Source organism: Calypte anna, chromosome 3 (assembly GCF_003957555.1).
Source record: "Calypte anna isolate BGI_N300 chromosome 3, bCalAnn1_v1.p, whole genome shotgun sequence".
Taxonomy (NCBI): domain Eukaryota; kingdom Metazoa; phylum Chordata; class Aves; order Apodiformes; family Trochilidae; genus Calypte; species Calypte anna.
In genome coordinates this window covers 49,416,722-49,551,778 of record NC_044246.1, presented here as the reverse complement: position 1 = coordinate 49,551,778, position 135,057 = coordinate 49,416,722, and the positions used below count along the sequence as shown (strand labels likewise).

General features: G+C 47.1%; 4 protein-coding genes and 1 long non-coding RNA gene across 15 annotated transcripts; 3 read left to right on the top strand and 2 right to left on the bottom strand.

The window, feature by feature from the left end:
• Positions 1–13,013: 13,013 nt before the first annotated feature.
• On the top strand, positions 13,014–20,105 carry OVOL2 (ovo like zinc finger 2). The gene is made up of 4 exons (XM_030448044.1): positions 13,014–13,268; positions 13,965–14,155; positions 16,411–16,600; positions 19,750–20,105. Exons 1-4 carry the CDS (start codon positions 13,169–13,171, stop codon positions 20,058–20,060), a joined length of 792 nt encoding a protein of 263 aa, XP_030303904.1. The 5' UTR covers positions 13,014–13,168; the 3' UTR covers positions 20,061–20,105.
• A 4,606-nt stretch (positions 20,106–24,711) lies between these two features.
• On the bottom strand, positions 24,712–34,410 carry MGME1 (mitochondrial genome maintenance exonuclease 1). 5 transcript variants are annotated; one of them, XM_030447318.1, is made up of 5 exons: positions 34,259–34,386; positions 29,603–30,192; positions 28,251–28,473; positions 26,230–26,362; positions 24,712–25,003 (listed from the first exon to the last, which is right to left on the bottom strand). In XM_030447318.1, the coding sequence occupies exons 2-5, from the start codon at positions 30,132–30,134 to the stop codon at positions 24,869–24,871; spliced, it is 1,023 nt and encodes a 340-aa protein (XP_030303178.1). In that variant the 5' UTR covers positions 30,135–30,192; positions 34,259–34,386; the 3' UTR covers positions 24,712–24,868. The 5 variants fall into 5 exon arrangements, with proteins under 5 accessions (XP_030303178.1, XP_030303181.1, XP_030303180.1 ...); XM_030447321.1 differs by having other exon boundaries at positions 24,761–25,003; positions 34,353–34,410; XM_030447320.1 differs by having other exon boundaries at positions 24,761–25,003; positions 34,312–34,390.
• A 384-nt stretch (positions 34,411–34,794) lies between these two features.
• Positions 34,795–52,285, top strand: SNX5 (sorting nexin 5). Of its 4 annotated transcripts, none has more exons than XM_030447167.1 (13): positions 34,795–34,889; positions 44,647–44,751; positions 45,234–45,344; positions 45,932–46,053; positions 46,373–46,496; positions 47,124–47,219; positions 48,064–48,169; positions 48,249–48,324; positions 49,168–49,207; positions 49,331–49,417; positions 50,389–50,548; positions 51,281–51,366; positions 52,135–52,285. In XM_030447167.1, the coding sequence occupies exons 1-13, from the start codon at positions 34,857–34,859 to the stop codon at positions 52,180–52,182; spliced, it is 1,194 nt and encodes a 397-aa protein (XP_030303027.1). In that variant the 5' UTR covers positions 34,795–34,856; the 3' UTR covers positions 52,183–52,285. The 4 variants fall into 4 exon arrangements, with proteins under 4 accessions (XP_030303027.1, XP_030303028.1, XP_030303029.1 ...); XM_030447168.1 differs by lacking the exon at positions 34,795–34,889 and adding an exon at positions 35,014–35,069; XM_030447169.1 differs by lacking the exon at positions 34,795–34,889 and adding an exon at positions 35,019–35,093.
• A 23,183-nt stretch (positions 52,286–75,468) lies between these two features.
• LOC115598110 lies at positions 75,469–106,990 on the bottom strand. The gene is made up of 3 exons (XR_003987390.1): positions 106,413–106,990; positions 75,806–75,879; positions 75,469–75,691 (listed from the first exon to the last, which is right to left on the bottom strand). It is a non-coding gene; the product is annotated as an uncharacterized LOC115598110 (long non-coding RNA).
• Positions 106,991–107,168: 178 nt separating this feature from the next.
• On the top strand, positions 107,169–134,489 carry RRBP1 (ribosome binding protein 1). 4 transcript variants are annotated; one of them, XM_030447685.1, is made up of 24 exons: positions 107,169–107,256; positions 113,872–114,573; positions 118,273–118,421; positions 119,022–119,144; positions 120,095–120,247; positions 120,563–120,681; positions 121,481–121,634; positions 123,428–123,566; positions 124,139–124,326; positions 124,515–124,552; positions 125,689–125,779; positions 126,433–126,525; positions 126,882–126,974; positions 127,078–127,158; positions 127,258–127,347; positions 127,782–127,874; positions 129,330–129,401; positions 129,590–129,685; positions 130,137–130,220; positions 131,427–131,519; positions 132,389–132,472; positions 132,955–133,053; positions 133,541–133,684; positions 133,952–134,489. In XM_030447685.1, the coding sequence occupies exons 2-24, from the start codon at positions 113,892–113,894 to the stop codon at positions 133,988–133,990; spliced, it is 2,997 nt and encodes a 998-aa protein (XP_030303545.1). In that variant the 5' UTR covers positions 107,169–107,256; positions 113,872–113,891; the 3' UTR covers positions 133,991–134,489. The 4 variants fall into 4 exon arrangements, with proteins under 4 accessions (XP_030303545.1, XP_030303549.1, XP_030303546.1 ...); XM_030447686.1 differs by having other exon boundaries at positions 107,175–107,252; XM_030447688.1 differs by lacking the exon at positions 107,169–107,256 and adding an exon at positions 107,688–108,377.
• Positions 134,490–135,057: the final 568 nt, after the last annotated feature.

The following is a 135,057-nucleotide window of genomic DNA, read 5'->3' as shown; positions in this document are numbered from 1 at the left end:
AGCAAAGTGCCCCCTGGCTGCTGTTGGGCAGACAGAGCTCTTGGCAGTCATGCTCCCCAAAACCGGGGTGCTTTTCATTTGTCGCTATCTGCTCTGCTACCACCAAAATAAGCACACCAAATACTCAGAAGAGTGACTCTTGCAAATGTATCAAACAAAAGGGTGTCTAGTGGGGAGGTGGGATATACCTCGAGGTCTATAAAACCCTGAAGGAGGTCAAGGAACCATCATTTACCATCTTCCACAGTCCAGTGGGTATGTGGGTGGTGAGGTTAAACCAAGGAAAAAGAAGCTCACAGCATGTGCAAGTGAGTAGTGGAAGCCATCGGCCTCAGTATTGAGGAAGCTGAGCTTGCAGACCCAGAAAGAAACAGACCAAACTCCTGAAGCACCCTTGGATGCTGCTTTTTGGCTCATAAGCTGCTCAAACCACAAATTAATGGGAAAGTGGGAGGTTTGTTGTGAAAGGTGTAGGCTTAATCTTGACTCTTTCCTGTACTTTTTTCTCCACAGCCCACTGCTGGGCACAGTGGTGGGGCACAAAGAGCCTCAACCTCAGCAAGCACAGCAGTCCCTGTATCAAAACCAGCCTCCAGTATTTTCAGATAGAGCACTGAAGACTGACTGAGGTTTTGCTGCAAGGGGACAGCCAAGTTCCATTCCCCAGCCCTGTCCAGAGTGGAAGAGGAAAACCAAACATGTGAAGCCAATCCCTCCTTATTATAATCTTTTTCATCAGCCTGCCAAATGAATGTGATTAAAATGAAAGGTGAAATTAGTGGGAATGATAATATTTCAATTGAGTCTAATAGTTTTGCTCACATCAGTGTGTTTACTGTTATTAAAACATAGGCATAAGTGCTTGTAATGTGGCCAAGGCCACCGGGGTGCCAAGAACAGGGTCGAGCCAGGTGCATGGTGGATGTGCGCCAGCCCAGCGCCCTTGGCACTGTGGAAAGGTGGAAGCTGGAAGCTGAGCACCTCTACCCGAGCTTGGCATTAATCACTTCAGGGGCTAATAGCCTGGGCAGGGAATGCTCACCCTGTGCTTCCACAGCCTGAGCTTCTCCCATGGCAGTTCAGGTGTTCGCTCTCTCCTCCCTTCCCTCCCAAGGGTTAGGGCTTGCTGAAGTGCTCACCTTCCCTGCTGTGGCCCTGATCTCCTCCTTTGGATGATTTCCCCCTTCCTGTGGTCAGGCCGAGCTCATCCAGGGAGGCAACCTTTTGAAAAGCCCAGCCATAGATTAGATTAGTACCTGCATCTGTCTTAAAATCCTAGAGCAGCAACAGTGTGGAAAAGCCCGTTTTTCTTTTTCTGAGGCACTTTGATTAAGCGATGATTAAAGGAGTGGAACATTTCCCTTATGAGGAAAGGCTGAGGGAGCTGGGTCTCTTTAGCTTGGAGGAGACTGAAGGGTGACCTCATTAATATTTACAAATATGTTAAGGGCAAGTGTCAGGAGGATGGAGCCAGGCTCTTCTCAGTGATGTCCAGTGATGAGACAAGGGGCAATGGGTGCAAGCTCTAGCACAGGTGTTTCTGTTTAAACATAAGGAAAAGCTTTGTCACTGTAAGGGTTTCAGAACACTGGAACAGGCTGCCCTTTGGGGTTCTGGAGTCTCCTCTAGAGACATTCAAACCCCACCTAGACACGTTCCTATGTGATCTACACTAGGTGATCCTGCTCTGCCAGGGGGGTTGGACTCAATGATCTTTCAAGGTCCCTTCCAGCCCCTAACATTCTGTGATTTTCCAGCTGGGCAGGATAAGCCTGGGCAGAGGCATGCTGCAGAAGCAGGAAAGTGGAGTGATGGAGGAGAGAAGCAGGAGCACTCAGCAGTGATTCTGCTAAAGAAAGCATTTTTAGCTGGTAGTTGGCTAAATGACAAGAGAGAAGGAGTTTTCAGAGTTCCCCTCAACAAACACAACTTTGGCCACCCCAGGACCAGTGTTTTGTGGGGCGGACAGGGTGTGCAAGAGTGACAAAGCAATGGGAACTCCTTGCAAGCAGATGAGCCACGTTGCTGATGCTCTTGAACTGAGAGCAAAGCAGAGGGTGACCTTATTCTGAGGAAAATGTGGCTAAGGAGAGTCTCTTTCTTTGCTGGCTCTGCTGGGTGTTCTCCACGTGAGGTTTCCTCAAATGAAGGCCTTGACTGCTGTTCCTGGTGTGTCATGGGCATGCCTTTCTTTGATGTCCTCTTTTCCTCTGCCTGGGTTCCTTCTTTGCTGGTCTGGGTGTAGCAGCATGCATCATCTCATGGAGATGAAGCTGAGCACCAGCCAGGAAAAAAACAACTCACAAGTGAAGGAGACTGAAAAGCTGAAGGCCGTATTTCCCCTGAGTAAACAGCTCAGATCTTTATGACTATCTTGGATAACGTTTCTGAAGTCAGTGCTTAGGGGGCATTTTTATCCTGGTTTCCAAAGAAAATTAAGCTTATGCTACCTCTTTGCTTCATCCACCCCCTCCCTTGCCTCCATGCCCTCATATGAGTGTCTGCCAGCCTCCTTGGTAAGGCTTCATTGCAGTTCCTGTCTCAGTAAGACTTCCATGTTTATTTGCCTGTTCCAACCATCTTGATGGATATAGAGAAATTCTGGCTCAGCTTTGCATGATGGGTGGCTACATACAGCAGGGGAGCATCCCATGAGGGGAAGGAGTGGCAGTGTCAGCTGAAGACCATATTAGCAAACAGAGAATCCACAAAACAGGGTGCTCAGTTGTATCCTGCCTTAGCATGTCACCAGTAGCACCAACACTTAAGGAAAACCCTCCAAAATATGGCAGCGCGTGGAGATGAAGTTTGAACTGAGCCTCTTTCCAGGTTCATGGCCTGAATTGCAGCTCCCCTCCTGCCCCATCTCTCCTGTTTGACCAAAGAATCAATCTCTCTTAACAAAATGCAAAGAAACAAGTAATAATAAAAAAAAAAAACCACAACTAACCAACCAAAAAAAAACAAAACAAAAAAAACCCAAAAAAACCAAAGCCAAACCCCAAACCAGTGGTGTGTTTTCACAAAGCTTTTTGTTATGTTTGGTTTTGGTGTTGTTGTTTTTTTTTTCCAGGGGGTTTGGTGAGCCAGCTGTCCTTCCCTCTCTGCAGAGCCACCTCTTCCTCCCTCCCAGGTGGGAAAGCCATGTGGCTGAGTTTGCACACAGCCAGAGCGCTCTGCTACCTTAATCAGAAAACCAAAAAAAAAAACCCAAACCCAACACCCAACCTAAACCAAGTTCCCACTCTCTCTGTCGAGTTTTGCCATTAGGGATTAACCTGGAGACCCCTGCCCACCCCTCCTGGGCTATGAGGGGAACTGAGCCAGAGTGCTGGGCCACCTGCTCTCACACCTTTGCCCATAGGCCAGGGGTCTGGATGTGAGGCTGGTGAGTGCAGGTGAGTTCAGGTATTTGTGTGGGGTCCTGCATGCTGTTGGGCAGAGATCTTGGGGTGGATACGGAGCTGAGCAAATGGGAGAACCTGCAAGGAGGGGAGCACACCATGCTGGCTCCTACTAGCATTGATTTTCATATGGCAACACTAATAATAGGAAAAAATCATAACTGCTGTGTTGTTGGCAGTTTTTTGTCACTGTGGTGCCTTTTTCACTTTGAGAAATATAATTTCCCCCCCCCCCCCAGTAATTTTAGACCTAGCTAGGGCAGCACAGGCATTGTCCAGGTACAGCTGCCCTTGCCAGGTAATGTTTCTGTCAGATGGCTGGGGGGGTCATGTTGTTGGTATTCAAAACACAGGAAAATGCAGAGGGCAAAATGGAAATGTATTAGGTTTTGTGTCCCTCCTCTGTACTTAAGAAGTAGGGTCGCTCAGGGCTTCTCTGTCCACACAGACTCAAAAAAATAATTTAAGTTAATTAAATGTAGGTATTAAAAATGCCTTATTTCAGCCAGGTTAGCTTCCTCTCCAGAAGCCAGAGGTGTTCCTGAATGGGGCAGTTTTCTTTCCTGATGGGTGTGGATGAGGAGAAAGCCAACCTCCCTCACCCCCTCAGCATTTGTATGGTGGTTTCATGAGCCTCTGACCTGCTCTCACCAGCAATTTGGATTAATTTTGTTGCTCCTGCCGTGCAGGCAGTCCCCAGATCTAACTGGTGGAGAAAGGGAAAACCATGAAGGGGTGAGAATCCTCTTTTACTGCCTTGCAAGCAATGGAGCATGGAAGCTTTCATTCCCTTTGCAGGGCAGCCTGCAAAACAGTTACTTTTGATTTTAATTTCCCTGTACACTTCCTCCTTCCAGCCAGGATGGCAGGAACCTGTGGCAGCCACTGCTCTAGCCCAGCCAGTTTTATAGCCAGGCATGTGTGGTTATACGTTAGCCAGCCAGACCCAGGAGCAGCCACACCAGCGAGTCACCTCCAGGTAAATAAACTAAGGTGTGGGCTCTGCTGCTCACCCTGCCAGAGCCTTGTTTTGCCCGGCTGGAGGGTGTGAAGGGGCCCCCCATGGCCCTGAGCTCCTACCCCTACATCCCTGGGCCAGGGTAAGGTGTGGAAAAGCAGGGTTAGATGTGAGGAGGAGGCAGCATCCTGCTCACCCACCTGGCTTCCCCCACTGCACAGCTTGGCTGTGCCCTTTGTTTTGGGGTGCCTCAACTGACCTGGGGAGCTGAACCCTAGGTCCCTCCTGCATGTGTTTCCCCTGAGCAGGGATGGGCACTTGAAATGCAGGCAGAGGCCAAAGTCTACCTGTGCTACAGCAAAGGGAGGATGTAAACCCAGCACTTTATAATTATATTGGCTGCAATTGCACAGACCCTTGCCCGTGGATGGCGGGAGGCAGGTATTGGGGTAGTACTGTTGGGAGTCAAGGTCGCAGACACTTGCATGTGAGGTTGTGGTTTTTTGTTTTGGTATTTGGGGGTTTTTTTTGGGGGGGTGTTGTTTTTTGGTTTTGTTTGTTTGGGGTTTTTTTTTCTTTCTTTCTTTCTGTCTTTCTGGCAAGCATTGTAAAAGACACCATGAGACGCAAAACCAAACCAAACCAAACAACAAAAAAAAAAAAAAACGAAAAAGAAAAACCAACCAACCAAACAAACAAACAAAACGTTGACGGAATAATTCTGCAAACAATTGCCCCACAGCTTGCATGGCAAAAGTAATCCTGCCCCAGCACCAGGGCAGCTGCAAGGCAGGGAGGTATGCAGGTCCCCAGGCCCCAAGGCAGGATGAGCCCTGCGGGACTGCAGGGTGCTGCACCACCCAGCTCCCACCCTCCCAGGGCTCCCCAGAAGGAGGAGGTCTTCTTGGGCTGTGGCTGTGTAGCTGTGTGGGGAGCAGGAAGAGGAGGGCTAGCATTGGGGTTTGGCCTTAGATGGGTGGGTGAGGAGGGAGCAGAGACACCAGTGGGTGCTGTAGCCAGCACCAAGCTCCCCCTGACCATCAAACCACAGCTGTGCAGAAAGAAGCCTGGCTAGTAGTGGTACTGCTGAGCTCCCTGGGCAATTTCTTAGGCAATGGGTGCATATCCTGATGCTTAACTCATCCCGGACACCTTGGAGCACATGCTCTAGGCAGGGCAGGATGGGCAGGGTCTCTCTGGCAGCAGCACTGGATCCCCACTGAGAGCCAGCCCTCCACATCCACTCATGGCAACAGGACAGGGAGTGGGAAAGGCTCATCTCTAGCCTAGCAGCATTTGAAAAGGGGTTAGGACCTCTCGATCTGTTTCCTAGACCAGCTTGGAGCAGACTTGTGCTCGAGCTGGCATCCACCATGCCAATGGCCAAGGCTGTCCTCCTTGTGGTCCTCGTTTTGAGAGGAGACGAGAGGAGTCCAGATGGAGGTAATTTTCTCTTTCTGCTGTCATGAAAATTCCCAGGGAGCTGCGCTGCAAGACTGCTTGGCCAGAGGTGGCAGTGGTGAGATGGTCCTCCAGCACCCAACCTGAAACAGTTATTCCTTCCTCCACCTCATCACTGTCTGTCTATGCCGTTATCACTGCTCCATCATGGTATTAATCTTCCCCTCCCCCCCCAGAAGGGGAGTGGTGGCAGGGACAGCACCTACTGCCCAGCTGGGCCCCTCTCAGAGTTTTTTTAAATGGTAGAGAAATTCACAAACCTCGTATGCATACAATGGGGTTTATGGCCACGCTCATCTGTCAGGAATGAGGAAGCCTCAGGGGCCCCAAGGTGCCATTTGTCCTTGGGGAGGAGAGGGGGGATTTTCTACCGCCAGGTTTGAGGTTGGAGGGGGATGGCAGAGCTGGCGGGGCTTTCAGAAAGGGGGGGCACAGCCCCCGCAGCCCCCGGGCGGTGCAGCAGCTTATCTGCCTGTGCCAGCTTGCAGGAAGCGGGGATTTAAAGGCATTTCGAAAGTGCTCTCGTTATTTTTAGGAACCTGGGAACGGACTGACTGGGTTAGACCCCAGTTGTGGCTCTTCCCACTTTTATCCACCAGCACCAGCCAACACTGACCTTTTGGGGAGAACTTCTTCTCCAAGCGAGCCAGGAGACTGCCAGCTTCCTAAGCCCTGAAGAAAGATTGTGGTCCCAGGAAGCTAACGGGACAGGCTGACCTTGTCCAGCAGCCAGGCTCCACACTCCTCTCAGCTTCCATGAGCACAGGCAGTGCATCCCGATGGCAGTGCACTCTGATGTGTAGTGCATCCCAAAGTACAGCCCATCCCAACAGCAGTGCATCCCAACATCAGGGAAAGTGTGTCTTTCCCTGGGGCCATGCTCCTATTTGCATAGGCCACCCCACTGAAGCAAGTGCTGGCTGGGCAGTGAAATGGGAACACGGAGAAATGGCAGTGTTGAAAGTCGATCATAGTACTGGGAGGGAAAACATCTCCCTGGAGGATAAAGGCAGGGTGCTGGGGTTTTGGCAGACCACACATTGTAGCCTTCCTTCAGTGGTTGAGCTGTAACTAGAGGCCCCCTCGGGAGATGAAGTCAATCTCAGACACAGAAGTTGCTCATCTTCACTGGTACCAACATCCGCTCTGGATGGATCCACCTGGCTGAAGCTTTCCACATCCTCCTGCCTGAAAGAACCCAAAGTCCAAGCCAACAGTCAAAAAGGAAGAGTGGCTGCACCTCGTTTCTTCACTGTTCATGCGGCTGTTGGGTTTGGAGTTTAGGTAGAGAGAAGTCTTTTGTAAAAACATCAGAGAAACCATAGAGACTGAGTATCGCTGCCGGTGGTGACCAGTTGCTGGAGGAGCTGGATGGGCTCTGGCTTGCATGGATGTCATGGATAGAGGTTATAGCCCATGTGGATTCACTGGTGTGTAATAAAGGTTGTGCACCAGATATATTTTTTAGCACAGTGGAAACATTAAGAGAGAGTAGTTTTCTGTCCTCAATTTAGCTACCAATTTGCAGGAAATTCCTGTATTTCACTACCTTTGCAGTCTCTGCTACAGTATCAGGCTTGGTAGGAATGCACCAAAGGGTCCAGAAAGGAAACAGAGCAGATGGTGGGGACCACAGAAAACCAAGCAACCAAAAAAAGTTAAATTAGTGCAGGCAAAGCAAGTGGAGGGGCTTCAGAGGACCTTCAGAAAGAGCTGCTCACACAGTTGTGTTTCTACTGCTGAGTCCACAATCTCAGGGCTCTGCTGACCACCCTGTGAGAGTGGGCACCTCTCCAAGGAGGTCACCCCATCCTCCCAGAGTGGGGCTGGACAGTAAGTGGGACATGGGTCCTCCACCAGCTTCTTTCCTGAGCCTCAGGATGCTCAGGGGATGCCATTGCGGGCCAACACCCAGCATGGGCTTTGTGGGGGTGGCAAGGTGCTGTTTCCACAGGGAGGGGAGCAGGACTGGGAACCTTGGAAGGCAGCAGCCGGGCAGCCTGGGGTGCTGCTGGGTGCCCCAAGGGAGCAGAGCACAGCGAGTGGGCGGCCAGAGAGACAGCGCCGAGCTGGCGGGGGGAGTGGAAAGGAAGCAGAGGTATCGGTGGGGAAAGACAGGGAGACGCTGGGAGTGGCAGGGGCCGTGGGAGGCAGGGAGACAGAAGCCCTATGAGTCAGCTCGGTGGGGTGCTTTGAAACCCGGCGGGGAAGCACAGGCAGGGCAGGTTCTGCCACAGTCTGAGGAGCCATCTTCCCTTGGCTGGCACCTTCTCCATCCCTCCTTTCCTGCTCAGCCAAAGAAAGCAAGATTGCCCTCTAAACTGGGGCAGCTTGCAGAGCCACTGCTCTCTCATTCTGAGGTAAGGCTGGATCAGAGCCACCCTGGCTCCATCCCCTGCAGTGAAATGGTTCTTCCCTGGTCTAACCAGAGAAGCTGCCAAAACCTTGCTTGGAAGCAGAGCTTTCCAATGGTTGGACTTGGCCCTGTGGCCAGCAACACAGGGGAGTGTTGCTCAGGCGTGACAAGGAACCAGGGCAGTAACTTTGCTCTGGAAGCCCGTGCTGCCAACTGCAAGACTTCCACCACTCTGACCTCCAGGGAACTAAAGGCCTGGTATTTCACCAATACCTTGGCACTAGAGACAACATGCTTTAGGTGGAAACCTGCTCTGGGAGGCAACGCCACCCCTCTGGCAGCACCTGAAGGCAGCTGGGATGTGCGTGCAGGCAGCTGTTGAAATCCAGCTGAATCAGCCCTGGTGCTGCAGCTAGACAATGGGGTATGGGGTGGGATGGAAAGGAGCATCCCTGAAAAGCACCTTCACAAGTGAATTCTAAGCTCTGAGACCAAGGCTAGACATCCAGGTGGAAGGAAAGCTGGGGCTGGAAACAGCATGTGCCCCAGGTTAGGGTTTTTTTTAAAGTGGTGGGACCTATCCTCTGTGCTCAGATCTGTGCTTTCAAGCCATGGTCCTCAGACATCCCTGCAATCCCTTTGGGAAGAATCTATAGCATGCTGGACCTCGACCAGAAAATCCAAGTAGACATCAGATTGTGAAAGGCTGCAGAGGAGATGCACTTCTTTGGTCTCAGCTTCCCTTGGCTGCAATGGGTAGAGCTTCCTTCTGCAAGCCCTCTCCCTGTAGCATGGCCAGCATGCAAGCCTGGGGCTCCTAGTGGCCTCACAGTGCCCATCCCTGAGGTCTGGCATGGGCTCCTAGGTTGCTGCCCTACTTTATGTGGGAAAACGTAGATCTTTTCATGGTGTCACACCAGGATACCTCTGACAGAGGACTGGGCAATATTTTGACACCAGACCTGCTCCCCATCTCTCCCAAAATGCCTCTAGGAGGAGTGTTGGGATTTGCCAGACAAGGAGAAGTGGGTGTCATCTGGTTACTTGTGTGACTTGGAGCAGCCCAGATGTCCTGTTTTTTTCAGGCACACTGCAGACCTCAGAAGATGAAGTTTCATCTTCCCAAGCATGTGAAGCTGTGTGAAGCAAGAGCTATGCTCTTGCATAGTCAGTAAACTTGCATTAATGTCCTCATCTGAGCTCTTCTGAAAGCCAGAAACCAAAGGCTGTGCTGTTGTATTGCTGGGCTCCTATACTAGCAGAGTCCCATCTCTATCCAGCTCAGCTCAAAATCATAAGAAATCAGTGGGAAAGGAGAGCAGCTGGGTGACTGCACTCTCAGCTTTGTGAGCAGAGCATCCCCGTACAGGCCCTGCAGGAATACCACCTGTGTTCCTCCACTGCTGTGCAGGAAGGATGAGGGCTTCCCACTTTGAAGGTCCCTTTTCTGGACTGTGCTCAAGAACCACGTGGAAAACATTGCCATGGCACTGTCAAGGGGCTGTGCCTTTCAGCAGTTCTCTGCCCAGCTATACAATCCATCCTCGTCCCTGCCCAGGTCATGTTCCTCTGCTATGTGGGAATGTGGCTGCTTTTGCAGTTGATCAAGGTGAAAAGTAGTCCAGGCACTAAGAATTAAGGACACAATTCACTGAGGTCACTGGGCAGATGAAATGTTCCCTATTCACAGATAAAACTGAGCCATCAACCCCTGCTCAGTGGACATGTGCCTCTACTTATCTCCTTCACCAAACATCTTTCTGCTCTTCTCAAGCTCAGCTCCCTACCTCTCTCCCTACACCCAGGTCCTTGTTCCTGAGCAAACTTGCCTCACTCCCTTGTAGGTGCTACACCAAGTGGGGCCAGGCTGGTGGTGAGAGGGAGTCCTCCAGGAGGGATGAGTCGAGTCCTCCGTAGCCCTTACAGATGGCCACCAATCTGCCCTTTACCTTGGACAAAGTGGGACTGCAATTGTGACAATGACACATGGCTGAGGGACTGTTTGATCCAATCTCTCCCTCCTCACTCCCAAATGGTTTGAGTCAAATGAGACACACTTTAGTAGTCAGAGCTGTAAGGGTGGGTCCCAGTGTGGTTTGACCCTACAGGGCATTTTGTACATTTAATTTGATTTACACCCAAAATGTTAATTTAATGTACTGAATTTTCTCCCACACCCAAGTAATGCTGAAATTAAACAAGGTTTGTGTGCCATTATCTCGTTAGTGTTGTTATTTACTGAGTAATTACAACTCTCAGGCTATATGTGCAACGTTGCATCAGTGAGTGTATGGAGAAGGAAGCTGGCTGCCCAGTGACGTGTTCCATGGGCTGCCTGGTGTGGCCTCAAGGATGCCACTTCATGATGCCACATGTGGTCCATTGCAATGGTGTTGGTGGGGCCACGCTGTGAGCATGCTCCACTGAGTCAAAAAATACCAAGGTATGGTCATTTTAGGAAAGACACCATGGTTTCCTCTGGCCTGTAGCCAAGAAATATCAAGGCTTGGTCAATGTTCTGTATTTCCACCTGCTAGCTGAAGGGGAAGGCAGCCCACCTGCGATGAAATGCTCTACTTCGTGTTGATGGTGCCTTCCCCATCCAGCTCCCCTTCCTTTGTTGGAGGTTGCAGGACCTTCTCTCCACACTATGCCTCTGACAGTGCTGAGTACAACACAGCTCTTGTATCTGAGCTCCAGAGCTGATAATAATAAGAATCATAACTTAGTTTGTGATTCAGCCATGCTCGTAAGTGCATGACTGATTTGGAGGGCCCAGCTGAAGTGAAGTGCATGCTCCAGAACTTCTCGAAATGGGAACTTCAAAGCAGGATTTGGAAAAGACAAGACATTAGAGTATTCAGAGCAAGCTCTTGTTTCGGGAGTGTTGAGATTAATGTAATTTGCTACTTCTTTTGGCTTTAAAGATGAGGACTCGTTAAAATAAAAGAAACCTCAAGTTGAAAGCATTGCAAAAAAATCAATTAAAACCTAAATAGCTGCATTTTGACCGTGAGCAAAATCTCAGACATAACAGAGAAATTACATAGCCTTAAAGAGAAAGAAAGAAAGAGATGGTTTCACATGTGGTATTGCTGAGGTATTGCCTGAAGGAGCACTGAGGTGGCTTCTCCCACAAGGAGACTCTAAACTCAGTGCAGGAGTGGGCTAGTCTGTAGGTGCCCCCAGCTCTCACTGTCCTTTCCAGAGTCTGTGCTGTGGGCCAGCAGTCAGGCCTTAAAAGCCTTCTTAGAGGAGCAAACGCCGGGTTTTGGGGTAACTCCTCTGCTGCTTCAGCCTGTGGGATCATGGATCTGCATCCATGCTTCTCTACCAAAACAGGGTATGGCAGGTAGGGCTGCTGCAGCTCCCATATGGTATTTCCTGGATGGAAACACCTATTTCTTTGGGATGCGCAGCCTGGGGGTCTCTCTGGTGGTGTGGCATCTGATGCAGGGCTTGAGGCTGGGGATCCTCCATCCTAACACCTCGCTGGGGCTCCAGCCACTCCCACATCCACAGGGCTCTGACCTTGACAAGAGCTCACAACAGTATGTCCCTCATCCCCAGTGATCCCACAGTGGGCCTTGCTCCAGAGAGTTAGCAGGAACATGCTTTAAGATGATCTCATTCGTTTGTCTACCATGTTTGAAGGTGTATCCTTCCAGATCTGCCCCCTGAAGTTAAGTTGAAACGAACAGTGAAACTCTCAAAGATTCCCCTGGCCTGTGTTCTACCTGGGAGGAAAGCAGCAGCCCCAAAGAAGAGGGCTTTGAGAGGCCTGTTCATGTGGGCAAACAGCCCTTGGTGCTCAGCCCCACCAAGTGCTCAGCGGCGCAGCCACTGAAAACCAGTGCCAGCTCTGCTGTGAGGATGTGCTTGGGGGGAAGGCCCCAAGGAATGCATTTCCACTGTGTATAATAAAAAAAAGCAGATTTAACAGTAGGCATGAGTCAGTAGAAGGCACCCCTGAATGCTAGTAAAGACCTGAGCACAAGCCACGTGTGAGCTTTTCTGTCCTCGGAGACTTTTCAGTGCAGTTTTGTGGGTTTTCTTCTGTTTCTTTTGCTTCCTTCCCCCCACCCGGTCCTCTTGTCTTTTGTTTCATTTCCACTTCGGGAAGGCGGGGAGAGAACAAGAGGCAAATAAATTAAAAAAAAAAAAAAAAAAAAAAAGAAAGAAAGAAAGAAAGGGGGAAAGAAAAGGTTGAGGCCGTGACACGTTTTTCATTTTAAATCAATGACTGAAACAGAAGTTTTTTGAAATTTTTTTTCTTTTTAACAGAAGAAAAGCTTGTCATTAAGAAAAATAATAACTTTCTTTGCTTCCTACTGCCCCGAGGACAGCTCAGCCTCTTCCTAGGCTCCCTGGAGACCCCTCCCCTCAACTAGCTGCCCCGGGGGAGCCCTCAGTGCAGGCCCCCCTAAGCAGCGGGTCCCGCACCCGCGGGCGGGGAGCAGCTCCGGCCACCCCGGGCATCCCGCTGCGGCGGCGGTCGGACAGCGGGTCTAGCCCCGCCGGGGTAACAGCCGGTGGGGCGGTCGGTAGGTAGCAAAACCAGGGCTCCCCTCCTTCCCTTCCTCTATATATATATATATATTTTTTTTTTTTTTTTTTAATTTTCAGACGTTAAATTCTTTTGCAAACATTCATGCCTTAGGAAGGGCTGGAACAAAGCTCAGCTGCTCCAACCGGTCGGACAGGTAAGCAGACTTGTTGACACCGTTATGTTTGCAGCACGCATGCTCCTTCCCAAGTTTCCTGGTGCATTTTTCTATTCCACCTTATGAAACTTGCCTCCCCCCCCACCCCCGTTCCCCTCCCCTTCCCCTCCCCGCGACTCGGCGGCTCTGACCGGTGCGTGCGGTCCCGCTCCCCGCGGACCCGCCGGGCTGCGGGCGGGCAGCGGGGTGAAGCCGCTGCTCCGCTCCGCTCCTCGCCGTGCCCAGCCCAGCCAAGCAGAGCTCCGCCGTGCCCCCTGCCCTCGCCATGCCCAGAGCCTTCCTGGTGAAGCGCCGGAGCCCGCAGCCGGCGGTGCGCAGCTGGGATGGGCTGCCCGACGAGGAGAGAGCCGACACCTACATCCCAGGTACGGCGCCGACGGGCTCCCTCCCCCAGCACCTCTCGCCGCTGGGAGGGAGAAGGGTTCCCGATGAAGCCCAGCCGTCGTCCCGGTCCGTGCGGGTTAGGGAGAGGGCTTTGCCGGGCCAGGAGAGCCCCGAGGGGGCGGTCGGCGGGCCAGGGAGGGCTGTGCTGAACGGGTTAGGGTATGGGGGGCGACTCGAAGGAACCCTCCGTGCCCAGCCGCCGGGATGCCGGGTGTCGACTCCTCCGGGCAATGCCGCCTCCACGCCTGGCACCATCTCCCACCCTGGGGCATGGAGGGGTTGTGTGTGTCCGGGAAGGTGGGAAAACTAGTTTGCATGAGAAAAGCGGCGTGTGTGGGAGGAAGGAGAAGAAAGGACCTGGGCGGTGGGGGGACGACGATGTCCTCCTGGCCTCCCCCTCCCCTCCTCCTCCTCCTGCTCCTCCTGCCCTTGCCTGGGGTATAACGGGAAGGTGGCGGAGCTGGCTTGTTTGAACTTTGGGACCGTTCGTGTTTGAGTTTCCGATTGCAGCGTGAGCCGGGGATCCTCCCCCACCGCCCGCGGCCCGCCCGCAGGTTAAACACCGGGGCCTGGCACCCGCCCGCTGCCCCCCGCCCGTCTCCGTCTCCGCCTCCCCTCCCCTGACCGCGGCTCCTCGGTCCCCCTCTTAATCGCATCCTCTTCACCCCCGGCTGCAGGCGGGATCGGCTGCATGCTGCTGGGCTACGAGGACAGCTGCAGCCTGGAAAGCAACGGGAGCAGTGGGACCAGGGACGTGGAGCCCAGTGACCCCCCGACCCCCCAGCCCGCCCCCGGCGACTTGACCACGGCCGGGGGGATGCTGCTCGACCTGGCCGTCAAGCGCCCCGTGATCAGGTCGAAAATCAAGGTAACCCTTTGCACCCTGCCGTCTCTTCCCCCGTGATGGGGTGACGCCTCTTCAAGGGCTGGGCCCGGCTACCGGCTGGGGACGCCAGGTGACAGCAGTCCCTTGGCATCTCTCTGCTAGCGGTGACAGCACCGGCTCCGCACAGTGAGATGGAGGCCAGCGGGAGCAGCTGGCGGCAGGATGGTGGCGGCAGGGCAAGCCTTGTAAGCGATGTACCGTAATCTTCCAATGCCCTTTGCCTTCCCTTATCCCTTCCTGGGACGTGCTGCCCCTGGCCTGCTTGGCTCAGGGCCCGCAGGAGCTCTGAACCTAGCCAGGAAGGACCAGCCCTGGCAGCTAGGAGTCATGCCCCACGGTGCGTGGGTGGATCTCGTTCCTCAACGCGGGGCCGCCTTAAAAAGCCGCCTTGAAGGTTGTTGTCAAACCTTTGCTAAGTCAGACTGTGGTGTATTTTCCCCCTATCCCCCTTGGAGGCTGTGAAAGACCGTTGCCACCTTGAGGTGGACCCGCAGTCATGGGTTAAACGAAGCAATTATCTGTCCATTAACTTTGCTGAAGAGTCTCTCTGTTGCATGAGCAGCAGTTCTTACTGACTGGATGTCCCCTGGGCAGAGCCAGCAGAGCAGAACTGTGATTTCCTTCCCAAGACTGAGAAGGCAAATCACTCACGAGCTCCTCTCGGTTCCCGAGAACCCAAGACCATGCAGATGGGGTGAAAGGACCAAAGTCCATTTCTGAACGTCCAGAGTTCCCCTCAGTAGAGGTGGAGCCAGGCCACCCCAGTGCTAAGAAAGAGATGTGTTTACCGGTGGCTAGTTAGCACCTCATTAAGCCCTGACTGTTGCTTTGCCAGATGGAGCTGTAAGAATTCCCAGTCTCTGCTGGGCTGATGGCCTTTCGGCCACCCTGTTATTCATCTCATGATTAAGGGTAGGTTTTCACCCTGCTTATATGAGGTGGAGTCCTACCTCTTGCCCAACAGATATTTCCCAGCCAATTTCCCTTCTAGTTTCACACCTCGTGGTTTCACGGCTGCCTAGTTTTGTTTTGTTTTTTTAATCTTTCTTTACAATTTCAGGTAGCATTGCTTCAGCAGTAAGTGAAGGCAGGGAAAAATAACTATCTCTTCAAAAGAACCCCCAAACGTATTCCTCTCTTTACAAAGAGCTTGCCATGCTGCTATTTGTATTTAACCTACTTCATAAAATTTAACTCTGGCTATTAAAAACGTTCACAGTGAAACCTCATTTTGGCAGAGTTGGGTTTTCTCAGCGTGCCACAGAAACTACCCCAAAGCACCACCAGAGCCAATGGATGTGTGCATGTGGTTGCCTCCTGCTCCACTGTCTTTCCCTTGTCCCAGGCAGCCAGAGGTGAGCACGTCTGCTCCCCAGCAACTAATTAATAGCAAAGTGTTTGCATCTTCCAAACATTAAACCTTCCCTCTGAGGAACCCTCTTCCCAAGAGCTGAATCATCAGTGTCTCTCTTAGTCAAGTTAGGTCATGGTGTTGGCATAATATTTTTGGTGTTGGGAGCGGGAGTGAGGAGATTAACCCCTAATGACATCCTGCCATTAATTAATGAGCCAGGGAGACCACCGGGAGGAGATTTGTGCCATTGTTTCAGCCTCTGCTGAGTCAGTGCAATGTGCCTTTGGTTTATCTCACCAAACCTGCCTTTCTGTTTTTCACTGCTGACTGTTTTTTGAGGGATCCATAGCAGCTGGAAGTGTGATTAATGAAGGCACTGCGTGCATACAGCTTTCTTATGCCAGGGAGGGCCTCCTGTCTCCACCCAGGATATTGCTTGAGTGTAGGAGCAAACACACATTCGGCCCCAAGGAGAGGTGCTCATAGCTTAAGCACATGTGCTTATGGATGTTGCTGGATGAGGGTCCCTGCCTCTGGAAGGTATCCAGTGCACAGGTTTTGTTTTAACCCCTGAAGCAGAGTTGGCCAGTGTTATACCAGTTCCAAATTGTGCACATAAAGTCACCCACTTGGTGGCAAGGCAAGTATGAGGGTTTCACCCAGCAAGAATCTCCCAAATGCTTTCACTTTTCATTTTTAATATATCTCAAGACTTTCAGTACTTCAGCAGTGCTTCTTGGCAGTGGTAAGCTAACGGCTGGACTTGGTGATCTTAAAGGTGATCTTCTCTTCCAACCAAATCAATTAATTTTTTTTTGTGGTTTGTTTTTTTTTTTCTTTGTCATCTGGATGCCTACTCATCCTGTCCTCTTCCATTCCTTAGTTCACCACTGGCACCTGTAATGATGCTATGGTGCATAGCTGCGAGCTGTGTGGCAAGGGCTTTCGCCTGCAGCGGATGCTCAACCGTCACATCAAGTGTCACAGCCAAGTGAAGAGACACTTGTGCACCTTCTGTGGAAAAGGCTTCAATGACACCTTTGATCTGAAAAGACACGTCCGGACTCATACAGGTGAGAACACATTCCCCTGGGACTTGTGGACAGCTCTGGGTAACGAGAAGTATGAGAAGGAGTGAAATGGGACAAGGAATGGGGGTTGAAGTTAACCCAGCAAGACAGTAATACAAGACCTACGTAAACATTTGCAAAATAGCAAGGAAGCGGTGGAGGAAAGGGAATGATGTGTGGACAGATAACAGCCCAGGGACTAAGGAAATCTGAGGAGAAATAATGAAATCCCTGTGAAACAGTGTGGGTGCATGAGCTGCCCTCCAGATCTGTGGTGCTGTGCCTTGGTCAGTGAGACTGGGATAACCCAACCAGAATAACCCACTGCACATTATTGCCAGTCCAGCCTGCAGTGGTGAGCCGGGGCGGACGATAGCTGAAAGTACTTTGCCCTCTAGAGGCAACGGGCAGCACTTCCCTTGGGTTTTCTGTGAACGATTCCCGCTTGCTGTCCTGCAGGATGGGATTATGGGTATTTGCTTTTGGCACCCCCCGGAGAAATCAGAGCGTGGTTCATATGGCTTCTCTAGGGAAAACAGACAACACATCTGATGTCTGCTAACCCTGCACACCCTGCATGTTGCCCTGCATCAGGCTACCAGCTCCCCCAATAATCCCCTGTGGCAGCTGTTGCCCTCTGTACATCCATCCCTTCAGATCAGTTTGAACACTAGCCTAAACCATCTCCCTGCTCACTTGGTGTGCAGTCACAGCATGGGTTGTAAATCAGGAGCAGTCTCCCAGCAGCAGCTCCTGCTCTGGATTGAGAGGGCATAAAAAAAGTTTCCTTTAAGATGGGCTAGTTCCCTCTTCCCTACTCACACCTACACCAGACATTGAGACATAACTGAGGATGCTGTGATTTATGCACGTGGTGGCACTGGAAGAAGGAAAAATCACCATGAAAACAGTGCCACCCATTTCGATGGAAAAGCATTGGCCAGAGAGGGTGTTTTGGGCTAGTTTGGTTTCTTTGCAAAGCTTTCATGTAGAAAAGGAATGCTGGCTGTGAGAGCAGGGAGCTGCTGCTGGACTATGGCAGAAGTATGGAGTCAGAGCTCCTGAAAAAGTGATTTTTCAACCTGCCCCCTCACTCTTTGAGATTCAGAAACTAAATCCAAGGGTATCTAGTAGAATTTAAATATATATATATATGCCATGGCAGGTAGAACTTGCTATGCAGAAACAGAGACAGTTTTATGAAGCTCTGGTGGGAGAAAGAGTCTTTGTACTGGACAGAAGAGAAAACTGACTGTCCTGAAAATGTGAATCTTATGGTTAGATTGTCCTCAAATTCACTAGAAGAGAACTGGTGTCACTATTCCTCTCCAGTATAAACACATAAACCGTATTTTCTTGGTGCCTTGTTATGAAGGGCAGGGAGGCTGTAGCGGGGGTTCTGGCAGCATTTCACCACCTGTCTTTTCCAGGCTCAAATACAGAATCTCGGTGGTGGCCTTTTCTATTTCAAAGTAGATTGCTGTTCAGGAAAGCTGGACTGTATTTGAATGCTAAAAAGAAGACAAGTGGGCTGAAAGTGGTAGTGGGGGTTTTATTTTGTAGCTAGAGATGCTCACCTACATGGGCTCTTAAAGAATTTTGGTGTCACAGTGGAAATTGCCCTGCAGTGGTTGTAATGAGACTGTGCAAGAGCAGGACAGTGTCAGGCAATGTGAAAGTCAAATGTCCTAGTTTAGCTTCGTGGCATAAGCAGACTTAAAAATCAATCAATATACACAGTAAAATCAAAATTTAAAATTATCCTTAAATAATGAAGGGGTTGCCTCATGGGCTGTGCCATCCTGGTATGAGCCCCCTTTTGTGCCTGTGGAGCACCGCAGGCATCAAGAACCAAGGCTAAACTGCCTTCAGATGAGCATGAAACAGCTCCCAAAATACTGTTTGCAAAAGATAGATTTTTGTGTGTGAATTCTAATGAATATTTGGAGTTTCTCTCTGTCGCAGTTTAATGTAACTGAAGGAGTCTCACAGCAGCAGGTGTTAGGAAACTTCAGTCTTGACAGTTCAAGCCAGTGCACTGGGAAACCCTCCTTTTATAAGACTTGCAAAAATGCAGCCAAGGTGCTGCTTACTGGAACTTCTAGTCAGTTTGTATTTATGATAGAAAGATCAATCATTGAGAGATGAGCTTAACACAACACAGTCACAAACTTAAAACTGTCTGTATGAACATGTGTGCCTTGCCCCTTTTTTCCCTGTTTGTTCCTTATCATAGGTCTCATCTTCCACACAACTGTGTTTCACCTTTCTTTGGGAAAAGACAGGGGTTTTGGTAACTCTTTGCATCAGTTTCAAGGCTGGTCTTGGCTTTTAAACTTACTGAGCTAGTCTCATAAGCAAACAGGTTCATTAAAGACTTTTGTCATTAAAGCACTAGGGGGTCACTGTTGTTAAATCAGTGTTGATTGGTGGTAAAGCGGATACTCTTTACAGCTCAGTATTTTTATAATGTTGATTGTTTGTACTGAACAAAAGTGCTCAGACATTCAAATCACAAGTCTGCCCCTTCTCCCTCACCCAGAGGAAAGCATATCTGTTTATTTCGTCTACACTTCTCTTCTGGAAGGTGAACTTGTACTCTCAATAATCAAATCTATATTCTATGAAAACACTCTCGCTCATTTGCAGTACTGTCATTGCTGTTTGTTCACATCAGGCTGCTGTTCAATGAAGGCTCATTAAGCTTTGCTCACTAAATGAGGAAAATTACCATCTTACTTGAGATACAAGATTTCATTCATTATAAAAGCCAAAATGAAAGGTTAGCTGAAACCCACAGTTTTACCTAATCACAGGACTTCATAGAAGTTGAGGCTCTAACACTCGGTTCTGCAAGGGTTGAGAATGGCTTCTTCTTTAGAACCAAAGTGCCAACAGGTAAGGTATTCACTTCCTGATGCATCTCCAGGTTGTTTTGTTTTGTTTATCCTAAATATATCCCCCCATTCCTGAACGTGTTAGCCTGAAAGCAAGATGTTTTATTTAGACAGATAGTTCCTCAGGCTAGCAGCTCCCTGCTGCTAGTTATTTGCTCAATAGCTGATATGCCAGAGCCCTGCTATGAGCTGTTTCTTGAGTCAGCTGTAAGAAACATAAATCAGGACAGTAATCGCTGTCCTCTTATGTTGCAGGAATTCGTCCTTACAAATGTGAGGTTTGCAACAAAGCCTTCACCCAGCGCTGTTCCCTGGAGTCCCACCTTAAGAAGATTCATGGTGTGCAGCAGCAGTATGCCTACAAACAGAGGCGAGATAAACTTTATGTGTGTGAAGACTGTGGCTACACAGGCCCCACGCAGGAGGACCTGTACCTGCACGTTAGTAATGTTCACCCTGGAAGTGCTTTCCTGAAAAAAACCTCCAAAAAACTTGCAGCAGCTTTGCAAAACAAACTGAGCCCTGTCCTGCAGAGGAACTCCAAAGATGACGACAAAGATGAGTAACATGGTGGATTACAGTAGTCTAAAGGAATGAAGTTTACATTTATGACTGTACATATATATATTATTTTTTTTAATAATTCTGAAAGAAATCCCAGAAATGAAAGGGATGTTTTTGTTAATGGGACTCTCTTAATGTTGGTAGAACCTCAACTTGAAAGAAATATTCCCACATACAATGCAAAGATCAGAATTTTTTATCCAGACAAAAAAAGTTGGAAAGCTTGGAAAAAGCTTTCATGTCTTGGATGGAGTTTTTACTGAACTGACATTCAGTCAACCTATTTTCTGTTTCAGCTGTACCACACATCTGAGTGACCACTGACAAACAATCTCAGTGTGGTTTGTAAAGGTAATAACCATTAACTCCTGTACAAATTCCTTTCGAGAGGTTTGGGTGACAAGGAAGAGCAGCTATTAGGATATTGTTCTATGCAAAATGAATTAAAATGGTCTTTAAAACAGGAATACAGTGCACTGGTAAATAAGGTAAAATGCACAAATACCCTTAACCCTGCATGCTGTGCAGGAGACCAATGAATTATAGAAGAGTGACCCAAGGTGAGCTGAAACTTTTTTTAAAGGATGCAGAATTTTTTCCTCTCAAACTTTCTCTACCAGCAAATTGCATTATTCCAGGGCAGACTTACAGTAATGTTTTAGGTACTTTAAACTGTGAAGTTATTTTATCATGTTTAGATTTAAGTGTAAAATTAACTCTGATGTTCCTGGACTTGTCATGCTCACTTTGGGGATTATTACTACATTCTTTTAATATACATCAATAACCCAAACAAAACACTTCAATGACTTGAAGAAATGTATTTTTCTGTCACAACGAAATGCAACTTTTTGTGAGTTTTGTGGTGTGTATGTGTGTGTGTGTTGATTAATGGATTTTTTTTTCTGTTTAATGATCAAGTGCCTGTTCACTAATACAACAGAGCAGTGCAATGCAGTTAAGAGAGACAGAGCTTGTCCCCGCCTCATGAAATCAGGCATGAATCTGGTCCCTCATCTATAAGCACTATTGAATTAGAAGGCTTAGTAAGACTGATTGCATCAAAAGAAAGAGGTAGTGATGATGATGATGGACAGGTGTGAAGTAGCTGTGCATATAGAACTCCCCCTATAGTCCTGTTGACCCAGGACAAACAAGAGAGTAGCCTATTGGGACTACTGAGTGTGAATTTAGGGACTTAAAAAAAGGGGTTGGGGGATTCCCATGTAACTCCTGTTGCTGAAACCGGCTGACACTTTAAGACTCTTCAGAAGCTGCTGCAGCCCTTACTGGGCTCTTGGGTGTCTATAGTAGGAGCAATGGGGCAGGGTGTTAGCTCCCTCTGCAACCACAAGGTCTAAGAGTATGTTATTAATCTGTCTTTTTATATAATGGACACAGCCACTAAACAGGTTTTACATTGATTTAGATGCATAACAATTAATGGTTTCATTTGTAAAATGAAAAAAAACCCCACATTCAAAATAAAGCTGTACATTTGGGGAGGATACACTGCATCCTATATACATGGAACAACAGCCAAAGAATAACCCACATAAAATACAGGCATAGCCAGGACCTTCAAAATCATAACTGCTAAAAGACAGATTCTGACCATCTGCAAGAATCATAAAAAACTTCATGATTTGCCTTGGCTTTGTATAGGCATCCATTTGCATTTTTGTGGGCAAAAGCTTCCAGGGGTTTTGAAGCATTTTTAATTATATTAATACTTTATGCAGCACAACTGTTGGTGCTTGGGACCTTGAAAATGAGGATAATAAAGTGATGCTACTGTGTAAAGAACAAACTTGTCATCCTATGTAATGGGAAAGTTTGCAGAATAATAAAAATGAGAAGTCCATGGAAAAAAAAAGGAGAGGTAAATTAGAAGATCCTTAGTTTGCAAAAAGAGCTAAAGTTTATGCAGTGATCCCCAATACTTCTGAGATCACGCCACTGTAGCTGAACAGTATAAATAGAAGGTTGTTGGCTCTGAGTGAAGCTTACAAATACATTGACAAAACTGCCTAGGAAAATTGTTAACAGTTGGTTCAGCCAATGGTGCTGATACTCCCCTGTAACCCCCCCAGTGAGGCCTATTATGAGCCTTTGTTGAGTTCACCTTCTAGGTGGAACTGTTCAGTAGAGTTCATCTGAGCTAAGCAACAAGTGTTCACCTACCTGCAAAGGATTTATGTCCTTAGCTCTGCTGAAACCTCAGCCTTTATACTATACCTGTGGAGGTGCAGCTGAAACCCTCCCTGTCTAGGTGGAGACATATTTTGTGTGCGCTTGCCTGAGCGTGTGGGTCTTTTCCCCTCCAGTAGCACACATTTTGATTTTCTGCTAAAGCATATCCCTGCTGAAAGACCTACAGACACATTAAGGTGGTCCACTTATGCCATGAAACAGAGAAAAGAAGCAGGTAATAGTACAGAGAGGGAAAACCACTCTGGATGGAGAACAAAGCTTTGACAAGCCGGATTCTGTAGCTGGAGTATCTGCCCTTGATTGGCTGTTTTTTCTGCAGAGGACACAATTCACCCTGTAGCAAATGCCTCGGGCACGTCAACTGAATGCTCTAGCAAGTTAATTTAAACTGGCCATGATGTGGGTTTGGTAAAACCATCTGCCAGTTCTGTTACAGGAAAAAACTGGCACTAGCTTGTGTCTCCACAGAAATGTTCCAGAGCTCACACAGGGATGTCAGATGCAGCCAGATTTTCAGAAGTGCCAGACATTAGTAACTTCCACCTCTACTGCCTTTGAAGGCTGCTTGGCTCTCTGATGGTGCAGACTCATCCAAGACTAAAGACAGGTTTACAAGCTGACACTGCCAGTGAAGCTGGCAGCCTTCCTCAGACACAAGGCAACAAATGAACACAGGTGAAGCCACCAGGTGCCTGCACTGTCCATGATCCAGACTTGTCCTTATTTACTAGGAGGCAGAATGAGGTTGAAATCTGGTTCAGACACATCTAATGGCTGCATGATGCACCAATAAAGCCAATCCCACCCAAATATTGCCCAACTATTCCACACTCTCTGGATTTACCCAGTCCAAATCAACAGCATGTTTTATCACCCCCTGCTTCTGCCCAGGGCATTCTAGGCCCACCCTCTCTGCATTGACACAGTTATCTTTCACAGAAAATTGACTGTGTTCAGTAGCACTGAACCACCCACTTGCTAAAATTCTGTGATGTGGTAAGATGCTTGTAAAACAGGTAGAACTTCTGAGAGCTCAAGCAGCAGCATCATGGTTTGTCATCTCTGAACCCAGTTTCTCAGTCTCCACGATTTGTCTGCTCAGATAGAAATCTAATTAAGTACAGAGTTATCATACCATCACCAGACTGGGTTTCAATAAGCAAGTACCACTATAACTAACTTTCATTGCATAGGTTTCCACAGTTCAGTACTCTGGAGGAGCAGAAGTTCAAGCACAACAGAGGTTTAAATTTCTACAGCAGTAAGCCTTCCTATTGTGTTTTGTTTACTTTTAGGTATGGTTCTGGCTGATTTTCTTGAAGTCTATGGTTGGTTATATTTTTATTTGTAATCTGCAGTGGTATTATGAGAATTCATACATGCAGTTCACACAGAAAAAAAGAGAACGAGGAAAAAAGCTTTCCAGGTGTTCAACACGCAAAACAATACCCCCTGACATCATCAAGGCTTATTCTGTGTCTATAGACTTGGCTTTATGAAACAAGCTTCTAAAGTAACCTCTGCTTTAGAACACTTAGGCACAAATGTATTTGAACACTCCCTCTCCACTCCTAATAAAGTAAAATAAATACAAACAACAAAGCAACAGTCAGCAGCTCATCATTCCTCAGAAGGCCTGGCTTCAAAGTCACAAGTCTGCTTTTGTAAAGGAAGTTACTTGCACTGGCAAACACTATAACTTGACACCTGGAGATGGTTCCACATGGGTCAGGCTCCTTGACTCTCACATCCACAGTGAAGTTTGAAGAGCTCGTGACACTTGCAGATTTGGACCACCCTGAGCCTCACAACTTTAGAGTACAAAGCCAGTTGTGCTCTTATACTTCTTCCACATCACCCATTAAGAAGCCTGCAGGAGGAGCTGCTAGAAGTAGTGATACTTCCTAGTTTTCAGAACACTTGCTAGAAATATCTAAATGTGTCAGTTAAAATATTGCTCCTCTTGTGCTAATCCACTTCTGTTAAATGATCACTCTGCTTTAGTATTTTTAAATTGCTTATGAGAACTTGGGTTATAATTCCCAGGGCAGTTTTTCCAGTTGCTGCTGTAAGGAAAACCACCACTAGTAAGCCTGTTAATAGATACCTTTGAGATCAGCAAGAACTAAGCTAACTGAAACCCAGTGTACTACATTAATTTGTTTATAATTTGCATTTTGCTCAGCTCTGGAATTGCTGGTGTTGTTTTGCTTCAGTTCACCAAGTTAATTCTCAAAGACTAAGTTCTGCAACAGTTTTTTACCTCAAAAATGACAAAAGAAGGATTATTTGATTCAACAGTTTTACTTGGTAATAGAAACTTCCCTATCAAGCCTCAGAATGTATAAACAGTGTGGGGAAAAACTGATTTAGTTAGCTTTGTCCTGCCAGGCGCACTTAAGTCACCTACAATATAAGCAAATACACACTGCCCATTACAACTTTTCTTTCTTGTTTTATTTTCCTTTCCAGGGGGGAGAAAACTGGATACTAAGAGATTAGCCAAAATGACTGAAAACAAATGGGAGATTTAAACCAACGATTTTTGCTCTGGCTCTGTGCTCAGACCTCTTGCCTCTGCATAGCCTTGTTTGTGTTAGTTTTTATCCTTGTATTCTTCAAGGCGCAAAAGCCACTTGCTCCAGTACTGCGAGCACAGATCGGGATCCATGAAATGTGGATGTGCAGGGGAGCCATTCTTATAGGCAATCACAATGAGCCCACAGCTCACCTACAGTTAAAATAAAAAAGCTGTCAGACATTCAATGTTAATATGCAACTTTAGTCAGCAGTTCTGAACACTAAGCCTCACTGCGAAACATCATTCTTAACATATAAGTAACTTAAAAAGAGATGGAGAACAAAAAGAACAATAATTTACCATCAAATACTTAGGGACTAACATTCAAATGCTGAGAGTTCAAAGTTCTGACTGACTTTATTGAAAAGCAGAGGACCTGAATTTTGAGTATCAGTGACAGGGATCTATTTAAACTGCAGATGGCTCTAAAATTCCCAGTGGCTGAAGAGGTTTTGCCTGGGGTGATATGAACAGGCTGATGCCATTATGCAGCATCAGTAGGAATGGAAATGGTTACTTTGGTATGTTCTGACATCTTTCATACTTCATGAACAGCTCTATTCCAAACTCCACAGAGCTACTGGAATGAAGAGAAAATGGTGAGGGACAGGAGCCTAATAGCAGAATTCTAAGATTACTGCCTATATTTCACTCTGTAAGGACCATGTCTGTTAAGTGTTTGTTTTTACTGATCTCTGTAATATTCTAGAAAGCCCTCTTAAGAACTTCTGGATTACTCTGCTCTCTTCTGCTTTATATTTTCCCCATTCAATGCTTTCTATTGAAATAAGAATCTTTCAGGCCAAGCAAGCCTGGCTAGGATTGCATTAGGAGTCTTTATTAAAAATACTATTCCATTGTCTTCTGATTAAGTGATTGACAACACACTGCTTTTCTGTCTGGAAACACAGTTCAGTTTCCAAACTCTTAAATAAATCAGTCCCTTTGTTTGCTAGAGGTATATAGCAACACCTGATGCAAGCAATGGCCTCCCATGCCTTTTCTCTTTGCAGGCTCCTTTGGTTTATTTCCTCTTTAATCTCTTCCTGTTCTTCACACAAGCAAAACCACACAGAACAAAGATCTGGGGGTTGCCCAGATCCCAAGTCACTCTTCTTTCATCTTAAGAAGCTGAGCATCCCTTGTCCCACTGAGGACATTCCTTAAAGCCAGTGAAAACGTACTGCTGACAGGCAAAGCCAGCAGAATTTAGTAAGAGTGGTGGAATTATTTCACACTATTTCAACTGAACCTGATCTAAGACTGGGCTGCTTTGCTATAAACCAACAGTTCCACGACGGACAGCAGCTGCTAAAGGCAGATAAAAATTAAAGTGAATGCTGCTGCTTGTCTTGGCAGGCAGTAGACCTACTGACCTGGAAGTTGTAATTGGCATCATGATTTATTGCTCCAATATATGCTGCAACCTGCAATGGGTTGTCATAAGTATTCTTCAGAAATGGCTTTGGTTTCTCTGAAGTTTTCCAGTCAATCACACATAACTGGCCTCTGCATAAGAGAACAAGATAGGACAATGTTCTAAACCTAAGCATAGTCATAAGTTAGAAAAATAAAAGATAAGATAGCAGAGAGGTGTATCACTACTCTCAGCTTGTTTCACCCAGATGTCACATTGCTCATTTTCATCTAAACACGTCTCTTTCACACTGGTAGTTTACATCTCAAAAATCAACATTTACTAATACCTGTTTCAGTTCATGGTGAATTCTGAGGATCACAGAAATCACAGAAAGTTAGGGATGTAAGGGCCCTTGAAAGATCATCTAGTTCAACCCCCCCTGCCAGAGCAGGGTCCCCTATAGCAGGTCACACAGGAAGGTGTCCAGGTGGGTTTTGAATGTCTCCAGGGAAGGAGACTCCATAACCTCCCCGGGCAGCCTGCTCCAGTGCTCTGTCACCCTCATAGTGAAAAAATTCTTCCTAATGTTTATACAGAACCATCTATGCTTCAGTTTATAACCACTGCCCGTTGTCCTATTGTTAGTCACCCCTGAAAATAGCTTTACTCTGTCCTCCTGGCACTCACTCCTTACATATTTATAAACATCAGTGAGGTCACCCCTCATTCTCCTCTCCTCCAAGCTGAAGAGCCCCAGCTCCCTCAGCCTTTCCTCACAAGGGAGATGTTCCACTCCCTTAACCATCTTGGTTGCTCTGCGCTGGACTCTCTCAAGCAGTTCCCGGTCCTTCTGGAACTGAGGGGCCCAGAACTGGACACAAGATTCCAGATGTGGCCTCACAAGGACAGAGTAGAGGGGGAGGAGAAACTCTCTTGACCTACTAACGCCCTTCTAATGCACCCCAGGATGCCATTGGCCTTCTTGGCCACAAGGGCACATTGTTGGCTCATGGCCATCCTTCCATCCACCAGCACCCCCAGGTCCCTTTCCTCTGTGCTGCTCTCCAACAGCTCAGTCCCCAACCCATACTGGTACCTGGGGTTGTTCTTTCCCAGATGCAAGGTTTTACACTTGCCCTTGTTATATTAATTTTCTCCCTGCCCAACTCTCCAGTCTGTCCAGGTCCCTCTGAATGGCAGCCCAGCCTTCTGGGGTGTCAGCCACTCCTCCCAGTTTTGTGTCATCAGCAAACTTGCTGATAGGACACTCTATTCCCTCATCCAGATCATCAGTAAATATATTGAATAGTACTGGTCCCAATACTGACCCTTGAGGGGCTCCACTAGAAACAGACTTCCAACTGGACTCCATCCCATTGCCTACAACTCTCTGGCTTCTATCCTTCAACCAGCTCCTGATCCACCTCACGATCATCCAGGCCTCACTTCTTCAGTTAGCTCACCTTTCCAGGGATGGAGGTGAGGCTGACTAGTCTGTAGTTACCCGGGTCCTCTTTCTTGAAGACTGGAGTGACATTTGCTTTCCTCCAGTCCTCAGGCACCTCTCCTGTTCCCAGTGACTTACCAAAGATGATGAAGAGCAGCCTGGCAATGACATCCTCCAGTTCCCTCAGCATCCGTGGGTGCATCCCATCAGGACCCATGGATTTATAGATGTTCAGCCTCATTAACTGATCCTTAACCCAGCTTGCATCAACCAAGGCAAACTCATCCTTTACCCTGACTTCCTCAATGGCCTTTAGGGGTCTGGGGTTCCTGAGGACATCCTCCAGCTGATCACTTAATTCTCACTCCACTCACACCTTGCTCCAGTAAGGAATTCTCAACAAGGAACAACAGTGCTCCGGACATCAGATTCACCTAGGGGAATTTATCCATTTCACCCTTTATACAAGTTATCTGGCCAGCTTCCACCAGCAGCTCACCAACACACCTGCTCCAGCCTGGAGCAGCACAGCATCCCAGGCACCACACAACACTGGCACTATCAGGTTTCTTAGAGAACCAGTACCTCACCGATACTTAGCCACGCAGTCTACCAGGCCCAGATACTGAAGAGTCTCATGCTGAACAGCACTTTCCAGGGCTTTCACTTCGCTGACATCTTCCAAGACATGTTGCACACTTGATAAGTAGCCAGAAATATCAATATCTTCTCTTTGCTCCTTACTTGCTGTCTCTTCAGACAGGAATATAGATTCCAAGGCTGCATGAAAGAGTGCTCCTTGGAGGAAAAGATCTAAGAAAAATGCAAAAAACCCCCGAATTTTAGACAATACTCATAAAACCAAATGAACGTTTATTACTCAACATAGTTCTTAAAGCCCTCCCACTTTCTGTACTGAAGGCTTGAGGATGTGGGGAGAAGAGAATGAGACAGAAGAATAAACTGACCGCAGCGAAATTAGTATCTCTTATATTATTTACTTTTTTTGGTCTTACTAATAACTTGGAAGCAAAATATAATTTTTCATTTATTATTTATTCAAAGGCATTTGTGAATTTAAAATATTATTCTGGGATGCTTCTCTGCATTTGATTCTGCTCTATTGATTTACCTGAATTGGGCAAAACTCCCCCTGAAATTGGTAAGCAAGATTCTAGGAGTACAGCCCTGTTTCATAAATGATACCAAGAAAGATAAATTTTATATAGCTATGTTGGGTTTGTTATGTCACTTTTGTCATGGAAGCACATAGTAACTCAAAAAGCATAAACAAAGAATATTCCATTATAAAAGCCTAATAGTTAACATGAGAACATCTTGGGTATTTATCAACCTTGCTACAAGACCTACTAATCCCCAAGTCCTCCCAAATACCCTTCACCTTGGGGCAAGTCACATTGAAGGTCTTATGAAATGAAAACCTCTAAATTCATGGCAATTTCATAGAAGAGGCTATCTATACTGGTAATCTAAATAGCTGCTGAAGAACTTCAACATAGACAGCAAGACACATAGGCTTTTAAACACTCAAGATTTCACTTATTTCTATTCCATTACAAAGTAGCTTTGTGTCTGCAAACAGGCTCAGTAACATCAACTGGAAAATATGAGTTTGTAAATAAACAGATACCAGCTAATAGGGAAATAAAGGAGAGGCAGAATTTCTATAGTCTAATTCTTGTTTCTCACACATTTCTGAATCTATTTTAGTGGTCCTAGAACAAAAATCAGAGCTTAGATTAATTCATAACAGGTGCACTCAGAATATGCTCTTGCCCTCTGAGACAGAATTTAATTTCAATTTAATGGGTTTACAAACCACTTGGCTTGCAGGGCCAGGTAATGCAGCTCTGCTAGCACACTCCAACCAGCTCTCCAGATTATCAATTCTACTTCACAATCACACTGGGATTAGACTTACTTTTAGTATACTCTGCAAAACCATCTTTTCCAAGTTCCAGTATCATTTTCTGCTTCCATCTTTCTAGATAAAAGGTTTGCTGCGGAGAAAGAGTCTGCTGAAGAATACGGGTAACACTGGGCATTTTTGTTTTTTGTAAAGAAATTTTCATGGGGAGGTCTGAATCACTGTTGAGAAGGGGAATTCTCTTGTTGGGGTTTATTAAAGGAACCCAGTTCTTGGGAGTTTTTGTTTCAGCTTTAACAGGAGGCCTGTGTTTAGCTGGCGACCCATACAACAAATTGTCCTCTTCAAGTATTGTCTCTGGTGTCTGGGCACTGGTTTTGTAGGATGTAACAGAGTAGACCAAGTTCTTGTATTTTTCTTGGTCAACTTGTTCATAACTGTTCACTTTTTTCTTCTTACTATAAAGACAAGTGGAGGTAGCCAGACACAAATATGGTACTTGCTTTTGGCCAAAAGCTAGTTGTAAAAGTATTTTCCCAGGTTTCCTGGCCAGCAGCTGTAGAAGTTTCATTCTGACAAGAAGCATTTGTGAGTAGTTTTCTTTCTTTTGTTACAAACAGTCTTTAGGTTACCATATTTTTTCCCTGTGGAAAAAGAAATCTGTCATTTCCACATTTCCAGAGTAATAAAATTCTAACATCAACCTAATTTTGTCCCTTGCCAATCAAAGAACTGCTGTGGTCATAAAGTGCCTTCATACACCTTATGCCACCAAAATTCCTTTAGATACATAATACAAGAAGAGAAAGAACCAATAAGCAATGAAAAGGCAAAATTATCCTGAAAAGAACTGGTGCTGGTCCACAAAATCAGAAGCATGGCAATGCATAACGATGTTGCAAGTAGCACAGTATTGGAACTGTCAGGTAAGCAGATATAAAAAAATTATCAGCAACAACCACAAAAAAACAACTAAAAGAGAGAAGGGGAAATAAAAAAGAAAAAGTTATGTAGAAGTGAAGGAAGCAACTCCGTTTTTGTGAGGTATTAAAAACACATAAATTCACTCAAGGGGACTGTGGGAACAAAGTACCTTTTGGAGAACAAAAATGTGTTTTTCTTTTGTATACCTAGGAGACATTATTGCATTCCAAATCTGGGAGATCAGAGACTGAGAAATCTGAGGGGAAACCTGACAGACTGAAACTATCTGCAGATTCAAATAAGTCTTTTAAAGATCAGAGTAAAATATAGAAGTTTTCTAAACTCGGTTTCAAATATAATTGTGTTCTAAGACACTTAGAAAGTTTAATAGCAAAAACAGTATACTAGAATTATTTTTCACAGTATAGCTTGCAAAACTACATTGTAACTGATGTGTTAAGTCCTAGGAAAGTCTATGCAGGTGGGTAAAACAAACACTCGAAGAGAGACATGTAAACCAATACTAAACACTTGCAGAATTGAGGCCCTATTCTTCTACTCATAGTTATATGCTTGCCATAAGAAAGTTCCCCTCCAGCCACTGCAAACCAAGAATACAGGCATTGCACATTGCTAACTAGGGTCTGCACTTTATTCCTGACAGTACTTAACATTACCCTACATGTCTTACACAGCACTTTGTGCAATGCTAGGGCCATAGGCTCCACAGACAAAACAAAATTGTAGGAGGAGGAGTTATTTTGTAAGGACAGATCCTGTGCTCCTGCAGAACTGCAGTGACACCAATCTGTGGGTGCAGGCAGGTATCCTGTCACTGGAACAGTTTGTGAACACGGGGCTGGATCAGCTGCAGCCGGCTAGATTGAAGCATCTTGTAACAAGAAGCCAAGACTTGGTTGCCTAAACATTGTTCTTCATCTGCGAAGGACAAAACACTCCAGCTGCAGACATTTAATAAGGAGTAGGTAGATATACTGCTTTTTTCTTGATTGGCTTTACGCTTTAATGCTGTGTACAGTCTGGACAAATAATAACTGTCCTGTAACCTGACGTCATGTAACCCGATATGAAATTAATCCCACAAAAGCAAATCTAAACCAGGAAAACAGAAGCTGCATCAGAACTTCGTATCATGTAGCAGTGGCATTTCTGGACCAGTACCAGATGCCCTACAGCCAGATTTGACATAATGTTTTTAGATGGTCTCTCTCAGTCTTTAGTAAGGGTTTCCTCTAGTTACAATGCATATCAATCAAAATAGTTAATGATTTTAAAACTGCTTCATGGTCCATAAGCAAGTAGTGAAGGAAAATAATTCTACAGTCTTGACTAGATAAAACCAGGCTATCTTACAAGGGAATCCTTACCATTTAATAGATTTTGCACGTGTCGCTTCCCTTTTTTAATCATTACATTTTACCTACATCTAAATCAGCTTTCCCTGCCCAGCAGAAATGGCCTAGGTGGAGTCACACTTGTTTTCTCATGCTCCAGTGTTCACCAGCAAGAATGGACATGACTCTCACTCTATCCTCTGACCTTCAGTTTCCTGTCAAAACTACTTTCCTGCCTGCACACAAGAAAAGTGTAGTCTGGTCAGTTACGAAAGGACAAACCAGACAATTTCATCCATTTTACTGCCAGCAAAATATGTGCATTTTGCAGAAAGATAGAACAACTTGCTTTAGATGGCTACACAGCAGCAAGAATTTGGACTCTGTTCTATAACTTAAGTTCTACCCTGCTTCATTTCTTGGATGTGAAGTTGTACAAATTTAGGTGAAACATAATAAAATGCTAACTTACCTCTCATTTCTTATACAGTATCAAAAAGCAATTTCTGCAGCTTGCTAGAAATTTTAACAGCATAAAGAGGTACTTTGACAAAAGTACACGTTTAAATTTTTCAGTTCTCCTTCAGTTTCCAGTAAGTGAATTTTGTGTCTTCACCATTTTTAGGAAATACTTTTATACCAGACCAGTGCTTTGAATCATGGCAGTATTAAAATATTATGAACAATATTATGAACTCTAGAGCAAATTTATAATAATAATGATGCAGTGTTTCAGTAACATCCAGTATAAATTTTAGATTAACAGCCTATAGTGTTCTGGAGTAATATCTGTGGAAACGTTTGTGCATTCTGCGAGCTGAACCACCAGGAAAGGGAGTTTGTCAGCTGCTGTGCAGCTCTACAAAAGATAAGAGGTTCTAAGATTGCTAAGAAATAAAGAATGCTTGTATCCAGAAGAATAAAAAAAAACATGTGTTTTTCAGTAAATCACAGTAGCACTTATGTGCAAATAACTTACATTTACAAGAAATAAATGGAGTTGGAGCGTCTAGATCTATTCCCATAGATACAGAACAGAATTTAATTAATATTTTTCTCAGGGCTTCCCTTCTCTCTGAAACAGTTTGTGTTTGAAGACTGGTAGAAATGCATCAAGTATTGCATGATGAACCACACTGGAGAACTGAACAGAAATAAAATAACCTGGGGGAAAAGAAATAAAAAACAACAGGACTTAACTTGAAGTTCCTTGAACTAACTGACTTTGCAGCTCCAACAACAACTGCACTAACACAACCCAGGAAGTTTTTCCAGGATAGGAATGAGTGGCCTGAGTGAGAGAAACAAGAAAAGTTCTTTAAGAAAATGCTCACATTCATAAAAACCTTCCTCCGACTATGGTTCAGTATAATCGGTGTATAATCTGTATAATCAGCTATCATCAGTATAGCTTTTTCTCTCCAGTCACCTATCAAGCAAACAAAGCACTAGCTTACTTTAGAGATAAGAAAAAAACACTACTAAACAGTTACAGATCTGTTGTCCTGTGTTGCTAATTTGAGGTCAACTGAGGTCAGCCTTCAATACAGTATTTAAGGTATAATTATAAGTTAATATCACAGGCTCTCAGCCAAGAAGCATTAGTATTTAATGTAGAAAGGCAACAGTAACCTATGTTCTTGGTCAGAAAGCCGACCTTCTCTTTTCTCCGGTTACAGCTTAACAATGCAGAGTTTTTACAACTATATCCACTTTAGGACTTTTCACACTTGACTGTTCCCTGCCCTTAACCTCTCTTCCTTGGTTCTTTGCAGTCTCTAAAATAAATGACTGAGAATATCCAGCTTAAAAATACACCTTCCCCTTTCAGGAAGTTAAAAGCACAGATAGAAAAAGGAGATTAAAAGAACAAAGAAATAAATAAACAACAAAACTTAGCAAGGCAGTTTAAAACACAACCCTACAGAACTACACTGTATCAAAGACAACAAGCTTCAACACTGGGAGGGGAATTAGCAGGCAATAGAGCTGTAAGACCAGGCTGGCGTTTCCAGCAAGGTAATCTGTGGGCGAGCGGGCCTGGTGACCAGCAAATGCATCCAAACTTTCCGCATGGGCACCAGGTGCCCGAAGAGCCCGGATAGCGCAGGACACACAACGCTTGCAGGGCTTCCCTCACTCCCTCAGGGAAAAGTCATTCTGGACAAGAAGCCCTGCTGGATTCCAGCCTGCCCCACGGCCTCAGCGGGCATGCCCACCCAGCCCCGGCCATGAGGCCCACTAGGTCACTGAGCCGAGTGCGGACACACCTTTGCCAGGAGTGATGCTGGGGGACAGGGGCCGGCGGCGGGAGCCCGGAGCGGCTGCCGTGCTTCCTCAGCCAACCCAGGCCTGCCGAAGAGGCTGGAGCTGAGGAAGAATCCCTTCGCCTCACCGCCACACCACCAGCGGCCGGACAGCCCCAGCTCACCTCCCGCTACAAACTGCAGGTGCCCACCGCCGGTCTGATCCCAGCCCCCTCACCACCAATAGTCCCAGCGAGGAAGACCCAGGGCCGCAGTCACCTCAGCCCAGCGCCGCACTTCCCGCCACTGCCACTTGCGCGCAGACGCCTTCGGGACGCTCCCTCACCCCGAAACCATCGCACTGCGCAAGCGCCTGAGCCCCGCGGCCTGCTGGGATTTGTAGTTCTGCCCCGCTGACCTGAGGCTGGAGTTGACGCTCCCGAGAGCGGTGTTGAAGGGAGCGTCCCTTCTCGCTTGCGCTTTTTTGAGTGCTTTTTGAAGCTCTCTGATGAATATAACCCGGATCTTAAAAAAGAAAGGGGGGAAAAAAGGATAAAAAACCCTAACCAAACAAAACTAAAAGAAACGTCCCGCTACCATCATGGATGCGGGCAAGCGACACCCTACCCTCACCGAAGATGGTCGCCGCTCCTTACGGGAGCCGGGCCTGCGCGGGGGCCACCGGGGGCGGGTCGCTGGGGTGTGGGGCGGCCGCGGCTCCGCCCCGGGCTATATGAGACGGCGGCGGAGAGAACAGTGGGAAGCTGGCGGTGTTTAGGCGACATGGCTTTGCTCCGGGAAGACGCACAGAGCAAGGTGAGGGCGGCGGCCCGGTCCTGGCTGAGGCAGTCTCTGGGGGTGTGGCGGTGCCTGTGGGGCTGAGGGCCGCGCTCAGCCTCGGACTGGCCCCAAGGGGTCTGAGGGGACTCCCTCCCCCCCCCCCCCCCCCCCCCCATCCCGCCCGCTCTTCTCCTGGCAGTACCGGGGCTGTGACAGGTTTCTGGTTTTGTTCTTTTCGCGGTTTGTATTTTAGTTATCTTAACCCCTGCCCTGCTTGCTCCCTGCACCCAAGCAAGGTCCTCCGAGGGAGAGGATCAGGGAGAGCTGCCTCGGGTGGGCGTGGGGTGCTGCCCCTGAAGGACGAGGTGCCCAAAGAAAGATGAGGAATGGGGAAAGCAGAGGAAGGTGGAACAGGGTTTTATCTGAAGGAGAACGGATGGGCTCTGCAGCTGCCAGAAGGCAGTGTCGTCTGAGAGCGGAGCAGCGAGTTCAGGGTAGGAACAGGGTGACAAGCGGGGCCTTGGAGCCGCAGGAACTGGGCCTGCGGGAGAGATGCAGGAGCTGGACCCGTTCGTCAGGACCCGTGGCTTAGCGCTGCCGGTGGATGAAGTGCTGTAGGCGCTTCTGCGAGAGGCATTCAAACTTGCTGTTCCTCAGTGGAAGAGCCTTGCGTGTCTGTGACCGGCCTCCCTGCCTGTGTGCCTCTTTCCTTAGGTGGTCGGTAAGGTCACTTGGTTTTCTTTTGTAGTAGTATTGGAGTGTTCAGTACTAAGGAGGCTTGTGTCTTGAGTGAGCATGGGGTATATTTAATGTTAAGACTCAACTTCTCAGAGGAAATGCAAATTAAGCACTAAAACAGGAACTCTGTAAATGAGGTAGTGTGTATGCAGAGGGTGCTTGGAATTATTTATTGTAATGGACAAGCTGATTGGCTTAATATGCCTAGTCTGCTGGGGTTAATAACTACCCCCAGCACACCTTGAGTAGAAGGTAAAACAACACTGCAGCAGTCTGTGAGCTGCCTGTTTGATTTTCATACTGTTGCATCTGAATGTTGTTTTCTGTTGTGACTAAGCTTAACTCATAGGAAGGTGACTTGTGTTTTAAGCTGTTAAGGATGCTTAAATCTTTTCAGTCTGAGTTTTTTCCAGCCTTTTGGAAAATGTGTGTTAGCTGATTTGAGGGCTACAGAAAGACCTGCCTTAAAGAGCTTTTCTCAAGTAACTTCCTTTCATCTGCTTCTCTTGCATATGATTCTTTTAAAACAATCTTGATCCAGTAGAACTGGCATAAGTTTCTTGAACAGGTATTTTCTAGTTGTTTTCTTTTGAGTTGTGACCTAGCTGGTGCTTGAATCTTTTTCTGCTGCCTGTGAAACCATAAGTATTAAAAGTATCTGCTGTCTGAGAAGAATGAGTGTTAAGTCTTCATAGGCTTGCAGGTGGAGGGGGAGATAAAATATCAGCTGTCTTGCAACAATTGGTAACTTTGTGTTCTCTTTTGATCCTAGTAGACAGGGATATTGTGGGGAGGGGAAAATACTCTCAGGAAGAGGGCTTGAGTAGCTTTAAAGTATAATGCTCAGTGGCCAAGGATTAACTAGCTTGTTTCGGGTTGTAGGGCTCTCTTGGGACTTCAACAGCAAGGGGGAGGATAGAAATGCTTCTATCTTGTCTGTTCCTGTTTAGTTTAGAAAACAGCAACATGGAACTGGTGTGTGGCCAGTAGATAAAGGCTATGCCTGTAAAGGAAACTTGATTAGGTATTAACCTTGAATAGAAATAATTGGTAAATATAAACTAAAAGCTGACCCTGAGGTGGCAAAGCAGGAGAAGATCAGTATATATAGGAAGAGGAAGGGAGGGTAGGATAAGGGTGATTGGAAGTGCAGTGGGAAATCTGTCATGGGGCGGAAAAGGCACTTGAAAAAGTGGAGTAGTGGGATTGCCAGGCTAAACTTGTGTAAATACCCTGGTATTTCTTAATGTCAGTGGCTCGGTAGTGTTTCAAAGGTTGCCGTTCAAAATACCAAGAGTATTGTAGCCCTTCTTTCTCAGAGCAGTCAAGGGAAGACAAACCAGTACATCATAGCCTGCAGTTTGCTGTTACCACTCCTGAACGTTCTTTCTCAGCTTGTGTTATATGTTCTAGAAAGAATGAGGGCCTACTAAATCTCTCTCATTCCTCGTGAGAAAACTGCTTCTGCATGCTGCTGGGCCCAAAAGCAGGCTGGGAGGTCAACTTCTAGCAAGGCAAGAATAAGGATAATGTACTGTTAAGGACATTTAGGCTCTGTGATGCTGGCCCAGCAGTTTGGGCAGATGACACAATTTCAAATCCATAGGAGGTGAAGAGAGCATGGTGAGGCTGTGTCATTGAGACTCCCTGCAGGCGGCTCTGACTTTGCTGCAGGTCAGCACAAGGTTCTAGTGGATGTGGGCTGTGGCTCAGGGCTTTGCTTCTGTTACAGTTTCCATTTTAGCTGGGTATGCTTGATGTTGGTGATGGCATGTGGGCTAAAAGTGCTTAGCCATAGGCTGTACTCTGCAGGAAGGCAGATGCAGCAGGATGGATTTGACCTACACTGCCAAAGCTGTTGCTTGACCACCTGAGCTGAGAAAGTAGTGGGTTGTGTGGAGATGTCCTGTACAGTGTTAGGTGGAGCAAGGTGCGCTAGAGAGGCTTTTGCTAGGGATATAGGAGGCTTGGATGTTATCTGTGTCCTTCCCACAGCTCCCTCCCTCTGTAAGGGGGTGGATGACCACTTGGTTTATGCAGAGAGTGATGCAGAGATCCCTCTGAAAGGAGAGCTAAGTGATCAGGCCACCTTATTGCACAGCTGGGGGCAAAAAGGTGCTCTGGCTGTGCAGGCTGCCTTCTGCTTACTTGGAAAACATTGCATTTGGTGAGGAATGCCATTTCAATGTGACTGGAAGGAGCTGCAATTCACATTTTGTTTTAAGTAGAATAATTAAACCATTGCATCACAAGAGTTTTACAGCCCTATTTCACAAATCTGGAAAGCCTTTTCTACAATGTAAAGTAGCAACAGGAAGACTGTGTGTAAGAAGAGTGGTTTGATTTTCCTAGTTATATGTAACTTGGACTACTTCAGGACTCTTTCAGCTGAATGTTGGAGAGCTAACAGCAAGTCTGTCATGAAGCCTGCAAAATCAAGCTTTGCATCTACTGCATTGGCTCTTTACCACTGCATGTGTGCAGTGTACTTTCAGACATATTTTTAGTACCTTGATGAAGGGAAAAATTAAGCTACTTGTTCTTAATATGACTTAAATGTAGTTCCAGCAACTAATGCCACTAATATCCACTGGCCAGATACTCTGAAAGGCTGCTGGTTAACACCTGGGTTTCAAAATGAGGCCTTCTGAAACGGAGGGCTCTGTATAAACTGCCAGAAAACATAATGATCTTTTAGTGTGCTCTGGAGAGCACTTAAACTGCTTTAATTAGAAAGACAACTGTGTCAAAAGTAATGGCTATTGAGTGGTGGCAGATGTAATTATTAAAGAAGTCTTGTTTGTGGCTGTTGCTTGAATGACAGCAGGGAGGTGATTGGTAAGAGGAGAGGTTTTTTTAAGATAGCTGACAGTAAGCAGAAAGATCTGACATGTAAACCCTTGTGGAAGAGCTCCTTGCTCCTCCTGGGGGCCCAGCTATGTGGAAACACCCTGGATTAATCTGACTTTGAAAACAAATACGGGTTCTTAGTTTGCTAGCAATCAGATGTTGTACACAGTTGCTTGCACTGGCAGATTCTTTTGTTAGAATGCAGAAGTAACATTGAGTCATCTAGAATTGATGCTAAAACTGCAAAGGGCTTACTTGTAAAAGCAGCAGTTCAGACCACTCAACAGAACTAAGCTTCAGTGGTTCAGGGCATTTCCTTCCATTGGATCCTTGCAAGCATGAAGCTGTGTTTCCATTGGGTGAGGCCTGATCTGAAACTTAGGTCTGCTAAGCTGAAGTCTGGATTGATCATCACTGCATTGTACTTAAATGATCCAAGCCTTGGTTTTGTTTTTTAACATCTCTAAGCAAGTGCAGTAAAAATCTACATGGATTTGTCATGGTAATGCTCTCTTGCTGTCTCCTCTCCTGGGGTTCCTGATAAGGTGATTATCATAGTCTCCTGGTTAGTACCATAAGATATGTTTTCAGTCTTCTGGTCTGGCAACCTAGAAACATTAATCAATATGAGCACTGTATGTGGAGGTCTCTGCTTGATGTCTTGTTCTAATTTTCATGTCAGACATCTGTAGTGGACAGGATCTTTACTGAACTATGAAAAGTTTTTTTGATTGAATTCTCAGGAAAGCCTGGGTGTCCCAAAAGGAGCCCCTGAGGAGGCATGAGACTATGAGTGGAAAGCATAAGAGCAGCTGCAACAGTTGCTATAGTGATTGCAAACCAGAAGCCTATAGGCTGTTTCTGAGTAGGAAATGAGAGGTAAAAGTGAGGGCACTGTGCTGCATTTGGGCAAGTGTTTCAGTTTGCAGGCCAACCCAGCTGTTTCCTCACTGTGTTGTACCACAAGTCACCATTCTCTTTATCTCTTTGAACATGAGCTGCAAGTAAGGAATAATGTCTCAGCAGCTGGTGAGCTTGGAGGGCTATGTCTTCGCTCCTCCCTGAGGGTGTTGGGGGACAGTCTGGTTTCTGGTAACTGGGATAGAGAAACTTCAGTTCTCTTTCCCACTGCCCGGAGTGCAGGGAGGAAGTAATTACATCTTCACAAAGAAATGCCTTCAGATACAAAGGAGCTGCCAGGTATGGCAGACCAGAAAGCTAAGATGGAGCTGTTTCCTGGGAACACCTTTGGTCAAGTACCTGCTATGATAAAGACCTGGATTTGAAAGTTTAATTCCTCTGTTCTGCACAGCATTCATGTGATCATAAGCAAGTTAGTCTTCATTCCTGCTTGCAGGATGGGTGTAGGGAGGGATGGTGGAATGAAAAGTCCTGAATGATGAGATGCTAATGCTGCAGGAGTAGGTGCTTGTTTTGATCTATGGTTGGTGTGGGACACCTTCTTATAAGGTACTGGATTAATGCCTTATGGCACTGTGACAGCAAGAGGAGGGCTTCTTGCTTTCAGTTCATTGGAGAAATGTTGTTCTTGCCCTTTCTGTGGGGAATCAAAGCACTCCATCCTCCTGCAGTCAGGCAGTGTGAATGCTCTCTTTATAGTATGATCCTTGCTCCTGTGATTGTGTAATTCTAAAGGTCTCTGGCCTGGAGTTAGGAGCCCACAGTGACCTTCACAGGACTAGAGCAGACCAGGGATTTTATGGTCCCCTGTTTCATGTGACTCCAGGTCCTTCACTGAAGACTGGACTCCTGAAAGTTAGAGGTGATAGTCCTGTACTGTCCTTAAACAGCAATAGGCTTGATGCTTGAGCCTACAGTGACCTTTAAGTACAGTCTGTATATATATATTTACAGCAGATATTTAGGGTAGGAGATGTACAAGATTTTTTAGCAAGTGGATTCATGTATTCCTGAGGGACAGAGTCTCACCACTGTATATGAGAATGTTCTTGACCCTTATCCTGTTTCTGGGCTGGTCTTGCACTTTGGGCCCAATGTATAGTACATACTGTGCTGGAGCTCACATCTGAGCACTGCTGATTCCCAGTTGCTTCTGTGTAAATAAGGCCTGACTGAGGAAATAAACTCTCTTGTGGTAGTATTCCTGGGGTATTCTGGCCCCACTGTTTATGGTGCTAGTACAGAGGAGAAAAGTCTCTATCTGAACTGCTTTAATCTGACAAAGCAGTACCATCTTGTGTCCATATCTACTCATCTCTTGTGCAGGCAACTACTAGGCATGAACAGCTTCTAATCATGGGTTACTTTCCCCACAACACTTCAGAAAGTTCATGAAGTCATTATTGGCTGATTTGTGTAATCCTTTCCTTAGTTTAGCTGAGAGGAAGCAGTTTCCTTTGGCTTATACTTTCCAGACTCAGCAGTTCATATTGTTAACACTGCTGATCCTGTTTGGACAGTAAAGATAAGTAAGCAGGATGCAAAACACTGGGGTTTGTATCTCGGTGCTTTGGCTGCTAGTGTTATCTGTCTGGGAAACATTGACCAGCTTGCCTGTCATTCAGTTGGCAACCAACAGTGGGCTGTGGTCCCAGTGAAACTACTGTCTGAATGGTGGCCACCTACCTATCCTTCCTCTAGTGCTTGAATGGGGTAGCTTCTGCCTAAACCTGTGTCAGTGACCTCTGAACCATGCACTTCATTGTCTGGATGAGCATATGATCTGTTGGATCAAGCACTGGCTGGGTGGAAGGGCCCGAAGAGTGGTGATCAATGGAGTTAAATTCAGCTGGTGGCAGGTCACAAGTGATGTTCCTCAGGGCTCAGTGTTAGGACCATTTCTGTTTAACATCTTTATTGATGAACTTGATAAGGACATAGATTGTATCATAGGTAAGTTTGTGGATGACACCAAGTTAGTTGGGAGTGTTGATCTACAAAGAAAATTTGATAGACCAGATCAATGGGCCAATGTCAACAGTATGGCCTTAAACAAGGCAAGTGCCAGGTCTTGCACGGGGGCCACAACAACCCCATGCAATGCGACAGGGAAGTGTGGCTGGAAAGCTGCCAGGCAGAAAAGGACCTGGGGGTTCAAACTGACAAGTGGCTGAATAGGAGCCAGCAGTGTGGCTAAGGAAGCCAATGGCATCCTGGCTTGCATTAGAAACAATGTGGCCAGCAAAAGCAGGGAGGTGATTGTCTCCGTGTACTCAGTGCTGGTGAGGCCACACCTTGAGTATTGCATCCAGTTTTGTGCACCTCAATATACAAGATATTGAGATCCTGCAGCAAGTGCAGAGGAGAACAACAAAGCTGGTGAAGGGCCTGGAGAATAAATCTTAGGATTGAGGGAGCTGGGACTGTTTAGTTTGAGGAAGAGAAGGCTGAGAGGAGACTTCATCATTCTTTATAATTACCTGAAAGGACATTGTAGTGATGGTCTCTTCTCACAGTTAATTAGCAACAGAACAAGAGGGAATGGATTCACGGTGCAACAGGGTAGGTTTAGGCTGGACATTAGGACAAAAATTTTCACAGAAAGAGTGGTCAGACACTGGAATAGGCTGCCCAAGGGAGGTGGTTGAGTCACCATCCCTGGGTGTGTTTAAGGGTTGTTTAGATGTGGTGTTGGGGTATATGGTGTAGGGGAGAACTTTATAGAGTAGGGATGATGGTTGGGGTTGATGATCCCAAGGCTCTTTTCCAACCTGAAAGATTCTATGATTCTCTGTGACTGCAGGGGTATATCTGCCCCACACAGTGGCTGGAGAGAAGCAGCTGTCCTGTTGGAGTTCCTGTAGTATCTGGATTATCATCATGTCCATCTGCATCTGAGCAGTGCTGGGACTGCTAAGATTTGTGTTCCAGGGTATGGCCCATAAACTCAATGTCCTTGCCTACTGCCAAGGCAATACTTGAGATAAAGGCATTCTGCCCCACAGATGTCAGAATGGGTAACTTGGTGTGCTGCATACAAGGTCCTTTTGTAGTCATAAGGCTTCAGAAGGTGTATCACTTAGCTTAAGTACATCCCTGTAACACTAGCTAACAGTAAGTATGCAGCAGATAGTCTTTTTCTAGTGTGGTGAGAAGGATGAGGATACAGTGTCTGGGGTATGCCTCACTTAAGCATGAGAGCCTGGTGATAATGATAGAAGTAAGCACTGCTGGCAGTGGGACTCTATGCAGGGCCAGGCTGCATAGAGGCAAATTCATGCTAACCTGACAGCTGTGTCCTCTGCAGGCAGCCAGAGACTTTTGTACCAGATCTGGACTGCAGTACATACACAGATGGCCAGACAAGGGGGAGGGAGTTTCTAAAGCTTTTGGAAGCAAAGCCTCACCTTAAAAAGGGCAGCCTCAAGTTTTTATGCAGCTTTACAGGAGCTTAGGGCAACCTTCAGGCTTGCTGTGATATGACAGGATTGTTCAGATGCTGTCTGGCACTGTTTGCTTATGAGCTTTGGCACTGAAACTTGTTCTTAGGGCAAGCTCCTGGCTGGTGGGGTCTGTGCACATATGTTGCAAGGTGGTGAAACAACATCAGTTGAAGCCCAGTTCTCTACCTTGCCTTCCTGGGAAGACATTCAGAATTATCTTATAAAGAATAACCTTGGGATTCAGCCTGGCTGCAACAGTCACTCTTTATAACAAACTTCCCATGTTATGACCTTGATCTCTGGAACTTCCTCTGTTATGCAGAAAATAATTTGTTAGGCTGCAGCACTGAGGGAAGTGCCTATGAGAAAATGGGTTTCATAGCACAGGAACCACTGTAATGTGGTAGGCCAAAGTTTCTGCATGCTTCTGAAATACAAATACCTGAAGCTGGTGATCACTACTGTCTAATAGCTTTAAAAAGTCTATTCCTTGGTATCTAAATATATTAATCTACTTAATGCAAGAACTGAATGTACACATTAATCCTAGTAAACTATGTTGCATATGTCTAAACTTTTTTGCTTGCTTCTGAGGTCCTGGAGAGAATTGGAGCAACTTTTCTTCTCTTTTTGGGTACAAGCAGTGAGGTACAACTTGATGAAGGCAGTTCAAATTGTAAACCAGAAGGAAAAATGGGCTGGTGACTATGCTGAATCTTAGTGCTCATGAGTGCAGCCACTTCCCTGGCTTCTCAGAACAGGGTGGCATGCTGAGCATCAAGGCCTTGTCATCTTTGAATCAAAGTGCTGTCCTTGTCAGGAATTTCAGTAGGACTATGAGTTTAGGATGTTAGTGGTATGTAACCTAAAGCATCTTCTACAAGTAGGCTATTTCACTACTGTAGAAAAGTTCAAGTGTAATTGAAATTGTGTTCTGGGTGTGACCTGTTGGAATGAAGAAATGAACCTCCAAAGGAAGGTGGTGACCCTGGTTACGGCCTCTCTGAAGTACTTGGAAGGCAAGTCTGTTTTTTAGTGAACCTGATGTGCTCTGAGGCCTCCTGCAAAAGTTTCTTCACATAAAATGCTCAAATATCTTCTGAGCTATTTTATTTGGAAACAAATAGCATTAAGATGTTGCCAGACACAAAGGTCTACCTAGAAATGGCAAGACCTGGATTTAAGGCAGGGAGAGACTTTGAGGTTATAAGCAATAGATAGCTTTTTGTAAAGGAAAGTTCAGATATCTTGGAGGCAAGTTCTTGTAGCAGCTTACTGGGTCTTTATTTAACAGCAAATGTGTGTTCTGGCAGCAAGGAATACTAGGATGCACTAGGTGTTGTGAAGATAAGATTAAAAAGGTACAGTGTCGGTGCCAAAATGTTCTTGAGCTTTCAGTCCTGTTTCTGGCAGACAGCTAGCTCAGAGTTTATGGGAGTCTGAAGATCTTTTGTGCCTAGTTTTTCCTCGTGGTCAGCTGTTCTGCCACATTGTAGAGGCAAAGGATAATGAAGAGAGAACTACTAGGGTTCTTGCTGTCTTTTAGATGGAATAATAGGCTTTGGCTTAATGTCTTTCAGTTAAAAAGCTGGAGGAGGCCTGGAAGGTAGAGAAAATTTCTCAGCGAATAATTGGTTCTTCAGATTTTGAGTTATATGTCTTTTTCCCTTCTTCTGTTTGGATGGGAAGGTTTGTCACACTGATGTGAAGTTAGTGCCAGGGCTGTTCCTGAAGGGAGTGGTTCAGTGCAATGTGGTTCTTGTTGACAGCTGACGAGCAGTCTAGCTTCATTAAACTTACTTGGTGCTTGACAAAAGCTTCTGCTATGAATTCTGTTGCAGCTGAGGTCTGTATCTGTAGACCTGAATGTTGATCCTTCTCTCCAAATTGATATACCTGACGCCCTAAGTGAAAAGGACAGAGTGAAATTCACTGTACATACTAAGGTAAGATCATAGGGTAGAAAGTGGTTTTCATACATGTTATGCAAATAAGCTGCATTTGCAATACAAATATCTGTAAAAGAGGAAGGAAATCTAATTAGATGGAGCTTTTCCACTTAAAGGTGACCGGAGGGTATATATATATATATATATATATGCAGAAACTTCAACTTTCTTTAGACCAGAACACCATCTAACTGGCTTTTCTGAGGAGTCCTAGTTTGACACCGGAAGACTGGGGGGTAGGGGTGGGGGAACCAGCTCCTGTGAAACTTCACCAAATAAACTGCATAAATGCTGTTCCACAACAGTGCCTTTTCTTTAAATAGTCTCCTTAGTAGTAAAGTTCTTAAATGAGTGCCAGCTCAGATAAAAGAGTAGGCGAAGCTCTTACTAGGCAAAATAGCTTCCTTTGGAAATGGACAGAACTGTTTCTAAAAGCACTAATTTACAAAACAGTAGGGCTTCTATATCTTCTCTTCCAGACTACACTGCCAGCTTTTCAAAGCCCTGAGTTTTCAGTTACAAGGCAGCATGAAGACTTTGTGTGGCTGCATGATACACTCACTGAAACTGAAGAGTATGCAGGACTTATTGTAAGTACTTCCTAAAAAATGTAATTCTAAACAAAAGACTGGTGAGTTTAAGTGTGTATTAAGTAAGAACATGAAGTCTGCTTTCCCAGTGTCAGTAGTGTTTCATGACTTAGGTATTCCCTATGCTTCCTTTTGCTTTGATTCCCAAACAACTTTAGTACAGCTCTGTGTTAGCTTCTCATATAGCTTGGAGTAGCAAAAAAGCCTTGGGTGCTCTGAGAGCTTCTGATCCTATGGTGGCATTAATGTCTGCCTGAATATAATGCAGTGAAATACTCCATTAAATACAGTTTCTTTTCTATTTTGATCCTTCAGGAAGGGGCCTTGTGGGCAACAGAAGATGGCTGGCTAAGGAGTGCACTGTAGAAGCTGTTCCTTGCAGTTGATTTTCCTCCTGGGGCAGGTGTAGCACAAAGCTGGGAGGGGCAAACAGGGTCCTTGTCATCCACATGGCTCTAGAACTCCTAGGTGAAGAACCTTGCTGGCTTGCCATGACCAGGGAAAAGGGCCTCCTTCTAGAGAAGGTTAGAAATTATTTTGGAAAGCTTTATTTGCCAGCATCTATCACTAAACAATTCCTTTCCTAGATACCTCCAGCACCTTCCAAACCTGACTTTGATGGTCCCAGAGAGAAGATGCAGAAACTAGGGGAAGGAGAAGTGTCTATGACAAAGGAAGAATTTGCCAAAATGAAGCAAGAGCTAGAAGCGTAAGTAGAATGAGTTCACTGGCAAAAGCTGCACTTAGAAGCCTCCTGGGAGAGCAATGTATTTGGTGGTAAATTATATTGTGTGACTGTTCTAAAGCATGTTTGCTGCTGCATAAGCTTTAAAATCCTGAAGCTGCCAGCAGTTTCTCTCAAACTGGGAGACTTCCTAGGTAAAGAGATGGAAAATAGCTTCTTCATCACTAGCTAGCAGTTTCAGAAGCATGCTGGTGAATATTTTCACTGGATAAACTTCAAGCAATTCTTTGTATATTGAAGAAGGCAATACAAGATGGGAGCTCACTTTGTTCCTTCCTTTCAGTGAATACCTTGCTGTCTTCAAGAAGACTGTATCATCACATGAAATCTTCCTTCAGCGGATTTCTTCTCATCCTGTGCTTAGCAAAGATCGCAATTTCCATGTTTTCTTGGAGTATGATCAGGATGTAAGGCATTTCTTATTTTCTCCTTTCAGAGTGAGGCAAGATGTTATGAGTACTGTTACTTGGGCACAGTCAGAATGTTGTGTAAATCAGTGTGCAGCATCAGCAAGCAGATACTGCTAGTGCCTCTGTCAGGTGGTTGTAGATGAAAGCCTGACCTCTAGACCTTTTTCTGCTATAAATCTCATTGTGTTTCTTAATCCTAATCAAGCTGGTTAGGAACCCAACTCGTTATGTCTTGACAGCTTAGGAACAAGTATGATTCAGGTGTACCTGTGCTGTGCTGCATAATCCTAAAATGGAAGAATGGAGGTGTATTAAAATTAGTACTGCATCTGCTTTGTTACACCTAATTATGAATGATGGCTGCTGATCCAAGGCATGTAAAAAGAAACTGAGCTGCTTCTGGTAATGAGAAAAATCCTGTGTTGCAGGATAGTTGAACAAGATAAGTGTTATATGAGCCATCTTTGTTCAGCTTATATAGGGTTATTATGGAGAGCTTGGAAATTAGCCTGCTCTGTCACATGCTAGATATGAATGCTGTTACAATAAGGCAAGTGTCAAAATAGTTAATTTTTTTTTTGCCTGTGGAATGACTTTAAAGCTGGCCTGTCCTCTCTGTTGCAGCTGAGTGTTCGGAGGAAAAACACAAAAGAGATGTTTGGTGGATTTTTAAAAAGTGTAGTAAAGAGTGCTGATGAAGTCCTCTTCTCTGGAGTCAAGGTAAGGTTTACCTCCTACTTAGCTTAATTTTGATTTTCTTACTTCCTGTTCCAGAGAAATTAGTTGTGTCTTCTTCAGGCTTGATGTGAGTGAGCCCTATTTACTAATGCTAACCTTCTGGGTTACTACATCCCAAGTTGGATGAAGTAATTAATATTAATTTTCCCTTCTATAGACATGACATCAAAGCTACAGGCTGTTAAACATTTAAGTGTATGTTTGCATTAAGTGTCTGAATGCCCAAAAGTTGCTTTAACACCTTCTAGTAGAGGGGAGGGAGAAATAACTCCTTCAGTTAGTGTGCTTGTGGTTTTTGTCTACTTTGGAGTTCTGAGCAAACATGATTGTGTTGCTGCATGCACTAGTTGAAATCAAACATCAAAAACTCCTGTATCTGGTCCAGCTTCAGCTTTTCAGTCATATTGCCATGTTAGCTCTTTCTAATAGACTTGCTGTTCACATTACAGTACATATAATGGCATGAATGTGAAGAAAGTTTGTGAACTGTTTGCTGTTTAGCTACTGTGTTGCAGCAGGCCTGGGACATCAAATTCCAGCAGTTGGTAGCCCTCTGATATCAATGTACCAGTTACTTGAGACAACATGCAGCATTGAATAGTTGAGTGTCAAGTCCGTCTTCAATTCATTGTAAAGAAGAGACTTGCCAAATGGCAAGGGGTTTGTCAAACCCTTTGGTCAGGTTCTTGTCATGAACTCAGCTCTTCAGTAGAGATTGGGCACAATGCTCATGTTACTGTGGTTATTTCTTGGCCCCTCTCAAAACAGAGATGAGCTTGTACTTTGCAGTAATGTGACTGACTTAACAGGTCATACTCTCTTTCAGGAAGTAGAAGATTTTTTTGAACAAGAGAAGACTTTTCTTGTAAACTACTACAACAGAATCAAGGATGCATGTGCAAAAGCAGATAAGATGACAAGATCTCATAAAAGTGAATCTTTTCAAAGACCTTTCTAAAGACCTTGCAGTCTTGCTGATGTCAGCCTGAAAACCTTGTCTTGTTCTTGCAGATGTTGCAGATGACTATATTTATACTTCAGCTTGCTTGAACAGCCTGGCATTAGAAGAACCTACAGTTATAAAAAAGTAAGCAATTCTAACTGTTAACGACCATATCCTGAGTCTGAGAATATCAAATTCCTTCTGTAAAATTCATTGAACTGAGTCATAGATGGTTTCAGTTGCTCAAATTTCAACCAAGGGGCACTGAAACTTTCTTTTTTCTAATGCTTCTGGTGTGACTGGCCTAAAATTATCAATTGTATCTGACTTTTAACTAGCTATTCTTTTTTTCAGTTGTGCCCTAGAGCTGAACTGTGCTTGTCATTAAAGCTTCTAAACAGAAGTCTCCTTGAATTATTTTCAGGTCACAAACTCCCAGAAAATACCAGGGAAAGGAGTTGTGCATCTGTGTTTCAATCTGCTGCTTAGTACAACCACAGCTTATACAAGTCCTGTATCTTCTGGACCTTGAAGATCCAGATTTATTTATTTTTTTTTTTAAAGCTGTGGAAGCCTAGTCAGCTTCTCCAAGGTGAATTCTTCCACCTATCTAAACATTGCTATCAATTCACGAAGACCTTGGTAAAACAGAATACATAGCTATATAAACAAGATGGTTCATCCCTCTTGTGGAGAATTTCCCTGCTGCTACTCTAGGACCTATCTGATCTAGAAAACAGTATTGTTACTCTAAATCACCTCCAGCAGCTCAACTGTACTCGTCTGTTAGGCTGGAATCAACACCTTCTGTATTTAAGGTTTTGTCCAGGTCTTTGCCTAGACCTGAGTTCTTTTCAAATTGTTGTCTGGGGCTGTATGGAGAAGTAAACTCCAGCCTTCAGCTTTTTAGTTTCCTGTCAGCTGATCCCAGCATTTACCAGACTAAGAAGGATCTAAAATGTATTTATGCATTTTTTTTTCCCCTAGGTACTTGTTGAAAGTTGCTGAGCTCTTTGAGAAACTCAGGGTAAGAGAAGTTTTTTGGTTGTTTTTGTTTTGGTTTGGTTTGTTTTTTTTAGGGGAAAAAAAATCTCTGAATCTGGATGTTGCTGTTTCCTGTTATGTACTAACTATCTGATCTTTTCTGCAGAAGGTAGAGAGTAGAGTTTCATCTGATGAAGACTTGAAGCTCTCTGAACTGCTGAGATACTACATGCTCAATATAGAAGCTGCAAAGGTGAGAACACAATGTACGTCATGACTCACTTATTGGGGTACTTCATGCTTTAAGAAGACAGGAAGGTGGACCCTTGTTTTGCCTAAGGAACGTGGCACCTCTTAACCACAGCAGAATACAGAAATTATATATTGGCTAGCTGCAGTCCATCCCACTTACAGAAGGGCTGTTTAATATCTCCAATGTATGGCATTTATTGAGGACAAACTCATTAGACTTTAAATTAGAGCAAACCGTATCTGAGGCTGCAGTACCATTCAAACTCTTTCCCTGCCTGAGTACTCATGACTTGTCAGTAAAACTGATGATAACTAGTTAAAAATCATAAAGTAAATCTACTAAAGTACTGTATCATGAATAGGCAGTAATGTGTGAAAGCTATTGGAGTCTGGACTGCCAAGAGGGGTTTGGTAAGCTGATGGGACTGCAAGAGCCTTGCCAGCAACTCTTTTCTAAGTAATTCTTGATTTGCCAAGGGGGTTACTACAGGCTCTCTCTGGTGTACTGCTATTTAGATATCAAGACTGTACTACTGTTAAATTAGAAAGGGATTGGCAAAGAGACCTCTACTGCCTCATGTCTAAGTTAGTACAGTGCTTCAGTCAACTGAGATCTCCATTGAATTAAGTGATAGTTTATCCTTCACTGGAGGTATACTGAGGGAATTTAGAAAGCACTGTTACTACTTAGTGGAGAGGCCCATCTTACAGAGTGATAAATCTACTTTAAGGGAAGAAGCAATGCCTGCAGCAGCACTCAGACTTCCTTAACTAAGACACAAGTGGCTGTCCTGAATACTTGATACTGCACTGGTGAAAGACTCCTTTTGCTATGCCAAGAGCATAGCAGGTTATAATAGCCTGCTGGAAGCAGCAGCATCTGGTGCAGAAAGAAGTGAAACCTTGTTCTGCTATTTGGGAATTTGGGAATTAGTTTTCTTAAAGCTTTGCACTATTCCTGTCTACTTTCAGGATCTTCTGTACAGACGTACAAGGGCTCTTGTTGACTATGAGAACTCAAACAAAGCTCTAGATAAAGCCAGACTAAAGAGCAAGGATGTCAGGCTGGCTGAGGCACATCAACAAGATTGTTGTCAGAAGTTTGAAAAGATTTCAGAATCTGCAAAACAAGGTAAAACAGGCTTTGCTGTATTATGCTGAAGTGAGATTTTAATGCAGTCCAGGTTTCCATTTGACTTTCAGCTACTGAAAGCTTCTGAACACTCCTAAGCAAGTAGTCTGGGTGTTCCAAGAGCAGTATAGATGCCTGTATAATTAATGCAGCTAAATAATCTCAAGAATGATTGTCTGAATAGGAGCAATGTCAGTTCTAGACCAAGTTTAATTGCAAGCCACTAGTATTTGCTTTCCAAACTGAACTCATGTTCTTGACCTCCACCTCGGGTAACTACTATCTCAATTAGAATTGTGCAAATAGTTTTACTCTGTCCTAGTACAGCTGAATGTCTCAGATTTTCAAATACGGATTCTTAGTAGATGCCTTTGTACAGTATAAAAGAGGAAACATGCTTTCATGGTATACATGCTACTCTGTTCTTGGTATTTAATTGTTCTGTGTTCTCACAGAGCTTGTGTTGGTTACTTCAGTCTTATTCCAGTTGTCTTCCCACAAAACATTGCTGTTTTAGGCAGGCTGTCTGTTTTCTCATCAAGGTGTTGGTGGCATGTAATGAATGCATCTTCTGGCTAGAAACAGAGACTAATTCCTGAATCTACTTTTTGCAGTTAAATACTAGAGCTGTAACTAGAGCTGTACAACAAAACTCATGAAACATAAGGGCATTACTGAAACTTGAGTCACACTTAGTATATTTGTCTCATCTTTGTTCTTTATTCCCTACAGAACTGATGAGCTTTAAGCAGAAGAGAATAGCAGCATTCCGCAAAAACCTAATTGAAATGGCAGAACTGGAAATAAAACATGCAAAGGTGTGTTCTTTTTGAAATTAAGCAGGCATAGCCTGAGAGAAGTGAGTACTGTGTGACTGGGAGGATTTGTTGGGTTCCCTTTAAAAGTAGGAAGTATAAAATAGAACAACTGGGCTCTTTAGCTGAGATCCAAAGACAGGAAGGAAAGGAAGTAAAAAGCTGTAAGTGTAGTGCACACAAAGAACAAATGCTGACAGTCTTATCTGTCTCATGCAGAAAGTCTATTTTCAACTTGTCTCTCCTAAGACACCAACCTATGGCACTGCAAGTGAGAAGTCCCAATTTTTCAGGTAGTACACAACAGCTCTCCTTCCTTCTATGAGGAGGCAGCCTTCTCTGTAAGACTGCACCCTTTCTGCATCTGGAGGCAGCTGCTGCTTCAAGTGTTCCTGAATGCTGTGAGACACTTGCCATCTAGCTGTAAAGTTTTCTCACTTGATTTCTCAGTGAAGGTGAACACTTTTTGCCAGCCTCTGTCAAACTTGACTGAGCAGTTTGGCCCACTTAAAACTTAGTACTGTCTCTTGTCCCTGTCTTTCCCATAAAATGAGTCATGTTTGCAGGCCTGCACGAAGAGGCAGATGGCAGACTGTGTGATCTGGTTTTGATGCTTTGCTGCTCAAATGCTTATCTTAGCTGTGTAAGCTCTTTAGCATTGTCATGGGCTACAAAATCCTGGGATGGACCTACTATTTTGGAAGCTACTTCATTGTGGAAGGCAGGATGTAAATTGTCATACTTACTGAAACTAATTCTCTTCCTTTCCAGAACAATGTCTCTCTCCTGCAAAGCTGTATTGACTTGTTCAAGAACTAAGGCATCTTATTCTGAAAATGTGAAAAAAGCATCACTTGCACTCAATGGCCAGGGGCAACTTATTGGCTTGACTTCATTAGCTTAAAATAAATATTGTCACTGAGGTTGTTTGCCTAATACTTAAATATGTTGATAGTGATACATTGACTTTGGTGGTATAAATGGGAGCCATATTGTGTATGAATTGTCTGGATGTAGCTAACATCCTGTTGGCTGATAACTCAAAATGAGTCAAATGTAAGAAATCGATTTGCTGTTGACTGATTTCATTGAGCAGAAAATGTTTTCTGAGAAGAACTCCTTTTTTGCAGGTCGTAAAATCTGTCTCTTCATAGCTCTGATATATTTAAAACTTGCAAGTAGGAGTGACTTATTTACTTTATAAAATTACTACATTTATATATCTTAACATTCCACTTCCCAGACAGATTTCTACTACAATATATTTTGAATTTCTATAACTACATTCAGTATTTGTACACTTGGGCAATACAGCAAATAAAGATGTCTGATACAACAAGCTGTTGTTGTATGGCAAGAATTTGTGTGGGATGTAAAAAGGCAAACTGAAGTTTCAGGCACAGACCTATGATAAATTACACACCACCCAGAGCTCTTTATTCAGTGCACTAGAGATTCATGTTTGACTCAGTAGGACCATTCTTGGAATAGGTGTTGACATGAAACATGGGGACTCCAGGTCATGTTGCTGTTTGAGTCATTCTCAAACTTCTGCTGCCTATATGCTGCACAGAAAGGAAACCAAACCTTTCAAAAGCATTGATATGTAGATGGCTTGGATGCCTTCAGACTACTTTACAATGCTTCATATTTTGTTAATCTTTACACCTTCTGCTAGCAACAAGAGGCTGTTCTAAACTTCAGGACTTCTGGAAGCACAGCCCTTCTTTAAGATAAAGCTCTTTAAATTTAGTGTGGGTAGCTGGGTGTATGCTGTCACAGCTGAAACTACTTGGCCTGTTAATCCCAGAGTCATCTTTCTACAGGTTGGTTATCATTTGGCTTATGTGGCTACAGGTCAGTGAGCCATACTTTTTTTTCTTAAGGCCCCTTCCCAAGTAAGAACATTATCTGAGTTGTTTGTTTGTTTTGGGGTTTTTTGTTTGTTTGTTTGTTTTTGAGGCTAAACCTTCTAATCATGCTGAGATATACCATATGTCTATGCTCTGGGCAGACTGCTTGAAGCAGCTTCAACCAGAGAAGATCTGAGTGGTCAATTTAGTGGCAGTATCTAAGGACTGTTCAATAGCTTACTTTTCCATGACCTATTGCTTTTGCTTCCTGGTACCCCATGAAAAATGCAGCTTTTAGCAGTCATACCATTCTGCATCTGTCTGGCTGGAAATTATCTTAATTCTGTCTCCTTTTACCTTTTTTTGACAGGAACAGTTTCAGTTTATGGTTTGTTAAGGTTTCTGAAGTTTATGCTCAGCTTTTGCTTAAGTAGCTGAGTACGAGCAGCAGCCCCTTTATATTGCTTGTAGATATGAAGCCCCTGTACAGAAGAGAGTGAACAGGTAGCATCACTCTTACCTGTGAAATATATAAAACCCTAGCCACTTGTCCTGGAGCCAATCAGTGGCTGCAAGCTGGACAATTCATACTGGCAAAGCTTTGGCTTCTCCTAGAGAATGTACATTGTGCCTCTTGCCCTCACTTCTGACTCCATTGTAGGCTCTGATGGTTTGCCAGCTGTGCCAAATGAGCTGCTTCTAGTGTGCTGTACCTCTCAGAAGCCTACTGCTTCATGCCCTTCTGCACCTATTGTTTATACTCTTTTAGAGTAATATACTGTTAGATACCGGGTCTTTCTGAACCTAGCTTCAGTAATTGGGTGGTCTTTGTGGATTAAAGTCAGTAGACAGGTTCTTAGAGCCTATATCTGACTTCAGGCTGAGTCTGAAGAAGTTGAGCTCTGACTGTTATCCTAAGCTACTTCAACTCTTTTCAGAGGCCTTTTTATTTCTTTTTTATTTTCCACAGAGAAAGGCTGGAAAGGTAGTACTGGTAGGACAAACAACACTTTGTGTCCCTATTTCAGAAACAGCATAGACTGTTGTGGGCTTCATGCAATGCTAGTAGCAGTGTGTCGGAAGCTTTAAGTGAGGCACTTTTTTTTTTCTTCTTCTTTTTTCCCTAAATATTCTTTTAGAGCTTTTCTATGAGATGTTTTGCACTCTAAATTCTTGACAAATCTTGACTCAGATTAAAGTATTCCTCTGATCAGGCTGAAAGCACACCAAAGACTTTGAGTGGATATAATTAATTTTGTACAGTAGTTAATTTACAGTAACTGCAATAAATGGTGACTATAAAGCAGTCTGCCAACAGTGTTGATCTGAAGGAAGTTGTTTTGTGTCTGCTGTGCCAGTAGAGTGCATTGCAGTCAGCTTCAATGTCTGAAACGAGTTGACTTGAAAAATACCTCAAAGCACAGATCACATTCCTGGAGTCCAGTGGGTGGCAGGCTGGGACAGCTGCTGGTATCTAATTGTATAATGTTTACCCTCAGCTTGAGTTGTAGGGAAGTGCTGGAAAGGTGGTTGCGTACCCCACTTTGATACCTGGGAGCTGGACATGTGCTGATGTGTAGGAGAAATTAACTGTATATGTGAGCAGTCTGCTCATAAGGAAAGACAAATCTTTTCTTAATTACTGTGACTGGCTCTGGCTTTCCCAGTAGCAGGGCCTTGAATAAAGCCTTAGCAGATCAAAGATCATGAAAGGCAACTCTGTCAGGTTATCATTAGTGTAAAAATAAGATTTTTAGAAATATTTCTGAAACTTAATTTAAAAGGCAGGTTGTGTGTGTGTGTGGGGAATTAGGGCAGAATTTCATAGATGTCCCAAAAATATCATGCTCAAATCTGCAGAGCAGTTTACCTTTATAAGCTTGTTGCTCTGGTTTATGGATTCCTAACTGGCTTTGGGGCACAGGAACAAAACTCATCACTATGATGCTAACTGGTATATAGCTTTTTACCTCAGAAGCCAGTTTCTTTCTGTCCATTTGAATGAGGTCAGAGAGAAGGCTAATGACTGGTCAAGTTTACTAAGGTTTATTAGATGTCCAGCTCTAGTGTTGATAATGAAGGCAGGTGCTGCTACTGCCTGGAGGTCAGCTTGCAGCACAAGTGTTTAGGTTAGTTCTATGCAATCCCTTCCAGCTGTGTTCCCTCCCAAGAATTTAAATAGTAGGTGTTTGCTAATTCTAGCCTGAAATGGGCTAGGTCTTCTCACAGTAGCAGCTCAGTAAATGTAAATCTCCCACCTGGACTCAAGGACTTATTCACAGCTTTTAGCAGAGGTGTGTCCCCTTGTACCTTGGTGCTGTGCTTGTGGCCTGTGTTACTGGAAATAACATAGAGAAAATGCCCTCCAAGGGAGAATATTTCTGTTGGTATGCAGTTGATGCAGTGCTCCCTTCTCCACATGGCAAGCTTGGAGTCAATTTTTTTGTCTTCTGTCTTTGGTAGGAGCAGATATTTTTCTTCTTCCCAACAGAAGCATGGATCCTGAGGAGTCCAGCTGCAGACTCAGCATTAGAGAGTAAGGAGATGTGCTTGGACAGCAGCAGCACGTATCTGCTTACAGAGAAGCAATGATGACTTAGGGTGGTGCAGACAAAGTGAGCTAGAACCAGGTCCTTGGGTGCTGCAGGTATCTGGCTGGCTGTTTCCAGTGGACCAGAGCTAATAGTTCAGATGAGCACAGAGCAGTGTGTCTATCACAGTGCCAACCCAGGAGTGACTAGCAGCAGGACAGTTGGATGCAGAAGGCTGAAGCCTTGGTATGGCTTTTACAGTAGGTAAGATACACTGAAATGAGAGCATCTTTGGGGTAGGCAAAACAGGAAACGATTACTTATGGATTCACAGTATCTGGATAGTGGAAAAATGTGGATGAGAACCAACCTGGTTGCTAAGAGAGGCTTGTAAATGTGTTCTGTTGCACAAGATTGTGACTCCAGGTGGAGCAACGAAACAGTGTTTTGTAGCTGTGGGAAGTGAATGATTAAAAGTGGAGCATACTTCAAGAAAGAGGTGATTTCCCCTGGTTTATGCAAGTGCTCATGGCCCTGGGGAGAGGCATCACTGATGCTAAGGCTGGTAAACCAAGCAGAGAACTGTTCCTGGATCTCTGGGATACAGAAAGCCCGGAAGAGCTGTGAGCATGGGCCTTTCATGCTAGTTGTTTCTGGGTCTGTGCTTTTCACAGTGGTTCTGCAGTTATGACTGGCTTCACAAGCCTAAGAAATTCTGCTAGCACCCAGGCCTGACTGGGGACAGAAATTCAGCTGCAGTCTGAGTTATCTTGAGATGTTTCCAGATGTTTTAATTAAGATCAGTCATGACTAGTTTTGGGTATTTTTTTTACATGCTCTTAATTGATTCAGCTCCCTTCATTCCATTATATTTATTCTTGCCTGCACACTCTGTAGAGGATTAGTGATCAGAGGCCCAGACCTATAGCGTTTTTGTAGCCTTATGTTACACTCCTGATTGCAGCAAATGTGAGTTTCTCAAAACACAGAGCTGAGAAGGGTTTCTCAGCAGGCATTGGTAGTTGCTGGCACTTGCAGTCTCTCTCAGAAGATTGGGGTGAACCACTTGTTTATGCTGTGAAGCATAAACAGCTCTGCTGAGTTCCCATTCTTGGATGTATCTCTCAGTAGTTTCCTTCTACCCCAGCACTTACTGCTATGTTTGGGAGCACAGTTCTGAGTTGTTTCAACTTGTGCTCTTCAACACCTGCGTCATTGCTTGGTGACAGTGTTGTATCTGAAGTGGATTTAAAAACTGGCTGTTTGCAGCTCAGTGGTCACCAATGAATGAATTACAAGCACTAGTGATCCATTTTAATCCCTTAGATTGTTGTCTGGCTCCAACTTTGGACCTGCAGCTCACTGTTTTCTAAAACTTGTGGTTTGTTTGCTATCAAAATGCTGCCCCATAGACAAGCTCTGTTGTAGGTTCAGCCTTGCTTTTTATTTACTTTTTATCTTACAAAGCCAATGAGAAGGCACAGCTGAGATCAGAGTCCAGCTCAGCTGGGTTTTTGTGCTTGCATGCTAAAAATAATCCCTGCTAGGACTGCTTTGCAACTTGAACAGACAAGCAAGAATGGGGCTATTTTACAGGGAAAGGGATTCAGGGGGAGTGTAAAAATGGTGACTTGCCTGTCATTCCACAGATATTTTTTGTCAGAGCCAGAAACTTAACCTGCATCTGGAATTCCACTCCAGGGCTCCTTCTGTCTCAATCCACTGCTTTTGGAAGTGGTCAAATGAATGCTTGTGATTTTAGTTTGGCTGGTCCTTGGCTGCAGTTTACTGCTCTTCTGTGGAAATGTGGCAACTGCTAGTGTGACTGTTCTGCCTCCACTCCAATGCAGTGAAACATGTTGATTTAAAATGACGTTTAGCACTCTCTTCTGTGGGTCTGTTTTGCTTGGCAGTGGAATTGCAAGGTCACTTTCTGCAGGAGAGGGTGGTGGAGGAGGCCTAGGCAGGTGGAAGTGCACTTTAAGTGCTACTCTGCTGATACTTCAGCTTCTTGTCAGAAGTCAGAGTGCAGTGGCCAGATCATGTGCATTTAACTTCTTTTAGGTAAAGCTGCAGAAGTCTTCCCCATCATTTAAAAGATTTTCATTCCCTGTTTCTTTTGTTTGATACTGTTTTGCTTTTACTTAACAACTTTCCTAAGCCTCTTCTGTTAAGGGAAAATGCACCTGAGAGTCTGACTCACAGGTATAAAGCTATGCTAAAAAGTTTAACATTCCTGCTTAATGCTACCCTACTACCTGCTTTGGAAATAATGTGCTGCTTTGTGTCTGGCTTAATTTGGATCAAGTTTATTCTGTTTCCTCTCTGGAGGAGTCTAAACCAAACCAACCAAACAAAAAAACCAACCTCCCCAAAAAACCAAAACAAAACCCTAAACCTGGCTCCATAAGCCAACACGGGTTTAGACTGCACTTGTGGCTCAGCCCAAAAACATGTCTCCAATTTGGTATAATTTAGTCAGCAGCTTCCAGCTCTGCCTTGAACTGCTTCTTCTTAAAGACCTTGCTAAACAAACATAAGAAGTTAATGAGCAGGTTAGCAGAGATGTTCGAATGAAGTTAACTTATCTAGTTAAATTTGGGATGAGAGATGTAGTTTCATCATGAGCTTGCTGCCACTGAAAGGGGATGGTCTCACTTCCCCTCCTGTTTTGTTCCTAGCATCCCTTGGGCTGGTCCTGATGTTTGTGTGGCCTTGTGCCAAGCTGATGTAACTCGCTAAAATGGCATTAGATGGGCCAAAATGGAGATAGGCCAAAATGAAGACAGGCTTTTTGCCAAGTCATTGAACTGAATCTGTGTTCCTGGAGCAGAGAAGCATGCAGGCATGTGCAAGGATGACTCAGAGGGGATGGAGAGAGGAGACTTAGGTGAGGAGGCTTAGCTTAACTCAGCTGTGTGTGTGAAACTGGTGAACCAGCACTGGTCCAGTATATGCTTGGACTTCAGGCCAAGAGTGGCAGCTGCTGTTTCTAAATCTTCATTGAGAAGATGTGGGCCATTTCAATCCAGGGCAGTCTGCATGATGGGGACCACCTTTGAACTGCAAACAGTTACTTGTTAGGAAAATCTTGCCCTTTAGAAGGTGCACAAACAGCTCTTTCTGGGAGGTGGTAGTGGCTGGTGATTTCTTCAGGAATAATTCCATCAGTAGTGCTTGAGAAACTTCACAATGCCCCTTGCATGGGCCTGACAGCACTGAAGTGTTACCCTCACTCACAGATCTTTTAAGGAGGACAGCAAAATGGTTCTTAGACTGTGGATTTGGAAAACATCAGCAATTTGAAGTCCTGAGTCAACAGGCAGTGCCACTTTAAAATTTTTCATTCTGCTGTGGAGACTGTTGGCACAGCCTCCTTCAGTGAATGCAAGGTTGTTGCCATGGAGGACAGGAAATCCCTAGTCTGCACAGAGAAGGAAAACATTGGAAACTGTCCTACTGTAAAGTACAGCTGCCTCTCTGCTGGGAGAGGGGTGTTTGCTTCTGCAGGGTGTTTACCAAAAGTCTCTGGTTTTGTCTGCAAATCTTTGCACATATTTGCTCTGTTTCTTTGTAGGTTCCTTGTGCATTTGGAGAAGAGCTGGACAAAGGAAGTGGGACCAGCTGGTTAGGACAAGTTTTAAATGCCCTGATTGATGTGAGAAACAGGAGGGATTTTTGCTTGGGAGTCAGATACTTAGCAAGTTTACAGTACCTACTTCTCTTTTTAACTCTGCTCTCTTCTTTTTCCCATTTCCCTTTACTGTTTGCAGAGGAAGGTCTCTGCCTTCTTTCCTTGGTCCTATTAGAGCAGGAGACATCTCTACTGTGGTGGGTCTCTGTTGTCCACCTGGCAATCTGGCATGTATCCTGGCTGTAATTGCTGGAGGTGGGAACAGCAGTCTGGGCTGTGTGTGCAGCTATAGGAGCTGTTCATGTGTTTCTGCATCTAGATGCTTAGAGCTGGCATATCCTTATGAGATGATGAGGAAGAGGTGAGATTTGGGGAAGGTTTTTCAGGATATATTGGCACCATCTTTCAACTGTAGGCTCTGCAAGCTGATGCAGTTCCCTCAGGATTTGGGACCAGACAAGCCTGGGGTGGCTTAATCAGTTTTGTCAAGCCATCACTGTTAACATCCTCAAGTTATAAAGGCTGAGCTGTTTGGTTGGTGCTAGGCATGAGTTTCTAACTCATCACCAGTATGTGGTGGTCTCCCCTGTGGTCTACTTCAGAGGCCAAATGAGCTGATTATCCCTGATGTGTACTGATAGTTATTAATCAACTGTAGATGGACCACTGGATCAGGACTTTCCTTTCCTCCAGAGACAGTTTTGTCAGTTGTCTACTTTAAGTCTGATTCTGTCCCATTGCTGTCCTGTCTGTCCACACTATTGCAGTCCTGAGTTATGTTTGGTGGTGAAGAGAAACAAGTCCAATTTGGGCTTTAACCTCTGTTTGGTGATGTTTTCTGGTCCAAGTTTTTGTGCTGACACTCATGAAGCTGAACTTGCTATTTCAAGACTCCAGAGGATACTATTGTGTGTAGATCATGGTGTTATGAGAGGTGTTGGAGAAGAAAAGGAGCTATGGTCTTCAGCTTCTCATTATACACCAATCATTGTTGCATTTAACATGGTGCATTCTTTATGTTTAACTGAGTTGTGTTGTTCCTAGTACTGTATACTGTTAAATCAGCAGTGAGGATCTAAGGATCCTCTCAGGAGTTGCTCATAGGGATGACGTGGGTGGATTTGAGGCATCTTTGGCACCCTGTGTGATGGGAACAGCATCAGAATCCCAGGGCTCTGGTTGTGGGGGTTAAACCCCTTGATCCTCCCTGAAGTTACTCCAGGATTTCCCTGGCAGCTGCTCCCAGACTTGCCACAGCCCAGCTTTTATGCAGCACAGAATGATGCAACACTAGTTCAAACAACCCCCTTGTGCTGTTTCTTCTCATGAAGGAAGTGTGTCTTCTGATATAACCTGGCATTGTGGTGTTGACTTGCATGAACACAAGGCAAACTTACACCAATAGCACTCTCTGACTGTGTTTGCCTAGTCTTAAATTCAGCAGGTTGTGACGTCTGTCTGGAGTCAATATGCAGTGACCTGATTCACATCTTCATTTTATGACTGACTGCAGAGCACCACCTCTTTTCTATACCAGCCCTCCCTTGGTATATTTGTACAAGTGAAGTTCCACCTCCTGTGATGCTTTATTTTCCCATTGATAGCTGACTGTGTATTTTAGATGTCTTCACTTTGGTATGATGTGTTTCCTCTGCCCCAAAGTGAGACTGGGCTTTTTAGGCTTCGCATCCATCTGTTGCAGAAAGCCTGAGTTAGCTCCGGAGCTGGCATTCTGAGTCTGGACTGGCACCACCTGGCCTATAGGTGTAGGGCCAGGTTGGGAGTCTGTAAGGTTTGTCCTGTCTATTCTCTGTCCCTATGGCTTGTAAAACATGCAAGGTGACATGGAAACTAGTCACTGATGTCAACAAGACCATGTGAAAAAGCCCTGCCTGACCCTTGTGTATATGCAAAGGGAAGAATAAAAGGGAGGAATTAAAGGCAATAAATGAAAAGAAAGAAGGTCTCACTGATATTCAGTTTGGTGGTCAGTGACAACTCTTCTGGCAACTCTGTGCAGCACGGAGTCTGTCTTTTGTTGGACAAGGCCATCCTTATGTTAAGAGGCTAAGGAACATAGCTCAGGGGAGACCAAATGACTCATCTCTCACATTAGACCTCAGGACAGCATCTCCTTCCTCTATGGCAAGAACTGACAGAAAGGACAGCCAGAGTATTGTCTTCTGCAGGAGGAAGGAGGGAGGCAACACCAATGGAGCCAGTACTCCAAAAAAAGGGCTGGTAGGTGTTCATCTGCCCATCTTTTTCACTATGGGTGCATGCACATACAGGCCTTCACTTGTCAGACCCTTCAAGGGGCTCTGGGGAGAATGACAGAGAAAATATGTTAACCCATGTTACACCAAGTAGAAAATGTAAGGTGGCACCTGGATGCAACATGAGGCTCAGCCTTGGGAAGAGGGAAAATGCAAGTTGTTTGATGTCATTGGAACTGTGCATGTAATGCTTGCCTGCCTGAGTGAAATTGCAAGCCGGACAATGTGTGCTGAAGGAAGAAAGATGGTGCTTGGCTGAAAATTTTTCCCCAGACTGGATAATTTGGTTTACAGAAATTGGTTAATCACAGAAGTAGTGTGGTACACAAGTATGCAAGCCTTCAACCCCCAAAGCTTCCATGATGTACACAACCAGAAGGAGGTACAAGGCAAAGAGGGAAGTTGTCCATAGAAGACAAACATCCCTGTCTTAATGGAGTAGTCTCTGTCAATAATCCACCTGGCTCTGTTACAGAGCAGCTAAAAAAAGGAGCAAGGACACCTGAAGGACAAGTGCTCTGACTGGTAAGAGATGTATGGCTTTGGTGAAAGACAGAGGTTGTGACAGCTTTTTCCCCTTTCCTCCCCTGGGTTCACCCATGTCAGGAAGAATGTAGGAATCACGTTATTCTGCATTAGCACTGCGCTCTTGAGTATTCCTGCTTGGTGTTCAGACCCACTGTAAAATGGGCTATGCAGATAAGGGGATTGAAGAGCATGGCAAAGCAGATAACCCATCTGTCCTCTTACGCTCAAAGAGACAAGTTAGAGCAATGGGCCTGAGGTCTTCTGGCAGCTCTCCCATGGGCTGGACAGGTACAGCACTTCTGGGGACATGGCAGGAGGTATGAAACGGGACTGATTTATTTCAAAAGCACCACAAAGAGAAGGAAACAGGAGCCTTGAGGGCACCCTCTGCCCTCTATCTTCCCTGATATGCCCTTGTGTGCATGCCCCGTGCCTACCAAAGCTGCAAGATAAAGGAAGGAGGCATGTTTGCTGACTGAGCTCTGTGCTGAAATTACACAATCCTTGTTTAAGGGGCCATTGTGCAGCTCTGCAGAGGTGCAACAAAGCTGGCAGGGTAGAAGTGGGCAGGTGGCTGCCCACCAGATGGATGCCAAGGAGGGACCAGCATGCCAGTGTTGTGATACTGAGGTGCTGGTTCCTCACAGATTTGGCCAGAGATGTGGCAGTACCCCCCTGTTTCAGCACTCCCCAGCAACAGATTTTGACTTTTCAGTGCTGAGAGGTAGTTTACTTTGATATTCCAAGATGGTGAGAAAGGTTCTGTAATGGACTGACGCATTGATGTGCAGTCAAAGTTTGTATGAGCTACTTTTCCCACAGAGTGCAGTAGGGAATCATCCAACAAGTCAATGCTTTGGGCAGATCAGTGGGTTTGTGAGCAGGCTGAAGTCTGCTGCACTCTGGACTAGGCATTTTCTGTTCCTATAATCTCAGCCTGGATGTATTGCATAGCATGGATTTATCATGACTACACTGGCTTTAGAAAAAGCACTGTTTCTCTCTTGGTAATCTCTGCTGCAAGCTGCTTAAGACAGGCAGTGGCCTTTACTAGTGTTTCTGTAACAACTTGAACAGAGGAGACCTGATCCCAGCTCTAAGCAACTCTGCTGGATGTGGGTGCTTATCAAACCCCATGAACCTTTTGGGCTTTTTGCTCTGCTGGGGTCTGTAGCCAGATAGACAATGGTAGAGAAAGGAGGAAGCTCTGCCAGGGTTCCAGATGGCTGCAGACAAGTCTCTGTGCTAGTTACAGGAGAGACTACAGCACAGCTTGGCCAGAGAAAACAGGTTTATCCCCTTGGCCTGGAACTGCAGAGATGCTTAAAGGAGAAGGTTTGCAGTGCCACAGAGATGAGGACAGATTGAAGGGGAGGAGAAACAGGGGAGGGAGGGGATGTACTACCTCAAATATTGGAATAAATGGAGAATCCTGTGACTGCAGGAATAATGTATATTAAGCTCCCTCCTCAAAGCACATAGAGGTGGATGTCTTAATTTCTGCGATTTTCATGTTTGCTGATGAGGACTGTATGTGTGCCAGACACTTGGTGCCCATATAGAGCACAAACTTGTGTTGCTTGGTGGGAGGAGAGGGTAAAGAAAACCTTTGCTCTGCCCTGAGCGTCCCCATGGGCTCCACTGTAGTCTGTATCCATGCCTGTCTGGCTGCTGGGTTAGGCCTCCTGTGCTGCCTCCTTGTTGGGCTGTTCAGGATGTGTTCTCACCATATGGTTTTTGTTGCCATGAATGACTGAGGCCAGAAATCTGATATGTGAAAGCAATATCATGGCTGATTTCCTGGGGCTGGTAAGGACAGGAATTGGAAAAATAATTTCAGTGAGGTGGTGCTTGTACTGTAGCACTAGGCTGGGGAATGAAAAGCAGAAATTGGAGGGTGATCAGCTGTGACAAGGGCACTGCAGCAGGTAGGAAGGTTTTTTTTCTATACTGTGGTGTCCTGCTGTAAATTTTGGTGGGGAACATGCTCCTTTGCTGAGGCAAGGCTGTGTGAAATTCTCCCTGCAAAGCATGGAAGGCAGGCTCTGCTTTGCTGGCCAATGTTTCCCTTGTCACTGCAAGTAGCTTTCCAGCCTTTTAAAAAGGGGAAACCCCAGGAACCTGGCCTGAGGCTTGGAATGGCTGCAAAGGTCAGATCAAAGAGGAATTGATGAATGAGCCTGCAAAAACTAGAATGAAAGAGAATGCACCCGACCCAAGGTGTTTGTCCGTAGGTCTGCAAATGAAGAGATAAGCATGCAGGGTTCTACAAGTAAGTTAAAGATATTGCAGAGGTGTTTTGTGGCTAGGTTTGGCAAAGTCCATACGTTATCAAATTAGCTCCAGAGCAGGATAGTCACATCTATGCTGCCTGCTGGATGTGCTGTCTGTCCCACACTATCTCAATCTAGAATATCAGCAACATCTAGAATATTTGGTGTGGACCAGAACCACACCAAGGACCATCCTAACAGTCATGGTTCCATTTCCCAACAATATTCCCTGGGGTGTTTAAAAATATTATTCCTAGAATATAGAAACTGTGTCCTTTTAATCTGATCCTGTGGGAGAGTGATTTGTCCTCACTGGCCTGTGTGAGGGCAGGGGGATGTTCCAGCTCCAGGACTTGCTGGATGAGAAAGTGACTCAACCTATCTGAAGGAGGGTGGGTTTTGGCATTTGGTGTTTGAGAAGTGGTGTTGGTGGGGGTTCCTCTGGCTGCTCATGTCTCCTGCAGTGATGCCAGCCTTTCCTGCCTGTGGGGTGTAGTGGTGAGCCAGCTTGTCTGTGGTGAGGCTGGTCTGCTGGAGAACCTTGTGTATCTAACCAAGGCTGTGATTGTGAAGCAGGTTAATGGGATTGCTTCCCCCACCTTCAGCTCTGTCAAGATCAGCATCTTGGTTTTAAACCAAACGCCTTGAAATCAGCCCAAGAAAAAATGCTTTGCTGCTGCATCTGAGATTTGCTGGTCCTGCCTCTGCAGGAGGCACACTTGACAGGCACCCTGGCAGCTCCCTTTGCTGCTCAGTGGCACCCACAAGCACAAAGTCCGGCAGAGCCCCCGCCTTTGCCTTGTCTGTAAATATTTGTGTCCTCGCCTTGTCCATCAGCAGCCTGATATTTGCACAGGGAGAAGGTAACAGATGTTTGAAGAATTAATTTTCTGTGCAGCCCATTCATGGGAGCTGTGTAGGAAGGCTTTTTTGTGAGACTGCAATGTAGCAAAGCAGAGGAAGCGGTGGTGTTTCCTTTTTGCTGTGTGGTGCTACCGAAAGGCATAGCCCCAGCAATGTTCATATGGGGATTTCTAGAGTACTGAGCTTATCTAGCAACTGTCCACAAAAGAAGAGGTGCTTTTGGCTTTGAGCACCTGTGTTTGTAGGCTGCTGTTAAGAACAGGGCTGTTGGTAATCTAACAACGTGTCTAATCTCTCATCTTCTAATGCTTTCCTGAGTCAACTAGTTTGAATGGTTACAGGTTTACTGTTTCTTTTTATTAAGACTCTATGCTAGTTGAACTGCCCAGTGGCAGGACAGGTAGGCAGGCATCCATAACCAGCACTCCTGCAGAGCCACAGCCCCTCTGGGATCTGCAATGTACTGCTTTTGTACAGTGGGGTCTGCAATGGGGAGGTTTCTGCTGCGTTGTGGAGCAAAGGGAGGCAGTGGGGCTCTGATTTGAGGTTCCCTCTGGGGTCTCAGCAACCTTAAACTTTTTGGGGACCTCACTCAGTGGTCCCTGCCTGAACAGTACCTTCCTCTCCATCGTGTGTGGATCCATTAATGCTGCTTTGGTTCTACAGTATGAGGAATGTAATCCATGTGACAGCTGCACAGTGACTTAGACCAGAGATCTGCTCTGGCTTAAGGCCCTCCTCCCTCCTGATGCATCCTTTTGTATCTCCCAAAAGATGAGACAAGTCTCACTCCAACATACCGAAAAACTATCTCATGGATTTCAGACTGTGATCCCACTCTCAGAGGTGTTAAAAGGTAAAAATATGGAGGGTTGAACCAGACACAGAGGAAGTAAATAGGTTAATTGCTTCATCTCTAAAATACTGCCATCACTGTAGAAGTTGTAACATGCACTCTAAGAGCATGGCTAAGTTGAAGTCCTGGGGCAAAGCTAATTTGAAACAGAGTGGTGCAGGGACTTGCAGTTACTGCCCTTGTAGAAGCCCTGACCATCTTATCAGCCACAGAACTCACTGCTGAGTGGGATGACTGCTCTGGTGCTGATGTTACCATGTCCCTCTCAAGCAAAAGGAAGCATCTCTGCTTACAGCTCAGGGTATTAATGCAGCACTAACTTCTGCTAAGGTCTTCCTGACAAGCTTTTGTTCCCAGCCTTTTTGCTGGTGCTCAAACAAAAGACACTTTTGGGGAAACATTTGCCAAATGTTTCTCTTTGCAGTAATACAGGCTTGTACAATGTTCCCTATTCCCACCTCCCTGTTTATACACACCAGTTTGTGGGGTCTGGAGTAAAATGGATCAGGGAACTGACCCAGGCTGAAAGTAGACCAGCAAAACTGGTAGTTTAGGTGTTGCTGCTGCCACCACTTCTGAAAGAATGGCTGTGGTCAGAGAAGTTAGGTAGATTTTCTGAGAACTGCTTGAAGTTATCAGGTACAGCCATGTTTTGTCTGAAAAGCTACAAGACTGGTATCAGAGAAGGGTTTTGAGGAATATGCTGCTGCTTCTGCTGGCATGCCAGCTTTGGAAGGCAATAACAGCGTATTTCAGAGCCCCAAACCATCAGTCATACTCAGAATTGGCCCAAATGAGAGTAAATGATGCACCAGCCCAAGTCTCTTGTCATTCTGTTTTCTGATCAACTTGCTGGGGACATGTATGCCCTTGTTAGAGGGGTGTAACACTGGCATGGACACAGGGGATTAGCCAGTGTTAGCCCCCAGAGAGGCAGGAGGCAGATGGTGTTTTTATTGGTAAGTCCTTGCCTCCTCCACTCATGTATTTTCATGCTGTGTATTCCCAGTACCACAGGAGGTACTTGTTTTTCTGCTGTAGTAGCAGTTTTATTAATGGCTTTGTTGGATTCGAAAGGAGGGGTACTGGTCCTTCAGAAATGGGCTGTCACTTTTGTGGCTCAGTACAGAACAGCTGACAGCTCTATCCTGGCAAGCCTGACCTCACCTTCCATGGCTACACTGCCCACACATCTGCTGCCTGTATCAGGACATTGGAAGGAAGATTTTTGTAATTTTTATTTTATCCTCCCCATTTCTCCCTTTCCTTGTGTGTTCAGCATGGGTAGAGAACTGGCTTTTCTTCCTTGCCCAAATGTGGGAAAGGACATTCTGCTCTGTGTGAAAAAGGTCTGGTCTACACATACTGCTAAATGAAATAAAGCCACTCTGTCTTCAGCCTGGTGGCACATGTGGCTTGGTTCATAGTTCAGTGAAGCTGACCAATGTTCTATCAGCCACAGAGCCATGCTCTATCTAGCTCACCCTGGAGATGGTACAGGGGCATGGTATGTCTGCCACTGCCCCAGGTTTGGCTTCCTCAACCACCCCTGTACCAGGACAATAAAACCTACTTGCAAGAAGGGCTGTAGCTTTCCTGTGATTTAAAGAAATGGTAATTAGGGCCACAAGAGCACTGTATGGGGCTGAGAGGGACCCTGGCCTGCTGAAACACAGCTCAGCTAAGCTACCTCTCTGCCTTGACCAGTGGTTGGCCTTGCTTTATTTAGGAAGAAAGGAAATGTGGAGACCCCTGGGAAGAGCTGGTAGTGCTATTGCTATTCTCTAGCAGGTACTCCTCTTACAAAGTAGAGCCCAAATTGTGCTGGAGGCATTGATCTTTCCTCCTCTTCTCCAATTGGAAAACATGATAGTTTTCACTCATGCTGGGCAGCATCTTTTAGTGTAATTGAGATTAATTAATCCATTGCCCCGCCCTGGGCCATGTATATCTTGCCATCCGGAACAGGCACCTCTATCTCTAAACCAGCCAGACCTACAAAAGGATGTCACAGTTTGATGTGGAGAAAGGCTGTGCCTGTTTGTTTTTATTTCGCTTGTTTCTTTCCCACCTTGGTTGCTCTGAATCCATCCTTGGAAAGTGGTAGGGTCTGGGGAAATACAAATCTCTTGGCTGCTTGCATCTCATCTCAATGCTTCGATGTTCAAAGATGACCTTGTTTTACTCCTGAAAGGGAATGTGCTAGGGAAGCCCCTTCCTCCAGCACACTACACCTTAGTGTATCTGCATATCTTCAGAGGAGAGAGCTGGGATTTCCTGTGAACCAGAAACGAGTTAGATGCCTGAGCCTTGCCAATGGGGATGTAATGTCTGCCTCTCTGGCCAGTTCTAGTAGTGCATCCATTTGGTGTGTGATGTAGTTAGAAAATCAGGCCTCTAGCATGGTTGGAAATAGACATCTGAGCTCTGTTGGCTTTGCGCATGGTCAGGGATATGCTAGAAATATTTTTCTTGCCGTGGTTACAAGTAAATTGCTGTGTGTTTTCTGCCCTAGTGGATGCTTGGTGAATATTTGAATGTGTGCTTCTTGGCAGATGCAAAACATGGCTGGTGTCTAGACTGAGAAGTTCTTGGTTTCCAGGGTTGTTGTGGCATCTTGCTACAAGCTGCCACCACCCATTCCAGCCACGGCTGCCCTCAAGATCCCTGCAGAAGCAGCTGCCATGCTTCTCCCTGGAGGTAGAAGTATTTCAGTGCTGGGCAAAGAAATCTTGTGTAAACAGCTGTGACACTCTGCTCTCCTCCAAAGGCTACTGATTAATTCCTTACAACACAATCCATCTGTTCTCAGCCTGTAAGCTGCTTGAAATAGGGGTTGCTGTTGCTCTACATGCTTGAACAGAAAGGGTTCCTTGCCTTGAGCAGGAAGACAAGGAGAACATTAAACTTCTGGGGAAGTGGCTGAGAGTCCTGGCACAGCCATAGGCTGATGAAGCTGTCAAGGGAAATGAAATTTTCTTGTTCTTTCTACTATATGCAGAAACTATCACAACTGCAAAAATACAGCTGGTCAGTTTAGAAATGTTTTGCTATTTCATGCTTTTTTTTTATTGTCACATTTTAAATTTCTTAGGCTCTTCTGGTTTTCTGGAATCATATTATATCTGGACAGACTGGAAAGCTGGGCAAAGGGGAACCTAGTGAGATTCAGCAAGTCTAAGTGTAGATTCCTGCACCTGGGGAGGGAAAACACCATGCAACTTCACAGATTAGGGGTTCACCTACTGGAAAGAAGCTCCATGAAGAAGGACCTTGGAGTACTGGTGGACAATGTTATCTGTGGGACAGTAATGTGCCCTTGTGGCCAAGAAGGCCAATGTTATCCTGGGGTACATAAGAAGGCTGTGACTAGCAGGTTGAGGGAGGTTCTCTTCCCCCTCTACTCTGTCCTAGTGAGACCACATCTGCAGTACTGTGACCAGTTCTGGGCTCTCCAGTTAAGGAGGGGCAGAGACATACTAAAGAGAGTCCAACAGAGGGCTATGAGGATGATCAGGGGAAAGGCTGAGGGACCTGGGCCTGTTTAGTCTGGAGAAGAGAAGACCAAAAGGGGATCTTATTAATGTTAATAAATATCTGAAGGGTGGATGTCAAGAAGGGGTCAGTCTCTTTTCAGTGGTGCCCTGTAATAGGATGAGGGGCTCCTCATCCTCCAGGGGTTCCTCCTGTGTTCCTAGAACACAGGAAGTTTCACCTCAACATGAGGGAAATTTTTTTTGCTGTAAGGGTGACAGAGCACTGGAACAGGGTGCCCAGAAATTCTGGAGTCTCCTTCTCTAGACACATCTGGACACGTTTCTATGTGACCTGCCCTCGGTGATCCTGCTTTGGCTGGGGGGTTGGACTTGATGATCTCCAGATGTCCCTTCCAACCCCTTCCATTCTGTGACCCAAGGCTTGTCCATTCATCTGTGTGATCCTCACAAGTTTCAAGGCTCTGCTGTCAAGAATGGAGCAGGGGTAATGGTGCTGCTCATCACATGGCAAATCCTGTGCTGCCTTCTTGTCCTTTGTGGTGCTCATGCCCTGGACCGGAAGCTGTGGTTTCAGGGCTCCTGGTTACCACATCAAAAAATAGCCCAGCCCTGTGATGCAAGGCAGTAATGACTGATGCAAGCTCATTTTCCTGGTTCAGATTTGTTAAATATTTTGGCGGGCTGACTGGAGAGCCTTGTGCCACATCAGGAGCTTCCTGTCTCTGTGCCCTGGTAACTACATGCTGGACTGCATGCTGCCTGCTTTCCTGCAACAAGACGGCATGAACTCCAATTCCATGGCTAATTGAGTGGAAATTGGATCTTCTGTTCATGCAAAACTCAGATGAAATGTATGCTGTTGAGTGGTCTGGTGAACAGATGCTATATTACTGGTGGTGGACGTGTAGCCTGACCACTCAGATGCTCTCCCTGTGTCTCAGCTCAACCTGATGGGATGGCAGACAGTCTGATCCTGTCTCAGGGTAGGTGGTACTGCTCCATCACCAGGTCCTCTCCACTGCTGGGAGTGCAGGTGCTGATGCCACTGTGGATCAGACGAGATGTGATAATTCCCTAAGTCCCTACAGTTTGTAGCATCTGAAATAATTTTTTCTTTCACTGTAAAATTGTTCCTATGTAGTTTCACTTTGCAGCCTTCCAAACAGGCACAGCTGTCAGATTTTGTTGTTTGAATTCAGTGTTTTGTTATGTGGGACTTCCTTTTTGCTAGGAGCAGGGCTTTCAGTAAGCAATCATCTCAATCACCATCTCAGTTTAAAAAATGCAGCTAAAGGTTGGCTTACCTGAAGTCATCTTGGAGAATGTTTTGACTTACAACTGGCATATAAAAAATGCAACATCTATGACTGCAAAAATGTGACCAGTTTTCATCACTCTCTGGGTGGTGGCAGAGAGAAGCAGAGAACTGCTTTGCTTTCATCCTTGGCTCTGCCTAGATGCATAATTTAACCTGATTTCAAACACTTGAAAAAAAATTACTTGGGCCACCTTCTGCGTGTGCATAAAACTTAAATCCTACAGCTTGTGGTCTGACCTTCCCTGTGCCTCTCTAGCTCAGTGGCATGCTACGTCATCCCACGGCAACGTGAGGAGGAGGTGGGTGAGGGCAGGGGGATCTCTTAGCAATGTTATGATAATCAGAAAATCAATCCCTGCAGCCAGACTTATACCAGCAAACTTTTTGCCCAGATGTGTGGGCAGGCTTAATGCCTCAGTCATGTGGTGTGGATGCAAATTCAGTGTGCTTGAAAACTGAGCTAAGCTGGAGGGCTGTACAGTAAAGCCCATGGAGACCAGCTGTTGTGGCAGTGGATAAATGAGTGGGAAGCAAAAAACCAAAACACTCTTTCCTTGTTTTGGAGCGATATGAATCTGTCTTTTCTACATAGGGACCTGCTGTGCGAGGAGCTGTGGGGACGTGTGTCAGGCTGTGGTTTGTATCATAGGATCAAGGTGGGAGCGATTTGAAAGGATGGAAAAATTCACACCTTTATTTCCCAGGATACCTAATATATGTCTTGGGCTTTCAGACCAGCTGGCAGTGTGATAGGGACAGGCTCCAATGCCACAGGAGGAGCGTCTGAGGTATTCTTGGATATGGGAAGGGTTAATCTGCCTGGACATGAGGAATGAGCTGTGGTGTTCCTTCTGTGATTCAAAGAGGGAAAAATGTGCCCTCCCTCTCAGACGCTTCCCTCTGTCCAAAAAAGGCTAAATGGGCTTAGTGAAAAAACAGTAGAGGCATTCCTCATATTCTCTGGAGTAACTGGATGTAAAAACCTAGATTTAAGGGGGTAGCTTGCAGCAAATTAAATGCAACTCTGAAAGAAATCCACCTTCTGCAGGAAAGCAGGCTGTGGTTTCAGAAATGAAGGACAAGCTGGGCATGAGCTAGAGAACGATGAAGCTGTGTAAGCAATGGGTGTTTACAAACACAGACAATCCATTAATCATCACAGATTATTAAACATAGAAGGCCAGTTTGTCGTCTTTATTTGATTAGGGATGGCTTACATCATGGTAATAACCACAGAACTCGGCTGGGTTTGCAGCAATTCTCCAAGCACACAAGCTTAATTATATCAACTCTCCAAAAGATGTTCATGTCAACCAGAGACAATCCTCCAACCTTCAGCATGCTTTGGAGCATGACCAAAAAGTGAGTTTAATAAGGTCTTTTCATATATCCTGCAATCTTTCTGCAGCCTTACAGACTGTGTTGTCTTCTCTGGGCCAGGATGGCAGTTACTTACTAAACCATTTGCTGGTGGCAATTTGCCTGTTGTGAAACATGTCTGAGGGCTGGTTTGCAAAAATACCTCCATGCAGAGAAAAGCTACCTCTGCCCATCACCCTCAAACACCCTCTACATCCCAGCAATGAGTCAGAGTTGATCTGAGGCCTGAATGTCTAAGGGGGAAAGAAATTATTTTAAAGAGAAAGGAAAATTAAGAACGGAGGAGGGAGGGAGACTGAGAGTGATTGCCAATGTCAATGTGATTCAGAAAGAAAGGATCTCTGGCTGGCAGGCACTGCGTTGCAGTCCTTCCCACCTCCAGCCAACCGGGCATGAGAACAGCAGGGTTCACATCTTCACAGGGAGTGAATTGCTGCCTCTTCCTCCTGTCTGGACCAGAGCTGGAGAAAGAAGACTACCCAACTCTGGCCCTTCCTCCAAAGTAGGATTTCAAGGGGGCTGGGCTAAAAACAGGGCTACTCTTGTCCTAGGGAAAGAGCAGGACGGCAGGGAGATCTCTGTAGCCAATGGTCCTAGTCAGGCTGCTCTGGAAAAGAATAGGATGAGGTCTATCAGATAGCAGGCTTTTCTATCAAACAGACATTGGAATGTCCTATCAGGTTTCACACCCTTGTGGGAAAAAAAGTGGCTTCTTTTCAGAAGGTCTTGATTAGCCAAAGCATCCCTAATGACTGTGTTTGAGACAAATTGAAAAGTAAAGATTAGGGGAGAAAGGGGGAGAAGGTGAGGAAAATACTCAATATAGGGGTTGGAGGAGGCACTCTGGGGTGTGAAGAATGTTTTTGGTCATAGTAATAGAAGTTTCCTATTACCTTTGGTCAGAATAACTTTCTGGGAGAGTGGGATGCAGTAGACCAGATTTCTTCATCTCTGAGTCTAGGGTTGACTTAGCTAGTATGTTTATACCTAGGAGAGAGGTCACAGCTAGGTATCCTGAACAGAAACAATGAGGTTGTGATATGTCTCTCTCCTTAGCTGACAGCCCCCTTTCTGGATTAAGGAGTACCTTGGTGGCTTCTGCAAATGCCAGGCTTCAGCCCTGGGGATAGTAGGAATTGCTCATACTACCTTGCAGTGCCCGGACAGAAATATTGCAGCTTATCATCACAGAGCCTATGTCTATTTGTGGCTTTTTCCCTGCAAAGCTTGATCTCCTGTGCAGGAAGCCAAACCCAGGGCTGTCAAGCAGGTCCTTCCCCGCTAGCTCCTGGCAAGGTATAGCTTTTTGGGGTGTCTGATGAAGCAGGGTATTCTTGCTCAAGGGTCCTATTGGAACATCTCATGAGGGTCACAGTCCCTTGGTCACTTTGTGTATGGTTTGCAGATGCCTTGGAATCATACTGCATCCACTCAACATGGGGAGAGCTCTCTGTCCTGGTGCCTGCACACTCACTAATCCATCCTGACATCTGGATGAGGACTTCATGTGAGGCTGTCAGGGTTGGTTACTGATGCTTGGCAGCACTCCCATGCTGGTCCTGTGTGAAGACTACAGGTCAGGTCCTCACAGGGGGCTCAGCTGGGTGCAAACTTGCAGAGCATCAATGTCTGGCAGCTCCCTGAGCAATTTCCCATCTGACTTCTGTCTTTATTTTATGCCTGGAATGTAATATATATGCAAGCCTGTTTCTAAGGAGAGATGTTAAAAGTTACTCCCCTGAGCAGCAAGGGTTGGCATGACTTTTTATTACAGGGGAAAAAAAGAATTGACACTGAAATCAACTATTTTTCAATGTAAACTTGACTACCAAGAGCTCACCTGGAGCAAGCTTAAACCAACAGAGAAATCACCCTCCCTCTCTTCCCTGGCAAGTACCTGGCTCCAGGTATCATAGACCACCCTACAAAATCTTCTAGATCGTTCCTATTAGATGAAGCCTTGCCCAGAGGCTTTGCTGTGGAGTGCAGCCAGCCCCAACAGCCTCATGAAATTGAAGAGGAGTGCACTAAAAGGTAGGAAAGGATATGGTGTGCCCGAGCTTTTCCTTGCAAGGAAATGCTGTTCAAGAGGAGCCCTGGGAGAGATGGATACCAGGACTTGGGCAGCAGGATGCAGTCACTTCCAGAACCTGTAGAGAGTGGGATAGGACTGCAGTGAGGTTAATTTGGACCTCAGGACGTAAAGCTGACTGGAAGCATCAAGGGGTGATTCAGCTGGCTGTTCTGCTCTCAAGTGCCCGCAGCACATTGCAGTGCCATTGAAGGAGGATATTCAGTGACAAATCCTCATTTGGTCTGCATGAAACTGTCCACCTTGGGTTTTCCAGATGTGTTTCAGAGGAGGCTGTTCTGGATGGCTGAGATGGAGAAGTGAAAGAAACTTCAAGCAGGTTTGCTGGCTGCAGCTAGAGATCCCCAGGCAGGACTACTATCCCCAGGGCTCAAACAGTGGATCTGGGGGCTGGGGTGGGGTGGCTGAGCCAAGAGCCCCGCCTGGAGTCCCAGCAGCTTTTTAGTGCTTCCTCTCCATTGTGCCTCCCTGCTCAAGCACATTGTGGGTTGCGTGGGCAGAGCATCCTACTGGGAGGAGGGAATTGCTGGCGTTGGAAAGCAAAGAGAAGCTTGGTTTTAAATAGCTCAATTGGCAAGACCCATTGCAGCCTGCAAACTCAGCTAATTCAGCTAAGGAAAAAAAAAAAGGCAGGGAGGGGTAAAGGCCTGGATCCCCAGACCTGAGGGTGGGCAGAAGCACAGGGCTGCACTGTGGCTGCTAGTCAGGCAGTGGAGAGGCAGTGCCATTCCATATGAAGCTGGCTGGGGGCTCAGCCAGATCACTGAGCATCTCTGGGATGCCCCAGTCTTCTCAAGGCACCCATCCCTTTTGCAAAGGGAAACAGACACCTCTAACAGGGTAGAGGAGCCTCTTTTCTGTGGTTGGCAGAAATAGCTGCAGGGATTTTAGTTTTTTAATTTTTTAATATTTTTTTTTAAGGAGTCTGACCCTTTTCCTTTATAGCTTTGGATCTTTTGGATCAATGTGGCTGAAATGTGCAGTGGGCTACCCTCACATGAAAGCCATTTCAAGTGCTGATTAAGTCTGCTTATCCTCACAGAGCCTTCTGCTGCTGGTCAAGACCACAGGATTTCCTTGGAGAGTAAATGCACATTATTATGCTCAGCACATGTTTAAAAGTTGGGGCTGATCTGCTTCTTCTGACTGGGGAGGTCACTGTGATGCTTGTAAGAAAAACATGTCAGATGAAAAACCATTTCTCTGTTGGAGAATGGCCACAATGCCTGTGGAGACAAAAATGGGGTGAATTTGGCTTCAGTGTTGGTGAAAGTGTGGGAAGCCTTTGTTAGCCTGGACAGCACTGATGCTGATTTGCAAATCAGTCCTTGGCCCCTTACCCTGGGTTTACATGCTCAGAAGGACATCAGGGTGAGACTGGTGGGGGTTCTGCTGTCAGTGTGCTTTGAATAACCTGGAAGAGAAAGGCAGAGTCAGGAAAACAAAAAATAAAGGGACAGGATTAATCTCCTGCCTAAACTGAATCTTTTTTTCCTGTGCTGAAGTTGCTTTTCTCTCAACTTGCAAACTTCTAAGCTGTTTGGCTTGTCTTCCCCTTTACCCTCCATTTTTCCTTCTTTGATCTAAGAAAGCAATTACTAATTGAAACCAGTCACCTGGGACATATTTAGGAGTGTGACTCAGCCTTTGCAGTAGTGAGTGGCCAGGGCTCACAGCTGTTGAGCTTACACAGCTGGGTGCAGGTGACGTTCTCAAGGGCTTTTTTTTTTTTTTTTTTTTCCCCTTAAGTCTCCTATTTTCCTCAGTTTTAAATCGCCTGCTGCTCTTTCCTGCTGGTATTAACTGGCCTTTTTTAAAAGCGTGCATGAACCTGGATCATAGGCATGGGCAACGTAAAAGAGTTGGAAATATGGTTCTCCAATGCATCTCATGTGACTGGCTCTGTGAGAACCCTTTCCAAGCTTTACCCTGCCTTTTGTTTAATTTTCATATCCCTATGACTCAAGAGAGTATAGACTGCAACATGATAGGTATCTCTAACTCTCTTCCCTGTCTGCTAATGATATGGATCACTGCGTTTACCTCTAGGGAACTGAGCTGTACTTTTCAAGGGAGCTAAAGAGAGCCAAGAAGTTTGATCCCCTGGGCACCAGTAAAGCTCCTGACCTCTGAGCATCATTTTGCTGCCAGCTCAGTGTCAAAAGAAGAGGGACTCAGTCATAAAAGTGCTTCAGAAAGTTGAAAAAGTGCTGAGACCCACTCAGTTTTTTTTCCTGTGGGTGGAAGACTGTTTGTCTCTTGTGTTTGTGCTTCTTTAGACAACAGCAGAGATATTTTGCTGTCCTGACTCTGGGTGCCAAGTCCTAGAGGGAGAAGCCCCTGCTGCTGAATTATGAGAGTTTCAAGCTGGAAAGTATCTTCCACTTTCACTGCCTTGTTTTGTAAAAGGAAGCAGGTAGAAGTCCTTGCATTTTCTTTATGTCAAAAAGAGATCTGAAAGTGTTCTGTGGCCTGAGGAAAGTTGCGCGTGAGCCCCCTTCCACGTGGTTGCCCCTTTCCCTGGCAGACCCAGGTCTTTTCCACAGTTTCCTAGTTGCATCTCTGGGAAAAAGCAATGCTTTGAGGCACATGCTCTGGCTGTTGCAGTGGTTAGCAGGGCAAGTTTCCCCCTGCTGCATCAGTGCTGGGCTGGCAGCCCTTGGTCAGGGCTATGACTCAGTGCCTGGCAGAGGCAGGGAGGGCAGGCGGCAGCCCCCAACCTGTGGCTGAACAGGGTTGGCTTTGTGCTGGATGGCTTAAAAGAAGCTTTATGACTCCTCTCAGCACAGCTTGAGTCCCAGCTCCTTCACAGGCGCCTCTTTGTGGGGGGGGTGATGTGGTCCCAGGCTGGAGGAGAAGCTGGGCAGGGGGTGGGAAGCAGCCCTGTGCTTCCCCTTTGTGAAGCAAAGTCCTCAGAGTGATTTAACTCTCATTGTATCCAAGGGGAGGTAGGTGCCCCAACAGAGTCACTGGATGCATCATTGGGCTCCAGAAACAGCAGCTCTTGCAAGCTAGGGGTCACAGGTCTCAGATAGGTCCCCTATCATTATAGGGGAATACTTAGTAACATATACCTTGCCAAGAGTCTCTTAATTACATGTAAATATGCAAATCTGGGGCTGTGCAAGGTTTTTGTTCCACTGCTTGGTTTCATGTTTAAAAAAACCACCAAACCTTCTGCAGCTGTTTTCTCTCTCAATTTCAGGGACAACTGTATGAACAATTGTTTTTACAGCTTGCCTCTTAAACAAAAATATCAATTTTTGGCTTGCCTGAACTAAACAGTTTCTGGATGATGTTTTCTGAAGTTGTTTTTCCATTCTTCTCTCATCCATTTATCCAAGTGGGTAATGAGAGTCAGAGATGTTCTCCTGTCTCTCCTCCTGATGCCTCTGTCTGTGTGGCACAGCTCACCCATTTGTGTAAGGTTCCTTGATGGGAAACCCAACAGCCAGAGCCTCCCTGCTACCTCCACTGTTGGCCATGAGCACATTAATTTCTCCCTCACCCTCTCCAGGCAGACATCTGCTGCTGTTTTTCCAGACTGCATTGTGCCAGGATGATAAAGCACAGAGACTGTCTCTACAGCTATGCTAGCCACCTCATAAGACCTAAACCCACCACCTCTAAAGGGTACTTTAGAGGAAACAAATGCTGAGACCCACTGTGCAGCCCCTGTTATCCAGTGCCAGAGGATCTTCAGGAGGGGAGTAACTCCACATTGCTGCTGATGGGTTCCTCTCCTTCCTCAAGTGCTGGATGACATCATGCTAGGGTGATACCTACCTGTTGATGGAGCTTATTGCAATGTATGTGCTGGAGTTGCTCCTTCTGCAGCTTTTATCTAATTCTGCTTGAATTCCACCAAACTCCACAACAACTACCAGGCAAGGAGCTAAAAACCAGAAGTTTTTAAACGCTATCTGCAGCTGACCTGCTCCTGTTGCTGCTAAAACTTGCTGCACAGTTTCAGTGCTCTATCACTTCTTCCTTGTCACCTCAGCAACACTGGCATGGCAGAATGCCTAGAGTACATGCAGGTCATGCATTTGCATTGCAGAAATCCTGGGCTGGCACAAGATGAACCTGGCCTTAAACATGCGTAGAAACAGCTGAGATTGGGTAATTTGCCTTCTAGGGATGCCACCAAGCTCACAGACAGGGCTGCCACATGCTATGGCAATACCTGTGTGGTAACAGCAATGCTTACAGCAGCTGTGCTAAGGTCTGCCAGCACAGGACTTGTGCCCTGGTGAGAGCGGGAAGTGCAGATGACCTGCAGGTTAAATCCTTCTGCTTGCAAATCCTGAGCTTGTGCCAGGTTTCATGTCTTCCCTGCTGCCTGCAGCTGCAGGCAGCAGTGGTGGTAGCATGGACCTGGAGATGGATGTGCACTAGCACCCTGGGCTAGTGGCTGTGTGGCATCCCAGACCTCCAACTTCAAGTGTGAGCTGCTCTGCCATCTGCACTGGCATGGTTGGCTTGAGGCTCATGTCTACACTCATGGCTAGTTTGGATGCTCCCAGCCACACAGATAGTGTCCAGGCCTGTGAGTCCCTTCCTTAAAATCAAGCACATTTGTCAGAGGAAGAATGAGTAATAAAGATAATCCTGATATTACTGAAGAGGGAGAAAGCTGTATGCAGGTCTCATGGAGAAACTGCTGTGTGAACATCTCTCTGACCTTCAGTTGCCACTGCATCCCAGATAAGAGCCATTAGGATGGTTGGTGTGTCCAGCCGCAGTGGAGGATCAGGACAGGCAGACAATGCCAGCAGAGGTGGCTAATCAGGTCTCAGTGCAGCAACTTGATTTCCCTGATCTGTACCAGCAGCTTTTGGGTCATTTTCAGGCCCCAAAATCACATCTGACTTTGGGGGCCTGCATTTGCACCAGAAGAGGTCAGAGAGCATGTCATGCTGGTGGACTCAGCAGTGTAGGAGCTGGTGCCCATCCAGGAGGTGATGTGCAAGCATGCTTGCAGTTGCATGGCTGGACACTGAACCTACACTGTTTCCCAGCAAGCCTGAACAGAGGCAGAGCAGTGGTCAGGTATGCAGGAACTGTACAAGGCCCTTTCCTTCATTAAGGCTTACCTGGGTAACCTTCCCTAGAGCTGCACCAAGAGCACCAAGCTTGTTGAGCTTTGGTTGGGCCACTCAGTATTTACAGGCTGTAATGCAGAGGGAAAAACCTGGGATTTCTTTCTGTCTCCAGTTAGTCCTTATGTTTCTGGGCCAAATGAGATTTGTAACCAAAAGGTTTGCCCCAAGCCCAGCTGGGAGAAATCAGCCCCAGAGCACTCAAGGTTGGCAGATTGGCACCACATCCATTTGCAGGCCAGGAAATCCTGGTGCTTGGCTACTCTGCAGCATTTTTGAGACAACTGTCACACATGGACCTCCACCCAGAAACCCATGCAGCTGTAGCACTTGGAAGAAACCAGAGCACCTGAACATGCTGCAGAAGAGCCTGGTGCTATTTTTAAATGGCTCCTTCAACATGGATTATAAACTAAGACTCAAAGTGGAAAAAGATATGAGATAAAACATCTCTTTAAAGCAGGAAATAGCTCGCTAGCAGACATATGGGGATGCTAAAGCCAAGCCAACAGGTAAGTCAACACAACTACTAGATGTTATTTTAGTTCTTGAAAGTGGCAGGATATATTTTTAGCACCAGGATTTTATGGTTTTTAGGTCTGAAAGACCTAAAAAAGGCTGAGAGTCAAGCCTGCTTTGCCAAGGCCCATGGCTGTAATTGGGCCTTGGCATTAAAAAAATGAAAAAAAAAAAATTAAAAAAGGCATTAAAAAAAAAAAAGCCAAGTAGCTACGGAATTCAAACAAAACCTGTTGCAAACCATGTGGGCTGGGAAGATGAGGTGAGGCTGGGGAGAAAATGGTTAATGGAGCAGTTCACTGCTTTTGCCCTCTATGTTGAAGAGGGTTTGAGGGGATTTAGTGAGAATAAATGCCTGTCTCCTGCAGTAAGAGGGATCACAGCTGATCACAGGGTAAATACTGCCTTGTGGCTCTTGATTTAGGTGGTACACAGAGTCAGGGTGATGAAAGCTGGGCGCTTGAGAAAGGAGGGGAGTTCCAGCTCATCACTGTGAAGCAGCTTGCCTTTGCTAAATTATTTGAGGGAAATAACTGATTTTTGGATAAGAGAGATTTGTGTGCAGGCTGCTCCTATAGGTTCTTCTTCCTGAGGAGCAGCATTGAGGCTCATCACTGTCTATGGCACAGATTTCAGTTAAACTAATCCTGTAAAAATGCTTCAATATCCTCTTAATTCCTTTTAAACCAGACTTTCCTCAGGATAGCTGCAAGCAGATTCTGGAATTCATGGCAGCTGGACGAGCTGAGGTGCTGGGTGGGGAGCTGGAAGAGCTGGTGGGTCTCACCGTCCCCTGCCACACTGTAACAGGACTTGAAATTTGGGTCACTGGAAGGCCTGTGGCATGGCCAGACTTATTTTTCTGTGTGAAAATTTATGTGTGTGGGGGCAACAATCTTAAAAATTCTCTCTCCCAGCTTTCCACAAAACTCCCAGCAGAGCATGCAGTCATTTGGGGCATATGCAGGTAGGTAGCCCACACAGGTTTGCTGAGTCTGGAAACAAGACAAACTCCAACCCACCAAGTCTCAGGTTCCTGTAAAAGGCTTTTTCAAGTCATAAGATCTTTCCACAAGGTGAGAGCACTGTGCCATGCAATTTTCAGGCCTCCCACAACAAATCTAGGGGGGAGGAAAATCATCTCTGTTTCACAGGTCCTGGTGGAGCAAAAGGTCTACGCCCAAAGTTATGATTTTCCTGCATCGGGATCCGAGGCTGCTGTTTTTTCTTGGAGCTAGATGGGAAGAAATGCCACAGAACATAGAAGGAGACAGAGAGGGAGGAGGCAAAGAGAAAATGGAAAGAGACAGAGAACTGTGTATGATGAGAGGCTGTTTGAGATACTTAACAGACTATCGAGCATGTCAAAACAATGTTTTCTGTCATCTTGTACAAACCTCCCATGATTTTACAGGGACAATATCCATGGTTTATCATCAACATCAGTTTAAGCACAAGCCTGAGTCTGCTCTAGTCTCTCATGCTCCTGTGAGCCCTGTCTTCTCCATTCTGAGGACAAAGCCACATAGTCACACAAGCATCAGCAGAGCAGATCCATCAAAGCAGGGCTGTCATTCCATGAGCAACCTCATGTCCCACTGCCATATGCACAAGGGGTTTCACCCAGAGATTGGTTCCTGAGTCTGTCACTCAGCTGGTCCCCTACTCCACTGTGGGAGCACTAGTCAGAAGATGCATTTGACCCTCACTGCCCTTCAGATTCCTTAAAGACTTGGGAAGGAGGGTTGGAAGGAGTATGGCTAGGCTGGTTTCTGGCAGCCATTCCTAGAGCAGGTGAGATGCAGTTCAGATGATTCCAGGAGGAGGTGGGTTAGGGCAGGAAAGTCACGTAGAGAAGCCTAGGAGGACCCTAGCTCCTCTGCTTACACAAAAGAGAGATGATAGCAGTGTTTGAGGTAAACACTCTGTCTCCAGCCACGCTGATTCCGGCTCGCTGAGCCCAGACAGGCCTTTCAGGGAAAGTCTAAACATTAACAAAGCAAGCGGTGTGCACACAGCGGGGCAGCTCAAACACAGCGTGGGTGGTGTGCTGAAGAGCATTTGCACACAGGCATGGCATAGAGGAGTCCTCCTCGATTCTGGAGGTGCAGTGTTCAAGGCTGTCTTGTATCAACTCATCAAATATTTGTTTGCATCTGTGACCTTCAGACTTTCCCATCAATGGGGTGATTTTGGCTGTAGGTATACTGGCAGCCACTTTGAATTTCAGCATGGGAGCAGGACAGGACAGAGGAGCTCCTTGCAGGTAACATTTCTCCAAGCAAATCAGATTCTCCTTACTGATTCAATGTGGTGGCCAAAGTCCTCTTTGTCAGTGGTGTACAACAAAGCACAAACTCTTTCATGATGCTTTTTGGGCAGGCTTGACCCTGTAGGAGAATTTGAGGTAAGTGGGACAGAGCTGATATGGTAAAGGTCCTCTCATTCACAACTAGTAAATAGGCATCCTTTGTCCTGAAATGTATCTTCCCATTGCACAGATTTTTGTGCTTTTTGAAGCTGAACTTCAGACTTTCAAATCCCAGGGATGTGGACTCAGTATGCACAGGTAGCAGGAAGGTACAGGAAAGGCTTTTCTCATCAGTGGCTTCTCTTAGAGGCTGCCTGATTCTCAATGTGCATATGCCTGCTTCCTTTTGTGTTTTCCAAGTGGCACCTGCAGTTCTCACTGATTATGGCAATATTCCCTGCTGCTTATAGATATTTAGGCAGAATCATTGCTGTGCTTTTCATTAGCTAAATGCAGCATTGCCAACTGGACTATTTCCCATTCATATTTTTGTCTGAGGAAGCTTCCCCTTATGCTAGATGTCTCTTCTTCCCAGCTTTTGAATCACTGCCCCAACCCAGCTTGCTTTGGCCCCTGGGCAGGGTGCCCCAGCAGTCTTGCTGGGCGGCCTTGCTGATTTGGTAACCTGCTTGTTTTCAGGCTTATTTGAACTCAGTCACATCCTTCTTGGCCACTCTGGGTTTGCTTGTTCCTTTGTAGCACAGAAAGGGAACAAACTCAGCAGCTGGTGATGGCTGCGGCTACCAGCAGCATCTTATTCTTGTTTCAAGTCCTGTTTCCTCTTTCCAGAAAGGCAAACTGCTATAACTGGGCTGACAGTGACTATGGGCAGAGAGGAGGATTTGAGCTGGCTGTGTGATTAATTGAAGGCTCTTGCTCAGTGTGCCAGTCCCTCATGAGAATGCCAGCGACAGTGCTACAAATCTCTGGTAGTTAAGACTTTCGGCAGTGTTGACCAGAAGTCAGTTGGTTTTGTGCTCTGCTGTTGAGGTGCTGTTTTCATATAGATACCCTTCTGAACCCTGGAGGGTGTATTTTTTCCTCAGGACTTAGGTTTAATATAGCAACGAGTTTTAGAAATGGGCAGTAATGCACTGCAGTGTTTTCTGGCAATGGGAATTTGGGAATTTGGCAGACCCCTGCCCCGGCCATTTTACACGTGGTCACTGTGAGGAGGTCAAATGGCATCAGCTTCTGGAGACACAGCAGTGGCTGCTGAAACATCAGTTCTGCATCTTCTTGCCTCATGGTGGTCCATCATAGGGACAGTGTGAATTAAGCATGTCAAGTAGAAATCTTCCCCTGTTCTTGGTCACTCATCATGGGGAAGCCCAAGGCTGGTTTCCAGGCCAGGAGAAAGAAGCACAAGGGTGAATTCACACTCAAATGCCTGTCGAGACATGAGCCCTATGTTGGAGTGAGGATGCTCGTCAGTGCAACTGTCATGATGGGGAGAGATGAGTCCCTTTATCCTGTGGCATATAATGAAGCAACATAATATTTTCATTCTGCTTCTCTTCCTTCAGCAGTGTGCTTGCCTGGAAAACTTTCCAAATCGGCAGCCTTGGGACTATGGTTCTTCAGACTCACCAAGAGGGCCTGTGGACCTGTGCCTGCAGCCACCAAGCTCACCCAAATTTCTTCCACATGTGACTGTGCCACCAAAGCATCATCATGCATCCCATGGGGAGACAGTGGACTCAGTTCCATCCAGTCAGTGTTTTGCACTGCATGCTGCTGCCGTCCTCAGAGTGCTATGGTGTTACCTGGCCACCAGCCTGACTCCAGTAGGCTCTGCCTCTGAGGGTGCAATGTACTGGCATAGGAGAAATGTCTGGCCCCAATGTGCTCCACAGCTTGGGTTAGCATCATGGTTTTCATACAACTGGCATGGTCAGGAAGCATCCTCCCAAGGAAGCTCAGAGTCTGGTCTGGGCCCAGGAAACCTCTCCATGCCAGTAGATTCCCTCAGAAGCACTTCACCTCCATTTCCCTGAATATTGCTTTCATTGCCTATGTCTGGTTTTACTTTAAGCTTGGTTGCTGTCTCTGCTGTGTGTGTTTGTAATGTCAGCAGAATAGATTATTGGTGCTGATTCTGGTTGCAACATGTTAATTCAAATATGATGCTCTTTTATTCAAGTGGGTAAAAATCCTCAGAAGAGGTGGTGTCTTCTAATCTGTACTTCCATCCCTTTGGAGACAGAGCTATGCAGAAACATCTCTGGTGGCACGTTACACTCTTTTTCGTGTGGCCCTGGATGTGTTTTTTTGTTTGTTTTAAACTCTGAACATCTGCTTGATGGATATTTAACCTTTGCTTTTAAAGATATTCATGTCAATATGCAGATCTCTCAGAGATGCTGGAAAGTGGCATTTGTGAGGAGCAGGGCTGCTCTCCATCTCAGTGATCCAGTGAGACATCTTCCCTGTCTCCATCAATTAGGATATTGCTTTCTGTCTCATGCCCCCCAAAACCTCTGGGCAGTGCTGTTAGTGTAATGCAGGTTGGCCTCAAAGTTAGCAGTCAGATGGATTTGTGTCTACCACATCCAAAAATCTTGTATCTTCATGGCCATGTAGCCATTTTCCTCAAGTCTCCTGGCTGGAGATTTGCAGTATGTGCTGAACTACATGGACAGACTGTGGCAGGAATATGTTCTCCAGCATAGTGGGGTGTGTGCTGAGCCTGAGCCATACACTGTTGGCTTCTGCCACATACACATGTCAGTGCTGGTCTCTTTCAACTCTGAAACCATTTTCATTTAGGACATACAGTGTGGGGATTCACTTCCAGGACTAATATCATAGTCTCTCTGTCAGCTTGTTAGCTGAATGCCAAGCTAAGAATGAACTTGTTGTTTAAGGAGATGTTTGGCTCAGTACTTCTACCTACAAGTCAGGATGATGTACAAGTCTGACCCCACACAGATAGGGGTCCCCACATGCACTGATGCCAGGGACAAGTTGGGCATTCCCCCATCAGGAAAGCTGGGAAAGGCTGTTAAGGTCAGCCTTTCAAAATACGGCTGTGCCAGCGAAAAGTCTCCATGTGATGGAAAAGTAAACAAAAAAAGAGCACCAGGGAGCAGGCAGAGTTTGCCGTAACCACCAGCTCTTCTTGTCTAGTTGGCAGAGACATGCTTTATGTGTCCCTCTTGGTTTTTGTTGGTGTTTTTTTGTTTGGTTGGTTTTTTGGTGGGGTGGCATTTCTTTTTTCAATAGGAAATTGTGAGCTCATGATTTAAGCGGAGCCCCAGGGAACAGGAATCTCCAGAGTGGCTGGCAGGGTGCAAAGCTGATGGCCAGGGTAGGACATGCATGTCCACTCACTGGGCATTGCTCAGCTGCTTTGCCAAATTCCTTCCCCTCCCCTCTCCTCAACCCAGACTCTCTCCCCACAGTTCTCCCTTTGCTGCAGGTGGGATGAGAGTAATACCACCACAGCATCCTAACCTGGGAATGGTCTTGCCTCTGAAAGTGATCCCTGCTTCTACTCTCTCCCAGGTATTGATTATTTTTTTAAGCTGGATCAGGCTGATCCCTGATCAGGCTGTCCCCCAAGTCAGGGGCAGGGTGAGCTAGGGCAGGTGGCCAGGGGCAGGGAAAAAGTGTGCTGCCCACGACTGTAGGAAGTCAGGCAGCACAGGACTGCTCGATAAGTTTGCTAGCAAAAGCACTGCTAACATCACTCAGGGAGAGGCAATAACTCTTCTCCAGCTGGCTGTTGTGGCTGGAAATGTGGATGAGAGTCGGGTCCCATGAGTCACTGCACTCTCCTGCATCCCGAAGCCACCCAATTACAGCTGCCCTGCTCTGTCTGTCATGGCTGAGGTGGCAGGGACCCGTCCAAGCCACCCGTGCAGGAAGGAGGTGGTGTCCTTCTGTCATGAGCCCCTGAGATCTCTTGGGAAAATCAGCACCAAAAATACTGCAGCAGAGGCTCCTGGAGCTGGCATGGCTGCTGTTGTGTACCATGACATCCATGGGAGCCACAAAAGTCTGCAGCATCAGAGAGACAGGCCCTTGCTAATACATCCCAATGACATGCTGTCCTGCACTGAACCCAAGAGCATGTGCTGGCTAATGCACGTTGGCAAGCACATCTCCCAGACTGGCTGGGAAAGCCCCAGGAGATGTCGAGATCGCAAGATCTGTGCTGGAAAAATAAATGAGTGTATCTTCCTGTGACAACTCAGTCTCAAGCACATGAAACTTCTCCCCTGTGGCTTCTGCCCGGAATATTAATGCTGAGACATATTTTGTGTTATTTACTCAACTCTCTCCCATCTCTGTTGGAAGGAGCAGGGGTGTGAACAAAGCCTGGGCTCTGCCTGAAGATTGTAAGCTTCAGCCATTACAATTCAGCTGCCAGAGGAAGCAAACCTCCCTGGCTGGGGCTGGAGGGGACACAGCCACTGCTTCTTCAGAGGTTATTAACAGCAGCTTCCAGCTGCTGTAGGACAGGTCCTTGATTTGTATCAGCTTTCCAAGGATCAGAATGTGAAGGGGCCTTTGTCTGCCCGCAGTGTGACAGTGACCAGTAATGGGCACAATGGGACCTCCTCCTTGTTACAGGTCTGGCTGCAGAGCAGCTAATCCAATATCATTAACAACAACCAGAACAGATGTGACAAAACCTAAACCACTAGTTTTCTCTAAAAGGATTCCTCCTTGGCATTGACCTGCCCAAAGATGAAGGAAAAAAACATTATTTTGTATATAGTGGAAGTCCCCCCACATTTCAGATTGCTCTGGGGAAAGTGGAAATAACTACAAAAAATACAGACCAGACCAGGTCTTCCTCTGGCAATCCAGTGTTGGAGCAGAAGCAGCTTACAGAGTGGCAGAAATGTCACTGGAAGTGGTCTGGCCCAAGGCCTTTCAACAGCTCCCTGAAATGCTCTAAGGAGCTGGAAACCTTAATCTTCAAGCAGAAATGTACTCAAAAGGCAAGACTTGGAAACCACATCATGTTGTTCCTGTCTTTTTCTGTTCAACCTGCCATGCAGCCCTCACTGGAAGGGGAGGTACACAGACTGCAGGAAGTACTTCTCCAGTATACGGACGCTTTAACAGGTAGCCAAACTTTTCCTGGGAGTGTAGCATCCAGTTTGATGAAGGATGGGATTTCTGACTAGTGAGGGTGAGTTCATGCCTGCTACAGAGCTGAGAGCATGGTGATTACAGCTCTTGCTTATAAATGCAAACACTCAAAAGCCTGATCTGATGAAGCCAGGCTTGAGACTCGAATCCTTGCTGCCCTCTTCCCAAGATATAGGTTGCTTTAACCTTCCAGTGTCAGGTTGCTTTGGTGCAATGATTGTTTCTTCCTTTTAAACACTTTTGAGACAGTGGCTGACAGCACTGCCTGTCTCTGCAGGAGACATTTGCATTCACTGGGGTTATGTGCTGCAGAGTACTGAAGCTTTCACTCAGTGGAGGCTGCTCTGCACGAGTCCTCATCTTTGTACAGAAGGAGCCCCACACTCTTCCATGCAGATACAGGGAGAGTCAAAGCTGAAAAGCTGATAATCTAAGCTGCATCTACAGCTGGTTACAATGGTAAATGTGAGTCTGAAAAGCTGGACAAGATCCTATGCTCACCTCTTCTGACAAGCAGCTGTAGTCACCTTCTTCAGTGCACCTTGGCCTTCAGAAGAGTTAAGTTCTGGCATGCACCTGATCTGAGCTGCTGCTGAGATGAGAGGCTCACAGCAGCCTTACTGACACTTTGTGTTGACTGAGAGCTGTCTTTGACTAGGGAATACTGAACCAAGCCTGGGAAGTGGCTGCTCTGAACAGATACCCATCCATTCCTTAATGTAGAGATGGCTCTCTATTTCTTTTGCATAATTTTCTTTAGTTCTAGGTGAGTGTCTTGCTTTTCTCTGTCTAGGTCTGCATCATTGTAGCTGGGGCTTAATTTGCCTCCATTAAACATCAGAAGAAGTTGCTTTGCTTTGGCCAGGGTGTTAGCCTAGCTCTGTGCTTTGACCATTGTGCCTCTAGGCCTTGGACAAAATCCCCAAGGGACAGTTTGGGAAATTAATCCTTCCAGCCCTTCTTCTATCACAAGCTGGCCATCTCTATCTCTGGGCAGGATGGGAGATACCCCTGTAATGCTGATGGCCCTCTGGCACACGTGCCCCAACCCTCCTTGGCAGAGTCACCAACTCCACTTGTAGATGGAGAAGTCAATAGGAAGATCAGCTGTAACACTGATGATCACACTGCTAGAAGATCATACTGTGCAAAGTATATGCATACAGTAAAAGAAGAAGAAAGGAGTCACCCCAGAGTCACTCAGCTCAAATAAGAAGAAAGTCTGAGTACTGTGCCTTTCAGGCTGTCTCTAAGAGGGAGGTGCTAGGGTAAAGGATGGCACAGGGGAGTTTTAATTTATGCATGTAACTACTGTCTTCTGCAAAGCAGACCTGGCCAGACCAAGGAAGATCTGATCTGCTGCCTTTGATTTGGTGGGAAGTAAAGAGCAGTAGGGAAAAAACCTGTGGAAAAAGGCATGTGAGTTTGCATCAGGAGATGTCTCCTTGATACAGCTGTAACCCACATCCTCTCCATGTTAGCATTTGAGAGTGGCTACCCCCAGCCAGGGCAGCACATCTGCTGGGGCTTCCCCTGCTGCCAGCCAAATAATAGTTTCTATGATGGGCAAAGGTGGGCAAGCAGGAATAGACTTGCTCTGTTGTGACGGGGAGGCATGTGCCTCTGACCTGCTGTATGACCTGCTGTGTGGCACCTGGGGTAGACCATAACAAAGGGATGTTCTTCTGGAGTCAGGTGCTAAGTCTGCATCATTACCAGTCTAGACCTTCATGCTGTTGCAAACAGGCTTGGCCTAAGAGGAAACCCTTCCAGGAGAGAGAAAACAGGGTATGCTCCGTCCCTTGTGAGATGTCCACAGAAGTCACTGTCACACTGGCGGGGTGTGTTAAACCACCAGCAGCCATCCTGAACATGGCTGATTTTTGGCATCAGCTCTGGATCTGTGCTGCCACTGGCACAGTAGGTGAGAAACACATGCGGTGCAACCCTCTGCCTGCCTCATTCGCCAAAGACACGACCTTTGTGGAGCAGATGGTAGGCACAGAAAGCCTGAAACATCTCTGCCTTGAAGCAGACTGTGTCATCTGACCTTTTTTCCTTTCCTGCAGGCAGACACTGGCCACAAGCCTTGTGGGTGGCAAAGCTGAGCAGCCCTACAGCACCCAGTACCCTTGCAGCTCGGCTGCCTCACTATTGCTTCCAGAGAATAATCCACTGAACCCTCCAGGCTCACATCCCTTGCAGCAAGGGTCCATCAGTTGTGCCCTGAGTCTATAGATCTGTGCCTTGCTGTGGCTTCTCCGGTGATGGTTCTGATGGTTCAGCTTGTGCTCCAGTCTCTCTGGTGGGGAGAGAGGGCTTTGTAGGAGCTCTTCTCTGGCTTTCTTCTGTCCTCAAAAAACCTCATGGGAGCTTGCTGTCTTTAGAAGCTCTTACCCTCTATAAAATCTCTTTGAAAGGGCTCAGTGGGTTAAAACATTAAAAGAGGAGGGAATGAGAAGCAGATGCAGCTCTTGCTTAGGTTTATGGACTTAAGAAAGAATGCTAAAGCCATGTTAAAAAAAAAGGAGCTTCTTTCCAGGAAAAGTTTTCCAAAGTCTCAACTTGATTTCCTGTCCAGCATCATGAAAGCCACTCTTTGATAAACAGTGTAATTAAAAAATCCAGCAGGCTTATTTTTTTCCCCAGTTAATTTTCATGTTATAGATTCAGTGGGGGAAGGGAGTGCTTAAAAATAAAATGCCTGTATTTTCTCATATAAACATATCATTCTTAGGAAGACACTTCTTTCTTTGACAAGGATCTTTCTGTTGGAGAACTGCTGCTTAGCTTTGCCCTCACAGCCAAGGGTCAATAAAACTTGCCAGCCTGAGGGAGAAATGAGTGGTTAAGCTGGAGTGGGATTATGCTTGTATTAACAAGGCATTCTATTCTCTAATAGATTCTCCCTCTTAATTCCAAGGCAGTGGTGCCAAGTGATCCCTCCCACTTTCTGTGATCCCCCTTCAATCTGAAACACAGCTGCTGACTTGAAGCACATTTCTTTTCTTAGATGTCACCTTGGGATTTTTTCCCCCACCTCTCTGGATTTCTAGGATGCTTGAACTCATTTCTGACTGTGGTATTGCTGATGTGGATGGGCTGGGCTGCATTTCTAGGATCTGATTCAAAGCCTGCTAAAGGCAGGAGCAATTTGCTGTTGCGGTCAGTGTTCTCTGGAGCAGACACTGTGTAACAGTTATTTCTTTCTTACCCAGACACTCACGAGTAAAGGGGGCAATTTAAAAAAAATAATCACATTTTACTTTAAAAGCAAAGTGCTCAGGCCACGTCTACCAGCTGCTGAGCAGCTGAAACAAGGATCTTGCTTGACCAAGTTATTGCATCAGACCCTCCAAACAGTCAGAGATACCAAATTGCTCACCCCTTGTGAAAACAGAGGCTGTCCTATTTAAAAGGGAGATTTTACTTTCTCTCTTTGGATTTTGTGTTTGAAACAAATGAAGGGCTTTGTGAAGAGAAGGGAGAAAAAAGAAAACCCCAATGGCTTTATGATGAGCATCTCAGAGATCTGCCATAGGTTATGAATCTCTGTGAGGTCTGAGCATCCAGCCAGCATTGCCTGAGTCTATGGAAGGAGAGCACAGCACAACTCACACTGTCCTTACCAGTGGGCAGTAGCTGAGATTGTTGTGCAGTAGCAGAGATTGCTGTGGTTATCAACTGGATTCCTGGGAGGATGAAGGTTTGTAAGTCATTCCCACACTTTTGAATAATTCCACTATGCATAGAGCTAATAGCTCCAGCAGAGGTGTTTCTGCACCATGCACAGTGCATGCAGGCTAAGTGTGCCAGCAGTGATCAGGTTCAGCAGAGAAAATTGTGGGCAATATGGGTTGGATCCATGAAACTCTCAAAAGAAGAGTTTCTACTGACAAAATCAAATTCATGCTTTGCAGGTGGATCACAGGGGGTGGTTAAGCCATCAGTAGGACCTCATTTGTCATGTGGAGATGGAAAATCTGACAGTAAGATTTTCCGTAAAGATGGGCAGCTCCTATTTGGAAGAGCTGCTATCTGCCTGCTAGCAACAGGTGAGGACAGATGAGAGATGCAGCATTTTGAGATGTCAGAAGCTGGAGTGGATCCACAGGCAGAGAGGGCCAGATCCAACATGGTGATGGGAACAGCTCTGCAGATGTGGATGGAGTACTGAGCTTCTACCTCATCTCAGGATCTGACTCAACAGCCCCATTTTTGTCTTGGAAGGTGGATGACATGAGATTATTCACCATCATCAACTGTTGGTGTTCAACATGGTTGACTCAGGGTTTAAAAACTGGCAGATTGGTTAAATGGAAGATGGGAGATGTCTTTTCCTTTGCCTTCTGGGTTGTGGACCTCTGGATGGTGGCAGCTTTCATGCAGTGCTCTTCCCAGCAAGTATGAGGCAAAGTTGTTTGACAGAACATGTCACCAGAGTTTGGTTAAGTCTACAAAAAAGCTGACATTTGCTGCCTCTCACAGACACCTCTGGGGTTTAAATACACCAGATGGGTACAGCATGATGAGAGTGCATCTTGTCTGGCAAGTGACTGCTGCTGTCCCATGTCCTCTCCATGCCATGGGATGCTGGTCCCTGATGGGTGACCCATGGATCCCACACTTTGGATTTAAGTGCCCTGAGGTTATGTGGGAATTCACTGCTTCTGGGGCTGCTCAGTTTTAGTTTGCTGCCTCTCAAAATCTTCAGCTATCCCTGTAACCACAGGAGGCTCAAGGAGAAATGCCAAATGCTCAGTCTCGTGACAAGCCACAGACATCAGAGACCTGCCAGGACAACAAGACTCAGCAGCAATTAGTGATTAAAAAAATATATGTATAGGTAACCCTTGGTAGAAACTACCTGTGTGGGGGCCAAGCTGCAAAGAAAGAGCTGCCAGAGGTGGTGTGTGAGATTTGGGTGGCTATTTCATAGGGAAGAATTAGAGTCATTGGGACTGGATTGCTTATTTGACTTCCCTTGGGCTTCATCCAAAGCCTGCTAAAAGCTAACATGATTTTCTTTTCCACTGACTTTGGCGGGCTTTGACTACAGGATCTTTGTGCCTATAGGGTTATCTCAATTTCCTGGAACTCATTCACTGTTTGAATTTGCTATGTATATTTACTGCCACGGTGCTTTTTTCTTTAACTCACCGTTTGATTGCAAAAAGTTCCTGGCAGCTACTGGTTACAGAAGTGGTGTTACTCTCCCAGAATGGGCCATGCACGTCCCTGGGTGTCCCCTTCTCCATCTGGGCCCAGATAACTCTTAGAACATCACAAGATCCACTATAAGCTTTTCTCTTCCTAGCCATCTGGATCAGCTAAAGAAGATTCAGGAGTGTCAGGAGGCATTATTTGTATTTTTTTTCTTATTTTTATTTTTAGCCTTAGCCTTTTTGAGCCTCAGTCTTTCACACAGGCTGTGTGAAGATGTGTTTGCTCTGCCTTTACTACCTGTTTATTCTCTTGGTCACAGTCAGGAACTGAACAAGTTAGAGCACCCCTGGCCCTACCTGTTCCAAATCCCTGCCTGCACCTATCACTGACCCTTGATCTCTGCATGAGCCTTGTGTCTTCCCACGTGAACTGGGTGACAGTTCTCCTGGAAAGATGGGGACGCCAGAGCTCCTAGATCCTGAGCAGTAATGTGGGTAGGGCAGAACATTTAACTGGCTGGATGAATGAATATGACTTACTCAATCCACTCAACTAATGAACAGCACTGATAAATCAAATATTCCTATTGGCTCAGCTAGGATTTATTTGAATTACTGCAAGTGATGCAGATAATTTTTGGGGTGATTGTGTCTTTTTTCTAGGTGACCATGGAGGAAGAGTAGCCTTGCAGTCACAAACCTTCCTTTTGGGCTGAGAGATGGGGGGGCTGAGGTCAGCCACCCTTGTGACCTTGTGTATACAGCTTGAGATTGTGTTTTTTCAGCAGAACAACAGGCATGGAGACCTGGTTGTTGTCTGCTTTGACTGACAGCTTTTTGATCAGATAAGGATGAAAAGTCATTTTAGGAGCAACAAGGATTTGGGTTTGCACAGTCCATACTACAAACCCTTCCCTCTTTTTCCTTGTACTGACATAATACTAACAATTTCTAGTAAAAGCCTTGGCTGTAAGCATTTAGCACCTTCTGAAAACAATGTGGCCTGACATTTAAAAGCAGAGGAACTCAAAGGGAGGGGGTCGTTTGGACGGCAGAGGCTGGGGTGGAGCAGGGCTGAGCTGCTGCATCATCTGTAGGTCCTCCTACTTGTAGCCCCATGAGATGATTGAGAATTGTTGATGGTGATAGTCCACCCCACTGCATCTCCTGAGAGGCAGATGGTTGTGTCACCTCCAACCTCTCATCCAGGAGAGCAGGTGCTGATGGTTGAGCAATGCTTTGATGATCCTGCCCAAATCGATGCCAAAGTGCATTTAATCCCTAAGCCTTTGATCTGCTCTTTGAAACTAAGTGCCCTCAGTAATATCTACAACTTGCAAACAAGTGTGTAACTTGCTTTTTCACTTGAATGAGGGCAGGTTCACAGGTATCTTTTATAATTTTTTAAGATATTTAGTTGGAGGTTGGAACCATATGTTCTTTAAGGTCCCTTCCAACCCAAACCACTCTGTGATTCTATGATTAGTGAAAATCTGATTTTTTTAGGAAAATGCCTGTTTGTTTCTCATTGAGAGGTTAAGAAGGCCCTTATATTTTGTGAAGCAGGTGGAAAAGACCTGATCTTTTAAACCAGTCCCCTGTCCTTGAGTATTTCTGAGCCTTTCTAGTGGACCTGCACTCCCATGTGAGGGACAGCCCTTTTGCACACATTTATATCCTGGAGAAGGTGTTGTGTGGGGGGGGGATGATCTGCATTTCAAAGGTTGACAAGACAGTCTACAATAAGAAGCAGAGGTAGCTATGCAGACAAGCTTTACATTGTCACTCTCAGGGGAAAAGTTCTCCTTGAGTACACAGAGTCAAAGTGCAGCTGGCAATATATATCGTGCCACGGACAAACTGCAGCTCTCCACAGCGAATGTGCTGGCTTTAGTCTGGGTCACTGCACGGCCCATCCTCTTCTGCTGTGCTGTTGGGACCTCCTGCAGTTCTAGCATGGATGGCTGCCTCTGGGAAGTTCTGCTTGAAGTCTGCTCTTCCAGCACCACGAGGACATGAGGAATCACAGCTGCTCTCAGAAAGTGTGTGCTTAGTCATTTCTAACCCAGGTGGCTGGGGAAAAGTCTGAGGGGGTGACTCCTCAATATATGTTAAGTTTTAAGCATGTTCTGCTGAGTCAGAAAGACCCCAAGATGCATTATTTGAAGGGATTTAGTGGTTTGGGTTTTGCTTGTGTTTTTAAATAATCTTAGCATTTATGTCACGTTTTAGCACTCAGGGTTTACAACATGTTTTTCTCTGTGAGTGATTGTCACAGGTAATTGTGTTGTATGAAGACATTAATTAAGTTTACGAGAGTCACCGCCCCTGGCAATAGAAACGGGAACCGCTTCTGCTGGGCGGTACCGATCCGGGCTGTGCCTGCGGGCTGGACAGGAGCAGAGCTCAGCTCCCCAGAGGCCATTGTCCACAGGACAGCTCTGCTGTGTCAGGGCGCTTCAAAATGACCAGTGTCACTGTGACCTTATTCCCCAGCTTTCTCCGATTCAATCTCCTTTGGCTCCGGCTGTATTTTTACGGCCCTTGTCAAATACTGAGAAACTCTGCCCTTTGCCAACATGATCGGTGGCCAAAACTCCTCTTCCAGAGCCAACTTCAGGTGACGGCGCTGATGCGCTTACCGGGAGAGCAGAACCTCAGAGCAGGTGGCTGGGGACGCGCCTCCCCCTCCTGAGGGGTTTTTGTTTCAGCATGCCTGATGGACAAGGCTACAGCTCCAAGGTGTCAGGCCAGGTTGAAGTTACTGGTGTGTTAGGTAGTAACTGGGGAACTCAAAATGTGAGGAGGTGAGCCAGGCAAAAAGCAGGAGATGAGAAACGATGCATCCAGGGAAGATGTTTCACAAGCAGCCTCAGGGCTCCCCTTGGAGACACAGGGTAAAGCCCAGCAGGGTATTTTACGGTTTTGGGGTGTCTTTCCCCTGCCAGAGTTCAGCACCACTAGCACAGGACTGGTACATTAATTCAGTACCAGTCTCTTGTCTTGGAGTGTGGGGACAGTGAGATACTGCTGGTAAACCTGAAATAGGACTTTGAATTTTTCCTACAGCTGCCAGACCTGTACCTCCAGCAGACCTGAAAACTTCCCCAAGCTACAGACTCCTGGTGTTTTGGCATCCCAGCGTCAGACATCACACTGTGTTGCTGCAGCAGTCTGGGTTTGCTGACTTGTGCATTGGTTTAAACCCCTTACCCGGCTGAAATGTCAGCCTAGCACCTGGCTGTAACCATATACTTACTCACAGAGGTCTTTTTTTTTCAATTTGCTAATATAAAAATCCCTGCTCTGCTGAGAGACTTATGAGTACAAAGTGTTTTTTACAGGCAGCAAGCACAGTGTGTTCTCAGACTGCAGTGTGCAGGTACATGGCTCTGCCCTAAGAAAAGTAACTCAGTTAGGATTTACCTTGGCATTATTTAGTCTCACATGACACACACAGATTTAACCTCTCCACAAGCCTGAGGTTTCCTGCTGCATTTTTTGGAAGGAAAGCTGCTCAAAAACTATTTATATATATATATAATTTTATTTTCTCTTTTTTACTTTCTTTTTCTCCCTTTTCTCCTTAGTATCTGGTTCACTGGTCCTGCTACAGAGCCCATATATTCAGAGTACTTGCTTTACACCACTTCAGCTTTCCTGGGTAAATAACCATCCCAAGGTGTGCCTGGTTTTGAGACCTTCTGATAAATTTCAGTGCTGATGTGGCAGGGCCCAGGGTGTCCAAAGCAAGGTTTTTCCAGCAGAGATGGAGAGGATGCTGCCAACCCTTTGCAAAACCACACTTCCAGTAGGGGGTACGGTTTGGATGCTTGTGCCCAGCAAAAGAAGTTCATTCTCAGAAGTATGTAGAGAGGAGGGGGGCTTCAAGTGATGTGGAAATAAAAAGATTTAACAAAATGCAAGTGAAGGGATTGTCTGCTTTTTGCTAGTGCACAGAAGCAGAGGTGTGGAAGCTCAAGGTGGCGTTGAGCTCAGAGGCTGAAGGTTTCTAAATTCTCAAGCAGAACTGAGGGATGGCAAGGGCAGAAAGGGTGGTTGAGTCCCACAGAGTATCTCTCCCAGAGACACCCAGCCTCAGGTATAACCTGACAGTTGCACCCACAGTGCATCTGCACATTTGCCTGTCCTGCTCAGGCTGCCCTGGACCAAGAGGGATCTTTCTTATTGTGGGAGATGATGGAGCACTTGTGTCCTGTAATGAAGGAGAGGGTCTTGAGCACCTGCTTCCCCTGCTCTTTCCTCCATCGCAGACACCCTCTGACTTCCCTTCTTCCCCTCCACTGCTGTCTCACAGATCAGGTCTGCACTCCACTGGCATCCCTTTGATGTCTGTGGGCTGGAGAAACATTGGAACAGGAGAAAATCAAAGGGACAAAAAATGTCAAGTTAAAGCCACTTTAAATTTAGAAGGGAGGAGAGGAGAAGAGAATTTAATATTCAAAACAGGAGTTTTCCTTCTCCAGGAAAAGTATACCACTTGTAGGGTGCATTTTTTTGTATGAGCACAGAATGTGCCTTTTTGGAAGGAACCACTGCTTTTTGACAGACATGAATGGTGGGATGATGGCATGTTCACTGGGGAGCTGGCACATTCTGCTAGTACCTGGGAGATACCTCCACCTAGGAGAAACCTAAGTGAAGCTGCATTCTCCCTCTGACACTTTTTCCTCCTGAAAAGTGAGGTTGATGGTACTGATTTTCTATCCAAAGTGCTTCACAGTGGGACATACTGGAAACTACCATTAGTAGTAACTCCATGAAGATGTGACAAAAAAAAACCAAAAACCCAGGGAGTTTTTTTTTCTCTGTGGTGGTGTGCTCCAGTGCCAACAAGCAGCTCAGGAGGATGACTTTAGAAAGACGTTGTTTGCTTTTCCTGCTTCTCATCACCAGGCAGACCCACAATGGCAGAGACTTATGACTGATAATTGCTGTGTGCCAGGGCAACATAGCAGTTATAAATTAATGCATGAAAACAAATTATCTGTCCAGGGATGAGTGTCCAGGTGGAAGGCATTATCTCTGCCTAGAGTTTTGATTGCAGCATGGAGCAAAAGAAATCCGTTCAGGTCTTTGCTTTCCCTTCCTGGCTCTGGTAGCTCCTAGCAAAACCTGCCCAGAGAGCTGCCATGCTTTGAGCTTCACATTCCCTTTGGTCTTAAAGAATACAAGTGTCTTGTGACCCTCCAGCTTTGCTGTTCAGCTTTTGCTGGGCGAGAAACTGGGACATACCTTCTGCTCTTCCCATGTGGTGTTCAGCCCCCTTAGGATGCTTGTTGTAGCTTTCACCCAGCTAAAACACTTGTGGACTCTGGGTACCTCTGCTGTTGGCATCAGTATCTTTGAGGCTTATGGCCTTACTAGATTGTTTGGAGATTAACTGCTAGTGGGAAGTAGATGTATGGATGAGGTAAGCCTAGTTTCATCTTTACTACAGCATGTCTGTGCCTACAGAGTGTTCATATCTGCATTTTCCTGGTGTTCCCAGCTAGAAAGTCATCCTTCTGACTCTCCCCAACCGATGTTGCCATCCACACTCAATATGAGAGTTGACACACTCTCATTTGCACAGATGAGAAACAGATGGACTGTTTCTTCCTACCCCTGTGCTTTATTCAGGGTGCATCAGGCAAAATGTACCCGCAGAGACCAAATGCCTCTGCTTTCCCCAAAGGGTGCTTCAGTCAGGGGAGTAGAGGTGTTGCACAAGTTTCGTGTCTGAGGTGTGGTGGCACTACCTAGAAGAAGCTTTTGAACACAAGAGAGCTTCAACCATAGAAGCCTGTCCCCAAAAGAAGCATGTTTCTTTTAAGACTGATGTACTTTTTGAATTTTTATTTAATTCTTCTGGTGCACTTGTGTCCCCTTGTGCTCTGTAGCACTGGCATACCCCAAATAACTTGAATTCTCCATCTGGGGCCATTCCCTGGGATTTCTCAAAGCTGGGAGCTCTATTTGTTACTGGAAGTCCATCCTGGGCTGTTTTAAGTTGGATTACAATTTCCAGATGTTGAGTCAGGCAACAATCATGAGCCTTGCTAAGGTTATACATGGGAAGGGGGAGGAGTTCCCTTGATGCTACAGCTTCCCTTGATGTTGCCCCATCACAATCAGTTGGTGGAGAAGCAAGGAAAGCTGCACATCCCTGAAACCTTGCAACCCATCTGGTCAGCTTTTGTAAGTCCTGAAGAAGTTTCTTGTTAAGCTCCAGATCCTGGAGTTTGTGTCCAGACAGCCTTTGAAGAGATGCATAAAATTATCTGGACCTAAAGCCAATGTGGAGATTGGAAGAGGGGAACTGTCCTGCATCCATTGTGGATGAAGAGTCTGGAGGAAAGTCCTCTCTATGTTTTTCTCCTTGCCCAGATGGGAATGCACTTTCTTCCAAGCTGTATAAGGCCCTGTTCCTGCAGAATCAGCATTGGGACACCACAGTAGTATGGTGAAGGATTAAGTAATTTCCTTCCCTTCTTGTATGGAAGGTGTTTTGATTAGCATAACCATTGTGTTCCCGAATTAGCTTGTGTTCCTGGTTTTGCCCTTAGGCTGGCTCTTCCTGTTGCAACCCTGCTCTGGTACAATGATACAGCATTCCACAGCATCTCAGTGTTCAGCTTTAGTCGTTGGATCCAACTATGCTCAGTCTACCAGTGACCTCAAGCTGATGTTGAGACTACAGAGAGCTGGTCCTACAGCCCTGCAGCTCTCCAGTGCCTGGCATGGCTGTGTGGAAGCTCCCAAACAGCACCAGCTTTGGTGTGCAGCAAAGTGCACCATGGCATGTGCAGGACTGAGACCAGAAGCATCTGGGACAATGGTGCATGTCCTTCCCTGACATCGTGGCAGAGGGAACAATAACTTCTGGTGCAGGTGAAGGTGCACAGCTCTGGTATCTTGAGCCATCCTGGATAGATGGGGCTTAACTTGCCTAGTACATCCCTCAGTCATTTACCTGTATCTGCTTTTCTCCAAACGAGGATTATTCTGAACTGAAACCATGGGAAAAAGGGTTCTGGGAGAAAAGCCTGGAGGGGGGCCTACAAGAAAGCTGTAGAGGGAGTTTTCACAAGGACACATAGTGATAGGACAAGGATAACAGTTTCAGTAACTGAAAGAGTGTAGATTTGTATTAGCTACTAGGAAGAAATTATTCACTATGAAGGAGATGAGACACTGGAATAAGTTGCCCAGAGAAGCTGTGGGTGCCTCATCCCTGGAAGTATTCAAGGCCAGGTTGGATGGGTCTTCAAACAACCTCCTTGTCTAGTGGGAGGTCTCCCTGCCCATGGCAGGAGGGTTGGAACTAGATGATCTTAAGGTCCCTTCAAATCCAAACCACTCTGTGATTCTAAGAAAATAAGGAGTACAATGTGAAATATTTTCCAAGTACCAGTAACATAGACATGCACACACACACAGAGTGATTAATCAGGGGCTCCTGAGTGCCTTGAAGAGTGCGAGCTGCTTGCAGGGTGGGGCTGGTCAGGCATGAAACTGAGAAGCTGAAGTTACTGGTTAGCACATCTCTTTGTTGTTAATCCTTATTCCCAGAAGATGTGACCAGGAGTCCAAAATCAACTGGTTAATGCTCACTCACTGTTGGCTGAGCCATGGGAGTTGGTGTAGCTTCACAACCCTTCCTCTGTGGAGGTGTGTTTAAATAAATTCTTTGGCAGAACATGTGTAAGCTCTGCTCAAATCATCTCCAAAGATGAATGAAGGAACTGACGAACCACATGCCCCATTGCAAAGTGCATGTCATCATGACTTGAAATAGCCCAGAGCAATCTTCCACCAGATTTCAGATGGACTTACACAGTGAGAATTCTGTTATGGCCAAGAGGGAAGAAGAAAGGATTCCACAAGAACACGTTATTCTTGATGAGGCCAGGGGACTACGTGGCAAGTAGCTGGAAGGAAAGAAAGAGGTTGCATTCTCAAAACCTTCATCAGCTAATTTAACTCCAAGCTCCTCCTCAATGCCATCTAACTCTGTAATAGTTTGATCATCAGTGGACCCAAAGACAAAGTCATTGAACTTGTGGCTTCTGGTTGCTATTTCTGCAGGCTGGAGTGGCTGGAAAGGAGAGGGAAAGAATTACCTAAAATACAGATGTGCTCCTCATGACTAGGTGGACTACCACTTAGTCAGGGCTGACCAGCAGTGTCTGGATCATGCAGCTGATGACTGCTCCACTGGGGACACTTGCTCTGTGAAATTTTTTTCACTAACGTGCTCACTATTGTGGCTGGTTTAGGGGCTCTGTGCCTACATTCCCCCTGTGCACAAGGGTCTCCATTCCCCAGTGGCCCTTGGACCCTACCCAGCAGCTGCTCCTGGAGGGATTCACTTCCTTCTTTGGACAGAAACAACTAGAACTGCAGCCACCATCCCACACTGACCAATGGCCTCATCAAGAACATCATGTTATTGCTGCATCCATTCTTCTCCCCTTCTGGCCATAACAGGGCTCCCACTGGGTAAGTCCAGGAAAATGCCTTCAGGAATCTGGAGGACTTTCTGGCTCTGCAGGTTTCTCTCTTGTGCCATGAGCACTCCTAGCCAAGCATACTCAGGTCTTTCTGTTCCCCAGTCCCTTCCTGTGCAGGGATTCCCCTGAGCTTTCTCATCTCTCTAGGTACACATCTTGCCCTTAGGACTGCTGAAATCCATCCTGTCCTCAGGGTCTAACTGCTCCACTCCTGACATAGGCACTCCTCTGAATTTGGATGAATATGGATATTTCCAAGTCCTGCATGGCATCCCAGATGGCCAGGAGTGATTATCCCCCTATGTAACTGTCTCAGAGGGAAGGTCCTTGTCCCAAATTTTGTTTGCAAGTCTCAGGACATTACTACTAATTACCATGGCCTCACCTCTGAAGTTCATGTGTGCTGTATCAGCACTTTCCTCCAGCTTGTATTGGGTTTTCATGGCAAGGTTTTTGTAGTGGAGAGTAGGTGGTGGTTTCTGACAGAAGATGCCAGAAACATACCCCATGTCCGATAGAGCCAATCCCAGCTGGCTCCAACATGGACTTGCTGCTAGTCAAGGCTAAGCCCATCAGCAGATGGTGGCAGCACCTCAGTGATAACATTTAATGAGAAAGGAGGGGGGGACGGAACACATGAACAACTGTAGTCAGAGGAAAAAGAGAGAATATGTGAGAGAAATAACTGCAGACAACAAGGTTGGTGAAAAAAATACAGGGAGGAGGTAGGTACTCCAGGTGCTAGAGCAGAGATTTCCCTGCAGCCCATGGTGAGGCAGGCTGTCCCCCTGCAGTCTCCATGGAAGTCTGTGGTGGAGCAAATGGCTGCAGCATGGAGAACCCCATGCCAGAGCAGGTGGATGCCCAAAGGAGGCTGTGACCCCATGGGAAGCCTGTGCTGAAGCTGATTCCTGGCAGGACCTGCGACCCTACAGGGAGAGGAGCCCACCCTGGAGCAAGTTTTCTGGCAGGACTTGTGACCCTGAGGGGGATCCTTGTTGGAGCAGCCTGTTCCTGAAGGATTGCACCCTGTGGAAAGGACCTATGCTGGAATGGTTCCTGGAGAACTGCAGCCTATGGGGAGAACTCATGTTAGGTAAGTGACGGCAACCTCCATTCATCATGTCCCTGCACTGCTTGACAGAGAGAGCAAAGAGAAATCAGAAGTGAAGCTGAGGCTGGGAAGAAGAGAGGGGTGGGGAGAGATGCTTTAAGATTTGGTTTTAATATCTCATTATCCTACTCTGATTTTATTGCAAATAAATTAAACTAAGTTCCCCAAGTCAAGTCTGTTTTATCCATGCTAGTAAGTGCTGAATGATCTCTCCCTGTCTTTATCTCCATTTCTCTTCTCTGTCCAGCTGAGCAGGAGAGTGATGGAGTGAGTGGCTTTGGTGGGCACCTGGCATTCAGCCAGGCCTATGAGAAATCCCCAGGTTTGGAGCCATCTGAGGAACCTGGCTTCTACTGAAATTCATCCTTGACTCAGGGGTGGTTCTGTCCTAGAGGAACATGATGCCCATCTTCAGCAGCACTGAAACTGCATTTTTTCCACCAGGAAAAAGGCAGGCTGAGTGGGTGCATCTCCTTGGCTAAGTGGGTGCTAGGTGCTTGAAGATTGTTAGCATGGTGGTGAGCACCTCACTGGGGAATGACAGAGGATTTTGGGTGCTGTGTGAACATCCCATGGGGCACCCCTGTCTCCAAGCCCATGACTTCCCAGCTGGTGCTCCTTAAGAGCATTCAGGGCATCTTGCAGAGCAGGGCTGTGGGCATGGGGAAGAAATGGAATAGGTATCTGAGGGTGAACACCATCAGCTCCTGGAAAACTGTTATTTTACAAACACTGAGGGCAAGGCCCAGCTGCTGAAACACAGGGGTTTAGTCCCCTCTGGGAATTGGGCTGTTTTGCTAATCCCTGGCTTCCAGCCCATAAATCTGGGGGTCTCCTGAAGGTTTTTGTTCATATTTCATATTCAGGTGGCATTTCTCAAGCCCATGTGGAGTTAGGTCAAAAAAGGGTGAGGCCAAGGCACACCTTCCTCCAGAAGCAGGCACAGCTGTGGCACAGTGCATTTTCTGATCTCAGCCATGCCATTGCAGAAACATGGGCAAGGAGGGAGAGGAACAGCCCAGAAGCTCTTGCTGACTCTCCCCATGGTTGCACTGTGGCCCTGCACCACTGCAACATCCACCTCCAGTTTCCATCTCTGGAGCAGAGCTGCAGCTTATTAAACCCAGACCACTGAGCACTTGGCAAAATGTGTGGGCTGGGAGGGAGCCGAGTACTGATCCCTACTTTTATAAAAAGGGGAGGCTGCTTCCAGAGTCTCCAAAGGGATTGGGTATGGATGAGGGGGCACTTGGAGGATTAAGCCAGCTGGTAGACAGCACAGTATCATGTTCATAGTGCAAGGCAGCACCCTAATCTGGAGCAAAGGACTCCTCTGCTCTCGCTGTCACTCCCACCAGCTTTTGTGGCATGTTTCTGTATCAGTCAGTGTCCCGCAGTGGGAGCAAGGGTGGCAGGCACCTCCCCACCTCCCAGAGGGCTCAGGATTTGAATGCACCACTGAGTCTGGGCAGAGCTGGCTGCTCTCCTGTGAAAGAACACAAGCCGTGCCTGTCTGCATGCTCAGCCACAGCCTGGGCATGTATCACATGGGGACAGCATGAGATGCTCAGTCACAGTCCCAGCTGGCTCCCCAGGTGGGCTTTTGTGGTCACCTCTGCATGACTGAGCCTGGACCTTCAGATGGACTGGGGCTGTGAGGGACTTTGGAGAGTCCTGCAGACTGTCCCCTTGCCTTGTGGCAGGGCTTGTTATACGACTGCTACACACAGCTAAAAATACCCCAGCAATGGTTATGAATTTAGGATAACTAATATATCCAGTGGAAGGATTTGGAGCTGTTCCAGGACTAAACAACAGCTTCTTCACCAACAGCCAGAGGCTTGTAGATGCAAAAATAACTAGGAACTGAAAAACTTGAGCTGGAGCAAGGGATTTTCAAATTCAACCCAAGAAAAACTTTATAGCAGTGAGGACAACCATGGATACCTGCCAGCACTTTGGGTTTTTTAACAACAGGGTACACAGACCTCTGGATTTGGGATGAATGTTGCCTCTGGTCAGGAGCTGGGAGAACTAGTAGTTAGAGAGAACTCCTTTGATACAGGGTGAAAGCAAATTATACTGAACATATAGGAGCCAGTGGCCTGGACCGGTAGCACAGTGCATGAATTAGAGAGAAACACCATGGTGGGAGGCATAGGCTTGACATCTTAAAAAGTGGGAGGAAAGATCCAAGAATAGCAACTGGTGACTGGATGTCGGGAGCAGTGCTGTGGTGTGAACCAGCTTTGAATCACATAGGTATCAGCGATCAGAGGGTGAATGAGGGTTTTGGACATCTGTCTGAAGACCTGAAACACAGCTGGGGAGAGAGGCATTCTCTGAGCACATCTGCACTTTGGTGGCAGAGCACACTCAGGTCCACATCCCAGCTCCACTTGCCCAGGGTTTCACCCCATGCCACGCATTTTCCCCAAACATGCGTCACTCTGCCTTTTGTTGTTCCACTCTGAAGCAGACAGTCAATTATCCATTTGATAGGAGATACTAAGAGTGAACCCACTCCCCCCAGTGGCATGGGTGCTTGGCTGGGGCAATGTACGTCAGTCCCTGCCCCAGTGAATAATGAAGTACTCAAGGCAAATGGCAAAAGCTTAGCTAAGAGCCCTCAAGAGAGCCCAGCCCCGCATGTCCACATGCAGCAGGAATGAGATAACTCTCCTGACCCCTGGGATGCTCAGAGGAAGATGGGTGAGTGAACAGGGTGTCTGGCTGCCTGCTCCACCTTGGCTGCAGCTAGGGAAATGAGGACATCAGTGCTGTTCAAATCCAGCAATCCTGCTCCTGAGACTCAGTTTGCAAAAGTCCTCAGTGAGTTTAACCAGCTGATACTCCTGGGAGGATTGAAGCAGAGCCTGAAAGGTTGAATTCTGGATCACTCTCTGCCTACAGCCATCCTTTATATTTTCCAGTCCAAATCCTTTGCCCTGGCCAGTCCAGGGCCTGCCCATGGTGAGGATCTCTCCCTTGCCCAGTTTGTCTGCAGCATTTAGAAACCCCCAAACAGTCTCCAAGTTCTCATGAATGCTAAGAATAGAACTGTTGGTGCCTAATTCATGTCCCTCTGTAGAAACTGTATTATCAAAATTAAGCAAAAATGTTGCTCCACTAGCATATTTTTTCTCTTCTTCATTCACATCAGCTTGCATGAAACAATCATTTATTCTCCTTGCCATTGTGTTGAGATGTACCAGTCTGACGGCAGGACCTGCTGCCTGTCACCAGCCTGGCCTCAATAGCACGGCTTGTTCTCTGCACAAGGGTGACGATGCAGTGGCAGCTGACGTAAGTCCCAGGGATGCCACTGAAAGCAGCCCCAATTGCTGCCCTGTGAGCAGGTCTGGCCACTGAAATGCAGTAACATTAGTGCCCCAAGCATCTACGACAGGCTGGAAGGAGAGACACGGCAAGGGGCTGGAACATCCTGACAGTCTGCACTGTATGGCTCTCTCCCAGACACATTTACAGCAAAATATTTTCTTGCTCCACAGTCAGTGCCTAGCAAGTGCAAAAGCTGGAGTGTGTACCATAGCATGGCCAGGGAGGAGCAGGAAAGGAAGAGAGACGGCTTTGAGTTTGGATGGAAAAATTGGGGCATGGAAGACATTTCCACCTGATCCCAGACCTTTTTTGTGATTTTGGGTGAATGATGATGCCAGTGCAACCTCTGAATTACTACTGAGTAGGCAGCAAACCTCTGCTCTATCACACTGGTTGGGCATTTGGGTGCTTCATTGGTTTTTGAGACACATTCCTAGGAAGATGGACCTTTGGTGAGAGAGGGCTCTCATGTTCTTAGGGCACAGACTGGCAGGGTATGGCATCTCCCAGAGTGCCCTGGCTCTTCTCCAACATATGTCCAAGAGTTAGTCCCTTCCAATGTGAAGGGAATCCTTTCCTTCCCTTTTCAGTTTCAATGTACTGGGGCATTCAAATCACGTCCATATAGTTAATTCCCACTGGTACAAAAAGACACCGGAATAATACAATTTCAGAGGCTGTAGCAAGGTGGGGGTTGGTCTCTTGTCCCTAGTAACAAGCAATAGGATGGGAGAAAATGACCTCAAGTTGCACTAGGAGAGGTTTAGCTTACCTATTAGAAAAAACTTCTTGACTGGAAGTGTTACCACACATTGGAATGGTCTGCCCAGGGAGGTGGTTGAGTCACCATCCTTTGAGGTGTGCAGAAGGCTTGTAGATGTGGTGCTAAGGCACATGGTTTAGCACGGTTTTGCCCCTGCTCTGGATCCCACAAGTTGTTGGGTGATGGCCCACCTTCAGCGCGTTTTAACCACAGTGTTTGTATACCCTGAGAAAAGGCTCTCACCAGGGTCAGACATCTTTAGGGTTCAACCTGCTTCATGGCACCCGCACCCAGCACTCGAGGAGGGTTTCGAGAATGAACCAGCATCCCCACCCCTCGCAGGGACCTAGCCAGGTTACCCATCCATTCTCTCCCAGCCGTGCCTTAGGGATTGTGCCAGGCAGGCAGCCAGAGCCGGTCAGACCCAGCCCTGGCAATACAACCAGCCAGCACCGCCTGGCCAAAGGTCTGCAACATTCCCCCAGCCCGGGGCACTCGGTACCGACCCTCCCTGGCCTCCCTGCCTTGCAGCTGGGCACTCTCCCGCTTCCGAGCGCCCGCTCCAGCCCCAGGGGCAGACTCTGGGGCGGTGGGCCAAGAGGGAAGAAACCCTCCCCTCAGGGGGGGTGAAACCGAGACTACATACCCCACAGTGCCGGGCTGGCGTGGACCGCCCCGTACACTCCCGGCCCGCCCCGTCGCTCTGAGTGGGCCCCGCGGCGCGGCACGGAGCGGGGGGGCGGTCCAGGGCGGGGCGGTCCGGAGCGGCCGAGCCCGGCGAGACAGCGGCGGAAAGTGCCACGACTCCACACGGCCGCGGCGGCGAGGAGGGACCGCGACCCGGCACGAGTGGGTAGGCGGCGGCCACCCTCCCTCCCCCCTCTCCCTGCCCCTTTCTCTTCCCCTTCCACGCGGGGGCATCGCCCCGTGGGACCCCACCGCCTGTCCCCCGCTGCCAGAGGGACTCCCCACAAGCGCTCCCCCCGCCCAACCCCCCCCGGCTGTCAGTAGACGTGGTGCGGGGTGGGGACACCCACACGCGTCCTCCGCCGCCTCGCCCCGCCGCTCCCAGGCGCGGAGGGCTGTCTCTCCTGGAGCCGGCGAAGGGGCAGCTCGGGAGGGTGGGATCACAGGTTTGGGGTCTGGCCACGTTTGCGGGGGGGTCGGGCGGATGAATGGCCCGCGGCGCGGCGAAGGCGGTGCGGAATGGCGGCGTGTGCGGCCGGCCGGGGAGGGGAGCGAGGAAGCGGCCGCCGCCCCCCGTCCCCCCGGACCCAGTCCCCGTCCCTGCCCGCTGCCCACCCCCACTCCCTCCTCGGACATCGCCGCCCACTCCCGCAGCGCTCAAACCGATTCCCCCTACTGGAGCTCTAGCCTGATGAAATTCATTAATCTGATTAAGCGCGGTTGGGAAAGGTCACAGCTCTCAGGCGGTTGTGACTTACTGATTTTTCTTGCCGTACCTAAGCCCACCACCTCCCCGCCCCCTTTGCCCCCAAATCTCTCCCGGCCCTGGGACACCTCCGACAGTTCAGGGTCAAGAAATGCTCGAAGCGTTTGAAGGAAGGCGGCGACCCCTCAAGCGGAGATCCTCGTCCAGCCGGGGGTCTTTGCAAACTGGATGCCGCCAGCTTTCCGGCGGGACGCCCCGCTCCCCTCCTCACCCCGCCGGGGAAGCGGTCCAGCTGCACACGTGGCCGGGTGCGATGGAAGAACCTCCCCGCCTGAAATGTCAGCTTTCCTCTTCACTGAAGGGATGCCAGCGACCTCCCTTCGCCCGCATCGCTGGGAAAACGGGCTGGAAGGAGTCGGGCGAAGCGGGTGCTATCTGAGATGTGATCCCCAAGCACAACCAGACGGGGTCTGGTGGTGAAACGCTGCTTGGGGCTGGGGAGGGAAGACAAAATTTGTAATCGGCGCCACAGAGCTTAATCAAGCTGCAGATGAATTACGGTGCTGCTAGGACCATTGCGTGTATGTATATGTATTTTCTGCCTTTTTTTTTTTTTTTTTTTTTTTTTAAACTCCGAGGCTTAGGAAGGGAGCTGGCAACACTGCCAAGGACTTGCAAGAGCTAATGGAGCGCTAAGTCACGTTCAATTAAGTGGAGCTATAACTGTTGATGATCGGTGCAGTGTCTGATCTGGAGTTGCTGCGTAGAGTAACACACGCTGCCAGGAGACTGGAAATGCACAGTCACTTAGGCAGAAAATGTACTTAAACGTCTCTCTATCACAGTAGGGCGGAGAGAGAAACTCCAGGAGAAATATCAGTCATTTTATCTGTTGGCAGTGCTGCTGCCTTCTCCCGCTGCCAGACGGAGGCCAAGCTGCTGTGGGGAGGGAGGATCAGGCCTCCCGGTTCCCTCTCCTTTGCCCTCCTCTGTGATGGACGAACACTGGCCTTGGCCATGTCTCTGCCCCCGTGCTGCCTTTAGGCAAGGGAAGCTGCAGCCGAGGGGCAGATAAGGAGATGAGACCTTTCTTTGAACTGGAGGCCAGGCAGTCCCCTCCCCAAACAGTGCCTGGTCCCTTAGGTGCTGCCGGCTTCTTGCCCAGATGGCCTGGGAAATAATTCTGCATTTCGGAAAAATCACCGAAAGCTCAGCCTGGAAACCTGTGTGTTGGATCAGCCAGCTTTGTGTGTGGTTAAGGAGGGAGAGTTTTTTATTTATTTATGTTTTAACCTTCTGGGAGCTGCTGTAAAGTAAAAGGAGCTGCAGGTGTGTCAGAGGAAGGTGTTGCTGCAGGCTATGTAGAGCTGGCTGCATGAATTCACTTTGCTCTTTCTCTGCACTTTGACACCCCATCACCTCTTGTTCTACATTACTCTAACCTGAGATGCTACCTTGACACTGTGGCAAACTAGAAGCTTGGAACTGCAGGGGAAGAAGTGTCCTGCTTATAAAGAACATCTTTTCCCATCTGTGGCACATATCCATGCCAGGAGGGAATAACATGTATTTTCCTTTACTTTACTTCTGCCCACCTCCCACTTGATCTGTCTGATTTAAGCCAGGGTTGGTAGGCTGGTCATGCTGCAGCCATACTGAATTCCTGTGGATTTCATGGAAGTGTTTGCAGGGTGGAGGAAAGGCTAAACAGCTGGAAAAGCATTAGACTGTTTTTTCACAGAATAAGAGAATCAAACAAGCTGGAAAGGACCTCTGAGATCATCAAGTCCAGCCCTTGACCCCCTACCACCGTGGTTACTAGACCATGTCATTGAGTGCCACATCCAGTCTCTTAAAAAACTCCAGGGATGCAGAATCCATCACCCCCATGGGCAGCCAATTCCAACGCCTGATTACCTTCTCTGTAAAGAATTTCTTCCTAATATCTAACCTAAACCTCCCCTGTCAGAGTTTAAGACCATGCCCTCTTATCTTACTGATAGCTGCCTGCGAGAAGAGACCAACCCCCACCTGGCTACACCCTCCTTTCAGGGAGTTGTAGAGAGTGATGAGGTCTCCCCTGAGCCTCCTCTTCTCCAGATTAAACACCCCCAGGTCCCTCAGCCCTTCCTCACAGGACTTGTGCTGGATGCCTTCACAGCCTCCTTGCTCTTCTCTGGACCTGCTCCAGCACCTCAGTCTCCTTCCTGAACTGAGGGGCCCAGAACTGGACACAGGACTCAAGCTGTGGCCTCACCAGGGCTGAGTACAGGGGAAGAATCCCTTCCCTGGACCTGTTGCCCAAACAATACCTATCTGACTCTGACAGATACTTCAAAACACTGAGCATGGCCCCAGTGATGTCACACTGCATGTCTGTGGGTTGGTTCATCCTGGAAATTGTTTGGTGCTGAAAAACCAGAAAGGCTGAGGGCTTTACTGGTTTTTCTTCCTTAGGACAAGTTGGACTTTTCCTTAGGGGTAACAGAGGTAACTTCACAGGCAAGGTGGTGAGGCAGGTCAGGTCTCCTAGCTGTTATCTGGGGTGTTGGGAAGTTTAATGGATAATGAGAAAAAGCCACAGGAATGTAAGAGTATTCAGTGCACAGTGCTTCAGTTGGCTCCTTTACATGAGTAGGCCAAGTAAAATACTAATTGTCCATCTTGTTCCTGTTCTGGTGGCGGTGAAAAGCTTTATCTGAGCAAGCTGTTCTGGGGAAGAAGTTCGCATATGGATGTATTTGATGATTGCCACTGTTTTGACTGGGTGAGGAATTGATTCTGCTAAAGAAACTCCATGTAAGTAAATGTGTTTAGTGTTGGATGTGTCCTTGATTTTTCAAATGTGGACTCTGATAGCTGGCGGTGTCCCTAAGACCTTTAGGCACGCCACAGTCTCCCAAAACAGCCTGGGTGTCAGATTGAAAAACACCGTTGTAGAGACAAAATCTCATGAAGGACCAGAGGGCAGGATGCTGAAGTCTTTAAAAGCCTGGCTGTTGAGCCAAACATGTACGTGTGGAACATCCTCTAGGCATCAGTGAGCTGACCAGCAGTGGTGCCTTTGGTGCTCTATTTTCCCATGTCCTGACTATGGCTTGGTGCAGATGGGAAGCACAGAAGGCTTTCCTGCTGAAGGGCAAGGCAGGCATGTGCCTGCTGCTGTGCTTGAACTGGGGGACTGTGTCTTGCTGTCCAAATCTGGGAGCAAAATTTCAACTCTTCAAAAGGCAAAGGCAATGATGTCAGGAGATGCCAAAGCAGAGCTTCATTCCTGATGCTAATACAGCAGTGTGTTGTTTCTTGCATTTATGTATCAGGAAGTTCCCATGAGAAGACTTTTCCTTATCCCCCAAATTCCAAAGCCAGCCTGGTTTGATGTGAGTGTGTGTGGTAGTGAACACCCTCTCACCATCTTTGTGCTGTTGGAGTGATAGGCTCTTCCCTGAACGAGTTGTTGGGCTGGTCCTTGGCATGTCTCAACCACAGGAGGAACTCTACTGGTAGAACTTGCTCCTTGGAGTCAGCACTGGGTCTGCTAGCACAGGCATTGAGACAGGACCAAAGCTTCCCTTTGCCATGATAGCACTGCTGGGAGTAACTGCTGACTGGTTGATATCTCTCATTCTTCATTTCCAATTTTCTTCTGTCCTTGGGAATGACATGCGGTTTCTCTGGTACAGTGGTGGGAGCTTGTAAATAGCCTGTGCGAACATCTCATCTATTTTCATAAGCTTCAGCTCCTGTGATGGCTCTTCCAGCAGGCCCATAGCTCCTTTAGATTGGTGTGCTGGGCTGCTTTTTTCTTGTGTTAGTTTTGTTTTGGAGGGGGTTGTTATTGTTGGTTTTTTTAATCTAAGAAGGAGTTTAATGATAATCCGCATCGTTATCTCACCTGGCTGTAAAGCTTGACAGAAGGCAAGGTACAGGCAGCTTTTAGTGCAGAAGGGCTGGGTGAGGCAGCCTGCAGGGGGGACAGAGTATGGGTCTCAAATACCCTGTATGTAAGGGTTTCAGGGGGGACAGCAGTGTGGGGTGAGATCAGCCCACTTTCTGCATAGTAACACTGTCCTCTTTCATCCATCCTCTGTGTGCCTCTGTAGTAGTAGTTTGGGATTTTTTCCCACCGTTCCCATCCTCTATGGCCTCCATCCAACTGGTTTTGGACATGGCAGTAGCAGCTGGTGGGGTTGGAGTGCATTTGCCAGTGTTTGGTGGTGCCCTAAGCTGGAGTAGCAAATTTTTATCTAAATATGAAGCTGTGGCAGTGTGAGGTCTGGAAGGGTTTATTTTTGCCAATGTGTTGAGGTTGCTGGGTGAGGAATGCAGGTCCCCTTGTTCTGCCCCTAAAACAGCTCCTCGGTGTTTTGGTGTAGCCCTCAAACCAGCACAAGGTCATGGGTATGTGTGAGCCCTACTTATTATTTACAGCCAGGGAGAAGAAATCCACCCCTTTTCACCCTGCAGGTTAGGTTTAATCTTTCTGTCCTGGTGGGGTTCATCCTGAAGCAACACCGCCTAATCAGAAGGGAGTGACCTGACAGTGGATGTGCTGGGATAGAGCAGGCTGAGGCCATTTAAATGTGAAACAGCTGGGGCCGATGTAGTAGTATCAGTAGTATGCCTGTAGTATCAGCTGGCATCTCGAGCAGTGCCCTGGGGTAGAAAGTTGGCCCTGCCAGGGGAGGCTGGTTCCAGCTGGCACTGGCAGCCCTCCTGCCTGCCAGCTCTCACTTCACCTGGGATGCTTGGAGCAGGGATAGCTGTCTGCCAGTTAAAATATCCTTCCTCAGGCAGGTGGGCATCTCCAGTGAGAGACTGCTGCTTTGGAGCTCCTTCCAGCTCTCTGCCCCCTCCTCAGGTGTGGGAGGAGAATTTTCTGTTGCACTGATTGTACTGTCACCCTTTTTTTCTGCACAAAAAGCTTTGACCTGTGGATTTGGTTGTGAGTTTGCTGCTCTGGTAGTTAGAAAGGAAAAGGCTCTGAGGACTCTCCCTGTGAGCACTGAGGTTTTGAAAAGATACTGATCTCCTTAGTTTTATTCTTATTTTTGCCTCCTCCCTTTCCAGCCCCTCCTTCCCTCCCTCCCTCATCCACCCACAACCTCTTAAAGAGGAAGTTTAATAATGTTTACTGTTAAGCGTGGGGATGGGAACTTCTGATAGCTGAGGATTTTCTGCCTTTTCCTGACTATGTTCTGAGGCAAAATAGCAAGAAACCACAGCCTGGCATCTCCTTGAAAGTTCCCCTTTGCAGATTAAGTACCTTGACTTCAAGATGATGACTTCAACACCTAGGGGTTCATGAGTCACCTGGGAGCCATGCAGAGGTGATGCCCTGATGGGGGGAAAATGTGAGTGGGACAGCAGAGAAGAGATGGGCTTGAAAACAAGGGATAGAGTTCAGCTAGCAAAGAAGAAGAGTGGGGATAGGGGCATCTTTCCTTGTGTGTGTTTGCACCCTTCCTGACAGATCACAAGACAGGCAGAACGATCTTCATTGCTGCTCCATATGTTACAGGTGGAGAAACTGAGGCTGGAGAGGAGGGTGGGGAGAACCTTGTGCCTGGTTTGCCCACCACCCACTAGCAGAGGTGGAAAGAGGAGTGCCATATCTAGCCTTCCCTTTTTCAAGTCTCACACTTCTTGTGGGCATCTGTTGGGGAGATAATTAATCACCATAGGGTTTTTTTTGTTTTGTTCTTTTTTTTAGCTTGAACTTACGACTTTTATTGGTATTTGCATCTCAGGGAAATGGTTGTGACTTGGTCTTCTGTGTGATCTCTGTGCATGCAGCATCATTGGTGGGGTAGTTCTCATTGCTGGGAGCAGCTACCCAGCATGATATGGTCAGCATGCATTCTCCTTGCTGGGCTGGGCGGAGGCCAGCAGTGCTGCAGGATGCAGGTAACTAAGGGAGAAGGCCAGGGCTGCTGCGAAACTGGGAAAAGCTCTCATTTGTATGCTTTTCCTTCCAGGGAGATGTCCATGTGAAACTCCCTGCTCAGAGAGACTGTTGCATCTTTTTCCCTCCTCCCCCTCCCCGCCACTAACTGTTGTTCTGGTGTCTTGCAGGCACAGGAGAATAAGGCAGGATGGATGTGTATGACCCTCAGACGCTTGGTGTTATGGTCTTTGGAGGTTTTATGGTGATATCAGCCATCGGAATCTTCTTGGTGTCCACCTTCTCCATGAAGGAGACATCTTATGAGGAGGCCTTGGCTAAGCAACGCAAAGAGCTTGAGAAGACCCAGCAGCAGAAAATAGAGAAAAAGAAGAAAGAGAAACCTGTTGAGAAAAAAGGAAAAGCAAAGAAAAAGGAAGAGAAGCCTAATGGGAAGATCCCAGAGCAGCAGCTGACTCAGGAAGTGACTGACTCTTCCAAGGAAGTGGTTCTTGAGCCTGCTGTGGTGCCTGACACAGTAACAGTTGAGTCTCCGATTGCGGCAGTATCAGTGCCCCCCCAGGAAAAGGAGAAGCCCACTCCATCACCTAAGGAGAAGAGGAAGAAAGAGAAGAAGGTGGCAAAGGTAGAGCCTGCTCCTAGCCCAGTCTTGACTTCACCTCCTGTCAGTGTCCCCAAAAGTTCTCCTGTCTTGGAGGTGACCCCTAAGGAGGTCCCGGTTGTGGCTGTGCCGCCAGTTGGCACACAGCAAAGCGCTCCAGTCATCAGCTCTGTCACCATCAAGAAAAGCGATTCTCTTCTGATCCGTGAGGAGCAGAAGCATGATGGACCTGTCAAGAAGAAGGCTTCATCCAAGAAGAAGAGCGAGCCAGGTAAGGCAAATTTCCTCTGCATATATCCCCATTGAGTCAGACAGCTGGGCATCTTGGTGCTGTTAAACCAGAACTATCCTATCCTGAGGTGTCTTCATTTTTCTTTAGTACTGGAAACAGGGCAGCTGTAGAAAGGTTGTTGCTGGTGAGGTGGACTATGTGTGCCAAGGGCAAGGCGGGTTGAAATAAGCTGTATTGGACTGTAGTTCTCTCTGAGGGGAAGTAGAGCTGAAGTAATGAATTTATTGACTTGTTTTCACTACTTGGTATGTGCTTCCTTGGTCCAGCACACAGATGTTGGGAAGTTACAGGTTCGTCTCAGATTTGCTGTTGTGTTGGGCATTTCTGAGTAGATCTGTACACTGAGAGTGAACAGGAGGTATATGTGCCTGTACTGGGAGAGGGAGCAGCTGCCAAGGTGCTGAACATCTGTGTGGAAAGCCCAGATGAGGTGTTTTCTCCTTCTTCTGATTAATATAACTGCAGGAGCTCTAGCACTCCTCATTCAAGGAGGTGGGTCACTGATACAGTTTTCTTCTTCTTCAGTGGAGGTGAAAAACACCATGGTGAAGGAGAAGAGGACTGAAGGAACATTACAGAGCAAGGGACTATTGATAGGATAGTTAGAGCAAAGTGACTTTGGATATGTCATAAGTAAGTGGGAACTTGCCTGTCGTCTTTCATGCCTCACTTCATTGATTTGGAGATGGAAGAGATTAAAGAAGGTGATCTTGAGCTTTCCAGTGTATAAAACCTTACTGGGGAGGGTAGAAATGGCTCTTCCGTAGCCGAATTCTTGCCTCTTATTGCACCAATGTGAACAGTTTGGACGTTATTTTTGGTTAAGTGATAATTACAGGCACTAAAAAATTGGAGTGCTTTCAGACCTGTAGCAGTGCTCCTGTATGGATATGTGAGAGAAATTTCTTAAGGTGTCCTCAAAGTGTGGTGTGCATAGGTTTCATTTCTTCTTTCATTTACCAAAAAAAAAACCAACCAAAGAAAAAGACACGCTTACTTGCTAGAAATGCTTACTTGCTCCAGAACATTCAAATCTAGGCTGCTGTGTAATCTTGGCAATTTCCATAGCCATGTTTTGAAAGCAGCCCTGCTACTCAGCAGGACATTTTGTGGCTTCTGGTCTCCAGGACTGGGTTAAAACTCTTGTATCTGCCCCAGTAAGGAAAGAATTTTGCAAAAGGCCATCTCCACATAACGATGAGGTTTGAAACAGTTTTAGCAGCCACTTCTGGAGGGTATCACAGTGATGGTGCTGGGGACACCAGAGGTGGCTGGTTTGGCATGTGCCCACAGGGATGCACTTCTCTAACACTGAAAAACATGGCCCTAAATTCAAGCTATAACAGCTGAGGGAACATGGATGGGAGATGAACTTTTAGCACTTTTTAAGCTGGAAGGTTTTTTTGCTGCTCCGAACATCCCCTCCTTTGGGTATGAAGTGCAGATCCTGCATGTCTTAAAAGCCAAGAGTGGTGTCTTAGCTGCTCCCATCATTTTTCAAAGGAAATCTCTCTGCAGTATTTGCTCTATGATGCTGACTGCAGTTTGACCTAGGTGTTGAGGGCAGCCTTTGGAAGCTGTGTTCTCTCCTGGAAAGCAGGAGCAACAAATTATTGTGTGGCAGATAAAAAGGAGTGTTCAAAGTGCTCAAATGCATGTGCTTGGCACTGAAACAGATGACCCCACAGAGTTCTGTGGGGTATTCTTCTCTTGTGTAGTTCATTTTTAGCTTCCTGCTGAAAAATTTGCTTGCAAGCTGTTAGCATGTACTCAGATCCCAGGTCTTCAGCTGGCAGCAGGAGCCACGCTCTCCCATAGGACTCCTGTGGGTACCTGATCTGGACTGCAGCTTCCCAGGCATGGGGCTCTGCACAAGGGCCATCCATGACTCCCATGTCCCCTTGGGTCTGAGAAGTGGCTCTTCAGACCCCTCATCCCTGCTGTGCTTTTCCCACATAAGCTTAGCCACAAGGCTGCATCTTGTTTGGCCTCTTCCTTTGGCGAGGTGCGAGGTTTCCGAACTCTGTGAATGGGCTCGGCAGCTGCTTGGGCTTCCTTTTGCCACGGCTTGGCAGGCTGCCCCGGATCCCTTTGCCAGATGCAAGGTGGGGTTTGTGTTGTGCTGGCCTTGTGCAAGGCTCACTTGCTCAACACCCCCAGGACATGGTCAGAATTTTGCTTGGTGTGTCCCTCCACCCAGCGGGACCGGGCCGAGGGAGGTGATGTGCTGTCCTACATCTCTGCTGTTGCTGGTGGGTGAAGAGTGGGCCAAGCTTTTGTGGCCCCAGTTGCACGAGATAGTGGAGCTGCCCTGATGGGAAGTGGCTGCTGCTGAGAAGACAGATTTTGATGCTGCTAGAGCTCAGTTCTGCCTTCTCAAATGGATCTACCAGAAGCTGGGAGCAAACAGTGTGTGCTGGAGCCGCTGGGTGTTCCAGGCTTTGCCACTCTGTTGCTGTGGTGAGGTGACCGTGGCTGCCTGCCAGATGGCCATCCAAGCGCTCTCACATCCCCCCTCCTCGACTGGATGTGGGAAAAATTAAGAAGGGGAAGTTCGAGTTCAAGATAGAGACAGGGCAATTATTTAGCAATTATTATCACAGGCAAAACAGACTTGACTTGGAGAAAATTATTTAATTTACTTCCAATTAAAATAGATGACAAAAAGGAGACAAAATTAAAGCAACACCTTCCTCCCCTGGTCTTCTTCACTCTGTTCCTCCACAGTCATCTACCTGCCTTTCCTGTGAGGTCCAAGGGGCTGGGAGTTGTGGTCAGTCCATAACAGCTTCTCTTTGCTGCTGCTTCCTCCTCACACCTTTCCCCTGCCCCACCATGGTGTCCTCCACAGTCCTTCAGGATCAACTTGCTCCAGCACCAGCTCCCTTTCCAGAGGCTGCAGGGGAATCTCTGCTCCGATGCCTGCATCACCTCCTCCTTCATCTCCGAACTTCTGCTTGGGGAATCCAGGCTATATGTTCAAGAGATCCTGATGTTAACAGCTTTAGAGGCTCTGGGGCTACTGAACTCCAAACTGCTTTTCTTCTGGGATTTTTTAGGAAAATAAGCCTACTGGGCATGGAACCATTGTCCACCACCCTCTATTCCTCCTGACCACATGCACTGTGGTCCTACTACAGCATAATAGTCCCTCAAACTCCTTGGCTTTCCTGGGTTAGCAGAGGGGTAGGGGGAGAGTTGGAGTTGTAGTGTTCCCTTAGCGAAGACCTGGAATAACCTGCCAGGTGAAAGGTGGCAGATGACCTTGCTGTGCTTTGCATCACTGACACCCTGCATGGGGTGATGTCCCTCAGCAAGGTTGTATCGTGGTGCAGTCCAGCTTCTGATGCCCAGCATGTCTCTGCTCCCTGGCATTGGCAAAGAATTCCCAGCTCCTACTGGAAATTACTGAGTTTAATGGAGGATGGTAGTGCAGTGGTGGGAGCTATAGCAGAGCCAGGCAGAGGTAACAGCTGGGTCAAGAAGCAGAAGTGTGGTAACTATAATCTCCATCACTTCTCATATTGCTTTCAATTAGAGAAGTATCAAACTTGACTGTGGAAATCTGGGTGGATGCTGATGTGAAATGGCAATTTTGGGCTTAAAGCCAGCTGGGATGATGTTACTCAGCTCTGCCATCAGCTCAAGCAATCCTAACACATCCTTTTTCCCCTGTAGCACCCGCAGACTCAGACGGGCCCCTCTATCTGCCCTACAAGACTCTTGTATCCACTGTCAGCAGCATGGTGTTCAGCGAGGGGGAGGCCCAGCAGCTCATTGAGATCCTGACGGAGAAAGCAGGCATCATCCAGGACACCTGGCACACGGTAGGGCTGCCAACATATCACAGAATGTTTAGGTTGGAAGAGACCTCCAAGATCATCCAGTCCAACCTTTGACTAACACTGCAGTCAACTACTAAACCATGTCCTTAAGGACCAGGTCCAAATGCCTTTTAAATGCCTCCAGGTATGGTGACTCCTACACTGTCCTCAGCAGGCTATTCCAATGCCTGACATCCCTCTCAGTGAAAAAATATTTTCTAACATCCAGCCTAAACCTCCCCTGGTGCAGCTCCTATCCATTCCCTCTGGTCCTTTCAGTTTACTAAGGAGAAGAGGCTTTTTCCCTTCTCACTCCAACCTCCCTTGAGGTACTTGAAGAAAGCTATAAGGTCTCCTCTAAGCCTCCTCTTGTCCAGACTAAACATCATCATGGCCACCTGCTGCTGGGGCTCTGCTGAGCTGTCAGGAGGTGCAGAGGGGAGGGAAGGTGTCATGTTTTCTGGCCGGCTTGTCCTGAGGCTCAGTCCTGCAGAATGGAGCTGAATTTTCTCCTGGCTCAGAGGGCAGGATCCCACGCATCTGGGGTGGAGGGATGGGTCTGGAGGTGGCGGTCCCCACTGATGTGACGCTCTTCTCTGGCAGGCCACACAGAAGGGTGACCCAGTTGCTGTCCTGAAACGCCAGCTGGAAGAGAAGGAGAAGCAGCTCGCCACTGAGCAGGAGGATGCAGTTGCTGCCAAAAACAAGCTGAGGGACCTGAGCAAGGTAAGTTCTGTGTGGCCCTCCTGGCATCCCTGACGTGGGCTCTGCTCCCCATGGCTTGCCATGTGCCTCCCACCCCCTGCATGTCATCCCCTTTGGAGGTGAAGTCCAAGGGCTTTCTGGGCCCTTCATCTGTTTGCTATTTTCTCCCCCAAAATGGGAAAAGGTCCATGCCTGCCCTCTTCTCCTGAGCCTGATCCAGCCCAGGGAGGCACCAGCCCAAAAAGTTTCAGGGTAGTGCATGTTGTCAGCCACAGGAGAAGCCTGGGAAAGCCCTCCCCATAAGAGACCGTAGCTCTTTGCTGCTTTACAGAGGAAAAGAAATTCCTTCTCATCTCTACCTGGATCCCCTGAGCTGAGGAAGTACTCATTATTCCCTTTTTAAGGACCCTAATCCTATTTACAGCCTTCTTGCCTGACTCAGCCCCCTACCTCCTCCTCTTGTTGGCTGTTGAAGAATCTGGCAGAGGTCACAGCCATCCTGTGCACTCGAGGGCTGTGCTGAGCCCCTGCCTGTGCAGCCCACACAGGGCAGCAGCAGAGCATTGTCCAGGTGGCCAACAGAGCATCCCTGCTTTGGCAGGGGGTGGAAAGTGGTTTTGTTTGTTTGTTTGTTTGGGGTTTTTTTTTTGTGTGTGTGTAATTTCCTTGCTTTGCTCCAAACTTTTTGTGGTGTTATGGGTCCCAGGGAGTGCAAAAATAAAATTCCAGGGTCTTTCTCCTCTTTCTTAACTGGCCCAGTGTGGAGCAACAGTGGCATCCAGTGGCCACAGAGCCCAAAAACAAAACACAGGAGGAAATGTAAGAGCTTAACGGTGTAGCTGGGCACGGGAGCAGCTCTGAAAGGGCTGATCCTTTAAGTCGTCTGTGCTTGGAGGCCACTGGTTTTGTATCACCTTAGCGCAGGGAATCTCATGCACTGAGGACTAACTGGGTGACTTCTCTCCTGGAAGGAACTGGCAGTCGAGCGGGCCAAGGCTGTGGCTGTGGAGGGCAAACTGAAGGAGCAGCTGCTCACCCGTGAGCGGGAGATTGCGGCGGTGCAGGCACGCATGCAGGCCAGCTACCAGGACCATGTCAGCGAAACACAGCAGCTCCAGGGCAAGGTGAGTGAGCCCCACACTGTGCTTTGCAGCTTCCTCTGGCTGCCAGGTGGCTTTTGTTGGCAGATGGGAGGTCATTTGGAGAAGACTGAGATGTGTGAGGGGACCAGAGCCTCAGGGAGGGGTGAGACCCCTCAATGCTCCTGGACCACAGGCTCTGAGGGAGAGGAGGCATGTGGGAGCATCCTCATGGGATGTTGCATCTTTCGGGGCTGTCAGCATTGGTAGGCACCTCCCTGTGTTGCTAAGTCTCTCTTGTTTATTGAGTGGGATTCAAAGGGGCCAGCAGTGGCATTAACCCCTGTTGGGCTTCTCTAGATCCGGACCCTGCAGGAGCAGCTGGAGAATGGCCCCAACACGCAGCTGGCTCGCTTGCAGCAGGAGAACTCCATCCTGAGGGATGCCCTCAACCAGGCCACCAGCCAGACAGAGAGCAAGTAAGGCCGGGATGGGGCGGGGGGCAGAACATGGGGCACCCCTTGGCAAACCCTGGGGTTGGCTGTCCATCATGCTTAGCCACCCCCTTTTGTACAAGGTGCTTCTACAGACACCCCAGCTAGTAGAGGTAGAGGAGGGAGTGAGGAAGAGCTTGCCAAATGGCTTTTTGGGGGCTGGCAAGGGAAACAAGGATGTTCTTCCTAAGTGGAAGGGTAGGGGAATTCCTTTGTTGCTTTGGGATCACCTGTGCTGATGCTAGAGCCTACAGGCAATGGAGGGGGTGAGAGGGCACCAGGAGGCACTGTGGCATTTTCTCCCATAGGGGAGCTCATAGTTTCAAACTTCAGAAGAAATGTATCTGGCTCTTTGATGGGAGTGATGCTGCAGAGAACCGAGACCTGCCCAGTGCGTGCAGAACAAATGGGAGCTAGGTAGAAGAATTTTCTACTCCTTTTTATAGAAAGTCTGAACTGGCTGGTGATTAACAGTCAAATAATTACAGAGCGGACTCCAGCTGCTTTGAGCTGTTCCTCTTGTGTCTGGGAACACAGATCCTCGCGTCCTCTACTTCATGAGAAAGGAATGTCTTCTGTGTTTGAAACACAGCTTTTGAAAGTGATTTGTCAGCTCTTTCCACCCCTTCCCTGAAGGACCAGGCGTGTCCTAGAAACAGCCGACCTCAACCATTGAGATATTTCAAGTCCTGTAGCAGGCCCACAGGAGGATGTGTTCCCCCCTAGGTAACATCAGAGATGTTTGACTAGCCTGCAGGCTAAAACCCTGCTTCTCTTGGTGCAGGCAAAATGCTGAGCTGGCCAAGTTACGTCAAGAGTGCAACAGGCTAATGAAAGAGCTGTCTGAAAAATCAGAAGTGCTGCAGCAAGAGGAGCAGCAGAAGAAGAGCTGGGAGATGAAAGTGTCGGCCTCCGAGAAGCAGATTGAGCAGCTACAGGTCAGGCAGGCACAGCAAACCCACTCCCCTTGCAGAGACTGTGTGGGTGGTTAAATGGCATGGGATCTGTGGACTTAGCCACGGGAAGAGGTTGGAGGGAAATGAGCATCCACAGTTGGAAAGCAAGCTGCCTTGCAGACCTCTTAATTGCCTCTCCCCATTAGTTTGTCATATGCAATGCCATGTTTGTGCAGCATCACCAGCAAAGCCCAGGGAGCACGATGCCCTGGTTGAAGCTGTTGGTTTTGCTCACCTGTGAAGTGCATGAGCCTAGTGTGAAGTTGTGGGGCAAAATCATAGATGGTGCACTCTGCTGAGCGCCATCAGCCCTTGCTCAAGTGGATATGGGTGCTCTCTCGACTCATCTGTATTTAAGCCTGTTGTTCTCCCTCCTTGGTACAGGAGGTAGAGCTTGTGGCTTTTGTGTTGTCATGAGGGTGTGGTTGGGTTTGGGGTTTTTAGGGCTGTTTAAAGGACACTTTCCAAACAGAGCCTCTGAGCATGCTATTGGCAGAGGAGCATTGCTGTCAGACTGTACCAGTGCAGGGAAGAGCATCTTCTGGGGAGGGTGGCAGCACTCCTGCTGGGGTTGCACTAAGCAAGTAGCTGGGAGTATTGATCCCAGGTGCCCTTAACCCAGGAACTTGAACTTCATTACCCCAGGGGTGGCAGACAGGGTAAGGGATGTGATGCGTCCCTCCTGCAAGTGCTGTCGTCTCCAAATTGCACTGGCCTCTTTGCAAAGGGGCTTTGTGTGCCAAAATGATTTTGTAGAAATGAGCAAAGAGTCTTCATTATCCTCAGTCTGAATTTTTCGGGTACCTGGTGATGCACATCTCTTTTTGGTGGGTGGGTTTTGGCCCCTGATGCTTCTGCAGTTCAGGAACAAGGAGGGGGGTGTGGGCATGCATCTGGCTTCAAGGCGGAAGCCACTTTCCTAGTTCAAAACACCAGCTTCTAGGCATGGTTTTAGGAGATCTTCTCCAGGGCTGTCAGCTTGCTGCACACCTTTGTACTAATTAAATAAATCATACTAGCTGGAAGACTTTAAAGCCAGCAATGTGTTTAAAGTGAGAGTAAAGCTCCACAATAACACCTGAAGCTCTGAGCTGAGGAAACGGTGTCAAATCCTCAGAAAGTGGAAAAATGCTGGTTTTTTTAGTGGTTTTGGAACCCCATCACTCAGACAGAGACGGGGCTTCTGATTTACCTTCTTTTGTCCCCTCCATGCAAAGCAACATTTCTCCATCTAGCAGGGTGCAACTTGTATTCATAAGGCTGCTGATCTGCAGTGCTCTCCTCGTCTACCCCTCTGCCTTCCCCCTCAAAGTGCCTTTCTTGGCTAGGCCTCTTCCTCACTGCTTTCTAAGATGGAAAATAAAAAAGTCTTCTCTGGCCCAAGCCACACAGAAAATTCCTCTGTATGTGGAAACACGTGGCTGGGTGTCTCCATCCTGCTAAGCACCATGGCAGTACCTCGCCTTGCTGGTCTTTTAGACGTTTTCAGAGCTTAGCTCTCTGGAAGGGAGGATGGCCATGGTTTTGGCCCAGAACTGAGACGTTAGGGTGTTGTCTGCTTCCCACTTAAGGGCTGGCAAACAATAAAATACGAGTGTGAGGCATGATGCTTCATGCAGAAGGGGAGCGTGGGGAAGAACAACTTAAATCTCCCCCCCCTAGAAAAAAAAATCACAGCATAAAAATAACATTAGGTGATACGTGGAGGGAGCTTTGTTTCAGATTGGCTGGGGTGCCTCTCACGCTATGGAAAGCCTTCTCTTCCTGCTATGCAGGCTTCCCAAAGGGAGATGGAGGCAACACTGCAGAAGAGGCTGGACGAAGTAAGCGAGGAGCTCCGGAAAACCCAGACCAGCTACAAAAGCTTGTTAGCAGAGGCAGAAAAGACCAGAGGACAGCAGCAGAGCATTGCTGGTGAGGACCTTGGATCAGGGGTAGCTGTGGAGCAGGCTGAGAGCTTTCAGGCTTGGGTGCTTGGTAGGGCTGGTTGCAGCAGGACAGTAGATGCAGGGATGCGTTAGGCTGCCTGGTGTCACTTTGAGCAAGACATGGGACTGGTCCATGGTCCTATCCTAGGATGTCACTCCAATGCCTCTCCCCTGTGCTGTTCAGTGGTTTAAAACTGGAAAAGGGGAGGTTTAGGTTAGACATTAGGAAAAAATTATTTCCTGTGAGGGTGGTGAGACACTGGAACAAGTTGTCTAGGGAAGTTGTGGATGACCCCTCCCTGGAAGAGTTCAAGGCCAGGCTGGATGGGGCCATGAGCAACCTGATCTAGTGGGAGCTGTTCCTGCCCATGAATGGGGGGGTTGGAAACCAGGTGATGTTTAAGGTCCCTTCCAAGCCTAGCCATTCCGTGATTCTGTGCCTCCTGAAAGCACCCATGGCCAGGGCTTCTTTGGCCAAGAGTTCTGCTTGTGCAGGGCAGGGTGGGAAGTCTCCAAATTTGTTTGCACCTACCTTACTGTGTTTCTCATCTCCAACAGAGCTGCAGGCCAAGCTGCTGAGCTCTGAAGCAGAGGTTAAAAGCAAGTTGCTGGAGCTGGACAATGTGAGGAGGAAACTGCAGGATGCCTGCTCAGAGAATACAAAGCTCCTGGAGAGGATCAAATCCATAGAAGCTCTGCTGGAGGCAGGCCAGATGAGGGAGGCAGAAAAAGACAGACACTTGCAGGTCACACGCTCATTTAATGGGAGTGGGAGGAGGAGAGGGGGTCATGCTTCTCAAGCTGGTGTTTTTGCACTGTGTTAACACAATACTTGTGTTATCTTTCCTCTGGGATCCCCCCTGGGATGCTGCAGAAAGGGCTGACCTGCATTGTATGCCTAGTGCAAGTAATGAAAGTGCTTTCTTTCTTCCAGGCAGCCAATGAAGCAGAAATGAAGCAGCTGCAGTCAAGGTGGGTCTAGGTGCACATGGAGGCTGCTATAGTACCTCCAGCTTGCTGTCTGTGTGTCCCAGGCTTTCCCGGCTGCTGAGTCTTGGGGGTAAAAGCTTCCTACCCTCTCTGTTAGGCAGGCTTGGGGACTGCAAACCTTGCCAACACAGCTGTTTAAAATATGAATCAGCTCCAGTGCTGGCCACAAGTAACAGCCAGTCCATTCCGAAGTGAGACTGTAATTGCTGGCCAGGCACATGGAGGCTGACCAGCCCTGCAGGTTTGGGTGGTGTTGATGCTGGAGGTGGGATTTCTCCGATCTAAGCCCCTGCTCAAAGCTGGGCCAGTCAGAGGAGACTTTTTGAGGATATTTCCAGGTATCTCTAAGGATGGAGATTCACCACCTCTCTGAATCCCTGTTCCAGTGTTTGACAACTTTGCCTTCCCGGTGCAAAAGTTTTTCCTGGAATTTGATTGGAATTTCCCATGTCATGATTCATGCATGCTGCCCTTTGTCCGTGTGCTGCACAACTCCAAGAAGGCTCAGGCTCTGCACAGGGAAGGGTTTCTCAGACAATCCCACTGCCAGCAAGCATACAGTGTCACTTCAATGGAGGGCAGCAGTTCAGTTGTCCTAGGTGATTTAGGTGGTTCTTGTCAAAGACCTGAACCTTCCTTGGTCTGCTCGAGCTGAGGCTCCTTTGAGGGCAGATGGGGGACCCGAGGGTGTGGAGAGAAGCTGCAGGTATCTGGCTGGCAGTCCTGATTTATGGTTACTCAAGATAGTAGGATGATGCTTTCAAAATGCAGAGCTGTGAGCTATCTCAGTCTAACGAACCATGGACAGGAGTGTGTTGGGAGCAGTCCTAGAAGTGTAAGGTGAAATTTCTAGCTTTTGGATCAAGTTACTTCTTCCTCTTGGCCTGGGTGTACTGAGAGCCAGCTACTCACTGATATTGCTGATAAGACAGTAGAAAACTAGATTCCATGCCAGCTTTGCCATGGACATGGTTTTTAGTCCCCACTCCCTCTTATTTCTGCTGTGTGTAGATCCCGGAGCAGACCGGGATAGGAAGGGCTGTGGTCCCCTTCTGGACAGCTCGCTACCTGGGAGGGAGGTGGATGCTGAGACTCACTCCTGCATCCTGCCCTTCCAGGCTCCAGGAGAAGACAGACCAGCTCTCATCCTTGGAAAGGCAAGCCACAGAACTGCGAGAGGCAGTGGAAGAACAGAAGACAAAAAATAATGTACGTGAGTGAACTGGGCTCAGCTTTTGCTGCTCTCAGTTTTTTTCCTGCAAAACTCACATCTCTGGGATTTGAACGGACAACCCATTTTAGTCAACTACCGATGGCTCTGTGGACCAGCCAGAGGCTTTTCCTTCTCCACAGAGCACGAGAGGCATTGCTTTGGTGGAAAGCCCAAATCCCCCTGACAGGCTGAGCTGCTTCAGCTGATGGGATGCAGCACACAATGTGCTGCCTGGGTGCAGGACCTGATAAGCCAGGGAGTTGAGTGGTCCCTCATTTGTCACTCTGCTGCTGTCCCTCTACTGCAAGATGGTATCAGTTGTCTGGAGGCTACCTAGCAGCCCTCCACTTAGCCTTAGTCCTCTCTAGGTTCTAAGCATTCTGAGGGTTCCTTCTAGAACTCCTGCCTCCATCCAGCTTTGCTCTGCTCCCCCCAAGGCCACCATCTAAGTGATGTGTTGCATTGGGCCACTGCAAGGATGGAGGGGAATGGGTGCATGGAGGTGGGATGGAAGATCCTTGACAAAAGCGATGGGCTGATGCCCTTTTCCTTGAGCAGAGACTTTGAAATCCTCTGCGGTGCCATCAAGCAGCTTAGTGGCCTTTGGCTTGATGAACGGCTTATTGCCCTCTGTGTGTGGTCTTGGCAGGACCTTCGTACGAAGAACTGGAAAGCAATGGAAGCATTGACCACAGTGGAGAAAGCATGCGAGGAAAAACTACTTGCTGCTATGAAAGCAAAGGTGAGCCTGGCCATTGCCCTCTAACAGTGATGCTGATTGTAATGGAAACATACAGCCTCCCTGAGTCACCAGAGATGCTTGCCCTGGGTTGCCTGCTTCCTCTGAGCTGGCCCTCCAGCCAGCTTCTCCAAATCGTCAAGGGCCATGTATTCCCAGTACAGGTCATGGCTGGGGAACCAAGGAGGTGGGTGAACTGGAAGGGACTTTTTGTGGTTCTCAGCAGCAGCAGTTTTCTTTGTTGCCTGGTTTCCTTGTTCCAGCTCACCTCTGTAGGCACAGAAAAGCAGGACCAGTACTGATAGCCTGGCTGGCAGGCATGCAAGGCCTCCATCCTATGCCAATTTGTCCTTTTACAGGAAGAGCTGGCCCAACAGTTGGATGCACTCCAAGCCCGAACCAAAGAGACACTGCTCTCTGCCCTCCCTGGAATTGTGGTGTCCTCACAGCAGGTGGGCATGGGCTTTCTCAGATCCCTGCAGAGCCTCTACATCATGGAAAGAACAGATGCGTAAGTGTTGTTTTTCTTCCTTGTTCTCTTTTTCTCACACTCAGGATTATGATACATGGCTACAGGAGTTTAAGGAGAAGACCATGGATGTGATGAAGAAGCATACAATTACAACGGAGTCCACGGTAAGTGAAGGGGCTGGAAAGTGGAGTGGTGAGGGAGTGCTTGAGGTTCACTCGGTCCTTTTTCTCACCTCTCTCTCCATCCTTTCCCTCTCCTTTCAGGATTCAGCACTTAAATTAAAAGAGGCAGAGGAAGCGCAAAGCACTTTACAAGCAGAATGTGAGCAGTACAGAGCTATCCTTGCAGAGACGGTAGGTTGCAGCCCTTTGTGCTGTGTTTGTCTTCCCCCAGAAATACCTTTCGAAACGTTTTCTACCATCCCAGGCTGCCCAAAGGGTGGGCATCCCTCGGAATGTTTGGGGTCTGCTGTGTGGAAGACTATTTGCCAGTGAGACAGGGAAACAGAAGAAACCTGAATTCCTAGAGCTCTTCTTCAGCCTAACTGTGTTGGAAACCTTCCTGGTGGTGGTGGTGCTGGGCTGTGGCACAGCAAGGGGTCATCAGGAGAGTTTGTTGAGCCAGCCTAGGAGCTGGGAGCCTGTAAAACCAGCTGGGGGCACCTAATTCTGTCACCTGTGCTTTGGCCCAAATGTTTGGAGTGGTATTGCTAGAGCTTCCAGCCCTGACTCTCCTTGGCTTGGGGGAGCTGGAGGAGGTTTAGGCTCAGCTGAGGCTTTGCCAACAGGAAGGAATGCTGCGAGACCTGCAGAAGAGCGTGGAGGAGGAGGAGCAGGTGTGGAAAGCAAAGCTCACAGCATCTGAAGAGGAACTCCAAAAGGTGCGTGTTTGGGGCACATCTGAATTTGTCACTTGTGGAGCTGAACAAGAGCAGTGGGTCTGTTTGTTATAAAAAGGATGGTGGCCCTAACCGTTCTGGCCAACCTTCAGCTCTTGAGATGTGGGGACTTTATCCTCTCCCCAGATTCACCCCTGCTCTCACCAAACCAGCAGATAAGAAGCCCACCTCATATAGGACTTAAGCCTGGTGTGTTCCTAGACCCTGCCAATGGAGCTGGGGGAATGATTGCAGCTCTCGTTCAGGCCTGGTAGTTAGGAAACCTCAGCACTGCTTCAAGTAATCCAAGCTCTGATGCTTGGAAATTGGGCTGTGCCCTCCTGGTGCGCTTGACAAAAGGAGAGCACGTGCAGGGCTCTTGGATTCCCATTTTCTGAAGAACTTGGCCTGCTCTCAAAACCCAGGCTGACCTTGGCATTTGTTGAGCCTTCAGAAAGGAGCTGAAGTCCAAGCCACGTACTGCATATGATTTTGAGTCCATCTGTCTATCTAGCTCTGGGTACTTGCTCTTCCTAGTTAAAAAGCCAGCTGGCAGCTTCCAGGGAGCTGTTGTCCAGGAGTTTGGTGGGGAGTGTGTTTTGTGAGTTCTTATGACTTAGCTGTTGTCTAGAAGAGCTTGGCTGGCTGTGCCTGTCCTACAGAGGGGACTTTAGTTATCTCCTCCCTCTTGAATGCAGAACTGAGATGAAGATACTTTCCACGGCCTGGCTGCTCCCCATCTGTGGCGTGGGGTTTTGAAGTTAACTGGGGCTGCAGGGAGATGGGGGAGCTCTTGTACAAGAGATCTTCGGTTTCTCAGCTCATTGCTCTTGCCAGGACTGCTGAGGGCTGGTGTAGGATTGCATGGGGATGACGTGGCCGATGGCTGGTGTGCGTGATGGGATGAGCATCTGGTGGTTAGTGCAGGTCCAAGAGCAGTCCTGCCTCTCTGTGGAAAAGAGGTGAATTCCTCCTTTCTGAGGAATTCAGCAACTGTGGAGTCCTCTTCAAAAATCAGTCCAGGTTGAAACGCAGACCCCATGCCTTTTCTGTTAGCTTGGCTTCTCCTCGTAGCAAAGCCCCATGATACCTCATTGGAAAGTGTACCTGGCTGCTCGTCCAAACCACAGGTACTTTTAGTAGGAAACTAGCACCAAGCCTAGTGCCAGTTTCTTGGGTGTTGAAAGCTGACTGCAGCCAGCTGAAGTTCTGCAGGCAAAGGCTGTTGCCTTGCTGCACAATTTATGTCCTGGACTTGTTGGATTCATGTTCCCTGGGAAGAGGAGTTCCTGTCCTACAGGCTGTGGAGCTCCGTTTTGGTGTCAGGTCTCTTCTCCACTTGGGTACAGAATGAAGGGAGAGAGGTGGGAGTGAAACACTTGCCTGTTCTTTTGGTTGAACAAAAGATGCTCAGTGTCTGCATGAGATTACTGATCTTCTTTGATCCTTCTGGCTTAGTCACAGCTCCAGCTGAAATCCCTTGAAGACATGGTAGAGAAGATGAAAGCAGATCTGCAGAGCACAGACCAGGTAGGGTTTTTTGGGTACACAAGAAGGTCCTGTACCCATCTGGCACTTGTGTGTGTGTGGTTCTTGGGCTGAGTCAGAATTCACCTCCTGACTTTCCCTGGGGAAGGGAGGCTTGGACCATAGGATATCTTGGATGTGTTGGACCTCAAATCATCAGCCTCTCCCTGCTTTCCTCCCTTTTAATCCAGATAAAGGAATACACTTCTCTTCTGGAAACACAACTGGAAAATCACTTGGAGACAGCCAGCTCTGAGCGCCAAAACTACACAAAAGAAGTTGAAGTTGTAAGTGTGGTGGCCATTACCTTCTTAAACACTTCTTTTTTCTAATCTTGACTCACTACCTATCCATCTTTTGGGGACTTGGGGAGTGCCCTGGCAATCTTGCATCTTTGGAAAGGAGCAAAAACCAGAGGGAGGTGTTTGCTCTGGTCTGGTTTGTAGACACCTAAAGTCATGACATAAATTGGCAAGATGATAGGACAGGGAGATCTGTATGGAGATGCTGTCCAATGGACCTTGGTGGCCTGTGGCATTTCAGGGCCTCAGGTGAGAGAGAGCTGTCTCACAGCCATCTCTCTGAGGAGGCATCAGCAGGCAGGTTAGCAAGTGATGCCATCATCATGGCCTCTTTGAGAACATATTGTATCATAAAATTGCTTCCTTGGGCCAAAGGGCTCCAAAACAAGTGACTAAATGGACTGCTCTATTCCTTTCTGTTCCTCTGTTCTGGCAGTTGAGGCGGCTTTTGTCAGAGTCCCAGGATCAGCTGGAGGCAGCAAAGTTGGAAGCACAGAAGCAGAGCAAGGAGCTCGCCCTGGTAAGGGGGACCCCCAGAACTGCTGTGCTAGGGCTTCACTGCTCTGCCTGGTGCTGGCATCTTCCCTGTGGGTTTGGGGAGGGGAGGAAAGCACAGCCAACACATGGGGAAGCCTGATGCTGCTGATCACCATATGTTTGAGACCCCAGAAGATTTTTCTTTGCCTGCCTTTCCTCACTGGTTGGGGGTGTGAAGGAAGGGAGAGCTGCAAGGCTCACACAAGCTGGCAGGTAGCAGAAAAACCCAACCACCCTATCACTGGTGGGGTTTGAGTGCCTTAAGCATCCATCCATCCATCCATCCATCCATTCATCTGTCCACGTCTGGATGGAAGGACTGAGGCTGTACAGGCCGTGTACAAGGGTCACTTGGAAGGCTGAAGGGTAGGGCTAGGTCCAGGAGAGCTAACAGGCCTGCCAAAATCATGAGGACTTTTGTTTTTAAAGCCATACTTTGATTCTGAGAAGCTCAGGAGATGCTTTTTTAGATCCTCAGCAGCTCTGCTGGCTAGCAGAGCTGCTCAGAGCAGAGTGAGCTGGGAGTTGGATTTCCCTTGGGTGTCATGACTTTTCCCAGCCTTGCAGCTGCTGCCATCCAGCTTGCTCACCAAACTGCTGCAGCCTGTTGTGATCAAGGAAACGTGGTGCTGGGTCATCATTAGTCTTAATCTCATTAGGTAGGTGGACAGTTGTAAGTGTGGAACAGAGCTGTGTTCATCCAGTGACCTTCCCTTTCACCTGGCCAGGGCATGGTGCTAGCTGGCAGCTTGTCTGCCAGTGCTGCTGTGATGCTCTGGTAGATGGAGTGGAGGGTGGTTTAGTCAGGGGGATAGTGTTCAAGTAACTGCCCCCCCAACCACGCCAGCTGTGATCAGTGGTAAAATGAGACCTGCCACCCTGTCTCGACTACTTTGTTTAACACCTCAATTGTATTAGTGCAAACCTTCAGCCTTGGCTTTAAGCGAAGGTGCTGAGGGATCAAAGGAGAGCAGACATATGCTGTGCACAGCAAGGAGCTGTAGTGCCTTAAGCTGCCCAAATTGAGTATCACTGTCCTGTGTAGCAGAAACTGAGGTGGTTTTCCAAATATTTCCGCTCATGCAAGTGAAGTCAGTGGCAAACTGTTATCTATAGGTCCTTGTGAGACTTGTAATGACTGCAGCAGGGGCATCTGTAACTGAGCCAGGGTTGCTGGTCCTCTTTCCAGGTCAGGCAGCAGTTGAGTGAGATGAAGAGCCATGTACAGGATGGAGAAGTAGTGGGGTTACAAGATGACCCTGGCGAGACTGCGCCCCTCAAGGTTAGGGTGGTGAGACTGCTGCCTGTGGAGCTGCTGGCCCTTAACCATGTCCCTTGTCCTGTCTCACCATCTCTAACTGCATGGAGAACCACATGTGGCTTTGCTCAGGGCTGTCGTGGCTGTGTTGTCTCCCGTCATGTGTGTTGCAGAGAAACCAATCCTCTGTCCCTCCAACCATGTGTTCTGTTCCCACTGGGAACATGTTTCCAGCCAGCTTTCACCAGGCTGTTCCCCTTGGGGTCCCTCCATCATGACATCAGGCTGGCAGGGTTTTTGGGGAGACAGGCAGGAGATGCTTCAAGCCCTCAGGCCAGCATTGCCACACAATGATGCTGTGTTGGGCTTAGGTCTCCTAAGAGTAAGGGAACACCCCAATAGAGCTGCCCTGGGATCCCTTCCCAGCTGGTGGGGATTAGGATTACAGCAGCTCTCTAAGTCTTGCCAGGTTGAGGGCATTAGCAGTGGCTGTTCACTTTCAGGCTGACACCTCTCACTGGTGGCAGTGCTGCCACGAGCCGAGCTCTGTCTCTCTCCTTTAATCCCATTAAGTGTGGAGCCTTCTCCTGGGTGTGGGGACCTGCCAGGAACATCCTTCCCTACAGGATGCCTCTTGTCCCAAGTTCCAGCTGGCACTGCCTGCAGAGCAGGCAAAATTTTCAATGCAGAGCCAAGCCCCAGGCTCATCATCTGCATTCTCACAGCTTTTGTGTGGAGGAAATGCCAATACCTGTTGTCCTTTGGTGCCCTGGGGGAAGCTTCAGTTTTAATTTCTTCTGTTTAGCCCAGCTTTCTTGGCATTGTCCTTGCTAGCTCCTCTCCAGTCTCTTGAATGTTTAATTTCTGGCAATTTTCTCCTTTCCACAACACAGTTGAAAACTCAGCTAGAGCAAAACGAAGCACTCGTGGAGAAGGAGCAAATGCTGCGGCAAAAGCTGGCACTGGAGCTGGAGGAGGTAGGTGCAGGCAAGAAGGACACAAGAGTTTGCACAGTCCTTAGGTGGCTTCTTGGCTGCTAATGAAGCTCAAAAACTAATTTGAAGAGTTAATTTAAAGGTTTCTCCCCATCCCTATCTGCATCGCAGACAGGAGTGCATTCCATCACAAATCTGAAGAACTTCTTGCAGCAGCTGTGATAAAGCCACGTGGTAGTGCTGGTCCCTCAAATTGCCCCTCTCCCAGTTCCCCCCATGCTTTGTGCCAGTTCTTCCCCTTGAGGGTTAAGGGCTTTAGGTGGGTTTCATGCTGCTTCTGGCAAGAAATGCTGTCTTCCTGGCAGAAGCTGGATCAGCAAAAGCAGTGCATTGCAGTTAGCATCCAACTGTCTGACAGCAGGTGAGAAACCTAACTCTTCACCAGAGGTAGACCCTGGGGCAGTATGGTATGCAGAAGGTGCTTATGTGCTTGCATGCTTATTGAGTATGTGTCCCTCTTCCAGGCCCAGAGCTCAGCGTGCAGTTTGCAAGCAGAACTTGAAAAGCTGAGACTGGCTGAAAATGCAGCAGCTTCAGACACGCAGGAGGCTCAGCATCTCAAGGTGATTTGTCTGTCCTGCTCTTTTAGGCTTAGTGTTCACCCAAGACAGAAAAAAAGCCATCTCTGAGCAGCACTAAGGTTGTGATTTATCATTATTGATGGTGGGGCAAGGTAGATGGTTCCCCTGTAGGAACTCCCTGCCCAGGGCTGGCTGTGAGCTCCAACATGACTGCAGGACAGCAGGGTGTAAGTCACATCCATGTTGGCCAAGATGAGGGACATTCTCTGAGCAAATGCTTTTACAGGCTGGGATTTTCACATATTAGGGAACTGTTCTGCTCCCATGAAGTAGTCTCAGTCCATGGCATCTCTGGGGACCAAGAGTGAGCCAGTGGGGTAGCTCTTGGCCCCCTCAGTGAGGAGGGAGCTGAGTGTTCCTCTGGCTTGTGGCCACCAGGGTGGCTCAGTGCAGACCTGAGGTGTCCTGAGGTGTTTTGGATGGGGGAAGGTCATCAGACGGCAAATGCTTTCTTTTGACTCCCATGCAGGAAAGACTTGAAAAAGAAAAGAAATTAACAAAGGACCTGGGCCAAGCAGCAACCAAACTACAGGAGCTACTGAAGGTTACCCAGGACCAACTGGCCAAAGAGAGAGAAACAGTGAAGAAGTTGAAAGAACGGCTTCAGGAAACGGTACGGGTGGTGGCCATGGCCCCTAGATGCCAGCAGACTGCTTGTGAAGGAGTGATTTAAAACCAGAGACTAGGTGGCCTTTGCTGCCAGGAATGACTTATTTGACTGGCTTTTGGGAAGCCCTGGTACCACATGAGATAATGGTCATGGTTCTCCCTGCCCAGAAGGCAGGACCTGGCCCATCTCTTAAGTGCTTTGATGCTAAAGATGCCATGAAAATAAGGTTGAGACCCAGTTGAGTCACCAACCTCTGTTTTCTTTCTGCAGGGGGAAGAGGACACTTCGAAGGAAGGGACTTCAGTTTGATGAGTCTGTGACCTAGACCTTGCTGTTCAACTTACCAAAACGCCTTACACATTCCTAAAAATAAAAATATATGCTGAATTTATTGTAGATAAAGATAAAAGCCATTAGTGACCCAAAACCTAGTTTTGAAACTTAAAAAAAAAAAAAACACCCCAAAAATCCAACCAGTAAACACCACAGGTGTATGTTTCTAAGAAAATCTTTATACTGTTTTGTACAACCATTTGTTCCCCAGGGAGCCACTCCGACTGCGTTGGAGCAGGGGCCAGAGCTTCACCCTCCTGTTGCAGCTGAACCCATGAATGTGTGAAAAGGGAAGACTGTGTTTGTACATTAACCAGTGCAATTATTATTATCTTTTTTTTTCTTTTTTTTTTCTTTTTTTTTTTTTTGAGTGGAAGAAGTGTGAAAGAAAGACCTGCCATGAAGGAAGCCTCTCTTTGATGGGTGGCTCTTGGCATGTATCCTTTTGTGTATTTCTGGGCGTCGATGCAATTAAAATGACGTAGTGAAAAGAGCTTGTCCTTTCTTCATTTTACATGGGCTTTTTGTTGGTGTGTTTTTACAAATCTGTTTGTTTGGTTTGGGTTGGGTTTTTTTGCATTTTTTTTAAGTTTGCAGGTCAGACAGGTCTTTGGGATCACTGAAGAAAGACCCTGCTTTGGCCAAGAGCAGGTCCTTTATTCTCCCCCTTGCTTGCTGTGCTGCAAAAGCCATCACCACTTTTTTGTTTTTTTTCTTCTGCAATATAAGCAGAAGAGAGAAACTTTTTCTTCGGCTGTGTGCTTTTTCATGCTGGCAGTGCACACTGAGCCCCCTATGCAGGGCCTGGCAGAGGGAGACACAGGTGGGACACGGTGGCAGCTGGGCAGCTCTTCTGCCATGGGGTCACTCTGGGCATGGGCACAGGGCATGTTGGGGTGAGCCACGCCAGTCCCACAGGGACTGTCCTTCCTGCTTGTTGAAACCTCAGTACTGCCCTGTAATTTTGTCCCTGTGGATGCTGTGTAGTGGTGGTCTTTGGTTGCTGCCAGACTCTCCAGCCCTCTGCTCTCCTCTTCTTGTGG

Coding starts and splice junctions, on each gene's coding strand:
- OVOL2 (XM_030448044.1), top strand. CDS start 13,169: ATGCCCAGAGCCTTCCTGGTGAAGCGCCGGAGCCCGCAGCCGGCGGTG. Junction 14,156..16,410: donor TGATCAGGTCGAAAATCAAG/GTAACCCTTTGC, acceptor TCCATTCCTTAG/TTCACCACTGGCACCTGTAA. Junction 16,601..19,749: donor ACACGTCCGGACTCATACAG/GTGAGAACACAT, acceptor CTTATGTTGCAG/GAATTCGTCCTTACAAATGT.
- MGME1 (XM_030447321.1), bottom strand. CDS start 30,134: ATGCTTCTTGTCAGAATGAAACTTCTACAGCTGCTGGCCAGGAAACCT. Junction 26,363..28,250: donor GACTGCGTGGCTAAGTATCG/GTGAGGTACTGG, acceptor TCTCTTATGCAG/AGGCCAGTTATGTGTGATTG. Junction 25,004..26,229: donor ATGCCAATTACAACTTCCAG/GTCAGTAGGTCT, acceptor TTTTAACTGTAG/GTGAGCTGTGGGCTCATTGT.
- SNX5 (XM_030447166.1), top strand. CDS start 35,458: ATGAAGTGCTGTAGGCGCTTCTGCGAGAGGCATTCAAACTTGCTGTTC. Junction 44,752..45,233: donor AATTCACTGTACATACTAAG/GTAAGATCATAG, acceptor CTTCTCTTCCAG/ACTACACTGCCAGCTTTTCA. Junction 46,054..46,372: donor ATGAAGCAAGAGCTAGAAGC/GTAAGTAGAATG, acceptor CCTTCCTTTCAG/TGAATACCTTGCTGTCTTCA.
- RRBP1 (XM_030447685.1), top strand. CDS start 113,892: ATGGATGTGTATGACCCTCAGACGCTTGGTGTTATGGTCTTTGGAGGT. Junction 129,402..129,589: donor ATCTGCAGAGCACAGACCAG/GTAGGGTTTTTT, acceptor CTTTTAATCCAG/ATAAAGGAATACACTTCTCT. Junction 131,520..132,388: donor GCGAGACTGCGCCCCTCAAG/GTTAGGGTGGTG, acceptor TCCACAACACAG/TTGAAAACTCAGCTAGAGCA.